The sequence below is a fragment of the Rhinolophus ferrumequinum genome, chromosome 6 (genome assembly GCF_004115265.2).
Source record: "Rhinolophus ferrumequinum isolate MPI-CBG mRhiFer1 chromosome 6, mRhiFer1_v1.p, whole genome shotgun sequence".
Taxonomy (NCBI): Eukaryota; Metazoa; Chordata; class Mammalia; order Chiroptera; family Rhinolophidae; genus Rhinolophus; species Rhinolophus ferrumequinum.
Genome location: NC_046289.1, coordinates 39,866,363 through 39,987,110, shown reverse-complemented (window position 1 = coordinate 39,987,110; position 120,748 = coordinate 39,866,363). Strand labels below are relative to the sequence as shown.

The following is a 120,748-nucleotide window of genomic DNA, read 5'->3' as shown; positions in this document are numbered from 1 at the left end:
GGCGTAACTATTAGTGACATTTCCCTGAGAATTCTTTGAGTCGACTTTTGCATGAGTTTACTTCTTCAACTCTGCCTGCTCTGGTAACCATCTTACCTGTATTAGAGCCCATGAAATAACTGACTAGTCATTCAATAACTATTTAAGGAGCACCCGCAGGGTACAGAGTTCAACCTTTTATTTCTTCAAGTCCAGCCTCCCATCTATTATAACTTTGCTAAACAACATTAATTTTTTTAGAGATGAATAAGGTTACAATCTTGTTTTTCTAATACTAGTCATTATAACAATAACATGACTTTAATGTACACAGCATTTCTTGATGGAATCTGATTACTGTGCAAATAACAGCTATTATGTTTTTAATGACCAAAACTGGGAACAGCTTGAGCCCAGTTTCTCAAAGTGGGACATGAAGATTTCTGTGGGAAGCTTTCCAGTACTACCTAAACATTTTCTGGCATTGAATAGACTGGGCAGAAATAATTTAAAGAACCGAAGTTGGTCAAAGAAAAGGAATATTATGACACACAAGTGGAAGAAAGGCTAAGTAAAAATCTAAAATTTGGGTGCTGGTATTTGATTAGATCTACTTATTTAATTAATGATTGAATATAAATGTGCACATAGTACATTGCTACACTTTTCTCTCAAGATGCTTGAGATCATCTGAGTTGGGAAGACATGCCACCTAAGCTCTATCTTCACATTCTTTATTTACTTCATGTTCCTGAAAGAGCAAGCTGTAAATAGTAACTGACTTCACTTAACTTCCCATTCACATCTTAACCCACTGTGAAATCCGGTTTCCAACTCCACCTTCTTGAAACTCCTCTTTACCTGACTTCTTATTGCTAGCTCCAATGAACATTTTCATGACACCATGAGATCTCTGCTGCATTTTGACAATGCTAATTCCTTCCTCCTTCAATTAAATTTCCTGTCCACCAAACACTCTAGATTCTTCTTATACTTCTCTGATATTACTTTGCGGTCTCCTTTGTGAGCTTCCCTCCTAGATTCTGTCCTTTGTACAGTGGTCTTCTTTATTTATATTCTTCCCTGGATAAACTTGCCCAATCTCATGATTTTAAATACATCCTCCATGCTGATGACTCCCAAATCTATTTTTCCAGTTCAGATGGCTCCCTTGAGCTTCACACCCTAACAACTGCCTATTGGACACATCCATCTGGTTTTCTCAGAAATGTTTGGCAACACCGCCATTCATATCTAGACACTGAGAAAGCAGGAAGCCATCCTCAGTTTCTCCCTTTCTTTTACCTCCCAAGACCCGTTGATAAACCAAGTCCTCCAGTTTTGTCTTCTATATGTCCCCTCCTTTCCATCTTTATGACCAAGGACTTAGTTTTGGCCCTTATTGTCACTCACCTGATTTGTTGCTACATTTCCTTAACTGATGACCCAGCTTCTAGGCTTGTACCCCTCAATAAAACAGTCTCCACACTAGCCTGGTTTCTCAAAAATATAAATCTGACCATGTCACACCTCTGTTTAAAATCTTCAATGCTCAGAGTTGTCTGAGGAATCAAATTCAAGATTCTCAGCATGACATTCAAGGTCTCCATGACCTGGCCCCACCTACTTCTCCAGCTTCACCTTCAACACCTCTCTGCCTTGTAGTCAGTGAACTGTTAATGATATCCTACATAGACCTTGTTTCCAGCCTCTGTGTGTTTGCTTATCCTGTTTCCTCTCCTGAAATGTTTTCTTCCCTGTCCTATACCCATCACCCTCACTTCATTGGCTACCTCCCTAACTCTTCTCCTTCTCTGTGGTTGGATTAGGTCATGTACAAATGAAATATATATTTATGTATAGGTTTCCCCCATTCAATAAGTGGGTAGGGAACTTGCCTTGGTAGTCTCAGGTTCGCAACACTTAGCATTGTGTATGTGTTTCACAAGATGACTACTGAATGAATTAATGAATTTACAAATAGATTAACTAACTTGAAAAGATAATAACAGCATGAGATGTCATGGGGCAATTGTGATTATGACTCAAACAAATGCTATAAGCTTAGAGGCAAAGAAATCATTTGAGACAAAGGTAATTGTGGATGGGGGAGAGGGCACAATAGAATTGGAAAGAGAAAATTCATAACAGTTATGGATGTGAGAAAACTGATGACAAAATAGAGGCTCAATTACCAGTTGATTCATTAGAAAAAAAAATAAAAGTTATCTAAAATTCATTTAAAAAACATTTTGGGATCAGGATTATCCAGTCAAGAAACAAGAGCGGCTGCAAACCTAGGGACTCTTACTTAGCACCATTCCAGGGAGGGGAGAAGGAAAAGAGAGTTTTGAAATGAAAAAAGGTGGGTTAAGTGAAATCCTTCCATGTTGAATGTTAAAACTCTTCCCCTGCCTCCAGCAGACCACTTGTAAGGCTCAGCTCTCCAAGTTGCAGACCTTATATATACCTGCTTTCCACTTACCCCCATCACGTCTGATCTCCTTCTTTCCCACTCTAAAAGGGGGTGGAGAATTCTTCCAGGAATAAACAGTGGCATCTAAAACAACGAAAGAGCTGGTTCCTCCTACTCACACACTCAGAATTCTACTGCTTTTCTATTTTAGTGCCTCACTCACTCTACAGCCAGAAAAACCGAAGCTCAACAGATTGTTAAGGAAAGGCTCTACATGAAAGTCAGAGACCAAAATAAATAGGAAAAAAGGAACTTTGAGAAAACAAAAGAGAAGATGAACACAGAAAGAAAGACAAAAAGCTGTAATCAACATTGTCAAAGACATCAGAGCAGGATTTTATAAAAAGGAACAATCAGAGAACAAGAAAGAGTTCTTAGAAGGTAAATATATGATAAATAAAAAGCTTCAGCAAGAATCATTAAAAGAAACATTGAGAAAATTTCCTAGACAGTGGAATAAAAAGACAAAGGCAGAAATAGATGAAAAGACATGGAAAAAGTAGAGGATTAATTCGAGGAGAACAGAGTCTGACTAATAAGGGTACCCCTAAGAGAGAACATGAGAACAGAGGAGAGGATAATTCAAGAAAATAGCCAAAACTGAAGGATGCCTATCTAGATTGATAGGGCACAGTGAGTGCCCAGTTCTATGAGTGGAAAAAGCCCTTGACAGAGATGAAACTTTCAGAAAGAAAACCAAAATATTCTGGTCCCTACAAATAATTGAGCATCAGAAGAGCAACTACAGAAGCACTGGAAGTTACAATACAATGGAGCAAGGCCTTCAAAATTCTGAGAGAATTCTATAGCTGGCCAAACTGTTAGTCAAATATGAGAGTAGCATTAAGATATTGTTAGATACAGAGAATAATGTACATCTTTTAATCCTTTCTCAGAAAATTATTGAGAGAATATGATCCAAACAAACAAAGGAGTAAACACAAATGAGGAGATCTTGGTATTAAAAAAAGAGAAGATAGCACACAAGGGAGGAGTTAAAGAAGTTCTAGAAGAGAGCTATGCAACAGCCCTAGACAGCCCAGATTAGAGCAAGAAGATGGAAGCCTCCAAGAGAAGTGTCTCTGGGTAAAACATAGGACTGTAGCAATACCTGATATGACTGACTTTCTGAAAAACATTTAGAGGGACTTTATAATTGTACTGTAAGGTTGGGAAGAAAAGTGATTAAAAAAGAAGTAAGCTCATTTTAAAAATGAGGCAGCTTTTAATTCCAATAAGTTCAAAACAGTTTTACAATAAAGCAAATGTAACCATAGTATATTGCTTGACTTACCTAGTCCCACAGTAAGACAAATATTCGATAGCGATTTAACCTAAGCTTGTATATCTTTTATGTATTGAGGATGAAGGTAGGGAAAGCGGTGATCTGGAGTGATATAAGTGTGTTAAGTCTTTATTTTCCTTATGAGGAAGTCAAAAGATAAATCCTAAAATTGATCTATCAAGAAATGGCAGCATAAGCATATTATTTAGAAATATGGAGGTAAAAATAGAACAAACAGTTAAAGAATTAGGGAATTAGGGACTTGGGTAGAATAGGGTGGGACAGTAGACTCCTCTTTTAAAATCTAAACCTGTAGTACTTTTTTTTGACTATCTTTGTGCATTACTTTGATGAAAGAAGAGTATTTCCAAAAAGCCTAGAAATTCTAATTTCTGTTCCTACCTCAGCATTTTCCTACTTAGTCATAGACACATTCAATTAAGTGCATTTTGGTAGGTATTTGGGGGTAGATATTTGGCATGACAAATTTCTAAAGACTCCGGTGTGGCTGATGTGTGAGCAAAAGTAGTTGCTACTTGCCTCTCTGGTACTATTTCCCAGTTTCTCTCTAGAAAAATATCAGTTCCCTATCACTGTATAACAAATTACCATAAAACTTAATGGCTTAACACAACAAATATTTATCATCTCACTGTTTTTGTGGGCCAGCAATTCAGGAGCAGCTAAACTCAGTTGTGTGACTCAGTCTCTAATGATGTTGTAATCAAGACTAGGGCTTCAGTCATCTGAAGGCTTGCTAGGGCTGGAGGCTCTTGCTTCCAAGATGGCTCCCCCACAGGGCTTCTGGCAGGAGGCCTCAGTTCCTTGCTGGCTGTCTGTCCCTTGCTATGTGGGCCTCTTCATAGATCTGCTAATGTGTCCTCATGGCATGACAGCCTTCAGAGGGCGTAACCCAAGGGAGAGTAAGGAGGAAGCCCCAGTGCCTTTTATGACCTAGTCTCTAGTTGTATACTTCCACTTCATTCTATTTGTCCAGAGCAATTTGCTAGATCTTGAGTAGAGGGTGAAATTAGGCTCCACTTTTTGAAGTGGGAAATACCAAAGAATTTGTGTACATATTTTTAAACCCCAGCACCCATCAATGTGAGATTATAGGTAATTAGATTAGGAAACTATCCTTAAATAATTTTTTGAAGATTTAAATCTATCTCATCACTGTTTGATATGACATCACTTTTAATTACCTCCCCCAAAACAAGATAGCCCTACTTCCTTTCTCACGTCTCTTCTTCTCTACTCTATGATACTGTAAGTTCCTTCAGGACTGATGACATTTCTTAGTATTTTTGTGTCTCTGCTTACCTATTGTAGTGTCTGACATATTCACATATTCATTCATGCAATAATTTATATATATAACCATCTTCTGGCAATACAATAATGAGCAAGAAATAGTCAGAGTCCTTGTTTTCCTGGAGCTTTTAGTCTACTTGGAGGAAAAGAAACTAAACAGTTTTTTAAAAATTTTTTATTAGGGAATATTGGGGAACAGTGTCATGTTTTTCCAGGACCCATCAGTTCCAAGTCAAGTCATTGTTTTCAATCTAGTTGTGGAGGGTGCAGCTCACTGTCTCATGTGGGAATCGAACCAGTGACCTTGGTGTTATGAGCACTGCACTCTAACCAACTGAGCCAACCAGCCACCCCAAGACACTAAACACACTTTTAAATCACACTTTTAAATGTATAATTACAAATTGAGCTACATTTTCTGATGGAGAGGAATACAGTCTTACAGGTGCATATAAAAAAGGAACAGGGCTGTTCTGGTGCCAACACTGAAAAACAGATAGGAGCTTCATCTGAAGTTGGAATTTTCCCAGATGGGTAAGAGAAAAAAAACACAGATCAAGGGAGTATGTGCCCATAAATATTTATTGAATTGAACCAAAAGGAGCTATCTTTTTTTTTCCCTCTGCCTCATCCTCTTTTCTTTACTTCTTGATGTCAGAAGTGATATATTTTGGAACGGATGGATTAGTTTGACCAGAATAATTGAAACTGGGTGGGAGAAGGGAGTATTTCTGCTCAATCCATCTTTCTTGTTTATTGTCTACTACAATACTCATTATGTTTGAAAAGGCAGAATAGAATATTCTCACAATGCACATAAGATTTTTTTTCTAATAAATTGAAGACATCTTTTATGTGACCTTGGTAATTTAATTCACGTAAGTTTGCACTTTATATGTATTGATAAGATATACCTATTAAAATTCAAACCACTGGACTACTGGATAAGATAAGATCAAGTGAACTCTATTTGGGGAATTTGACTGGTTTTATTGGAACAACAATAAATTCTCCCCAGGAACAATGCTGGGAAGAGGTACAGCAATAGGGACCTGTACCACAAAAATTGAGGTTATTACTACCCTTAAAATAAGTAATTTAAAATAACTTTCTTGAATGCTAACTATGTGCCAGATATCATGTTGATAGCTATAGGCCCACTATCTTATTTAAAACTCATGACATCGCTATGAGATAGGTACAATTATTATGCTCATTTTAGAGAGTACTGAGAGATTACTTTTTCGAAAAGCACAGAAATCTGAAAGGCAGTTCTATCAGACTTCCAATTCCTGACTCAAGGCTACTTCAGCATCTTTATCTTGGGCCCCACATCTCCACAATTCGCCCCCCTTCCGGTCTCATTGGCCTCCTTTCTGTACCTGGAAATGAGCCAAGCTGTTTTTCACCCGGATACCTTTGCATTTGCTGTTCCCTTTGTTTGGAAGTTTCTCCAGTTTATTACACAGCTGACTCCTTATCTCAGTATCTGTTCTAAATTTGTTCTCCTCACCTTACTCTATAACATCACCATACTTTATTTCCACTATAGTATAGTGTTTATTACTCTGAAATTGCTTTTTCTCATCTCCCTACCAGATCATATTCTTAGTACAAATGAATAAATGAATGAAATAGCCTACTCCTTTTGTACACAGAGATCTTGACTAGTACTGTGTTATACTGATAGGCCATCGAAGCTGTATATATAAAAATTGCACATTCCGGACTTCACTCCCATCTCAGTTTATTACAAAATCTTTCATGGTTCCAGGGCAGCAGTGACTTAAGAATACCGAGGCTCTCAGAAGATAAGGATTACAGCACCATGCTTTACCCAGCCCAACCTGCAGGGGACAGTGTGGCCGGAGGCGTTCTGTGCACACCAGCGTTCTAGGTGAAAGATTCCGAAGTCGGAGAGGTGGATAGAGAGGCGGGGCCAACCGGAAGGGGCGGGGTCGTTCACGAACCCGCCTTTCCAAGGAGGCTCTCCTCTCTCGCCCCTCCTCTTTCCCCGCCCTGGCCGCCATGGCCATTCCCGGCATCCCCTATGAGCGACGGCTTCTCATCATGGCGGACCCTAGAGATAAGGCGCTTCAGGACTACCGCAAGAAGCTGCTGGAGCACAAGGAGATTGACGGCCGTCTAAAGGAGTGTGAGTGCACCTTTCTTTCCACATAATCTCGTGCCTGGACCCGCTTCTGTCTTTGACAAAGCGGAGGCCTTTGGCCTAGCCCGGCAACCGAACCCTGAGATGGGAAGGCCTCGGTCGGAGGACAAGGCGCTTTGTCATCCCGCCCTGAGATTGGGTAGCAGAGTTTCTTCGGGCGTGGAAATGGCCCAGTCTGGTGCAGATGACAGAACATCCCCAGTTTTGAGACGGAAATGAGAGGACTGGAGGACACCTGGGGAAGAAATGGGCCAGGGATGTTTTCCAGGTTGGGGTGCAAGGAGTACCGTATTTGCAGAATCCCGGAGAAAGGAAGAGGCGTGAGTCTCAGGCAAGAGATGAGACCCGGGGAGTTGACCTGTGAGTGGAGTGGAAAGCAGGACACGGAGGGTGAGAGGGAATCCATCGGTCATAATAACCCTCTTCGTCTTTTCTCACGTTTTGAGTTGTCGTCTATCAGGCACACAAGTTTCCCTTACTCTCCTGAGCTAAAAGCGCACTTACATTTTTTCATAGTGCACCTTCACTGAGAAACCCGAGTGGTTTAATTAAATACAGGAAGACAATAACCATGTAATTCTGCGGAGCACTGCACCTGTTGACCTTATTTAGGGCAGAAAGACAGAGAGTAATAATCCCTATGGATAGGTGAAGAGGTGAGGAAGTGTCCAACTTTTATTTGGATTTGTAGGTGCAAATCCAGAAGTGTCATAGTGTCAATATCTGTTAAATATGTAACCTAAAATGTCCTTGAACGACTGAGTATTGCCGATTAAGAAAATAAAAAGATGATGCTTTGTAACATTTCGTTTTTAAACGTGTCACCTACTAACAGCAGGTGGATGCAATGGATGAAATATATGTAAAGTGAAATAAACTAAAGTAAACAAGTAAAGTGAGACTTAGTAACTGAAACTCATTGAGATTATTGTTTAATTAAAAATGTTCAAATTATATTATTTCAGTAAGGGAACAATTGAAAGAACTTACCAAGCAGTATGAAAAGTCTGAAAATGATCTGAAGGCCCTACAAAGTGTTGGGCAGGTAGGTAATGGAGTTTGGGGTGTGATGGTAATTGCTTTGTTTTTTAGCTGTTGGCAAAAACTAATGCTTTTTTTCTGTCTTTCTTAGATTGTGGGTGAAGTACTTAAGCAATTAACTGAAGAAAAATGTAAGTGGATTAGATTGTTGATAACAAAAAAAGCAGACTCCCTCCCACGACCAACTTTTGAAATGCTTATTATTCTAATGACAATATGAATGAAGGTAGATGCTATTCTTGCATAGACTTAATTTTTCTTTCAACTATGTATTGTCTCCTTGAAGGACAGAAATAAAACTCAACCTGCCATCGATGTGGGTATATTTATTTTTTAATTAATGTTTTTTAATTTGTTCTTTCATTTTCTTTTTCTAGTCATTGTTAAAGCTACAAACGGACCAAGATATGTTGTGGGTTGTCGTCGACAGGTAACATTTTACATCTGTATAGTGCTTTACAATTGACAAAAGCACTTTCATATCAGTTATTTCACTCTTGAAGTAAGCAGGTTAGGCATTATGCCCATAACTCCCAAAGGTGATTTGTTCAGATATAACTAATTGTTAGCAAAGCCTAAACTCAAACATGGGCTTTGACTCCTGATATTCTTTACTTTCTACTGTATCAACTTGCCTCAGTCAGCTCTATACACTTCAAAATCAAAGACTTTTAGAACTAGAAAATTTCTTAGACCATTCTATTTTCATGTGTTTTTTGAAGGGAACTGAAAAAGATTCTACCCTATCAATTACTTAAGTTTTATATTTAAACATTCCGAAATGTTACTTACAGACTTCACTGTAACCTAAGTTTGTTTTTTATGAGTTCATTTAGATTAGAATAGGCAAGTTAAAATGACTCCACATTTCATTTTGTAGTCGTCAAAAATACCAACAAATGGCTTTGAATCATTTAGTAGCCTCTGAAGCCAATTTATGTTCTACCCTATTTTTAGGAAGTGTTTTTGGAACATAGTTATACATTTATTGGGAAGAGCTTTTTCCAAGTATTTGTTGTATCAGGTTCAGGTTTTAAAACATTAACACAGTATGGCTGTAGAACAGAATTTAACCCAGGGACTAATTCTAATCTTAGGATTTTTGCCTAGCACAGCTGTGAGATGACATTTTCTAAATCAAAATATTAGATGCCTAGTCTGACAAAGGACTTTTATATTCCTTTCAGGGCCCTCTGGAAATGCCAAAAGTTGGCATTTCTAAGATAATTCATGGTTGTATGAGGGCAAGAGGGTATTCGAAAACTGGAAAACATTAGAAAAACCAGAGTATGTATTTCCTATAGATGTAAATGTTGACATAGCTTCACATTGATCTCTGTTTAGCTCTTTTGCAAATACCTCACGGTCAATTTTTTTAGCTTAATCCATTATGTTAAACCTACTATTTTGCTTGTTTACTTCATTTTAATTGGCACTAAATCCTAAACTTAGAGGTCTTTGAAAAATTCCATGGAAAGTGGTTAGCAATTTGTGTGATTCTGAAATTGTACTGGCAAGCAGTTTTTTAAACTATGGAAAAAGGTAATTTTATTTTTGAAAAATAACATCCTGAGTGTGAGGTGAATCTGTTGGATAGATTTTATCCAATTCTAGCCAAGTAAGTTATTCTGCCTAAATATGTCAGTAATTTGTTCAGTATGATTCAACCTAATGTGTAATGTAATGTATTCAGCATAGTGTCTGGCATATAGCAAAGGCATGAATGATGGCTGCTGTTTTTCTGCTTTGTTTGGTTTTGTTTTTAGCATTTTAATAAAAATCTCTAAGGGGAAATAGTGCATTTCCCCCTTATCTCCTATGATCAAGTAACACATTTTCCCCAAAAGCTATAGTTTTGAAAATAAATCTAATGGGCACAACTTTAAATGCTTCCCTTTCCTTCTTCCAAAATGTTCACCTAACAGATTTCTGTATAAGTGCTTTGGTACTAATTGCAGAAGTCACTGTACTATATATAGTGCCTGAATCAAAATAATGAGCAAAACTATATTAAAGAGTGAGCCTTTGAAAGTAAAACACTAAAGTCCATTCCTTCTTCATAAACAAAGCCATTACCACCTCAAACTTTGTGTATTAGTGATTGATTTTCACATTTCATACTGAGTGAGAATGTACAAAAGGGCATTCTTTTAGGGGGCAGATGGAAATAACTTTGAATTACAACTTTCATACTCTTCTATTGGCATGGTGTTTAAAATCTAATACTAATGTTCTCTCTGAAGGTTAACAATGATTATTTGGCTTCTAAATAATAATACTCCTGTTTGAGTGTTATTCCCCTTTTTAAATGTTTATTTAACTCCTTTTGTTTTATAAAATTAGCTTGACAAAAGTAAGCTGAAACCAGGAACAAGAGTTGCTTTGGATATGACTACACTAACTATCATGAGGTAGGTCTCTTATTCTGTTTCAGTTTATCTTTATTCTCACAGAGGGAAGATTTTATCCAAAATGTATGGGTGTTTTACCACTGAATATTTTGCCACTTTGTCCCTTTTACTAGTTCCTAATAATTTAAACATGTCTTTATAAAATCACATGTAGATGCTTACAGAAGCAAGTCACTTAAACTCTTATCTGTAGGCTAAGAGAAAATGCAACTTTTAAAACAAAAATACACATGCCTTATCGTTACAGATATTTGCCAAGAGAGGTGGATCCACTGGTTTACAACATGTCTCATGAAGACCCTGGGAATGTTTCTTATTCTGAGATTGGAGGGCTGTCAGAACAGATTCGGGAATTAAGAGAGGTTGGTAGTTGATGCTTTGTTTTCAGAACTTAATAATAAATAATACTGGTTTTAAAATTCATGAAGGGAGAAAGAGGATGAAAAACTACTTTGTCCAAAGAGTGGTTACTGAAAATGATACGTTTAATATTCTTGCTGAGATAAGAATAGCACTGAATTTCTAGCTGTGAAAATTATAGGTGTTTGTTAATTTGGAGGTAATATGGTGTTTAAAAAAATTCTGCTCTTTTTGACAAAGAAGAAAAAATTAAGAATAATTGATATAATCTAATGCCCATGCCATCTTTTTTGATTATTTTGATGATTTTGATTATTATAGGTTACTTGGATCAGAGCACATTTGGATAACGTGTGTAATGTAGTTTTCCCCATATCCCTATAAGTGTGAACTTCCCACCCATATAGTAGAGTAAGTTACCTGTGCCTTAAATATTTATTTTGATGGAGCTGTCTCCTGCCATTTAAGAAAAATACTGGCTTTTGGGTGGCTTAAATCTTTTACACTGTTAGGTGAAGAATCTAATCAGGATTAACTTGTTTCACAGCACAGATGGCTTCTTAATTATTCTCTTTGAAGCAAATTTATTGTCCTATTGATTTCATCCTAATTTAGGATGGAAATATTTAGGAATGAATGAGGATAGTCAGAATGGTTTACATCATCTGATTTAAGCCCTATGCCAGTAGTTTTCAGAGTTTAATACATTAAATTTTCTGTTATTAAAGATACAGATTCCTAGTACTATAAGGACTTTATGTTGGGCATTCATAACCTCAATTTTTCTATTCTCCAGTTCTTTCCTGGAATCAGCCTTAGGACATTGAGAGCAGAATATGTGATTCTTTCAAAGCTGCTATGACAAAATTCCAACACATGAAAATTTTATATACCTTTTTTCTTAGTAACAATTATAATTTAACAAAATATCCCCATTTAATAATTATTTTGTGGTGTAGTCCCAAATGCAAAATAGTATAGATCCTTTTGATTATTTATTTTTGCTGAAATGATTTTTTTTATAGTATAATTTTTATATTGAGGCATACTTTATAGTCAATAAAATGCAGATTTAAAGTGTATAATTCCAATGTGTTTTGACAAGTTATATGCCTGTGTAATGATCACTCTCGTCAAGTGTGTGGTTTGTTAAAATAACCACACACTTTTTAATTAGTTAATCTAAAAATACTATTTAAAAATTTTTAGATATGAGAGATATTTTAAATCTACCTGAAGAAAACCCTCTAATATAAATGATTTTACATAACACGGAATACTACGTATATTATAAATTACAATGTGTATACCTAACTATGCTGATATTTTACTTAAAACATTTGAAAGTACATCAAAATCCTTACCGACTGTTTAAAAACCGTGCAACTTCTTTTCTAGGTGATAGAATTACCTCTTACAAACCCAGAATTATTCCAGCGTGTAGGAATAATACCTCCAAAAGGCTGTTTACTATATGGACCACCAGGTCGGTATTGAATTATGTCTGCCCCACTAATGAAATAATGAATTAAGGAATAAAAAAATAAGGTGGAAATTTAAAGTAAGCAGTTCCAATCTCTACTCTGGTCAGAGTAAGAAAGGGATAGAAGAGTTGGGTCTACTATTCTCTCAGCGTGCTTATTCCTCTTGTGCCTCATAGGATATACAGTTGACCTTTGAACAAGTTGAAAAATCCACACGTTTGACTTCCCCAAAACATAACTACCTTTGGTATCCTTAGGGATTGGCTCCAGGACCCCTGCAGATACCAGAATACATGCATGCTTAAGTCATAAAATGGCATAAATCACTGTATACAGTCAGCCCTCTGTATGAGCAGACTTCCAACGGTGGATTGAAAACAGTATTTATTGAAAAAAAATCTGCATATTAGTGGACCCATGCAGTTCAAACCCATGTTGTTCAAGTGTCTGCTGTATATCTTAATGTGCCATATAATTCTAGTATAATGGTCCTATGTGGTTCACAGACCTTAGGGTGTCCCTGAGACACTTTCAGGGAGTCTGCAAGGTCAAAACTTACTTTCATAATACCAAAATGTTATTTGTCTTTTTCAGTGTGTTGGCATCTGTGCTGATGGTGCAAAAGCAATATGGGTAAAACTGCTCATGCCATAGTATGAATCACTTAAGTCAATGGCATGGAGTGGTACCATTGGTCATTGTGTTCTTGACCACTCACAGTATTAGGGAAAAAAATGCCAGTTTTTAAAATGTCCTTGGTGAAGCAGTAAAAATTACTAGTTTTGTTGAATATTGATCCTTGAATAACATCTTTATTCTGTCTGATGAAATAGAAAAGACATCTAAAGTGCTTCTGTTGCATATTGACTAGAATAGTTAACTCTTGTTCAGTTATTAGAGTTGCTAGCTGAATTCGCTGCTTTTCCAGAATACTTGATTTACTTGAAAGAACAATTTAGAGATAATCTGTGGTTATCAGACTGGTTATTCGGACAGATTATTGGTTATCTGGTACACATTTTTCAAAAATGAATCAAGTTAGCCTGTAATGTTAAAGGAAAAACTGTAGCCAGTGGTAAAATTTGAGCTTTCAAGCAAAAATTATAGTTTTTGAAAACTTAAGTCTGGCACTATGAGCTTGACAGCAGCTTTCTAATATGTTAATACTTAAAAAGATGGGATTGGTGGTGATATTAACAAATGTGATTTTTTAATTGTATAATGAAAAATGCCAACATTTCAAACAAAATTTACTATCGAAAGGATTACATCTTTAAAAGGCTTTTGAAAGTTTGTTTTACTTTCCATTTAATTAGGACTTCTTTTCATAACTCAATGAACCAATAGTTTCTAAATAACCAACACTTGACATACAATATCTTGTATGGGTAAAAGGTCCATTTAGTGTGCACAATAACCAATGGATTTTAATGTAACAAGTTTCCACTGTAGTCTATGAGTAAATAGGGTTTGATATATTTCTAAGGTTATTTTACTCAGTATGCTTTAAATAAAATTACAAGGGATACTGAATAAATTTTAAAATTTTAATATTTAAAGTAGAAGTGCTTTGGAATTTTCAATGGAAATGCTGTTTAGGATTTAGCTTCTGCTTTACAAAATTTACTATCGAAAGGATTACATCTTTAAAAGGCTTTTGAAAGTTTGTTTTACTTTCCATTTAATTAGGACTTCTTTTGTCATTCTTAGGTACAGGAAAAACACTCTTGGCACGAGCTGTTGCTAGCCAGCTGGACTGCAATTTCTTAAAGGTAAAGGGAAGATTCTTTGTGTAGGTGTTGAAATTAAATTTTATTTGAATTATTTATGTTTACCTTAATGTTTTTCCTTTAATCAGGTTGTATCTAGTTCTATTGTAGACAAGTATATTGGTGAAAGTGCTCGTTTGATCAGAGAAATGTTTAATTATGCCAGAGACCATCAACCATGCATTATTTTTATGGATGAAATAGATGCTATTGGTAAGAGTAACACCTTTTAAAATTTATTTTAAGATTTTCTTGAAAGCATTAGGAAATTTTTAAAAAATCTAAAAGAACTTTTTTCTTATCTCCTCCAATTGCAACTTGTATAAAGTCACAAAATGAACTGGATATTTTAAAAAAATTCTTAATGAAGTTTTACCAATTTTAATACATAACCTTTGACGTTGACAAAATAATAAATGTTATACCAAAATCATTAACTTTGTCAGATAAAATTCTTACTATTTAATTTTCATCTTAATGTTTTTAACCCCAGAAACTGTCATATTCTCTTTTCTTAAATGATAGTTATAGAGAGAAAGTAATGCATATGAGTTACCATATCACTATTTTAGGTGGTCGTCGGTTTTCTGAGGGTACTTCAGCTGATAGAGAGATTCAGAGAACTTTAATGGAGGTAAGATTTGGTAAATGGGATTTATAAAGAAATCAGTATTTATTGAATAAAGAAGTGAACGTTGGATATTTGAAAGCCAAATATGTACAATGGTTTAAATGAAGAATACACTTAAGTATGAAATTTGAAAATATTGACAGGAATGAACACAATTCTCCACCACAATCTTGAGTAAGAAAATGACTACAGAAAATAATGGGTATCTACAAAATTCCTATTTGATGTACAGCTCTGCTTTTCTATGTCTTTTGAACAGACAGCCATTCAGACGTTTAAATTGTATATTGTATAACTTACATGGTGAATGTGATCTTGCACTAATTTTAGTTAAGACATTTTATGAGTAATGGACATATTAAAACTGGTGGCAATAAATGAGTTATAATTATGTAGGTGGCTGCTCTAAAAATCACTAACACTTTCCTCTCTTGCTTTATTGCTGAGAATGTGAGGAAACTAAAATAGTTTTTATAATGGAAAAAGTTGGATGATGGGATATTAGAATGTACATAAAGCCTTTCTCCCCTCCAAATTCTGTGAAAGTGATGGCAAGATCCCAAATATATTTTCCCATTTCTACAAATAGGAGCTGGGTAACATAGGTAATGTAGTGTCCAGTTTTGTCTAAGAATGGATATTTGAAAATTATTTTTCATAATTATACTGATTTGCTCAGAAGATATAGTGTTTTAAAATTAGTTGTAGAGTCTGTTAGACTTTAAACTGAGGTATTTTTTTTAAAATGCAGATATTAGTTTTATTCATGTAACTGATATGTTGTCAACTAACAGATACTTTGGGAAATAGACATGTCAGGCTAGCTATATTTTAAAGAGTTTGTTAAATGCAGTTAGCTTTTTCAACATTGACTCAGAAAACTTTAGGAATCAAAGGACATGTGTACTGTCTCTATTTCTATGTATAGTAGAATTATTTGAAAAGATAATTTAATGGACTTATTATCAAATTTATAGAAAAATAATTATGTCTGGTTATCCCAATGTAAATTTTATGCCAGCATGCCATACACATTTTATACAATAGATTTTGTTACTAGTTTTTATTTTTAAAAGTAATGGTATGAAGAAAACTTGGAAATCAGATCCACATAATTCTTGACCAGATGAAAACCTTCACACTGTTAAAACTACCTAATAGCTATCAGAAGGTAAACAGTTAAATAATCTTGGAACTTTGAGGATGGAAAGTGTATCCCTTTGAGAGAGAAAAAAGTAGGATTTCATAAAATGATCATTTTGACAGTTACATCACTACGTAGCTATGTGTAGGCAATACATTTCATGGTATTAGGTATATAAAGAGTGTGCTATGTATTTTTTTAATGGTTGGGATGTTTTGTAAAATCTGTTTATGATTTTTATTTACAAATATATTCTTAGTTACTGAATCAAATGGATGGATTTGATACTCTACATAGAGTTAAAATGATCATGGCTACAAACCGACCAGATACACTAGATCCTGCTTTGCTTCGTCCAGGAAGATTAGATAGAAAAATACGTGAGTTGAGTTTCTTTACCTGCTGTCCATTTCCGTTTGTCTATGTTCAGTTCTCTTTCTATATCTCCTCCTCACCCCCTACTTTATTTAAGAAAAGAAACAAAAAACTGACTGCAAAAGAATTTTTTATAATTTCTTGTTTTCAGATATTGATTTACCAAACGAACAAGCAAGATTAGATATATTGAAAATCCATGCAGGTCCCATTACAAAGCATGGTGAAATAGGTAAGGAAATAACCTATTTTATATATATTTGCATTTGGTAAATTAAGCAAAATGCTGTTGAATATCATTGACAGTCTGTCAAATCTGGTTTTAAATTCAGCAAACATGGTGGTTTTAAATTTGGCTGATAGTTATTGAGCGTCAGCTCTATGCTAGGAATTGTTCTAAGTGTTCGGTATATAGCAATGAACAAAACTGATGAATTCCTGCCTTTATAGAACTTACATTCTTGTTAGGAAAGACAGATAAAGTGAGTAAAATATATAGTATATTAGATGGTGATATGTGCCGTGGAGTAAAATAAAGCAAGAAAAGGGGACTAGGTAATGCCAGGAGTAGGCATGAATGAATATATAAGTGGAGGTGGGGAGAGGGCAGCACGGGGAAGGCCTTATCAAGAAGGTGATTTTTAAGCAGTGACCTGAAAAGATGAAGAAACTAGATGTGAATATTTGGAGGAAATCATGCAGAGGGAGCGGCAAGTAAGAACTTTGAAGCAGGTGCATGCTTGGAACATTCTAGGACCAGCGAAGAGGCCAGAGTGCCTGTGGCAGAGTAAATGGGACAGTGATAGCAAGTGAAATCATAGAAGTAATGGGGACCAGAGTGTGTAGAGCCTTATTGAGGCCATCATGTACAAACTTTGGCTTTTATTTATAATGATTTAGATGCCATTGGAGGATTGTGAGCAAAGGAATGATATGATCCTACTTTTTGATATTTTTAACTTTTTATTATAGAAAACTAGAAATACATAAATGTAGAGATAAAATACAATGAACTTCTAACCCTAGGTTCTCATCCCCCAGCCTCAATAATTATGAATTCTTGGCCAGTCATGTTTCATCTTTAATCTCTCCCACCCCTTACCTTCCGTCTGTATTTTTAAAAAGCAAATCTCAACATTATATCATTTCATCTGTAAATATCTCGAAATTCACTTATGTTAAAAAATCATTATTCTGACTGCATGAAGAGGGACAAGCAAGAGGATCAGTTAGGTTATTTCAGTGATCCAGGCAAAGGTGATGGTGGCATGGTCCAAGGTGGTAGCAGTGTTTTAAGATAATGAGATTCTGGATGTATTTTGAAAATAGAGGTGACTTGGTAATGAATTGGATGTGGAATGTGAGCTAAAGAGGAGTAGGGAAAACTTAACGTTTTTGACTCAGACAACTGTAAAGATGGAGTTACCATCAGTAAAAATAGAGGAAGACTGGAAAGATTAGGTTTTAAAGATTAGGTTTTAATTGGCATTTGACATGCCAATTAGATATCCAAATAAAGATGTTGATTAGTAGTTGTGTATGCATCAATAGTTCATTGGGGTGGTCTGGAAACATAAATGTGGATAATAGCATAAAAATGGTTTTTAAAGTCTTGAGGTTAGATGAGATTTCTGAGGAAGCGAATGTGGGTAGAGAAGAGTCTCAGAAACTGAGCTGAGATAATTCTGACATTAAGAAGTTGAGATGAAGAACCATCAGAGATGGAGCAGGTATAGTCACACAGGTATAGTCTACAGGAGTAGAATCAGGAGCTAGTGGTGTCCTGGAATATAAATGAAGAAATTGTTACAAGGAAGGATTAATTCTCTGTCAAATGCTGACAGTGGGTCAGATAAAAAGAGTTCTGAGAATGGACCTTCGGTTTTACCATGTGGAGACCATTGTCGACCTTATCAAAAACAATTTCTTTGGAGTGGTGGGAATGAAAGTCTACTTCAAATGTGTTTCAGAGAGATTGGGAGGAGAGACATTGAGTTTAGACATTTCTTTCAAGGAGTTCTATAGCAAAGGGGAGAAGAGAAGAAATGGAGCTGTAGCAGAAATGGAGACGAGAATTTGGGGCAGTTTTCTTTAAGATAGAAGAACTTACAGTTCTCTTTATGCTTATGGGAATGATCTAGGAGAGTGAGAAATTTATAGTGCACTTTCCTTGAAAAGGGGTTAGCCTTGTCTATGAGCATAGAATAGGAGGGAAGGCAGAATATATGGATGCTGATGATGACAGATTCTCAAATATGGCAGGAACTTGTAGAGTTTTTCTTCTGAATGCTTTTATTTTCTAAGTGAAATAGAAAGCAAGTTCAGAGTGAAGATGGGAATCTAGTATAATTACCGAGCAGCTCTAAAAACCTTGTAGAAGTTAATGTAGAAATAATTACAAATATTTGGTTATCGCCTCTCACTAATTTTCTTATTGCTTATGTAAAAGAGTTTTGAGCTGGAAAGATTGAGCTGAAATAAAAATGTCATTTATAGGTTTCTTCCAATACTGAACTCTTGCTAGGTGCCAGATACTATGTTAACCTTGGGAATCCCTGCTCTCAGGAAGTTTACAATTAATTTGAACCTGAATGAAGACTAACAATTCCCTGTGTGGTTTCTAATAAAGATTGACATACTCTAGATTGCCTGACAAAGGGTTTCTCGTGAGTTACTCACATTGTAGTAGCCTACTCTGCCTCTTATTTCTGTCCCTGTTCTATATCAAGTCCATAACTGCCACCCCAAACCAACAGTTCTGCATTTTAAGTCTGCCTTGTGGATACAATGGTCACTTTATAATCACTGTTATCATAGATCTGATACCTCACCACTTAGAGCTTGTACAAAAACCATAAAAGCTACCCAATGCTTGCTTTAGCATTTGAAAATTCCATATGATAAAATTACGTCTGCTGACTATATTTGGTATATTTTATATTTGGCTTATGTGAGTAAATTCCATTGTGATTACAGTTGGTTTTGAATGCCTCGGTTTATTCAAATTAAAGATCTGGTCACAGTTTAATGAGTTATAGCTTGACAGATATCTGAAGTTACCTGTGCATAACTGTTTCACTGTATTGAAAGATTAAGATGCTTTCAAGCTCGTTAAGGGTGCTCTTTCCAGCTGCTGAGAAATAGAAGTTGGCTACTCTTGGAATTTGGTTTAAAGCTGGACAGATTTGCTTTGTTATAGGGTCAGAGCTTTGTCTCAAGTCCTCATTTTCTTTCAAAGTCTAATCTCAGAAAAGATGCTTTCAGATATTGAGGATATTTGTTGGTTTTAAAGTTTTAAAAGTATGTTTATTTCTGCTTGGTGCTGGTTTACTTAGCAGAAGTATAGTTTCTGGTTGTCTGTAATTGTGAAATGATAACAGATGATGCCTAGGTGATCGAATTCAAAGCAAGCTCTTCAGTTTAAATTTTCCATTTGTGCATAACTCAAGAAAAGGTCTTTTCCCCCCCTAACTTCCAGTATTTTTTCCTAAACAGATTATGAAGCAATTGTGAAGCTTTCAGATGGCTTTAACGGAGCAGACCTGAGAAATGTTTGTACTGAAGCAGGTATGGTTTTTTTAGGTACAATTTTTGCTATTGATTTGATTTGTTTAATTTGCTAAAAACGTGTTGAGTTTGTCCAAAAGCAGAGCCTGGGCTTTGCAAAGATTTGCGTAATTGTTTTGGGGAATGACTCCAAAATACAGGAGAGAATGGGACAACTGAGATTGAAAAAGGGAAAGCAATTATAAGGCTGCACTATTGAGATAGCTGCTCTAGGTAAGGGGAGTTTGATTTCTTATGAGACCCTCAGAGAAACACAGAAATGCCTTCTAGGATTACCCAGCTGAAATATAGGAGACTGGCATTTATTTACCAGCTCTCATCTCCCCTTAGATAAGATTTGCCCTTGGGTATGTTAGCTCCTTAGCAGTCTGGATGCCTTAGAGCAGAATGTGCAAAGACATGCTTGTGATAGGAGACTGAGCCCCTGAAGTAAGGCCAAGACTATACAGAACTTTGCCATACCTGTGGCTGGAAGGAGACTGGGTCAGCACCACAGGAATCGGCTGCAAAGTGGATGATGTGTCCTGCTACTAATCTGTCAGCAGTAAGCTTTGAAATATTGATCTCTGAATTTGTGATCATGCAACTTGTGTAAAATGTAATAGTTTTTTAATATAATTTTCCCTGTGGGTTGTGTGATTCTATTTTTATTTCTGGTACCAAGAGGCTTCTTTAAAGCCCAGGGTCATTTAATCTTCGTCCTTTACACAGAATCTCAAAATCGAAAAAATTAATTTCTACGGTGTTACAACATGTGATTTCCTCTTTTTTTTGTATCACCTTTAGCTTTATATTAACATTTCTTGTAAATTCAACAGATAGCATTTAAAGAGGCTCCTCAGGCATGGCTTTTCCATAGGAATATCTTTGTGGGCATACTGTGACTCAGTATCTGAATCAAAAGATCTGCAGGTCTAGAAACTCAGTACTAGAGTAAGTCATGCTCCCAAAGACTTATTAGCGAAGAAAAGTATTAAGGCTACACTGTCATGCAGCTTGAACTACTTGGAGTAATTTATGACATTCTTTTTTCTAAAATCTATACTGGACTAAATTATTATCTAAAGATTTCTTTAGTGAAATTGAAATCCTAAAAAAAGAGTGTCATAATCTTAAAGGCTGATGCCATCAAATTATGAGTCTCCTTATTTTTCACATATTTAAAAATTTATTTTTAGCTATTTCCAATAAAGAGCTATATAACTTCTGTGTGGATTCAAATTTTAGCTTTTTAACGGTGGAGCATTCACATCTGGAGACAATACTGAAATTCTTTGGTTTTCTTTTATACTTCAAGCCTTTTTTGTTAACATCTTTCTGTAAGTAAAAACACACTAGATTCAGTTATAGTTGTCTTTTCCATTCAAATCCAGAGATTTTCATAATTTTTGGATCACAATGTATCTCAGACTCCCTCATTCACTAAACAATGATTTGGAAACAGTCATATGTACAAGGTTTGGAAAAATAACTTACCTAACTTAGTAGTAACCTTCTAAACAAGTTTTAAAACTTCAGTATTAAAAGTCATTTCCATTCACCTGATTTCTGAGGACAACATAGAGTGCTATTTTCAAGACCCTTATAATTAGAAATCTTGAAAGGGAAGATAGGAAGTATCTCTTGAACTTTTCTACTCAAACCCACTCATTTTACATAAGTGAAAAAGCAATATAAGCAGATCCTTAATGAAAATATTAGTAGGATTCATTTAATTAGTAGATAGTGATAACTTACCAGTTTTAGCTTTTCATGAAATACAGGATCCTCTCAAAACCTGGGACCTACATCCATTATACAACTACAGAATATTAAAAAGAAAAAACACAAACTAAAAACTCTTATCCCTTTGTCAATTAGTATTTGACAAGTAACTTGTCAAAAACTTGAAAGAAAAAATTGAATTGTGATACTTGAATATGAAAGTCAATTTGTACATAAATAGGGTAATTTTAATATGTAAATAATGGCACTGAGTTTTGTTAAAGCTCACTGGTGGCTTTTTAAAATTTCCTACTCCCTAAACTTTTGATTATTAACAAGAAACAGCTATCAAGATAACTGGAAGTGTGTTGTATTTTCCCAAACCATATACGTGCTCCTTCCTTCCAGGGAATTGCTGCCTGTGGAATTAAGAAACTACTGCCTAAACTGTATGTTTTGTTGATAGTTGGATTTGGTTTGTTTTTTTCCAAGATGCCATTGGATACAGAGACTGTATGAGCTGGATTTTAAATATTTAGTTAATTGTCTCATTGTTTTCTAGCTTTTCTTTTGGAAAATAATGCTCACAATAGCTATGGGAATTTATTGAACAATGATAGTGATTTTTAACAAACCAAAATTACTGATTCAGCAATAGTAAATCTAGGTTCCTTAACATTTATTCTATGGAATTACATTATTTAGTTTCTTATAATAAATAATTCACATATTATATGTAGCAGTTATGTTTTGTTCTCCACAGGTATGTTTGCAATTCGTGCTGATCATGATTTTGTAGTACAGGAAGACTTCATGAAAGCAGTCAGAAAAGTGGCTGATTCTAAGAAACTAGAGTCTAAATTGGATTACAAACCTGTGTAATTTACTGTAAGGATTTTGATAGATGCATGACAGACATTGGCTTAATATAAAAATAAAGTTAAGGAAAATAATGTATGTATTGGCAATGATCTCATTAAAAGCGTATGAATAAATGTGTATGAATAACATCAAAGAATTAGTAATTCAGTAATTCTACTTTTAAGATTGGTACAGAAGAAATTTGTATATTTGTTAATGTTGCATTTATGGCAGCAGAAGTTATAAAAAGAGTATGTTGTAGCTTTTCGTATTTGCTGTGTGAGCATTTTGTAAAACATTGGTTTAAGATCGTAGTTTAAAAGAGCATTTCTTATGACTTATTTTATATCATTTGTTTTCCTCATCCTAAAAAAGTTGAATAAAATCTGTTTGATTCAGTTCTACATATATTCTTGTCTTTTGTAAGAATACATTGACTATAGTCCTTTAGGTTCTTTAGTAAGTAAACTAATAACCAAGGTGAAGTTGTATTTAGACGGTCAGCTTTTGAGTTTTATTTTAAAACAGTACCCACACTGTTTTCATAACAGCATATATACTATGTTATATTTAATATAGGTGTGTCTATGTGTCTACATCTATATATTCCTCCTTCCAGAAAGTCTTTATTTACTCTTCACCTACTATGATTAGGCTGTATAATAGATACTTGAAATAGTACATACGCATCCATAGTCTTTTTTTAGATTATGATTGAAAGTAATATTTGCTAATAAATATGACTTGGTTTTCCTAAGTTATGTGAGATGATAGTTCCCTTTTGAGAATGTTAAGGTCGGGACCCTCTTCCCAGAAAAATCCATACATACATATGTATAATTTTGCACTTACTAAAAGTTAAGGAGATTTATTATTTCCCAAGCTCACTCGTGAACTCTATAGGTATCTATGGATACCAGACTAAAGAGTGTCTGATGTAGGGAATGTTGATGTCAGAAATGTTCAAAACAAAAGTTCTGTTACCTATACACAATTCTTTCTCATATCATGGCAATTAAAGTTTTAACAATTACAATAGGAAATCATCATTGGGCATCAGTTGAGATTATCTTATATTAAAGGTGTTATTAAAAAAGAAACTTGACTTCAGTTTCATAAACACTGAAAACCAAACAATACATGACCTGGGTAATTGTAAAATCATTCTTCAAATTAAAAACTTACTAACAGTATAGTGTGCCTTTCTATAACTTTAAAAGATAGAGAACAGATTACATAGTGGTAGAAAAAATGGTTCACTCAAGCTAGCCATCTAATACTCGTTATTGAACAGTTCCATTTCTATATATGTTGGCAGTGCATTTCATAAATGTGACAATATAAAAGTAATAGGATGTTTGTGTGTGTGTGTGGGGGGGTGTCTTATGTAAAATATCCATGTGATTTTTTTTACTTTCCCATTGTAATTTGCAAATGACTTTAATAAATGACTCTCTTGCCTGTTTACTTTGGTGATGGTTATTGTTTCAAGAATCAGTTTGGTGTACAAACCTTTAATGTTTAAGTGTGGGTTCTTTCATTTTTAAGCTTGGTTTTCCTCATCAGTTTTAAAAACAAAGATGATAATAGTACCTCCCTAGGCCCAGAGAATGTATATACCTAAACTTTATTAACAATATAGTATTAACTCTGACTCAATTTTAAAAAATACTCAAAGCTGTATAATTTAACATGTTGAAATATTAATAAATTTCAAATTAAAGAGATCTTTAGTATTATGTACATTATTGAGTAAGCGATCAATTCCGTTTCTATTTCTTAGTTTTTCTATTTGCCATTTCTTGAGATTTTCTAGTTGTCATATACCTAAGTCCACCGTTTCAATTTGCTTAAAAGTGATGTGTGTTTCATTTTCTGTGTAGCATAACATAATTTTAAGATGAACGCTTCACTTATCACTCCTTTGGTTATAGCCTCACAACAGATTGCGCAGGATTCTGAGAGGAAACTATGGTCTTCCTTTTGGATGCTAACACTCGTGGCTATTATGTTTTGCCCATTCTTATGCCAAAGGAGATTTGCGTCTGTCTGGTAAGGGCAGAACTGGTTTGGATTGTCCCACCGTCTTTCCCAGGACCTTCAGTCGTTCCCTCCCTCCTACTGCAGCCCCACCCCCTCCACAACCGGTGAGCTCCGGCCGAGGCGCCTCCGAGGCCCCACCCCCTGCGTCTGCGCTCTCGCGAAGGGGCGGGGCGGCGGCGCGCTGACACCTGGCGGCCGCGGGGGGGAGGGGCGGGCCAAAGGCGAGCGTGGGTTGGGATTGGCTGGGGTGGCGTGGTGAGGGCGGGGGGAAGGAGGGGAGACGGTTGTAGGGCTCGTGCTTGTGCCCGAGCCTGGGCGGCCTGAGGGGCGCGGAGACTCGGAGGGGAGGGAGACGGCAGTAGCATGGCGGCCGGGTATGAGCCGCCCAACGTTCCTTATCCTCGCTGTCGCCGCCGCCGCCGGAGTCGCTGGGACCTTTTGGTCTGCCTGTGTTAGTTGTAAGCCCGCTGCCCGTCCGTCAGCCCTCGGGTCCACCGGCCCTCCTTCCTTTCACCGCCACTGCCAGCCCGAGGGTCGGTCTGGCGAATAACTCCTACTCCCACCCCACCCACCAGCCCGCCGGCCGGGATCATGGAGGACGTGAAGCTGGAGTTCCCCTCTCTTCCACAGTGCAAAGAAGACGCTGAGGTGAGTCGGCCCGGTGTCTGCCACGCACAGGCCTCCCTGTGCCTCCTCAGCCGAGAAGCGACCCCAGGCCCCAACCGTCGAAGCCTCTAGCTCTACAAGAGCCCCCTTGCCTCCGGAGGACGTCCCGGGACCTCGGGGTGGGGCCTCCGGCTCTGGGGGTTGTCGGCTCTTAACCCTCCTTCAGAGTTCCTCTTCCCCTCCCGAGGCGTCGGCGGAGGGACTGGGTGTGAGTCTCAGTCTGGTCTCTTAATTTAAAGAGACAGCAAAAAGCAGCCCTTTTCCCGCTAGGTCCGCGTCGACGACTTGGAGTAAGGTTCCCCTTTTATTGTCAGAGCAACACGAGGGTAATATTTTTAATCTCAGTTTGAGGGATATCTTTGCTGTCAATTGACTCACTTGTGGGACACATGGGCCCACATGTGGAATAGACCCGTGGCCTGAACTTCCAAATGTGCCTTCGAAAAGTTTTCCAAAGTAGTTGTTTTGTTTTTGGAGGGTGTTGTTTGTTTTTTTGAGGCAAAGTTATGACCAGAATAAAATGTCACAAAGCTAGCTCATTTGAATCTGGAAACTTAAGTCAGAAATCTTGCCTTTTGGAAGGAAGTTAATGAGAAAATTCTTTATAACTTGGTCTCCTGATTTCTAATTTGGGGTTCTTTTTAACCCACCTTACTTCTTTCCTGTCTACCGTTTTTATGGAGTTTTCTCTATTGCAAGTTTAAAATACTTTAGGGTATTGCAGACTACTAAATTAGAATTTTCTAAAGTCTAAATTAGTATTAGGCCAAGAATACTAAGTTATGCTTTAGCGCAGGATCAAGCAAAAAATATAAAATTTCTAGTTTTGAATATCTTAAAATTAATTGGAAAAGAAAGCTCTATTTTTAAGAGACTATTCAATTTATAACAAATATTCATTACAACAGGATCTTCATTTGGGGTTCTCATTTTTTTCTTTGCAGGGGATCTTTTTGATTGTGGTAGTGTTCCTTGAGAATTGCGTATGTTTTCGGAGTAAACTCGAATAGGGAAAAACCGTTGAATATATGTTAGTTAAAAAATGAATTTATACTTTGTTCTTTGTTTAATATGGAAAAGTGAGTGTGTTTTATATTTGCAAAATTATTCAGTAATTTCAACACTGGAAGCAATGGAATAATGTAGAGCACTCCCAATTTTCAGGTGAAGAAGTTGTAGCTTACTGAGAATAAGTGATGTGCCAAGGTAACACAGTAGCACAAGCTACAGTAAGAACTTTGTTCTGATGATTTTTAATTCATTATTCTTTTTAATACAACTCAATTCTTCACTGCTGTAATCTTAAAAGTTCTAATTTAAAATGTTTACAGACTTGACATTTATTCTTTTTTTGTGTATATAATATGTCTTACCCCTGCAAAAGTTATAAAATATTACTGGGAATATAGCTTCTTTCTTGTGAGGGACAGCAGTGCTGATTCTTAAACCCTGATAGATAATGATACAGATATTATCTACTGAAAGCCAATTTGTTCCTTATTTCATAGCATTGGATGTTTCTTCTCTTTTTGTTGCAAAACTCATACTAGCTTAAGCAAAAAGAAAGGAAGTAACTAAATCCAGAAAGCTAGGGGTGCAGCTCAGTGAGGCAACTAGACAGTATTATAAAGCATCAGAACTGCCTCTGCCTCTCATCAGTGCTTGTCTCTGTTTTATCTCAAAGTCTCTACTTTTTCTTGGGCTTCATCGTCTGCTCCAGGTTCACACTCTTATGTTGTCTGCACATTAAGGAAAAAAGAACCTCTCTTCAAGCTTCAGTGTTTAAAATTTAGAGGACTGGCCCACTCAGGTCATGTGCCCATCCTTTGGATCAGTCACCATCGCCAGGAAGGGGTGAATATAATGAAGGGCCCAGGACTAGGTCATATCCCTGCTTCCTTAGCTAAGGTAGTGAAGTTTATCACTGGTAGCCTTCCCACCAAAACCATAGGAACATTTCCACAGAAGACGATGAGTGCTTTTTACACAGGCAAAACTATAAAAATAACCATTAAATAGGCCATATAGTTAGTCATGATAGACTGACTAATAAAACTGTTAATTTTCTAATTTCCAATGAGATATGTTAAGTGTCAAATGGTCTTAAACATAGTTGGGGTGACCAGCCAGCAATCTCTTCCACATAGGAAGCACTAATGGAAAGCTAAATTACAATCCAAATCTTGCTTTTGTAAAAGTGGAATTCAAGTAGTAAAGTAATGAATGCTCTTAATGATCGATGTGTTCAAGCTATGATAGCTTGATGATCCTATAATCTCTATAAGAATGTTATTCCAAGTTCAAATTTAAAGATCTAATTAATTAAGTCGTTCATGAATAGGGCAGCATCCCGTCTAGCAACTAGAAGGCAACTGATAAATTGTACAAAAAGGACTAAGAAAATGAAAGAGTGGGTTATTTCAGGCAAGGACACCTTCCTGTAGGGGAAGGCAGGAGTCTTATCAGGCAGATTACCGTATTAGTGTTGATCAGGAAATTGCAGACTGATTAAGATTGTGTTTCTGGGAGAGGTGGAAGCTGCAGTTAGATCAGGTATTAAATCTAGGTTTGGTGTATCATGGTCTTTCAGCGTGAGTGACACCATTTTCAGCCTGTAGTTTTCTGTTTAACAGTTTTGATAGTAGAGTCTTACTTGTGGGAAGATGATAGTATTTTTAGATGTGAGGAAAAAAAAGGAGCTTACAGTACCAATTTTCAAACAAACTGGTTGCATAGTTAGGGCTCTTGGTTTTATAATTCTAAAATGAATGTTTTATTTTCAGATAGAATGTGAAATATAATTTATTTCAGTTGTAGTTCAGCAACTTAAGTTTTACCCCTATTTTCCTCTATCTTTTGATAGTACAGAATCAAAAATAGGAATTGCTTAATATATCTGACTGAGCATCCCTTTCCTAGCTCCTTTACATTTAAAATTGTGCTTTTTAAAACCTGACAGTAGAGTAGAATCATCGAAGGAGCTTTTAAAAAAATAGCCTTGCCTGGGTCCACCATCACCTATTCTGATTTAATTGGTCTGAGATGGAGCCAGGTAATTCTAATGGCAGCCAGGTTTAAGAATAACTTATTTAGAAGCATCTTACTTAAATGTCTCTCTGCCTTTCCATAAGCCTTCCAACCCTCTTATTTTTGAGTAACATCTCCTTTGGTCCTTTGGTTTAGGCAAAGCTTGAGCTAGAGGTGGGAGTTAAAAAGAAAGGGCTTATTTTGGAGAGGTTTACATTTTTTTGGAGGAGAGAGACTGTAATACTAATTTTTCTGTTTTGTGAAATGTCCCAGCTCAGGTATAGAATTCTGATCATTTCCACCCTCCCGCCCCACCTGCTTCCCCCAACCTATGTAAAATTTGTAATCTACCTTGGTATTTCTAAAAATTAAGTGTTTCAACCCACTTAATCCATCTGATGATAAGAATTAAGTTTTTACTTACCTCATGGTTATAGCCTATGTTCTTTGGTCCATTTGTCATATATTCTTTGGTGCATTTAGTTATTCATTGGTCTTTGAACATTTTTATAACATTTTTTTTCTACCCCCTAAGTACAATTTTATAGATTATGTGACTTCATTTGTATGAGAAGGAAGGAGAGAGGCTGAAAAACGTTTTAATATGTGGTACCTTCTATCATTGATGATTGAAGGATTTTTCACATGTGAATTAATTTTTATCGGAAGCAGGGTGTGTTTCACACCATGCTTTGGCTTGGGATATTTCGGCTTAGCTGGCTTGCTTTGGTTTGAAAATGTAGTTGGACTGCTTGGCTAATCATCAAAGTTTGGGAATTTGATTCTATAATAATGAACTACAATAGTAGCTCACACTAGAGTGGTAGTTATGTTGGGAGTCTGCCCTATTAATACTACCATCTCTAAAGTGATGCATTTTAGGAGCAGCATGGGAAGGCTAAGATTAAGATTGTGATACAGGCAAGACTTTGTTATTAGAGACATGTTCCGACAGATGGTTGTCTGGTAGAGCAAGACTGAGTGAACGACGTTCAAAATCTTGATTTAGTAGGCTGAAGGCATTAGCAGGAATGGTAGAATAAGAAAGTTTAAGATTTGTTCTCTAGGTACGCAGGTAGGTAGGGCTACGGCAACAAAGAGGGAAGACGCTTGAGAACAGGATCCTAGCACCAGGAATAGTTAATGAAATTTTCTGTGAGAGAAAGCTTTCTAGATTTCAAAGGATCCATGCTTATTACACCAAGTCCTGATGCTCACTAGAAGAGGCTGTGTGCTGATCTGTCCTGTGAATAGGAATAATCTTTATTCTTTACTACTATGTAACTTGCGTTTTACTCCTGTAATATCTTTCTTACATAAATATAGCTACAGTTCTTCACATTCTATTGCATACAACCTTATGGGAAGCTCAAAATTTCTTTGAAGCCTCTTGTTTCACTTAAAAATTCAGGTAAATTTTGCATTCTCTCCCATATATTCATATTTGATCTCATATAAAAATGTTTTATTAGTGGCCAGTGAAAATACTAAAAAGCGTTTTGGTAAAATTGGTATTCCAGAAAGAAGCACGTTTATCCTATGGCTTTGAGTGTGCCTTCTGGCATATTGCCATGTATTCCCTGAAATAATATACCATTTCCATACGTATATTTTACCGTTTTTCTTCTTTCATCATGTACAGTTTAGAGATTTCATTTTAGGTAAACTCAAAAGTACACAGTCCTTTAATCATTTTTCTTCTTTCTCACAGCTCTAACAAGTTGCTTCAGGAAGATAAGACTGACTTTTAGACTTCTCAAGAATCTGTTTTTTAAAAGAAAAGGAAAAAAAAGTTCCATAGAATCTAATGCCATTGATCTCTGAAATGCAAACCTGTTGTGTACTTATTCTATGGCAGGCACTATGCTCAATGTTAGGGGTAACATGACTAAAATGACAGAGTCTTTGGCCTAAGTTCTTTAAAAACTTTTCAGTATAAAAAGATTATAACATATTGGTAAGTTAAAGAAGCAGGTAAACATTCAGTTTGTACAATTTCTTTAATCACATTTTCCCCTCTACTGGCTTGGAAATTATGTACTTCATTACTATTCTATTAATCCCCATAAATTAATCATTTTATGCAGGCAATATTTAAATATTAACTTTAAAAATTGTTTAAATAATATTTGTTTAAATATTGATAAGTGTAAGGTATATTGCCATAATAGTTCCTTCTTACATTGAGAGCCAGCCTGTATAGTTTAGTGATTAAGAAAATGGACTCGGAGTCAGACTACTTGTAGTCAAAGTCGGCTTTCTGTGTCTAAAATACTCGTAGAAAAGTAAAATAAACAGTAGTGCCTTTTCTTCAAAGAACATCTTTTAGAAGTACCTTTAATAAGAGTCTGCTGATAATTGTTTTTGTTTGTATGGAATTGTCTTTTATTTCATTCTTGTTCTTGGAAGATGATATTCTGAGCATCTAGGTTAACAATGATTATTTCACCACTTTGAATGTATGTACCTATCTTCTGGCTTTCGTTCTTTCATTTGAGAAGTCAGGGTCAGTTCAGTTGTCTTTATATGTTGTCTTTCCTTTGTATGTAGTCTGTCTTTTGTGTTAGGATGCTCTCTTTTTTAATAGAAATAAAATTTACATTGAGTGTAATGCATGGATATTAAGTGTGTGATTCAGTCAGTTTTGATAATTATATACAAGTGGAACTGCTCCTCTCAAAATATAGACCATTTCTACCAACATAGAAAGTTATTTTATACCTTTTCCAGGCAATCCCTACCTTATCCCACAATAGGCAACAAATGATTCTTGCAATCATAGTTTAGTTCTATCTGTTCTTGAACTTCATGTAAATGGAATCATACAAAATTGACTATTTATGGCTTCTTTCATTGATAATGTGTATGAAATATATCTACATTGTGTTTATGAGAAGTTGATTGTTTTTTATTGCTAAGTACTATTTCATTGTATGAATATATCATGGAAAAACATTTGGGTTACTTGGGGTTCCTGTGTTTCCCTGAAAATAAGACCTTGCCGGACAATCAGCTCTAATGCATCTTTTGGAGCAAAAATTAATAGAAGACCCGGTCTTATTTTTGGGAAACACCGTACCTTGTGGTTTTAATTTGAATTTCCCTAATGACTGATCATGTAACCTTTTCATGTGCTATTGGTCATTTATATCTTCCATGGTGTGATGTCTTTGCCCACTTTAAAAATTGGGTCACTACTTTATTGTTGATGTGTATTTATGTATTTTGGATACAAGTCTTCTGTTGGATATATGTATTGCATTTATTTTCTTCCAGTTTGTGGCTTATAATAGTATTCTGCAATAGTATTCTGCACGGCGATAAAAAGGAACAAACTACCGATATACACAGCATGAGTTGAATGAAAGAAGCCAGATGCAAAATAGTTCTGCTGTGTGATTCCATTTATATGAAGTTCAAAAATAGGCAAAACTAATTTGTAGTGACAAAATTTGCTTGTTAGTTCACTTGTTCATTTAAAGATAATTTTTTAAAATATATTTTATCTCTTATTACATAGTTTCTCAGGGTTTATAGTCTACTTCTGCATTGCTGAGACACGTTTTTCAAGATTAAAAATAAAAACTATTTCGTTTCTTTTTAAAGAATACCTGCTGACTAGCATTGACTATCAGGAGTCTTTTTTATTACAAGTGTATAACATTTATATCTTATGTGTTAAAAATACTTTTCTGACTTGTAGAATCTGGGTAAAAGGTAAAGGGAATTTCTTCTATGATTTTTGCAACTTTTTTATAATCCTCAAATTATTTCAAAATGAAAAGTTTAAAAAAAGAAACTTCTAGTTTTAACTTCAGAAACCTAATTACTATTTATATTTCTGAGTTTTAAGTAACCGAGGTAGAAACTTGGAATGCAATCCATTCACAATTTAGGACTGTCTGTACTACATTTGATTCTTCATATCAATTCTTTGTAACTGCTTTTTTCTTTTCCCAGCTTTTAAAATATTTTTGTCTTTTGCCATTGGCATTTTGCATTACTTTCCAACTTCTTTATCTTGGTCTGCATTCCAAAGACAGAATGAAATCTATGGTATTCTTGAAATGTATCTTTAAAGGGAAGTGAACTAGACAGAATCTTAAGCCAAAGTAAGATATGTTTGATAAGCATCTGGCAGTTTAGATCAGGGATAGCAAATACCTGTCACATACCATTCTTCCTTCATCCATCTCAGATATTGCTCATTGATCACAGCGCTCTTTCCTTCCATAGTCTTTCTCTACAGCTGTCTACCGCCAGTTGATTTGAGTTGGCATGAATGACAAAATCTAGTTAACATCTCTGCTTGGAGGATTATTTGGGGGAGAAACTTTTGGAATATCTATTCTTATAATTAATGAACTATTATATCCATTGTATGAGGTAACATATTCATAATTTTGGAAGCCCAATTATTTGTTTCTTGTCACTTAAATTTTCAGGTGTTTGTAAAGCCAATTGAATCTGCTGCTTTTATAGAATATTCTTAAAATATAATGTGCTTTTTAAAAATCCACACACTTGAATGTCACATCTTTAATCTTTAATTTGATGACGTTTTTCATAATGTTACTTACTTTAATTCTTGTGTATTCCTCTCTTTTTTAAGGAGTGGACCTACCCTATGAGACGAGAGATGCAGGTATTGTCATCTTTTTATTTACTCAAGTCAACCCATATTACTACTATTATCATATTTAAATAACTTAATTTCACAAAGGTTTTGAATCCTTTGTGACTCATCTGTTGACTCATATCTGTAGGTTCATCACTAAGTGTTTTAAATATTAACATATTTAAGGTTAATTGTGTGTCTTAAAAAGATGGGAAATGAACTGTTGCCTTTTTTCCTTCCTTAGATTAGAACCAGGGACATAGTAATATATGTATGTGCCTAATGTCACTTTGTTTTTCTACATCTGAAAAATTGGGTCCAATATTTCTATTCCTTTTGAAAGCAATTTTCTTTATGTTTATTTTTAGATTATAGCAGAGAATAGAAGTAAAATTAGAGACATTTTATTAATCTAAAAGACAACAATACAATATACTCATTCCACCCAAACTTCTTATAAAAGCACTATTGTCAGTAAAACTGGGGGAAAAAAGCACTATGGAAGTTCAAGTATCGGGAATGTCTGACTTTTTAGAACTGTATTTAAACTTTGTCTCATTTGATATATAGATCACATCTGCATTTCTCTTCCCAGTCATTTGCTCAGTGTGGCTTGTAAATGCTCCCTGAATAACAAGCTGTTTAGCAACTTATTGTAACAACTATGAAAACACCCTACAAATCTACTTTTATGGTACATATTTTATATAGATTTAAGTTGCTGATGGTAAATATCTCTTTTTTTTTTTTCTTTTCTTTTTCTAGGAAATTTTACCTGGATTGTTTTTAGGCCCATATTCTTCTGCTATGAAAAGCAAGGTATGAACCTTAGGTTAAACTCATGAAGACACTTTATTAACCAACTTTTTTGGAATATTTTTTAGTAGTAAGAGTTGTATTTGAGGAAGGGTCCACAAATACTGCGTGTTAACAGTAAGTATCACTCTGGAGTACTTACCTCTTTCCAAATTTTACTGGACCATTCATTCTCAAGTGTTTCACTACAAATCACAAATGAGTTTTTATTTTTTTTTTCTCATGAAATCCTTGTGTTTGAAAGATTTACCAGATAATGGACCTTTATTTAATAATGTACCCTGTAAAATATTAGACATCAGTAGTTACTAATCATAACTCTGAACAATATGAAATACAATTAAAGCCAAGAATACGGCTATTCAACATTTTAATGGCCTACAACTAGGTTGAAAAGGTGGGGTGTTTTGTTTTTTTTTTTTAAATGGTATTAAGGAAAAGATAGGGTAGATAACTATAGACTCAAGTGTGACTTACTTTGTAAAAGACAAAGTTATTGCCCAAATAATGTAGTATTCACAAAATACTGGTCTTGAAGATGGTTTTAGATTATTGCTTTTTGTATTCCCACTGTACTTTGTAAATATACCTATTATACCATCTGTCATATTAAATTATAAGTATTTGTTTACGGGTCCATCTCTTCAAAACCTCTTCCCTTTCAATGTCACCATGGTCTTGTTAGACTGAGGAAAAGCTTGTCTGGCAAAATTTGATTATTTCCCACCCTGAGTCACTCATATTTCTTTTTATACCATCATTTCAAAAATATGTAACAATAACAAAACCAAAAGTAATAATGGAGATAAAGAAATGTTAGGGAATAAACTCCTTTTCTAATATTATTTAAGCCTATCTTTTATTACATTCAAGTACAATTTTAATAAAAGGGACAAATTAAGACTCTTTGTAACTAGTGAAGTATTTCTTTTGTAAAACTATTGTTTGTAAGTATGATAAGATAATTTGCTTTATATAATTTAAAATCTATTGAACAGTAAAAAGGACTTTCTTTGCTATTGCATTTGGATTCTATTTTCATAAGGTTTGTTTTTACTTAGTAATAATGTATTGTGCCTTCAAAACTTGTTTTTATCCACAATTATATATTTCATCTTGTAGTTTCTCACATTAATATATGAAAACTTCTTCATATGTCATAGATCAAGTATAAACAAAGGAATGAATGTTGACTTCAGTTTGGAAGTTGGATAAATGTGCATATGGAACATTGATTAATTATTAATCCCACCAAATGCTTACCTTTCTTCCCCTAACTCAGGATATACCCAGGAAATACAGATAATTTAACTCTATGGCAGACAGAGGAAAATTTGCTGCAAAAATTAATATTTAAAACTTTTGAAAACCATATTTTCTTAGCTCAGGCTGCTATAATAAAATCCCATAGACCAGATGGCTTTAACAACAGACATTTATTACATTTCTGGAGGCTGGGAAGTCTGAGATCAGGTTGCCAACAAGATTAGGTTTTGGTGAGTGCCCTCTTCCTGGCTTGCCAAAGGCTGTCTTCTTGCTGTATCTCTACATGGCAGAGAGAGGAAGCTCTGATGTCTCTTTTCTCTTCTTATATATAAGTGCGTTAATTCCATCATGGGGCTCCACTCTTATGACGTTATGTAAGCCAATTGCCTTGAGAGGTATCTATCAAATTACTTCCCAAAGACCCACCTCCTAATACCACCACCTTGGAGGTTAGGGCTTCAGCATAGGAAGTTTAGGACACAAACATTCGGTTCATAACAAATGTAAATGATCCTTTGACTTCTTTCATGAATTATTAGATTGTTCTGGACTATTGAATGCAGAGAGGGGGAATTAAATATATAGAAAACTCCCTCTATTCTTCTGATTCCTCTTGCCAGCATAATTTGTTCGTAATTTATTGAACAGATAATTACTGAAAATCTGTGTTCCAGGCACTGTTACACATAGTTAATATGAATCAGTGAACAAAGCCCTTGTTCTCATGGAATTTACATTCTAGCTATTAAAATAACATACCATCTGTAAATTCATTGAGACCTATAATCACTTGCAAATAAAAATTTGATATTTTCTAGAATTATCATGTTAAATTACCCTATAATTCAAATAAAAAAAAAAACACCACAGGCTATAATACGATTTGAAGTTACCCTTTTTCACTTCAGTGGAATTTAAAACCATGAAAGATTTAATTAGATTCTGTGAATTGTATAAATTCTGGCCCATAGTTGAAAAAGTGTACTGGGAGAGGCTAGAAGTAATCTAGAGATTTGGGCTCTGGTACTGATATTAACTAGATCAGTGATGTTGAACAATTGTCTGTATCGTAGTAATCCCCTCTAAAGAAAAAAAGATTATAGTCAATATATGTAACTACTGTCTACTAAACACTTGACATGTGCTGTAGGCACTATGCCAGATACCTTATATGTTACATAATTTTTATAACTACTCAGTGAATAGGTAGTGTTTTCCCCATTTTCACATGAGAAAACTAAGCCACAGAGCTCAGGTCATTAGCAGAGATGGGATATAAAGCTTGGGTTCTGATGACTCCAAAGCCCATGCCTTTAATCCTATATCGTATTGTTTCCCAAATAAATTATCTTTAAGGTCCTATCAGGCTCTAAAATTATAGATATAAAATAATCCTTTTAGCCTTCTGAGGACATTTAATGTATTACTCTTGAATCATTGAAATGTACTGCTCATCATTTCGGGTGTATTCTTTTAAAATTAGCTTTAATCTCCTGTACTTAAAGCTCAGATGTGGCTGTATTAATTCTAATGTTGAATCATGTATTTTCAAACATCTATGTATAGTACAGTAAGATGATGTTTTGTATTTTAAACTATTTCTTTCCCCTGCCTCCTTTTTTATAGCTTCCTATACTACAGAAACATGGAATAACCCATATAATATGCATAAGACAAAATATTGAAGCAAACTTTATTAAACCAAACTTTCAACAATCATTTAGGTAAGAATTATTGCTATGATTTATTAAAAAGTGTAAACGTAGTGTTTTTATTTCAAATTGACTTTATTATATCAGACTTTCTTCTGTACATAACCATTTTATAGGGATAGGTCGTACAGTACATTATTTTTAAAAATAAATGTCCTTTAAAATATTCTAAATGATTCATGCACATAATGCAGAATTCTAAAGGTTCAAAAGAATGTATACTGAAAAGTAGTTTTCCCTATTCCTATCCCCTAGATTCTCAATGCCCTTCTGAAAGGCATCCATTGTTAACTTCTTTTTGCGTATCCTTCCAGAATTATGTTACATATATAGGCATATTCCTACAACTAAACTTTGGGTTTTTATACTGGCTTTTTTTATTGTATATATTTTGGAGATTTCTTCACATCATTACTTAGGGAGCTGCGTTATTCCTTTTTAAGTTGCATAATAATCTATTGTATGACTACACTAAAATTTATTCAACCCCGTTTCCTGTTGTTGGACGTTAAGCTTTTTTCCAAATTTGCTAATATAGCGTACAGTGAAGTATCCCTGTATATGTTATTTAATTCATATGTGAATATATTAATAGGATAAATTTGTAAAGTGGAATTGCTGGATCAAAGAATATGAGCATTTAATATTTTAATAGATGTTGCAAATTGCCGTTCAGTGAGTTGTATCAGTTTTCATTCCCACTAATGAATTGTTATGAGAATGACTTTTTTGGTTTATTTCCAACACAGAATTATAAAACATTTAAAATTTTTCCAAATCTCTTGGAGTAAAAATGGTATTCATTTTTACCTTTCTCATTTATCAATGAGTGCTGTTAAACATGTAATGGTTTTTAATGTTCTTTATTTTAACTTTATTTTTAAAGTATACATTTTACAAAAAGGTACATAATGAAAGTAAGTCTCTTTCTTCTAAACCAAGACACCTAGCTTCTCTCCTGGGAGGCAGCTACTATTAAAACTCTTCCTTGAATATCATTCTAGAGATGTTCTGTGTCTTTATAAAAGCATATATGTGTTTAAAATATTTTTATACTCTGCTTTATTGTTTGTAAAAATGAAAACAAGGTGAATGTCCATTAGTACAAGACACTATAAAATATATTGTGTGAACATAATAGAATACCGTAACTATGTAAAAATGAAGTATTTCTATGTGTGTTGATAAGGAATAATCTCTAACATTTATTAAAAGAAAAGTCAAGGTGCAGAACCATGTGTATACTCTCAATGTGTTTAAAAATACATAAATACATTAGGCATATGTATTGTATGTGCATAGAAAATTTCTGGACTAATAGACTAGAAACTTGACAGTGATTGCTTTTAAGAAAGGAAATGCAGAATCTGGGATGGTAGAGGGACCTATTTTTCATTGCAAATATTTTTATACTGTTAAAACTTTTGACTATGTGTACACATTTCTCAGTTAAATAAAAACTAGTTCTAAAAAAGGAATATCTATATTCTAAAATAAAATAGATTGAATTTTTTCTAATTGTCAAAGAAATATTTGTCCTTTATACTTTGGAAAAACCAGAATGATACCAAGAAAAATATTTAAAAATTCACTCGTAATTCCACAATCCAGAAGACACACTATAGTTAACATTTTGGTGTATTTCCTTTTAAATATTTCTCTATTGTATATAGAGGGTGCCAAAAAAAAGTACACACATTTTAAGAAAGGAAAAAACTATTAAAATTGTAATACTCAATATATACTGATAACAGAAAATGAATACAAGTCACGTTTGACTTCTGCAATTACAAGAGGCGCTCAAAGTGGTTACCATCAGCATCCAGACACTTCCGATTACGGTGAACTACTGCTTGAGCAATGTTGACCAAAGTGTCCACTTGTATACATTTTTTTGGCACCCCTGGTATGTGTATTATGTTTACACATATACAGACTTAATTTGTATTAAAATTAAAATGTTATATTTTAAAATGCCATACTATACATTTCTAATTTGTTTAGAATTTTTGTTCTTTATGCTCAGTACAGGTTCTTTATTCTAATGGAAGAGCCCTTTTTCCTTAGACTTAGAATACTGGATTATAGGTTGACAGTTCTACTAGAGTTTTTGACATTCAAAATGGCATGCAGTAAAATATTTTAGTATGATTCTGAATTAACTTTTTTATCCCCCTGAAGCAATCAATGTTTTATGTAACAGGTCTACCCAATTACTTTAAGATACAGTCATCAGAATCCTTATTTATAGTTTTTACATGGGATTATCCTTGGATCCTATAGCTTCAGCTTCTTTCTGATAAGCCCTGAATTTATTGATGTTGTTAACCACCTAAATGATCATTAAAGAACTGTAATTTTTAAAGCAATATTGACTGAAAATTAATTTCATAACTTAATTACCTATAGTTGTGTTAATAAACAGTTGATCTTGGATAGATTAGAAATGGAAGTTTCACGCAAAATTTAATAGCCTACGATATTAATAATGCCTTATTTTAAATGTCTTCCAAAGTATAAAATTCCAGGATATGTGGTCTCTTGGCTGTTTTTTGCACTACTGAAGATTAGTTCAAATAGTGAATGTTTGACTCATGATTCCATCAGACTGCCTTGTATTTTGATTGGCTCCTTCTCTTTCAGACTTTGGTCTTCTGAATTGTCCTCGTAGAGTTCTAAGGAAGTATCACAGGTCCACGCAGGGAAGAATCTTTTAGTCGTAGGGAAGTTGGTAGAAATAGAAGAATAATAGTAAGGAATATATGCATCTTTTTGTCACTTATTTTCTGTATCCGCTTTGGATCTGGACAAAGGTTTCTTCCTACTTGTGATTTTTCTATTTTAACCAGATAAAATTTTTATACTAAACTATCAGAGAAATATTAACGGTATTTAAGGCTTTAAATGCTTTGCCTTCAAGTATGCAATATAAAATCTATGGGCCAGTTCTTGGGAATATAATACTTTGAAATTTTTTTTGCATTCTTTCCATTGTTGCCAAGAAATTTCAAAGTTTTTTTATACATAGTTATCTGAAAGTGTGCTTATTACAAAATATTCTATTTTCAGATATTTAGTCTTGGATATTGCAGATAATCCAGTTGAAAATATAATACGTTTTTTTCCCATGGTAGGTATCAATATTTTAATACCATTTAAAATTTATGGTTTGATCTTTTATTTGTGGTTCTAAAACTTTCGCTTTGTTTTGACTAAAAATTGTGGGATTGTATTTTTTTTATTATTTTTAAAGCTTTTTTATGATCTCCAAAAATTTGAGAAATCACACTTTTTAGTTTATTAAATTCAAATTAATTTTTAGCTCCTGTATAATTTTTTAAACTTGTAATAGTCGTATTTGTAGCATTTTGGAAAATTTTGAATTAGTGTAATTTTTATTCATATAAATTAGCAGGAAATTATTTTCAATATATTTTGTTTCACCATATGTATTTTATGCTTCATGTTAATCCACATTTAATTATAACACATTGTCTTTGCCTTCAGACTAAAGAGTTTATTGATGGGAGCTTACAAACTGGAGGTAAATAATATTTCCTTTACTTAGCTAATGTTTATTTTTAGGAGATTATTTGTTTAGTTTTTAGTTAGTATTCATGTTAAATGCAGGATGTGAAACTTGTAATTATATATAATGGGCTTTTCCCAAATTTGTGTTTTCCTGACTTCTTGTTTCATTTGCATAGGCTTTCTTAAATATCTCTATAGAACTATTTTCAAATTCTGGGTGAGCTTTAAATCTCTTTAACCTAAAAGTCTGTTGTATTCTCTACACAGTTAGTATAAATAATTGTAATGGTTTGAATATTAATGAATATCCAGGTGGTATGTATGAAATAAAAATGTGTAAGAAAAGATTTATTTTACTATGGCATAGTACATAGTTTCAGTATATTTTAGCTGTTGAATCAGGTGTCTTTCTGTCAGAATAATTATTTCTTGTTTTTCAGGAAAAGTTCTTGTCCATGGAAATGCAGGGATCTCCAGGAGGTATGAAGTTAGAGATAATCTTTTCTTCTCTAGTATTTAATTAATGAGTTGTGTTTTCTGTTTTTTTTTCTAAATTTTTTTCCCCTCTTCAGTGCTGCCTTTGTTATTGCATACATTATGGAAACATTTGGAATGAAGTACAGGTAAGGCAGTATTCTGAAACCTAGCCACAATTTAAATTTTTATTAAAATGAAGCTTGGTGGAGATGGTTTGGGAGTTTGAAGTTAATATTCTCTTGATTTTGTCATTTAGTCATGTTTGATTAGATAGGCCCTTCCACTCCATGCTCAGTCTCTTAACTTTTGTAGCTTGTCTACCTTATATACTTAGACTAATATTTTGTGATTTTATGGAGCTAGTACTGTTGTTATTTTAAGAAGCCAAGGTAGTTAGAGTTAGAATAACCCACTACTTACAAGGGAATTGGTTAGTCCGAGTTTAAAAACTCCTAGATACAGATGTTGCTTTCCTAGTTTAAAAACTTAATTTATTATGTTTTCCCTTAACAGTATTTCGATGAAAAATTACCTAGGAATTGTTTTAGCTTCTATTCACAATTCAGTGTAGTCTTTCTTAGCCAAAATCATCTTTTCCAAGCATACTGCATAGATAAAAAAGATGGGGGAGGCATCAAGAGCTTCTTGCCTTTAATGGTCTTGTACAAGTTAGAAATCTTGTAATCATTGACACCTCCTTCTCTTTCACTCATCTCCCAAACTGATCCATGTCTGTTTTGTCCTAAATCCTGTCTGTTTTGTCCTAAAGTATACATTGATTCGGTCTCTTTATCTTTCTCTTCATCATTTAATCTCCCTAATCCAAGCTCCACTTGAGTCTCCCTTGGATTCTTCCAATAGTAGCCGCCTTACTGGTTTCCCGTATTTTTTTCCTTCTCCAGTCTGTTCTGTTTTCCACACTACAGTTGGAATGATATTTTCAAAAGATAAATCTGATCTGATCGTATAATCACCTTAACACACAAAGCTCTCAAAGGTTTCTGATCCTTAACAATTCTTAACATGGCCAGTGAAACTTTGCATGATATGTACCCACTAACCTCTCCATCCATATACCATGTTCTCCATTACCCTCTCCATTTGAGCTATGTTCAGCATTGTATCCACACGCCTGACACAGTAGACAGTCAAATGCTTGTTTCGTTTTCTTTGGAATCCTTTGTGTTGAAATTATAATGGAAAAGTTTGCTTAACAGTATCAGTTCTTAAAGGAATATTATTTGAATACAAATGCTTTGTTTATTTAAATGAAAAAGATTAACAAGATTTGGGAGACTTTGTTTTATATATTGTCTTTATTATTTGGTATCTTGTCAGTAATAATAGTGAAAGTAACTCCGATTTATTGAGTCTCTGTATGGTCCAGGTACTGTTTGAGGCACTTTTATCTAAGTTTCACAACAACACAAGGCAGTAGATAGATATACTTCTTGATTAACTAATAATAATATTTTGAGAATGTACTACGTGACAGATGCTATACAAGGTGCTTTTCACTTATCTCCCATCTTCACAATAGCCCTCCAAGATAGGTATTATTATAATTCCATTTTATAAATGAGAAAAATAAAGCTTAGAAAAGTTGAGGAGCTTCCTCTAGGACACACAGCTGGTAAACAGAGGGATTGTGATTAGTCTGACCATGCTGTTAGTTTTCCCACTGCAACTCACTACCCCTCTGGAGTTCAAGCTGTATGATTATGATTTCCTATTTTAGGTAAATTCTGGAAAAATTGAAATTAATTTATGAAATAATAACATCACCTTAATTTTCTGTTTTCAGAGATGCATTTGCTTATGTTCAAGAAAGAAGATTTTGTATTAATCCTAATGCTGGATTTGTCCATCAACTTCAGGTAACTTTTCTTTAAAGTAGTCAGAAAGTAGGATAATTAAAATCTTATGTCCATGTAATTTAGGTATATAATTTACTTGGCAAATACTTAAAAATTGCCATCATCTAATTTGATTCTTTATTCAAGTTTACATATCTAGTTAAAAGAATTTTCCTAAAAGCTGCCTTTACCAAAAAAGGATTAAAGACACATAGTTAAATCTAAGGTAAAATAATTGATAAGAAATATCTTCAATTTTTTTTCTCCACTTTCATCACACACAGAGAGCATATGAGTTTTATTTCTAAGTCTACTACATAGAATAGCTTTATCTATTTTGTATGCTTTATCTTTTCCATGCTGTTTCAGATTTTGTTGGTGCCTGGAAGCCACACTAAAAACAACAATAAGATAAACCTGTTAATTATCTGATTCGACTAGTTAATTTTTTCCAGGAAGGAAAATCATAGGTTGAGGAATGTGCTCTGGCTGATTCCATCTAGTTAATGCAGGAATAAATTTCACATTGAGACATCAAGTGCATTACAGTATGGGTTGTCTCAGTTACCATACTTGAAATTTTATCTCATTTTTGTTTTCAATTTACTTTTACTTCATTTAAAAGAGAAAAGTTGTATCTCTGTCTTTACCTTGTTTTCATAAAATATTTTTTATTCCTTCTTTATAGTTACAGAATACAAAGCTAACTAATTTATAAGTTTCTTTGCCTTTTAACTCTTCTGTAAAAACAGTCTTTTTAAACTGATTTTTGTATTTGAAAAAGTGATAATATATTTATGGTTAAAAAATCTTAAATTCAATGCCTAAGGAGAATACAATGAAAAATAAGTCTCCTTAATAGTATATTTTGAAGATCATTGTAAAACAGCATGTATAGCTCTACCTACAAAATATTTTTATACATGTACATATATAGGTATATATCACAATTTTATATGACCAGTTCCTTATACATGGACCTTTAGATTGTTTCTAGCCTTTCATGATTATAAACAATACAGGACAGAATAGCATTGCGAATATACAGATGTGTATATACCTATAAGATAATTGATCAAAGTGGAATTGCTGGGTCGGGGCATTTGAAATTTGATGTTGTCAAATTGACTCTAAAAAGGCTGGAATAATGTAAACTTACACCACCAAGAAACAGGGTGTACCTGTTTCCCCATACCCTAATCAATATCAATAAGCAGAAGTATTTTGACAAATTTTTTGATCATTGTCATCATGGTGATAAAAGTGGCAATTCTTTATGGTTTGCCCATAAGGTGGTTGGTCTTTTTCTCATTGGTTTGTAAGAACTCTTTGTATATTAAGGGAGTCTTATCTTTAGTCAGCCTATTTGAGATGCCATTTTTATTATATACCAAATTGTGATCTATATTTGGGTGTTTCAGGACGTTATATTCTGTTCCATTTATCTGCTTATTGCAGTAACTGTATAAAACAATTTTAAATACTAAACTATTACATGAATAACTTATGGTATGGCTCAAGATCCCCTCAATGTTCTTTCTAGAATTTTCCTGGCAAGCTCTTAACATTTAATTTTTGGTATTATCTTTACTGGAAGGAGCCTTATAGTCATTTTTAATAGTATCTCTACATTCACAGGTCAGAAAGAAATGGCACTTGAAAATATTTAGTCTTCCATTCGAAGAATACGTTCCATTTATTCAAATCAACTTATATATCTTTTAGTGTTTTAAAGTTTTCTCTGCACAGAATATATGCATTTCTTACGAAATTTTTTCCTAGATATTTTTTTGTTCCCATTATAAATGAAATTCTTATGCCAGTATGTTTTCTGATTGGTTATTTGTATAGAAAAGCTACTGGTTTTTATTAAGTTTTCAGTTGTCAACCTTATTAAACTCTTTACTAATTCTAAAAAAATTTTCTAGTTTATTTTAGCTTCTCTTCTAATCATGATAATTTTGTTACTTTTCTAATTTTTTTCTTACTACTTTCTCATTTCATTTTATCACAACAATGATTAACAGTGGTGGTAGTATCGTACAAACCTTACAATGCTCCAGTGGTAGAGAACATTGACTAGCAGTTCAGTGTGTGATACACTAGTGCAAGTTATTGGCCTGCTGTGATTTCTAGTTTTATCAGTAAATGTGAAATTGAAATAGGAATTTTAAGCCTTTGTTTCTCTTCCAACAATATGGCATCAGATTTTTTGGTATAAACTAATACCAATAATGTACACGTTAACCACTGTTTGGGTATCGAATAATTTAAATGTATATTGAAGTTAATTAAAATCTTGTTTAGGAATATGAAGCCATCTACCTAGCAAAATTAACAATACAGATGATGTCACCACTCCACATAGAAAGGTCCTTATCTGTTCATTCTGGTACCACAGGTAAGGATGTTTTCATTTTTGAGAAAGTTGGCAGGGAGAAAGATGATGGTATGAAAGGTAGAAGTAGCAGCATGTTTTGCTTGTTACAAGTTACACTAAACGATGTAAATTGTTTAGAAAACTATGAGTAGACTATTGAATTAAGATAATTTCAAATTTAATTTTATAATGAATGAATGTATTATCTGCTGTGTGCATACTACTACCTAGTTAATCAGAGTATGCTGGTTGGAAGATCAAATTTCTTCTTGGTTTAATTTTAAGTCTGTAACTAGTATAACTGTGTTACAACTTAGATTGAAGTAAGAGGAGTCTGGAGATGGGGCCCTAAAATACACTTAGGTGATCTTATTAAAAATAAATGGTGGTTAATAAATGAAAGTGTTTCAAGTTAAGTAGAGTGATTCTTAACTTGAAGGCAGGGACATTTCTGCTGCCTCAGTTTTTCTCTTGCCATCAATATTCCAATCCTTCTCCCTTCCTTTTCTGTTTCAGAGAGCTCCTCTCCCATTTTTCAAAGTTAATGATTTGAGCACACTCTCAAAATCTTTTAACTTTTACCTTCCTTCTCTAAGACTTTGTTACTCTTGTTTTTTTTTTCTTTTTATTCTACTAGAGCACTCATGGAATTTACTTATTTATGGTTTTTGTCTCCCAAAGTTCATTTCGGTCTTATTTGAACCAGCAGCCTTATAAGATAGGAAGAGCAGGTTATATACCGTGTTTCCCCAAAAATAAGACCTAACCGGAAAATAAGACCAGCATGATTTTTCAGGATGACATCCCCATAAACCCTAATGTGTTTTTTGGAGCAAAAATTAATATAAGACCCGGTCTTATTTTGGGGGAAACACAGTACATACCTTAGTGTTGGACCTTGAAATTGAGCACTGGTGATCTGATCCAGAAGTCCAGCATTCTCTTCACTATATTGCACTGTAGATTGCCTGTAGTGATAGTGCTCTATATATCCACCCCTCAGGCACAACTTCCTAATTGTCATTGGCTCTTTTCTTTCCTTTGCCACCTCCATCTAGTCATTCCCAAATTCACGAGGATCTGTTTCCTTGGTACCTTTAACATTCATTCCCTCTTTCATAATACCCTTACTCTCAGTCTGCTTCAGGCCAGTATTGGCCTCCTATCCAAACTCTTATTTGGTTTGTTCTGTACATTATGGCCAGACTTTTCATTAAAGATAGTTCTAATTGTGATTATTTTTCCTGTACAAAAACCTTCATTGGCTTAATTCCTACAGAAGAAAACACAGGTGGTGTCATAGGTAGTGTTTAAAGTCCCTTCTGATCTTATTTGTATCTCTCACTGTTCCTCTTTATATATGGACTCCAGAAAACTGAACTACTGATGGTTTCTTGTGTGTATCTTTTCTCCACCTAGAAAGCATATCGCATTCAGCTATTCTTACAAACTTAGTTCAGGTGTCATCTCCTCAAAAAAAGTGATCCCATCATTCAGAACTCCTGTAGAGCTTTATACCTCCTTACTTTCTGCCTTGAATTAGCTATTTGTCTCTTAGCTTCCTTAGTGTAATGCAAGTGCAGTACCTCATCTGAAACTCATAAGCAGCTGTATTTAGCCTCATGACTAACATACCACATATTTTATTTTTTATTCCATTGTCTTGGTATTATATTTCTATCCTTATTTGATTAATCTTATAGTGACTTTAGTTTCAGTTAGGAATCTGCCCTCTGAATTAACATTATTACTGTGATTTAGCACGACCTTTAGGGCATAAGTTTCAGGCTATGCCATTGTTAGCCATATAACACAGCACTGCTTTACAAGTTTAATTGCTCCCTAAAGTTTTCCTCCATTATCTCTTTATGGAGGGATAATCTGGGTTATTTGGATAATTTATAAGAAAACAATTTACTAAAGTTTGCTAAACATCTAGTCATGGAATTTTCATAGTGCATATACATGGTAACACTTCATTAAAAATGAAACTTTTACTAGCTGTAACATTAAGAAGTGCATTTATTTAAGTTCCCATTATATGTTATGTTCATGCAATAAATTTTAGGCAGTTTGAAGAGAACACATGAAGAAGATGATGATTTTGGAAGCATGCAAGTGGCGACTGCACAGAATGGCTGACTCAACAGCAACATTATAGAGGATGTGAATTCTATTTGGGAAGGAGAAAATACTAGAGACAATAATGTAAAATGGTAAAAACACAAGTAGTTTCTTTTCAATTATATGTTGCTTCCAGACATGTTTCTCTACAACTTGTTGAGCAACATTTTAAGATGTTGGACTTCCATAATAGATGGCACTCATGGTTTTACTCCTTTTTTTTTTTTAAACACTTTACAGTTTTATTATAAACCAAGAATTTTGGACTTGCAAAGAGGTATTATTGCAATAATGCACTTTTCATACTTGAAATTTATTTGTATGATATAAAGTTATTACTTTAAACAAAATGCAAGTTAGGGGGATTTGTTTATAAAATCTGGGTAATTTATAACAAGAGAATTTCCTAAAGTTTGCTAAGAATTCATTGTGTTCTATAGATTACATTAAAAAAACAATTTTACAGTTCAGTTTTATGATGGAGCCCCTTACAGAAACATTAAAAAAACGCAGGAATCTGCCACATTTCTTTTTTAGTATAATTAAGAAGCTTAATTACCGTTCTTTTTTTAAAACTTCTCTATCCCTTGTTACTAATCTTTAAATCATGACAGCCAACTATCCTTACTTTAACATGATCCAAGTATTGCTTCCTTTCCTAGTATCTTCCTAATTTGTTTAGTCTATAGAAAAAAAGTTTAATGAACAAAAGATGTTTTGCTTTATAATACCAGATGCTCAACAACAAGTTTTAGATTTTCAAGTGACTTTCCTTTTTGCATTTCTTAAAAGCCAAATGTTGTGTGTGTTCTTTTTAGAGTTGCTTAGCTCATTTTTTTCCTTTGTCCAAAGTGGTTTTAAATAGAATATAATAAACCAGTGTAGCACTATTTTTTTCCTAAATGAAGCCCTAAAAAGAAGTGCCTTGCATCGTTAAAAATAATAAAACTAAATCCTTATGACCTCTAAATTAGTATGTAGAACAATGAAAAGTTTTTAACACTTTTCTGTAATTTTTTAAAAACTATAAATTAGTTTAAACTGAAAGCCTGAGGCTTGAAAAAACCTCAGTAAATTATTTGGAAATATTTACTCCTTAATTTTATGTTGTCTTAATGATTCTGTGAGGTGGTTGTGGCTCAGACAGCAGCTTTTCTTTGAAGATGAATTTATTGGGGAAAGTGATTTGTGGGAGACTTTAGTTTACTCTAGTGTTTTAATCAGTTCTTATACATTGAGTTAATCCAAATTTCCCCCATAATTTGCATTAGCAAAGTCATTTTATGGATCCTTATTTCTCCCTATTTATATATACATACATAAAAATTGTTCTAGAGAAACATTTTTGCTATTTTAAGTATGATGTGAGGGAAGTGAGGAGTGTTTTTAACTTTTTATAGTTGATGATTTAGGTTCACACAAACAAAATTCCTTTCTATCTCACTTTTCTCAGTCCTCTCTTGAGGTGCTTTACCGGTGGGAATGATTTCCATACGTTCCCTTGGTACCAAGAGGTACTATGCAAGGTAACTACCTATTACATCAAGTTACTTGCTTGGCTTTCCTTCCTAAAATGTAATAATACAGTAAAAGCTCGTTTTATCCAGCATAGCAGGAGAGTAGAAATGAATTAAAATTGCTTTGTTAATTGTTAATTCCTGTTGACCCAGGTGGTATTCCTCTTCTGATTTCCCTTGCCTTTCTCTATTTTACCACCATGAAAACAGCATATTGTTAATCCCATTGTGGTCTTGTACTCTGTTGTGATTAGGTCATTTGTTGTGGTTGTCAAATAGAACCAAGATTTGCATTGAGTGTTCAGAAATTCCAGCTGGTAAAGTGCCAGATAACACAGCTTTCCTGTATATAGATCACTATTGGATAAGTCAGCAAAGATTTCACTTGTAATCTAATAATCGATGATACTTCTTTCAGCAAAAACTGCTTCAAAGAATCTTCATAATAGTATATTTAGGTTTTAAAATGAGGCAGTTATTAAGATTTTTAAAATTAGTTTCTTAAATATACACATTCTCTCTAGTAGTCTGGCCAGAAATACAGATTGTTATTTATTAATTTATAGCTGGTAATTCTCCCCTTTTTCTAACCACTATAATTTGTATGTTGTCACTAAAGTGCCTGCCCAGCACTGTAAAGACTGTCTCTCACAAAACACTAGGAAAAGGGACTGTCATCTTCTTAAGTACAATAGTAACATGGACAAAACATGTTCTTTATTTCACATAAGAACACTGCACATTTGTTTTATCTTGGATCCATTCTTCCACCCAGTGTTCCACTAGTTCTTCTGGTAGCTCTTCCTATTCTTCCTTCTGTTTGGTTCCATTTCTGTATTTCCTTTCAACCAATCATGATTTATTTTCTAGAATATTTGAATAATGTATAATAGTGACATAGCACCCAATTTTAAAAATCAAATATGTAATCTGGGCACAGAACTTAAAGTGAAATGGCATCGAAACAGGACAACTGCTTTACTGTCCATTTTTAAAGTATGAAACTTAAATACTGAAAATATTCAAACTGGAATGGCAGTATTCTTAGCTCCTAATTTCAGTTGATTCATGTTGTTGTTATTTTTTATCTGTTAGATGTTTAAACAGCAGTTATTTTTATTTGTATCTACTCTATGGTGGAAATGTGAAACAGCGATAACTTTTGCTACAAACTCTCAACCACTTAACGTGTAGAGCAGAGTATATATTTTGGGGGGATTTTGTGCTTCATCTGATTTTAGAAGTAATGTCAGAAAATGTTAAGCATGTCCTTTTTAAGAAAATACAAGGTTTCTAATTGTCTTATTACCATGGTAATTCAAGTGAATTAGAAGTATTTAACTGCAATCTTGAATTATAAAGTTGAGATGTGCATACACACACACTTACACACTTACACACACACACACACACACACACGAGGATCTCAACTTGATGTAAAGTAAATGAGCAGTTACCTGGCGGGTTTTTTTTGTTTTTTGTTTTTTTTTAAATAACTGGCTTAATCCATGATTCCATAACAAACTAAGCTTCTCTTCAGTATTTACTTTATCTATGTCCATTCAACAATGCCCCAAAAAGGAAATGTTAGGAAATAGCTGAGAATTACTAAAAGATTTTATTTTTTTTATTGGTTAGAAAAATATGTTTCTAGGGTCTTTGAATGCTGGATTTTTTTTGTCTTACCCATCCATGGCAGCTAAAACAAAAATCACTCGAAATATTCAGGTTTACATGTTAGCTCTCTCTTATAGGGAGTTGCCATACCTCACAGTTCAAAGTGTATTCTGTAGATCAGTAACATTATACTGACATGTAATTGCAATTTACTATGCAGCAAAAATAATTCAAGAAAAATAACCTACAGTGTCTACTTACCTTTGTATAGGCAATTGCTTAAGTTACTCTGCTTTTAACATTTGTACTTGGATAAAATGCATATGTATGTATAGGAATGTCACAGTGCAAGATGCTGCTAGCCCAGACACAAAGTATTAAAATTATTTTGTGAAGATTGGTGGTTGTATTAAAACTGTTGTGCCATTATACCTCAAAAGGATTGAAAAGCTCATTTATACTGCTTATGCCTCAGAACTTTAGATTGTTGGCTTCTAGGTAGAAGTAACCTAGTTTTACTCCCACAGATTAAGACAGATAAGTGAACATTGGATATTGATAAGCACTTAAGAACATCTTCCAAAACACTGGTCACACACAGAAAAAAATACAGTCAGTTATCCATGCAAGGCCCAAATTTCAGCTCAAGTATGTTTTTAAGGATTAATAGATCAAGTTTAGAGTTGGAAGTGAGGGAATTCATGCCTGAAGGAAAGGGTAAGTAATCCATAGACATTTCCAGCCCATTAAAAAAAAATACTTCTTGCTTTTACTGTACCCTCTTCCTGTTAGCCTACCTACATACTATTCTTCAAGTCTAAGATGCCATCACTATTATTTTAGATACCACTAAAAGGCAAAATATTGCTGAATAAACTATGACAAGCCCTTGATCATAAAATGCCCATCTTAGAATCAATGAAATACAAATACACAAAATATATGGTCTTACCTGTAATTATTTCTGTGAGGGGAGATTTAAGATAAGACCTAAGAACACTATTTAAAGAAATTTATATAAATACCAACCTTGTAGGTAGTTTTATTTCAAATTGTTCAGTGGTATGAAATGTAATAAAGCATTTAATTTTGCCTTTCATTAGGCTTATTTTTTAACATAGGTGTTTAATTACCGGCATGTACTCAATAAAGCTACTGTCATAACAAGGTTATAGGACTCCAGTAAAGACAAAACTAGCTTTGTTGTTTTCACTAGCGACCGATCAATTCACCTGCGTAGGTCATCAGTAGATAAGTATACACCCTTGATTGGTGACAGGTTTCTATGGTTTTAGAAACCCAACTAACTTAACTACATGGAGGGAAATCAGAATCCAGTTGAGGAAGGTATGAGTCAAAGAGATGAGAAATAAGTGGTCTTTACTTTCCAAGTTCATTTTACAAAGAGTACACAAAACTAATTTTATGAACCATGACTTGACCTAGTAGAGTTCAATAGAAGACTCAAGGAAAGCACAGACAACATTAGGATTCTAACAAAAGACTATTCATCATAGGACAGGTTTAATGTCACATGGAATGCAAAAGATTAGAACCATTAATAAAGTATCTAATTTCTACTTCAACTTAAAAAAATAATTAAAATAAATAAAGTCAAAACAGGGTAGTAACCAGAATACCATTATAATCACATTAAATAGAAAGGCTTCTATCAACCTTTAAAGAATGTAACAAATACAGTATGATACGTTTTTAAATATTCAACTCAATTTTGTAATCTTTTTCATAAAAATGTTCCTCAGAATAGAGGCTTCAGACACCCATGAAAAAAAATCAGAAATCATTGTTAAAAAGTACCTTGTATTTGCTCTTAGGTATTTTAAACAAATGAGTATTATATTTCACATAAGACAGGTGGTACTTTATATTAGAATTATATAACTTTTAGATGTACGTACATTTAAATTGTTTTACTTTGAATTGCATCACATTTTACAAGTTAATTTTTATTTCTACTTTAAAAGGCTGACCAGGTTATTTGCCAATACAGTATTAGGATCAACAAATGTTGGACTGGACTACATTTAGTTATATATAACTTATCCAGTTTCACTAATACATGGTAAATGACACTCCTAATTGGTATTTAGATGTTGCTTTGAAACAAATATAATTTTATGAATGTGGTAAGAACCAGCCTTATTTGTTGTATGCTTTTTAAAAAATGAGCAGTACAGACAGCAAATACATAGCTCCTTACTACCTATACTTGGACTACCAAGAAATGAAGCTCAACTTTAGAAAAATACAATGCAAGAAAAGATTCAAGTTAAAAATATAGTCCTTTGGTTAAAAATCATCCTCTTTATAATATTCATTTGTAATCCAAACTCTCAGCATGTCCCACTAGCCCAAAGTAATCTAATGTCATTAATATTTGTTGTATTACAATGTTTTTTCAATCCAGTATTTTATAGAGGTCACTGGGTTGCAGCAAAATATTTTAACTCTAGGAAGAGTATATATAGTCTTCTTCAATAGCTCCTTTGACAAATGTCTTAAAAGATTTTTACTTTAAAAACCTCCGACACATGTAGTTTTCTTCAGATACTGTATATCCAAACTTTTTATAGAAACCAACATTTTGTGGTAGACATTCAAGGGTAATCTTATAACAGTTCAGTTTCTTGCTTAGCAAAGTAAGGGTTGATAATAACCTGAAATTTTAAAAAAGGGAGGGGAAAGGCACAGAGCATTTGTTAATAAAAATGGAGTTTAGTAACTTAATATGAATGAATATTACATGACATAAAATTTCAAGTTTATATTAGAAATAGGTTTAGGTCATGGCTTCTCAAATTGTAAGTGGATAATCATTTAAATCACCCAAAACATTTTAGTTTGTTTCAAATATACTTTAATTGATAATCTCCAGCCTGTTAATAAATAGGACAAATACTAAACACCCAAAGCCTCTTTAAAAATAAGTTTTAAGATTACTATTAACATTAAAGACTGTCAACCTTTTAAAAAATATGGCCTAGATTATTTTTTTATTTTTTTTCTAAATGTATTCAAACTACTTAGGAATAGTCAACATTCCCACATAAAATGGGTAAATAATAGCTTTGTTCTTTATCGTTTTTAAAGCAACTTTAGTATTTGTGATGGTATCTATCAGATTAACTCTGGATTGGTCTAATTAATATGAAGGAGAAACAAGCAGAAAAGTATACATCTTTACAAATCCTTAAAGAATCCAAATCCAGTATAAGAATGTTATTCTGTCTTAGAGGTAAAAAAAAAAAAAAAAAAACTACAAAAGATCTACAACAATTTACCTGAAGTGTTTTCTCATGTTTGCATAGACTTAAAAATCATATCAATTTGGAGACAGAACATCTTGATTGAAGTTATAAAATTATAAAAGTTGTGACTAAGTGAAGTGAACTAGAATACTAGAAATTGGTCTGTTTTGTTCACTGATGTATCCCAAATACTTTGAATAATATCTGGCACATAGCAGGTGCTTAATATTTATTAAGTGAATTTCTTAAAACTCAGTAGAGATAATGTTAAAAAGCAAGTTCTATCTTATAAAATAGGCAATAAACCTATGAAATTTATTTACATGTGTTTTAAAAGATTTCAGTAAATGTATAGAGGATTAAACAGCGAAGGCTGTTTTAGTATACGGGTTTCAAAAACATGTATACACATGACTTGTGTTCATCTATTGTTATCAGTATACTATATTGAATATTACAATTTTAATACAGTTTTTTCCTTTCTTAATATGTGTATACATTTTTTTTAGCACCATCTGTGTATGTTTCTAAAACTTAAGAGACTGAGAACATTTCCTTCTGTTTTTAAATATGACAAATTGGGAATCACTTGACTCGGCCAAAACTTTGTTTTCTACCAGTATGAGAATACTACTAGAAGTTAGTAACTTAAAGATATTACTGCCTGTAAAATAGTACACTTACAATTTCCAAACTATGGTAAAATTAATATAAAAATGCTTTATTTCTCCATTAAAGTCAGTCTAAGCTACAGAGTGAGAATGGGTTCATAATTAATGATGCCTAAAAAGTACTTCAAACAGGAAGTCATGTTTAATAGGTATCTTGGCAAAAAGCTGTAAATGGAAAGACAAAGAGCATCTAATTTATCCAGGGTTACCTTGTTTCTGCGTACTTACAATTTGCCAAGCTGCTTTCCTCGGCATTCATCACTAACAACAACATCTTCTACTCTTCCTCTCTGAAAATATTTACAATATTTAAAGGACTAAGCAAGTAGTTTTGTTTTTAGCTAAATCAACAAGTGACGATTGGTAAAAATTCATTGACAAAAATAAATGTCTGGTAAACTTGAACTTAACAATAACTAAAATGCAAACATTTTTACATCTTAATATATAGGAAATAATATAATGAAATCAACCTGTGGCCTAATCTTCTTGTGTCTATATCCGGAACCTCCCCACCCCATTGTTCTAAAGCAAACCTCAGAGTCCCCATCCCCAAAATGTAATCTTGTCATGAATGTTCTGTATGCACCATCCTACTCCTTGCCTAACAGCAACTTATTTTAGACATCCAGATACAATTTCTAGCACAGAAACCCCACCAAAATTCATAACTCATAGAAAACATTCCAGATGTTCCTATCTTATTAGATTACCTAGGCTTTCTTTACGATTTCATGTGTGTCATGGAGGAGGAAGAGGCTCTGTGGGCATTAGGAAAGAATATAGTATTCTGAACCCTTTACTACTTGGAAACTTGATGGGAATTTGTGTTAGTGTAGTATATCAAAAGTACTGTTTTTCAAAAAAACAGCATTAAGGATTCTAAACATTACTCCCGAATTTCTTGATGCTAACTTGGTTTCTCTATAGCTATACCAAATCTAATACCTTACAGAACAATTTTTAGCAAACATTTCATACTGTTAATACAGTTTCTTCCTCATAACTCAGGGCAACATAGCTCTTGTTTATAATGAAAAGCAATGAGAAAACAGATTTGTCTAATGCAGGGGTGTCCAAACTGCGGCCCACGATCCATTTTTTATTGGCTCACAGCAAATTCCAAAAATATATTTAGTTTACTTAAATAAACCAGGTGAGGCAATACGTACTTCACCTCGAGTGAGTGGCCCGGCTGTTTGTGTATTTTACCGAATATGGCCCTTGGTGAAAAACATTGAAAAAAGTTTGGACACCTCTGGACTAATGGAAACTCAATGTAGGTTTTGCTAGAAAACTCCTGTCCATTATAGCTCATAAGCATTAATGTGAACACGTACCTTAGCACAGGAATGGATGAATTTATGTTCTATTATCAGAGTTGCTGTAGCAACAATCTGTCCTAAAGTTACATCTTCCACAACTGTAACATAATAATCCCCAGATTTCTTCATGTGCTCAAAAGATTCTGTGGAAATTGAAAAACAGTGTTAGACATTAAACATTATTGAATGCTATTAAAATACTAGGATTAGCTGACTTCATTATTGAATCCTTAAAGCTATTTCACCATAGTATCTTACTCATATAATTTGTGTCTAAAAAAATTTATTTTAAAAAGGACCAAGTAGTTGAAATATCAACAATCAATAAATTGAAATATAGTCCATACATTTAAAAAATATGCTAGCAAAGATTAATACAGCTATTTTAGATGAACAGCACTTATAATACAAACATTAGGTTGGTGCAAAAAGTAATTGCAGTTTAACAGGTTAAAAACTGCAAAAACCGCAATTTTGTACCAACCTAATAAATTATAGATGTTGCCAATCTGTGACTAATGTATCATTACTTAGTTACTTTAAACAGATTTTTTCAACCTTTATACTCAACAGATAATTGAATGGAGCAAAACTTTGCAAATTTTAACAAGAGAATGTTAACATGGCTCCATTCTCTAATTTTTAGTCTTTGGTTTCAAAATAATTTGACGAAAGTAGTTTCCAGTTTTCCCCTTGTGATCTCAAGTGTTTCATGATTACATGACTTTCTTAGAATTTAGAATTGTTTTGTTTCCTTTGAAAACAAATTGTTTCCGCGAAAATAAGACCTAGCTGGACCATCAGCTCTAATACGTCTTCTGGAGCAAAAATTAATTTAAGACCCGGTATTATATCATATCATATTAATTATGTTATATTATATTAATTATACCCAGTCTTACATTAAAATAAGACCAGGTCTTTTATTAATTTTTGCTCCAAAAATACATTAGAGCTGATGGTCCAGCTAGGTCTTATTTTTGGGGAAATACAGTAGGTGATAAATTGGTCTCTATTTCCAAGTAATTTTCCCTACATCACAGAGCAAATAGGAGCAAAGACAGAATAAGTACTTTCAAGTTTGATTTTTAGTACTTATTGCTAAAATAACATGGTTTCTCATCTAATCTGATAATGCATGTAAAGAGGCATTCAGGAATAAAAACAGCCTAACAGTTTCATTCTAGATAGGGGTCTGGAGTAGGAAGAAATAAATTCAATGTAGAAAAACAATGAGAATCAGGAAATGATGATCTTCAACTCAGGAGGGTGAGACAGAGTACAAAACAAAACAAAATTACCCATTGAAGGAAATGAAGAAATTATAGAAAATAGGAAATGACTGTTAGAGCACTGCATGGAGTCAGGACGGTTCTGGTTCTTTCCTTACCAATAATTAACTACTTGTGATCTTGGGTGAGTCATTTGACTTCTCTTGACATCCATTCTCTCAAATATATTAAGGGGACGGGGGGTTGCACTGTAAAATAACCTGCTAATCTTGAAATTCAATATAAACAAAATATATACAACATATTCTCTTACATCTTTGATTTGGTGATTACATTTCTGTGAATAACCTAACCACATAAGGAAATAGTTATAATAAAACACAATCTCTAGAGCTGCCACCTAGGTTCTAGGTTACAGTAATTATCTAAAAGTATTTTACAAAACATGGTAATTACTACATTTGGATTCTAGAACAGTTTAGCCATGTTAAATATTTAAATAAGAAAATAGTCAATTTGGACTTCCAGTCAAGATGGCAGAGTAGGTAAATGCTGTGCTCACCTCTTCCCATGACCACATCAAAATTACAACTAAATTACAGAACCACCACCTGATGACTAGCTGAACAGAAGTCCTATAACTAAGGATATAAAGAAGCCACATCAAGACTGGTAGGAGTGGGGATGCAAAATAGGCTGGTCCCACATCCAAGTGTGGCAGTTAAGAATTGGGAGGAGTATGTTGGCTACAGAGGTTCCCCTTAAGGAGCAAGGGGCTCCAGCCCCACACAAGGCTGAGTGCAGACTCACTCACAAATTCTTGCTTAAGTTCCAGAGAAGGGACTGCAGCTTCAAAAGTGCCAGGAACCTGTAAGGAGGAACTGAATTGTCTGGCTTCAGGCACAGGGCTTTAGTCTCTGAGACTAAAGTGCCAGCAGGCACCATTGTTCCTTTGTTGAGCTCTCTTCCCACACTGCTGGCAGGCACAGGAAGGCACCAAATCTTAGTTTTCATCCACCTGGCTAACACTGCTCTTGTCCCACCCTGGTGATTCTCCGAAACGCCACTTCATCCAACTGACCCACCTGGCCCGAACCTCTTTCAGAGGCTAATCCACACAGGCAGCTGGCCTGTGTCCACACTGCCGACTTTTTAAAAAATCTCTCAGAGGTCCCCAAATAAGCAACAGCTGGCCTGTACCTCTTGCTAAGCAGCCCGAAGCCTAACACTAGTGTTAACCAGCCTCAGTTCACAGCATAACCACTCGGAGGTTCTCCAAGCCCAGCAGCATAGGCCGCTACTGATCTAGCCTGCACTAAGAGGCCCCAGAACCAACATACCTGGGGGTTGGCTTCAGGCAACACCACAGCACCACTCAATTAGCACCACAAATGACACACCCAAAGGGTGGACTTGGCAGGTACCAGAGCCCCACTAAAGCGAACCCCCTCTGTGGGGTCAGCCCCTGTACAATAGAATGTGTGCTGTGGTCACAGCCACTCAGTCTGAAGGTCTATTTGAAGAAATCTACTTGGAAAAAATAATGACAGAAAATTTCCCTATCTTGGTGGAGCAAATAGACGTACAAGCCCAGGAAGTGCAGAGTCACAAACAAGATGAACCCAGAGAGGCCAACACCAAGACATCATAATTAAAATGCCAAAAGTTAAATATAAGGAGAGAATCTTAAAAGTATCAAGAGAAAAGCAGTTAGTTACCTACAAGGGAGCCCCCATAAAACTGAGCTGATTTCTCAAAAGAAACTTTATCTCAAAGAAGAGATAAAGAACTTCCCAGACAAGAAAAAGTTGAAGGAGTTAATAACCACCAAACCAGTATTACAAGAAATATTAAAGGAATTTCTTTAAGAAGGAAAACTAAGAAATACGAATAATGAAATGGTAGTAACTACATACCTATTAATAATTATTTTAAATGTAAATAGATTAAATGTTCCAATCAAAAGATAGGGTGGCTAAATGGATAAGAAAACAAGACCCAAGAGTCCATCAAAAGATGTGTGGATAAAGAAGATGTGGTACATATATACAATGGAATGTAACTTGGCCATAAAAAATGAAATTTTACCATTTGTTACAACATGGATAGACCCAGAGGGTATTATGCTAAGTGAAATAAATCAGACAGAGAAAGACAAATACCATATGATATCACTTGTATGTATAATCTAAAAAAGTAAATGAACAAGCAAAATAGAGACGAACTCATAAATACACAGAACAAACTGATGGTTGTCAGCTGGGAGGGGAATTGGGGGGCTGGGTGAAAAAGCTGAAGGGATTAAGAAGTACAAATTGGCAGTTACAAAATAGTCACCGAGATGTAAAGAACAGTTTAAGGAATATAGTCGATAAATACTGTAATAACTATACATGGTGTCAGGTGGGTACAACACTTACCTAGAGATCACTTTGTAAGTTACATAAATGTCTAACCACTATGCAGTACACCTAAAACTAATACAATATTGAATGTCAACTATAATTGAAGAAAAACTTTAGAGACAAAAAATAGCTAATTTGTCATTTGAGTAATTTCCAGCTATTTGAACAAAAACATAAATAGTATACATTGAACATAGCTCTAAACAAAAATAAAATCTTGGTTCCCCTTTATTTCTTTTCATGCAGAAAAGAGGCCGTAGTACTTACTCATAAATTGTTCAGGGTTGACAACTCCAGTCTCTGTCAGCTGACCTAGTACCTTAAAAAAACCTAGTTTTGCAAAAACAGATTTCAAGTCATGAGAAGAGCAAATGAAAGCTGTATCAATCAAATGAAGCAATGTATAACATAAGCAGGTACGATTATGGGCGATTATTTTTTTCAAAAGTACAATGAATCATTCTTAAATTATTATTTGGAAAGGTCATACTGAAACCCATTATTCTTTCTATAATTACTACAGAAAACAAATAATAGGTTTTACTAATTTTTTTGCCTACATAATATTTTTGGAATAGTGCTAACCCTAATGTTTATAGAACGAGCATGTCCATTTTTCAGCGTAATTTGCATTAAACTCAATGCAAGGGATGCCTAATTTTCCCAAGTATGTGCTTTGATTTTACTTAAAAATGCAAGATTCTCAATGACCAAATATGATACTAAACAAAATTAAAAAATTGTTGAGACTACAATTTTTAAAGATTCCTGATTAATTTCATTAATGTTATCATAATGTGAACAGCAACATTTTAGAACTTTGAGAATCTTAATTTCTACAAACTCAATGATTAATTTGACCAAAATTATTTTCTTCAGATTTTGTAACAAAAAGAAAACTGTAAAAAGTTGATTTTTGATTACCAAAATTTAAGGAAATCATTTTGGAGAATTTATATATAAAAAAAAATTCAACAGGTAGACAAAACCTTTTTGCATCTTATTCAAGGCCAATTATGTCCACCCTCATTCCCCGTCCAGCTTCTTAGAGAAGATTCTTATGTGTCATCATTATACACTGTAATTTCACTTTATGAGACGTCTTTTGGCTTCTTATAGGAAGGAGCAGTACTGTACTTAAGTCATTTGAAATATTTCACAGTAATATCTGGTCTTAACCATGACACATAAACACTGAAATTGAGGGTCTCAGTCACTTTTAAAATTAAATACAAAAAATAGTCCAAAGTCAGTATTATTTTTTAAAATTATCGCCATCATCATTTTGGTGGAAAAAATAAAATACTACAGTTCTAACCAGAATTTGTATACTAAGTAAGTCCATACCTCTATTTAAGTCAGCAGTACAAAGAGGCCTCAAAACCAAACCTTCTCCAGGATGTGTTGGAGAAATGGCTGGAGAAAATGTAGCTGTATTCTGGCTCCAGTCCACTTCTTTGAGTAGACTTGGGTCAAACATAGGAGTTTCATCAGGTTTCATCTTTTCAGGAAGGTCTAAAATAAAATTTTAAATGTTAAGGCACTTTATTTAATAGAAGTAATGTTACTGTGAATGGCAAGAAAGTCAATTTCTTAATAAAAATTAATGCAATTGGAAAAATTCTTTAACAGATATGCAAGATATTTTAATTTAGCTGTGCTGAATTTTTAACATTAAATGCCACAACCAGAGATACATAGAAAACGCATGATTACTATCAAAAAATAAACAAGTGATTAAATTTAAAAGTTTTAAACTTTAAAATTTAGCCCACTTTAGGCACGTCTTTTCAAAGATTTTTACCTATGGGAATGCTGTGGATAGCTGAGTTTTCATGGGCTCTTACATGTTTTTACATTATTGTATTTTTATTATTGAGCTAAAAAAACAATAATAAAATTTTTGGTCTAAGTTGCCACTAAGGAAGACTTATTGGGCATATAACTTGGTTTTTTTATATGAACCACGAACTGAAAATAACTTATGGTAAACTGGATTAAATTACTTAATTACTCTCTGCATTCATTGTAATATTTGGTCTCAGCTATGTGATAAATTCACAACTAAGAGTATCTGCAGGATTTGTTTTCACAACATACTTTCTAAAACTATAATGTAAGTTTCTCAGCTGCATTTAAGCAGCTTAAAAATAGCCAGTGTTGGGATGGCCGGTTAGCTCAGTTGGTTAGAGTGTGGTGCTCTTAACAACAAGGTTGCTGGTTTGATCCCTACATGGCCCACTGTGAGCTGCGCCCTCCACAACTAGATTGAAACAACTACTTGACTTGGAGCTGATGGGTCCTGATGGAAAAACACACTTAAATAGATAAAAGTTTTAAAAAAATAGCCAGTGTTTTTCATGCTATTGAAAAATGATCAATTACGGTATTTTCCTCTCTTTTGAACATTCAGAAATTGGAAGGTTCTTACTTGGTGTGGTCTAATAAAACAGAGACTAAATAATATAAAGATAGAAGGGATGAAAGCATATCCAAAGTATAAAAACAGAAGGGAGCCTTCAGTGGAGCATAGAGTTCCTAGAAGAAAGTCTTCCTAACAATTACTAGGAGACTGTACAACAAACCCCAACTTTCATTTCTATCCTTATATCCAGTTAAAGAAACTATTCTATTTGATACCTGCCTCTAGCTCTTCTTCAAAAAAAGAATTTAAAGATATACATCCATAATATACTACCATAAAACAGGAAAAATTAAATCTATTTAATAACACAACAATTTCCCCAGTAACCTAACTTTCAGATGTTCCCTATTTCATACGTTACAGTATGCTTAAAAGCAGCTCTTCTTAACTTTTCCTTAAAGGTTGATTAAATTTGTGCCTATGTAACCTGATGCAACTATATAGGTAATGCTGTAGTGTAACAGGCTTTGGGAAGGTAGTGTGGTGTAACAGAAGTTAACACCATTCAGCACTTATGTTCCAGGCATTGTTCAAATAACTTACACACTAACTCAACACTGCTACAGGGTAGGGATGATTATTATCTCCATTTAACAGATGAGGAAATGCAAACACACATGTTAAGTAACTTGCCCAAGGTCACAAAATTAGTGGAGCCAGGATTTAAACATAGGCATGGACAGAGCATGAGCTCTGGAATCAGACTAGGTGTTCGAATGTCAACTGTGATCATGGCTAAGGTAAACTCTGAGAATCTGTTTCCTCTTTTGTAAAATGAAGTGGAAATTACTGGAAGGATGGAATGGATTACTGTATACAAGCACCTGATGGTGCATGGCAGATTGTAAGTGCTCACCAAGATATCCTTGAGTAAGCAATTAATTTAAAATTCATGTTTATAAATTCTTTTTTTTTTTTCACCTGTAAATTAATGAGTCAGGCACTGTGCTGGGTACAGGAGCTACAAAAAGAATGACAGGTTGTCTATTGTGTTTATGTTAATGCTAACTAAAAGTTAGCATTCTTGGATAGGAAAAAAGAAATTTTTAAAAATCATAGTTTATTATGTAGAATACTGTGAGGTTTTTTTCTCTTTTTTCCCTCCTTAAAAAGGACTCAGATCATGTTATACTCTAAACACTCACTACACCTGGCTCTAAGAATACTAAAGGAAGGAAATAAATTTTGATGATTAAAACAATCATTTATATCAAATTTAACAAGCTTACAGTCCATTTGAAACAGATTTTTTATAGGTTAATTTTACTGCATGCATTTTAGTATTTGTCCTTGATAACTGGGCCCCTGAGGGTTTTGTGTGTACTCTCACCTGAAAGATGGGTAACAGCGTCGTTTTTCAGGTATGCCAATAAACAGGTTAAATATTTATCAGTAAAATAAAATGTGTACATTAAATGCAGAAGCCAGAATGTATTAAGAATTTAAGTTCTTCAAGGTAACACACTATTTAAACATTTTGATATTCATGCTATTTACATACAGTTGCAACCATGAAGAAAGCTCAGAAGGGAATTTAGATGAACATTAAGACAATTTCAAGTTAACTAGCTTCCTTTTTCCTATAAAGTAGTCTGAGTTTACAATAAATTGTAGCCTATAAAACATGCAAAATAGGGTAAATAACTTCCAAGAGAGAGGAGGGAGGTACAGGGGAGAAGAACTTAGGATTATGAATACTTTTAACTAATGAACTTTAAACAGTAAATACTAACATTTTCCTGTGCATTTTTTCAACCAGATGGTCCCACTCCATGAATGATCATAAAAATAAATGACACTGGCTAACGTTTACTGAGCACTTTATATGTTAACTCTTAAAAATACAATGAAAGACATATCATTATTTTCCCCATTTTGCAGACCAGGAAGCAGGCACAGCATCTTGCTCAATATAACAGCCAATAAGGAAGAGTTAGGATTCAGGGCAACAGGGCCAGCTGCATGGGCACAGGACCTGTGCAGTTGGTTACACAGGACCCCATATTTGGTTTAATTCTCTGCTGCCCTGTCTTAAAATTTGTAATAGTTTTTTGACAAAGAGCCCTGCATTTTCATCTTGCATGGTTTACCACAAATTATGCAGCCATTCCTGCATGATTCCAGACTGTACTCTTAGTACTGAAGATAACTAGTGAAAATGAATTCCCTACTTTAGTGTACAAAAGTTAAAGAGGTCAAAAGCAGCTCTTGTAACCTATATTTGGAAAATAAGAATTTCAAACTAGTCTAGTCAAAATACATTAAACAAAGCATTCTGGATAGAACTAAGAGACCATTAACCAGGCAATCAGAAATATCAAAATGTTTTATGAGCTATTTTATAGAAACAGCCATACTTAAGGTTACCTTCTTTTATCTTACTCTATCCCCATATAGTAAAATTCTGCTGGTGTCCAATTAATACGCCGAACAAACTAAAGTAAGATGTGATTTGACACCAAATTTTCAAAAATTTTAGAAAAAACAAAATAGGTAAACTTATTTGATTTACAAAAGAAATATTTTAGCATCTTAAGGTGCCCCCAGGTACTCCAAAACTAGGAAATTTCAGCAAACGTAAGGGCACAGTTGTATGAAGCTGAATTTCATCATTATCACTGGGGTCTTATTTTACATATTTTAGATTAATTTTAAAAAGTAAACCCGTATTTCTCAAGAACTTCTCCTGGTTGACTGCCAAATTAGTATACATTTACAGGCCAGTATATGCCTGACCAGAGCTCAATAAATGCCTGGTGAATGAATAACGAATGGTGTAAGACTTACCTGGAGGTCACATTTCAGAAAATCCAGAAGAAAAAGATTCGCAAATCGCCACAAGTGATATCACAAAAATCATACACTAAATTTTTACTAGGAACACATCAGGTTTTCATTCACTTGACTATTCTTTGGACACAATTCTGGACACAATTCTAACAATTTACTTTCCTAGCCTCTATAGCCCACTAGAATACAAATGGGGAGGAGCTGCTACTAGAAGCAAGCAACTGAGAGCAACAAGTAATACACACTCGGAATGAAAATTTAAAAGCTGATAAAAAGATTTTAAAAACATAATCTAAAGCCAAACTAAACTCTTATATATTTCAGGAGCTCCTGGGACTTCACCACATTACTTTAGTACACGGTGAATAGGCGAAAGGGAGACTTGTGCTGTTTGAGACTAGGGTTCACCTACATACATTTTATAACAATTTCAATAATAATTTGACTAAAATTTTAATCTAAGGAACACTCCATTCGCTGATGATTTCAATAGGCCCGGCCATAATAACACTTCACTTGAAAATTTTAAAAAGTATTTCCTGGTCGTTTATTTGATCTTTATAATCGACGCATTCCCAGTCTATGGACGAGGAAACTGACGCAGGTGGAGCTTTCAGGAATTGACCCCAAGGTTAACACACACATGAGTAAACCGGACTAGAATGCTAGTATCTTGTTTTCCCATCTTGGAAATACCATATGCAAGCGACACCAACCTTTACATCATTGTACCAGGCAGGTATCTCTGTTTCCCCTATGCTAAAAAAATGCCAGCGAATCATGCCTAAAAAGAACTGAGCTAAAGGATTTCTTGAGATCCAGTCCTGGATTTGGTGATGAGTGGATATCTTAACAAAACCAATCCCATAATCGCCTGTTCAATTTTGTATGAAATTTAAGTTGGGTTTACATAAACGTTCTCTCTTACGGTATATAACAGAAATCACAGTACTCAGTGTTTCTAAAGGGTAGAAGCCCCGGGAAAAGAGACAAAGGATGTCCCTCCTTCCCGCAGTGAAAACCCCGATCTAGTTAGTGCAGATGATCTTCAGAGCAGGAGCATGTCCTCAAGTGGCTCACGACCGCCCTGGGGTGCGCCTCGGAAAGGAGCCGGGAAAAGGCCCGGGGCGTTTGTGCCCATTCAAAAACGATGCCGGCAGAGAACTGAGCAACTGTCTCGATCCCCACGCTAAAGCCCGGTGAGCTAAGAGTTAGTTTCGACCCTCGTTGCTGCTCCGGCCCTGCCAGGGACACCCTTGCATGGCTGGACCACTGGCCGTCATCCATAACCTCAGCTCCAGGCGCGTGTCCGCTCCACTTGCTCGGAACCGCGCTCTACAGCCCCCGTGTGCACCCAGCTGGCAATGATAAGCCCGGCTTCCCCAGCGGAACACGTCCGCTACCCACCCAGGGCCTAACTCACCTCGCCGCGGGGCTGGAGTAACACCTGTTTGATTAACCTCAAGGCAGGCCCACCTCCGTCCCCAGGACCCCCAGCCCAGCCCCACTCACCCGTAGAGGCCCCGCAGTCGGCGCTCCCCTCCTGGCCCGGCGGACTCTCACCCCTCCGGGTATACAGCACAGGATCCGGATCCTGCCCCAGGGCCAGCCCCACCTCCACCTCCTGCACCACAGTCGTCGTCGCCGCCACCGCCGCCAAGACGTGGCAGCGCCAACGCCTCCACCCCGCCCCCGCCCGCTTACGCACGGCCTCGCAGACGAGCGGAGGAGCAGAAGAGCGGAGGCGGGGACGCTTTCCGGGGGCGTGACAGGGGCGTGGCCTGCGGCTATAAGTCAGCGCGCGAGGCGGGGCGAAGACGTCCCGGGAACTCCACCCTCAGCGGCGGGGAGACTGAACCTGACGTTGCTCCCTACGGCCTTTCCCACGGCGTCGCTGTGTTAGTTCAGGGTAATTAATTCTACTTAGGAGTCAGCTAAGTGCTGTAAGTGGTGACTAGTGTGAACCTCAGATTCTCAGAGACCAAAGGCTCGGCTTCTTGCCTTCTTCATTTGCCCCTGGTTGCTCCTTTCTTTAAGTCAATCTATTAATTAGGACTTCGTCCAGTCACTGGCAGCTGAAGCTCCTCATCCCCAGTTTTCTGAGTCACAAATCCAGTCTCCATGAGGCCGCATTCTACTCTTTCGAGGCTGTTTTATTTCTCCCCCAAATCCTTTTTGTATATGTGCTGCCGAAGCGAGCACCCTCAGATCCTTTTTGGATGAACATGGGATTAGGACCTTGGTTCTCAACTGCAGCGATTTTGCCTCCCAGGAGCCAATTGGCAACGTCTGGAGCATTTTCAACCTCATGTCCCGGGTGGAGGTGTTTCTGGCATTTCTCCAGATGATAGAGGATTATGGGTAGGTAGTTACAGACCAGGTATGCTGATAAACGTTTTACAATACATAGGACAGCTCCTCACAACAAATAATTATTTAATTATTAATACCTGGCCTGAAATGTCAGTACTGCTGAGGTTGAGAAATCCCGGGTTAGAAGAAAAACGAGCATTCTCTGAGCTCCCATTTCCAAAGCATTTTACCTAAGTAGCACGTGTACCCATTTTACTGATTAGGAAACAGGTTCAGAGATGTTAAGTAATTTACCAGTTATGTAACTCCACTTTCTTGCCTTGTGGCATACATTTCAACTTGTTGAATTTGCCGAGTATTTTAAACAATATTGTTCAAAGAATTTAACACCATATATATAGTCTGCCAGAAATTATATTTTTGCTTGTGAGACTTAAATTTCAGTTAACTCTTTACTGATTCATGCAATTTCAAAGCTTAAAACACGAGTGAGGCAGATGGCATCCCCATCTCTGTATCCATCCTTGTTTTTACACGTACAAAAGAATATATGACATAAAAATAAACACCACTAATCTTAAGAAATATATAGCCTTGTTTTCTTACCAGACTTCTTGCCCGGTGTTTGCAATGAGTTTTTCCACAGCAACAGAATCCTTATAATTTAGTAAGTGAAACAATTATAAAATGTATCACAGAATACAGAGGTTCTAAGAGGTACTCCAAAAGATCTCCTGCATTCCAAACATTCTCCTTCTTACCCACTTTGCGCAATAGGAACTTAATTTCTTCTTAATAGTCCAATTTAGTCACTCCAATCAGTTCAGTGGTCCTCTTTACCTGTTGGTTTACTTGCATTGAGGAGGCCAATGTAGCCTGGTGACAATCTCAACTACTTTAATAGAATCATTGGTGTGTCCTCTAATGATTTTTATTTTATGGAATTTTAAAAATTGCGATATAATTGACATATAACGTTTTATTAGTTTTAGGTGTACAACATAATGATGCAATATATGTATTTCTTGCAAACTAATTACCAGAACATGTTTAGTTAACATCCATCACCACACAGTTACAAATTTGTTTTTCTCTTCTGAGAATTTTTAAGATCTACTCTCAGCAATTTTCAAATGTATAATACAGTAGTATTAACTATAATCACCATGCTGTACATTATATCCCAGGACTTATTTATCTTATTGACCAGAAATTTGTACCTTTTGACTACCTTTACCAATTTCACTCACCATCCCTACTTCTAGAAAACTCTAATATGTTTTCTGTATCTGAGTTTTTTTAAAGATTCCACATATAAGTGAGATCATACAGTATTGTCTTTCTCTGTCTTATTTCACTTAGCATAATGCCCTCAAGTTTCATCCGTGTTGTTGGAAATCACAGGATTTCCTTCCTTTTTATGGCTGAATAGTATTCCATAATATATACCACATCTTCTTTACCCATTCACCTGTTGGTTGATACTTTGGTTGTTTCCATGTCTTGGCTATTGTAAATAGTGCTGCAGTGAACATAGGGGTGCAGATACCTTTTCTAAATAGTGATTTCACTTCCTTCAGATAAATCCCAGAAGTGAAATTCCTGGGTCATCTGATAGTTCTACTTTTATTTTTTGTTGGAAACTCCGCTGTTTTCTATAGTGGATGCACCAATTTACATTACCACCAACAGGGCACAAGGGTCCCCTATTCTCCATATCCTTGCCAACATTTGTTATTTTCTGTCTTTTTGATAATAGCCATTCTAACACTTGTGAGTTGGTATCTCATTATGGTTTTGATTTGCATTTTCCTGATGATTAGTGATGTTGAGCACCTTTTCATGTACCTGTTGGCCATCTGTATGTCTGTTTTAGAAAAGGTCTATTCAGATCTTCTGCCCATTTTTTAATCAGATTGTTTGGATTTTTGCTATTGAGTTGTATGAGTTCTTTATGTATTTTGGATATTGGGAGTTTTTTTTACTGTTGATTCAATCTTATTGATTCAGTCAGTCTGTTCAGATTTTCTGTTTCTTCATGATTCAGTCGTAGTAGGTTGTATGTTTGTAGGAATTTATCTATTTCTCCTAAGTTGTCCAATTTGTTGGTGTATAATTGTTCATAGTAGTCACTTATGATTCTTTGTATTTCTGTGGTAAAGTTGTAATGTCTCCTCTTTCATTTCTGATTTTGAGTCCTCTCTCTTTTTTTCCCCTTGGTAAGTCTTAGCTAAATGTTTACCAATTTTATCTTTTCTATTGTCTTTTTAATCTCTATTTCATTTATTTCCACTTTGATCTTTGTCATTTCCTTCCTTCTACTAACTTTAGGTTTAGTTTGTCCTTCTAGTTCCTTAGGTTGTTTATTTAAGATCTTTCTGATCTCTGTTGGCATATATCACTGTGGATTTTCCTTTTAGAACTGCTTTTGCTATGTCCCGTAAATTTTGGTATATTGTATTTTCATTTTTATTTGTCTCAAGGTATTTTTTGTTTCTCTTTTGATTTCTTCCTTGCCCCCATTGGTTGTTCAGTAACATGTTATTTAATCTTTATATATTTATGAATTTTCCAGTTTTCTTTTTGCAATTGATTTTTAATTTCATACCGTTGTGGTCCAAAAAAAAATGCTTTATATGATTTTGATCTTCTTAAATTTATTAAGACTTGTTTTATGGTGCCGCATATGATCTATCTCAGAGGCTGTTCCATGTGTGCTTGAGGAGAATGTGTATTCTGCTTTTGGAAAGAATGTTCTGTAAATGTTCTGTAAATGTCTGGTCAACTTGTTTAAGTTCAATGTTTCTTCATTGACTTTCCATCTGGATTATCTGTCCATTGATGAAAGTTGGATATTAAAGTCCCCTAGTATTATTTTATTACTATCTGTTTCCTCTTTATGTCTGTTAATATTTGCTTTATATATTTAGATGCTTTTATGTTGGGTGCATAAATATTTACAAATCTTATATCCTCTTATTGGATTGACATCTTTATCATTATATAATGACCTTCTTTGTCTTTTATTACAATTTTGTCTTAAAGTCTATTTTGGTTGATATAAGTATAGCTACTCTAGCTTTCTTTTGGTTTCATTTGCATGGAATATCTTTTTCCATCACTTCATTTTCAGTCTGTATGTGTCCTTATATCTGAAGTGAATCTTCTTGTAGGCAGCATATAGATGGGTCTTGTTTTATTATCCACACAGCCACTCTATGTCTTTTGATTGGAGAACACAATCTATTTACATTTAAAGTAAGTATGTACTTATTGCCATTTTGTTCATTGTTATCTGGCTGTTTTGCAATTCTTTTGTTCCTTTTTTCTTTTGATTTCTTCCTTTGTGACTGGATGATTTTATGTAGTGGTATGCTTAGATTCCTTTTTCTTTATCTTTTGTGTATCTGTTATGGAATTTTGCTTTGTGGTTAACATGAAGCTTACATAAAACATCCTATATTTATAACTATCTATTTTAAGTTGCTAACAATTTAAATGTGAAAGCATTCTAAAGCTCTACATTTTTACTCTCCCCCCAGCATTTTGTTTTTGATGTCACAATTTATATCTTTTTATTTCGTGCATATATTAACAAATTATTGTAGTTATAGTTCTTAGTACTTTTGTCTTTTAACCTTCATAACTAGATTTATCATGATTAACCACCACCATTACATTAGATTATTCTGAATTTAACTGTATATGTATCTTTACCCATGAGATTTATACTTTCATATGTTTTCCTGTAACTAATTCATATCAGCTTAAATAAGTACCTTTAACATTTCTCAGAAGGCCAGTCTAGTGGTGCTGAATTCCTTCAACTTTTGCTTGTCTGGAAAACTATCTCCTTCAATTTTGAAGGACAACTTTGCTGGGTAGAGTACTCTTGGTTGGCAGTTATTTCTTTCAGCACATTGAATATATCATGCCACTCCCTCTGAACTACAAAGTTTCTGCTGAAAAATCTGCTTAGAATGTTATAAGGGTTCCCTTGTACATAGCAAGTTGTTTTTCTCTTGCTGCTGTTAAAATTCTCTACTTGTCTTTAACTTCTGACAAGTTAATTATAATGTATTTTGGTGTGAATCGCTTTTGGTTCATCTTGTTTGGAATTTTCTGGGATTCCTGGATCTGGATGTCTGTTTCCTTTCTAGGTTAGGAAAATTTTCAGCCATTATTTCTTTAAATCAATTTTCTGCCCCCTTTCTCTCTTTCTTCTTCTAATGGGACTCCTATCATGTAAATGTTAGTCTGCTTGACGTTGACCCATAGTCCCTTAAGCTATCTTCACTTGCTTTCATTCTTTTTTCTTTTTGCTCCTCTGATTGGATGAATTCTACTGCCCTGTCTTCAAGTCACTGATCTTTCCTTCTGCTTTATCTAGTCTTATGTTGAGCCCTTCTTCTGAATTTTTCAGTTCTCTTATTGAATTCTTCAGCTCTCTAATTCTGTTTGGTACTTTCTTATATTTTCTGTCTCTTTGTTGAAATTCTCGTTTTGTTCATGCATTGTTCTCCTGACCTCAGTGAGCGTTTTTATGACCATTCTTTTAAACTCTTTATCAGGTAAATCACTTATATCTGTTTTATTTTCTTGAGGTTTCATCTTGTTCTTTCATTTGAACATTTTCCTTTGCTTCTTCATTTTCTTTGACTCTCTGTGTTGGTATCTATTTGTTAGATTAAAAAGCCACTTCTCTCAGTCTTGAAAGAATATTCTCACGTAGGAGATGAAACTTATAGTTCTACTCTCCCCTAGCTGTAGGTTGTTTCTCAAAGCTTTGCGATTGTCCAAGCAGCCTTTTTTGTTCTTAGTGGCTCCCAGTAGCTGAGGATTGACACCTGTCAGTGTTCCAAAGAGAAAGATTTCAGTCAGCATCTAGATACAGGATGATTAGAAGCCAAATCCTTAGGCGATATCTTTTAAAGCATGCCAATATACCTCTTTTAGGGGAAGACTTTGAGATGGGCATTTCTGTCTGCTCCTTCTGTACTGAGCCGTGGGAAGGCTAGCCAGTTAAGAACTGTTTCGTCTTTTGCTACTGTCCACAAGCTCCTTTCTTGGACACACCAGCGACCTGAAGCTGGATAGAGCGCAAAGATGATGCCTGCCAGCCTAACCATTTTTGGAGAGGATTCAATAGGTCCTTAGATGTGTGTGAAATTAGAAGACTGCCCATCAGGCTGCAGCTATTAAGATAAACTAATAACTTCTTTTATAGAAAGACTGGGTCAGTCTTCTACCCGGAAGGATAGATCGTTAAGAATTATTTTGCTGTTATTTGTTACAGATCTGTGCGACCTGCAGACGTAACTCCTATTGGCCACCAAAGCCAGCAGTCAAGGAGCATCCTCTGGGTGGCAGATGCAAAAACCGTTGTGCCAGATATCTGCATAAATTCCTTCGCCCCTCAAGCCAAAGCTTCTAAGGTAAGCAAATAGCGTTTTTCATGGAAAGACTGAGTGCCTTTTGATCTTCTGCCTTTGCACTGGGCTCTGGGAGTTTAGCCACGGTGAGTTCCTGTGAGCCCTTTCAGAACTGTGTTTTATTTCGTGATAGCCTTGTGGGTCTTGTAGATTAAAGCTCTGTTGGCTTTCAAAGCTAGATGTTTTGGGAGCCCATCTCTCAGGTAGAAGTCTTAAAGTTGTGGTACCAGCTATGAGGTACCCTTTGCTCCTCCGGGAGAAACTGAGAATTTTGAGTTCCCTCCCAGTTGTGTGTTACTGCGCCTGGTGTGGGGTTTATGGTGAGTTTGTGTCTTAGCCTCTTCTACCCATTTCAATGTGGGTTTTTTCTGGTTTGCCATTGTGTAGGATTCGCTCAGCTAGTTTGTGGATTTCATTAAGAGGGAATTATTCCTTATGTAGAGGTAGATTTTGTGTATCTGTAGGAGGAGATGAGTTTGGGAGCCTTTTACATTGTCATCTTAAACCAGAAATACATCTTATGGATTCCTACAAGAAATGCTATATCACCAACATTTTTGATGTCACAGATACTGATGTTGTATGGAAATACATGGATATCAGTTATTGATTCCAGAAATGATTCAGGAATGTTGGACTCAATGAGAAGTTTTAAGAATACCTTAACCAATTTGTTTCATTCATATTTTCCACTTAATGTTTGCACAAGAATTAGATATAACAATTCATGTCTAATTAAGTATAAAGAGCTATTTTATTAAGTATTAATTAAAAGTTCCAAGTGAAATGGAAGCATGTATTGTTGTGTTTAATTGGCCACATTGTTTCTTTCTTAGTGGCATGTAAATTAATGGTGCATTGTAAATGTGTCTTAAGATTTGAAGTGATATGGAACATACCTTAAAATAATAATTCTATAAACATGTTCATAAATTATTTTATTCTCATATGAATACTGTAAAATATTCATTATTGAATATTGGCGGTCATTATTGTTTACATAGGCAAATGAAACTCAGGTAATTTTAATTTTCTTATAGATGAGGATATATTTTATTTTACAGACTTTTGAAATTAAGCTAATAAAATAGTTCAGTAATTTGTTTTCTATAACGTTAAGCCACAAATATAGAGCGTTTCTACTGTTGAGCAGATAATGTTACATAATGCCACTTTTTTGAAAATGAAAGATAGGGGTTAAGGATAGGGAGATTTATGTGTGAATTTAGGAAACACTGAGATATTCCTGGAAAGGAAGCAAAAGATCAAACTTGGGAGAAATGTAGTGGTATGGAAAATATCTCTAATCGAGGCAAAGTGCTTTTACGATATTTATTATCATATTATAGATTTAGGTCTTGTCTTTCAGTCCTTCAAAGGTGACTCATTTTCTCCTAGATACTGTGCTTTCAAATTATACAGTTGTTTGGTAGTCAGGTTCTTGCTTCCAAGCAAAAAAAAAACCAACTCTGGAAGGATTGTTAGTTTACAGAATCAATGGAAAGTCTCAGAAAATAATAAAGGCTAAGAGAGTCTAGGCAGCCAAGAAGACAGCCACGGTCATGCTATGGGAATATGTTTATTAGATTGCCATCCCAGAATACTCACCATCACAGTACTGTACTCAGGTGACATGTCTGCCCAGAGTCTGGGACAACCAATATTTTAGCCTTTCAGTTTCCTCCTGTCAAGAGTTACACATTTTTGAATTTCTAAAATGGGGAATTCATACTCTGAGCAGCCAGAAAAGCTACAGGTACATTTGATTATTATATGTCATGCCACATATATTTTGTTTAAATATGACTGAATAGAACATTTTAAATATACATTTAATAAAGCCACTTTTAGCTATAAGGAGTTTTATGATTATTGCTTTTCTTTTAAGGAGTGGTATTAAGAAGTGGAAAACCTGCAAAACATCCCTAGAACTCCAACCTTCATCCTGCTATGGGCATGGCCATTTTATTAACTTCTTTCTTACCAAAAGTTAAAATATGTAGGAGTATTCTCCCTCCAAGAAATCTAATCCAATTTTATTGTAAAATATAATATGATTCACCTTATTTGCTGGAATTCACCTATAAAAGTAGGTATGCCTATAGATGGTAGAAAGTCATTTTTAAACATTCCTTGATTACACCAAGCTCCAGTGGCCACTTGACTTCCATCTCTGAATTCATAGTCTTTCAGTATCTAACATATAGTTTATCTGTTTGTTTGTTTTTTACTTACTGCAAAGGTAATGAACAATTATTTAAAAATTTGTAACATTACAGAAATACAAAACAAAGAATGATCAATCCCCATAATCTTGCTCTCAGGAATAACTCCAGTTAATAGCTTGGTTGATCTTACTCCAGACTGCCTACGTTCCATTTCCAGCTTTTCTATTTAGCTGGCAGTCTTGGGCAAATTATTTGTCCTCACACTGCCTCAGTTGCCTCATCTCAGTGTAATAGCACTGGCTTCCAGGGTTTGGTGAGGGTGTTAAGAAGAATATGTAAAGTGTTCAGCATAGTTTTTGGCATATAGTAAGTGCTTAATAAATGCAAGTTTTTGTACAGGTATTACTCAGGATAGGGTAGATTATGTTGAAGTAACAGACAGTAAAATCTCAGTGGCTTAACACAACAAAATTTGTTGCTAATGCTGCATGTTTTACACAGATTAATAGGATGTTTTATCCATGCAGTCACTCAGGAACCCAGGGTACTGGAGACTCTACCATGTTGTGGTCATATTCTGCAATAAATGGCCCCTTTAGTTATAGCAGTGAAAAGAGACTATAAAATCACGCTTGGAGTTTTCACTGCCTCAGTCCATTGCTGACATACTCCACTTCCAATTACAATTTATTGGCCATAACTAGTAACCCTAGCTTTGCCCAACTGCATGTAAGCTGGAAAATATGGAGAGTGGAGTGCAGAATATTTGGTGAGTGCTTAAACCTCTGTTGCAATCTGCTCTTTTCCACCCAGGATGGTATACTTTTCCAAACTGTGTTGCAATTTTTCCGTTTTCTTTTTCTTTTTTTTAATGTAATATGTCATGGACATCTCCCCATATCAATACATATTTATTCATTTATTGACTATTTATTAAGCCCTTCTATGTGTTTGAGGTAAATTCTGAAAGATATGAAGAAGTGAGCCTTGTGAATATCTAGAGGAAGAGGATTCCAAGAAAATAAAACTACCAGTGTGGCTTGATGACATGTACATGACGATGCATTTTCCTGTTTTGTATATGTTTAAAATTTTTCATAAAAAAGTAACAAAAAGTGTTACTGGAGAGCAGGCCCTTCTCAATTATGTTACCAGAGAGCAGACCCTTCTCGGCGCGGTGTCCAGTTTCTTAACATCTTGAGCAAAGAATTGAAGGAGACACAGAAATACAGTGCTGAGAGAATAGTTTATTAGAAGAGAAAGTACACTCTAAAGGGATAAAAGCGGGCCTGAGCAAAAGCGTGGCTCAAATGGCGCCAACTGGTGAGAACTTGGAGTTTTTATTTCCTTCTCTTCTAGAATGGGCTTCTCTTCTCCAGGTGTGGGTCCACTGATAGGCACCTGTGATTGACAGGAGACTATTACCTCATCTTTTTTTTTTTTTTTTAAAGATTTTTATTGGGGAACAGGACTTTATTGGGGAACAGTGTGTACTTCCAAGACTTTTTTTTTCCAAGTCAAGTTGTTGTCCTTTCAATCTTAGTTGTGGAGGGTACCATTCAGCTTCAAGTTGTTGTCCTTTCAGTCTTAGTTGTGGAGGGTGCAGCTCAGCTCCAGGTCCAGTTGCCATTGCTAGTTGCAGGGGGGCGCAGCCCACCATCCCTTGCAGGAGTCGAACCGGCAACCTTGTGGTTGAGAGGATGCGCTCCAACCGACTGAGCCATCGGGGAGGCAGCTCATCTCAAGGTGCCCTGTTCAATCTTAGTTGCAGGGTGCGGAGCCCACCATCCCTTGTGGGACTCGAGGAATTGAACTGGCAACCTTGTGGTTGAGAGCCCACTGGCCCGTGTGGGAACCAAACCGGCAGCCTTTAGAGTTAGGAGCATGGAGCTCTAACTGCCTGAGCCACCAGGCCGGCCCCTATTACCTCATCTTTTTAAAATGCACATATTCTTTCCCAGAATTCAGTCTGTTATAATAATATTAATGAACTTCTGGGCATATATATAATATTATAATAAGGCCCAAGTGAAATGAAGGTCATTGTGGCCTTTACTGCACAGGTGTGAGTGACCAGTCTGATCTAATTAGATATTTTGTATCCTTTAGCTTCCTCATAGTGATTGAAGCTTATAGTAAATAAGAGAAAGATTTGGGCCTGGAGGGGAGGTCTTCTGGGCAGTTGCTTTCCGTAGGCTGTGTCGAATGTGTAGGAATGTTTGGAGACCCCATTCCTATCTCTAACTGCCTGCCTTATGTCCCCCTTGAGAGATGTGATCCCCATAAATTTCTATGGGAAGTTGAGGGACATGAGATGTTTTCTGTAGTTGCTTCCTGCTGAATGTGGCCGTTGTCCCTCCCTGTCGGGGATTCACAGAACTCTTGCCCTGTCTGATCTTAGATGAGGGGAAGGAGTCTTGGGATCCTCCCGGAAGGTTGTGTTGACCTCTTTGGACGGGATGTCCTAGAAGTCTTGCTGGGGCATCGTTTGTATCCCATCGGTCCCTAGATGAGAAAAGATATTTTGATTAAACAGTTAAAAGTGTTCACCCAAGAAACAGAACCCCAAACCACAGACGCAAGGTGGCTGTGTGATGGAAAGTATTTAGCTTCATGGAGCCTGTGGCCTTTTTCTCTGGTTTCACCAGTCATTTAGGTGGCATTGTTCACCCAGGAGCTGAGCCTGGAATGGGCTGGAGCAGGGGGCAGGGGACTGCCTATGATTCAGGCTCGGAACAATCTTCCATTTAAGATTAAAAAGCTGATTTGAAAGGTTATTAAGATCAGCAACTAGGGAGCTAAGAAACTAGGGAAGAGAAGACTTAAAATTCCTATAGTAGGGGGCCTCTCGTGTATCAAAAGTAGTCCTGGTTGTAAAGCTTGCATTCAGATTTTATATCTGCATTTTGGAGAAAAAAAATAATGATAGAAAATTTAATAGATATTCTCAATTTCCTAAAAAAAATAAAAATAAAAAGATTTTATCAATTTGCCTCCTCAGAAACAATGTTTTATGATAACGTCCTCATTAACTCTGGCTACTATACAATCTAGACTTGGTTAGAGATTGCTGTTTGTCACTGCATACACAATTGTTGTTTATGTTAGTCTGATCTTTCCAATTATTTGTTAAGCTCTTAATTGCTAAAATTTTTATATCCCTTTCTATCATTCCCTTTAAAGTGATTAAAGATATAACAAATTTTCTATAAAAATTATAGATTGAGAAGTAAAATGTAGTGATGACTTTATTAAATTTAACCTCAGTTCTTATATCATTTTACTGTTTTGAGAATGTAAAAGAAAAAAAGTAAGCTGCACAAAAGTTTATACCCACAAGCAATTTAAGTTTTGAGCGTTAGAGACCTGATTCAAACATATTTTAGGTATTTTTTTCAAGTAATTGGCCAGATGTGAAGTACAATTTGAATAGAGACCTTTTTTAGTTATATACTTGTCATGATTCTTCCACTGAAAAATTTGTTCTTTTGGTAGTTTACTTTCTGTTACCATAGAACTAGGCTACATTGCACAAACACTTTGAGTAAATTCTGTCAGTTTTTCCTTAAGATGACCAAGAGTTCAATAATAAGATGACTGTGATTGAAGCAAAATAATGAAATCAGCCTTGTTCAGTGCAGAGTTTACTGGACTCTAACTTATTTGGCTAGATTGTGAGGTCACGCCCAGACACCAAGGAGGAGTGTTACTAAAAGATCATTCACCTACCGCAGAACCACCCTGCATTTATGGAAAGTCGTGACAGGCTATTCAATCAGTGAGGAAGACGCTTGTCAGAGACAAATTTGTCAGTGTTAGTCATACAACTAGAACATAATGTTTAAAGGGAAATACATGACACTGCTGGGAAGCTATGTTGGAAGAGCTGTGGCCAAAGAAAAGAGAATTACAAATTTAGGGAGAATTGCACTTACATAATATAGATAACTTGGGAGCCCGGTGTATAAAAAGTTTCATTTTCATATTTTATTTCACCTTAGTTATGATCTATTTTATGTGAGGCAAAATCTCTATTTTGAGAACAATGTCATTACCTCAGGAAGGAAGGATTACTGCATCAGGCTGACGTTCAGTTGGAAACATTTTTAGGATTTGGAATGATTAATTTTTAGTATCAAACTGTTTAACCATAGGCCTTACCTAATCATAAAAACATTTTTGGAAGAGTGGCCATACCTCAGTGTCAAACACAGAAAAGGCTTCATTAAAATTCACAGGTCTCCAACCTGCTTGGAGACCACAAACAGTAATTTTGATCTCTGAACATCAATTTCCTCATCTGGAAAATGGAGACATAGATTATGATTATCTTTCTTCTACATTTTCCTGGTATGTTCTGAGCCTAGTTCTTCAAAATCCTGAGCCTCGTTCTTCCAGGCAGAAACCCAAGCACATGGAAAAATAAATAATAATAAAAAGAACCACACATGGTGCCCTCAAAAAGAATGTTCCCCATGTTAATTGCTAGTCCTCCTCCCAAGGGAGAATTTCCTTAGATTTCTAGGTGAGGATTAGAGCTTTGCTTTACACTCCTCTATCATGTCACCAATGCTGTGTTCAATCATCCTTCATTTATTCATTCTTTTTGTGAGTTGATCGTTCACCAAATATTAATATCCAACCATGTGTCAAACAGTGTGCTAGGGACTGGAGAGAAAAAGCGGAATAAGATAGCCATAGTTCCAGCCCTCAGGGAACTCATAATAGAGCAGGGGAGACCCTCATAGACCTGAGTTTATGCAGAAGTAGTACAGGATGCTATGGGAGCTTTCAGCAGGGGATTACTTTACCCACTGGCGGGGGGTCATAGTGGGTTTTAGCAATATCAAAGCTAAAACAAGAAAAATAGGAGTTGGCTAAGCAAAGAATAGAGGGGAAAGTATTTTAGGCAGAAGGAGCAGCACTGAATTGATTTTGAAATCTGTACTGGAAGGAAAGCCAACATGGCTACAGTGTAGAGAGACAGGATCCAGATCTCAGAGGCCTCATTAAGCATTTGGTCTTTATTCTCAGAGTAATGGGAAACCACTGAAGTTTTTTGTTCGTTTGTTTTATATATTTATGCAGGAAAGTGACATGATCACTTGCATTTTTAGAAGCTCATTATAGGCACTATGTACAGAATGGAGGAGAGGGTGGCACACCAATAATATATGTAGGTAAAGCAATTAGGAGGCAGTTGGAGGAAATGGATTAGGGGATTGGCAGAGAAGAGGAGGCAAAGTGGACTGATTCAAGAGATATACAAAAGACAGAATCAAGGGTGACCTTTATGTTTGCTTTGCCTGTCTGAATTGGGAGTGCCTTCTGATGTGAGGTGCAGGGAGGCGAGCCCAAGGAGAAAGCAGCAATATTTCTAGGTAGAAGAGGCAGAGATCAGAATTTGGGCTGTGGAGGTGGCTGTAATTTGTGACAAATGACAGAGCTGTGAAGAGGGGACTCTCAAAGGTTATCTTCAGAACTATGGCTAAGTGCTTGGCTGCACATGTGCAAGGCAAGACCATGTGAGGCCTACCAGTAGTGACTGTTAGGGAACTGACAGCTTAACAGAAATACCAGTGCTAGAAGATTGTGGAATTCCAGTTCATGGAGAGATCTTTTTGAGTGCCTTGGGAATTCAACTGAACCCCTAGTAAGGTCCATGCTCTAGAACTAAGGATAAAACCAAAATAAGATCAAGGTTAAATCACAGTAATTAACAACCGGCCAGAATGAAACTCAAGACTCTTTAAGGAGAGACAGTAAATACAGTTCCTCACAATGTAGCAGCCAAAATTGTTTCATGTACAGTAAGAAATTATTAGATAAGTATCTCAGGAGGGAGGGAAACGTGACCCTTAGTCAAGAGACAAAATAGTGAATAGAAATAGAGATGACCCTAGATGTTGGAATAAGTGGGCATGAACTTTAAAGCATCTATAAGTATATTCAAGGGTTTAAAGGAAGAGATGGAGTTTTTAAAAGTAGGAGTGAACAGATGGGGAATCCCAGCAGAGAAATAGAAACTAGGAAAACAGAACTGAATGGAAATTCTATAACTGAAAAACTGCTAAACAGAGCTTACAAAGAAACTTACCTTAAAGGCTTCTATTAGAAACAAAGAAAGGCTAAAAATTAATGCTCAGAGCCTAAAACTTAAGTTAGAAAAGAAACAGTAGAATAAACAAAATAGAAGGAAGGAAACTAAGAATAAGAGGAGAAACTGATGACATAGTAAACAAATTTGTGCAGTGAAAATCCTAAATGAGTTCAGGTAGAAAATGGAAACTGACAGTATATAAAAGAGATAATACATCATTATAAGGATTAGTTTAATATTAGATAAAAACATGTTTGATAAAATTCAATACACTTATGATTTTTATTTTAAAAAGCTTTTTAACAAACAAGGAATAAAAAGGACCTTTCTAACCAAATAGAGGTTATCTACCAAATACAGCATTACCCTTAATTTGATATGTTGAAAGCATTCTCTTTAACCTCAGGAAGAAGACAGGTGCAATAAAGGAGAACAGATATAATGGATCTCAGGAGGTGAAAGATACCCCTGAAACTCAGCAATACTGTAGTCCAATCTAAGGAAATGAAGAGATGTATCATGTTTATCAATTATAAGATTCAATATTTTTTAAATCAGTTCTTCCCAAATTGATCTATTGATTTAATGCTATTCCGATAAAAATGCAAATGAAATTTTGTGTGTCTGTGTACAACTTGTCAAACTATATAAGTTATATGTAAGAGCCAAAAATATACTCTTGAACAAGATGTGAAGATGTGCCTTACAGATTACCTTATTAAAAAGTTATAGTAATTAAGGAAGTGTGATACTGATTCAGGGATAGAAAACTGACCAATGGAACAGAATAGGATATCCAAACAGGACCCACCTATATGGAAACTTTATTTGTGGCAAGCTTGTTTTGTAAATCAGTGAAACAAAGAATGGACTTTTAAAAGTGTTAATATAATTTAAAACATTAGACCTCGGCCTCCAACCATGCACTAAAATAAATTCCAAATAGATCAAAGGTCTAAACGAGAAGGGCAAACAATAAAACTCTTGGGAAACTATATAGAAAAATATTTTATGGGTTTGGGGTCCAAAAGGATTTCTTTTAAAAGATCCAAAAAGTGTAAATTAAAAAGCAAAAGATAGCAGCCCTTGCAGCTGCAGAGAATGGATTGGAAGGGGACAAAAGTGAAACCTGATGGAACAGCTAGGTACATTACTTTTCAATATTCATGTGCGTATGGGTAACCTGGAGATCTTGCTAAAATGAAGTTTCCGGTGTGGAGGTCTGAGATCCTGCTTTTCTGTTAAGCTCCCAAGTGATACTGATGGTATTGGTCTATGGCCCACACTTTGGGTAGAAAGCTGCTGGGAGACTGTGCAGTATCTAGGTGACAGATGATAGCGATTCAGAACAGGGTCATGGCAATAAAGATGGAGAACAGTAGATGGATCCAAAATATCTTTCACGCTGGATTGGGGAAAAGGAACATCAAGGTGGGTTGCAATCTTCTCCTCTCACCACCCCCGGTCCCCCTTTTTAAATGAGAATTCTCACATAGGAAGGATGAATTTTAGGTCAAGAGCTCTCAGTAGAACTACTTGTACATCAACTCCCATGCAAATGCTAGTGAAACTTCTGGACTCGACTATGCTAAAAGAGCATTTCTTCTCCCTACACATGCATTGCAAAGTCTTCTGTTATTAATATGTATTGGTATTGCCATTCCCAATTACCTTGGCTGGTTCCCAGGATTCTTCCCTACACTGCGGTGGAAAGCATGGAACTAATAAGAAGAATAAGAGTGGTTCTCAAAGTATGGCCCCCAAATCAGCAGCATCAGCATCATATGGGGATTTGTTGGCAATGAAAAATTCTTGGATTCCACTTTATACCTACTGAATCAGAAAACCTGGGGGTAGGTTCCATCAATCTGTGTTTTAACAAACCCTCCAGGTGATTCTGAGCCTCATTTAAGTTTAAGAACTGCTGAATTAGAAAATATTAGTGGACATTAACATCATGGATCCAGGATCTTTTTGAGGGAATTTTTCAGGAAGATAAGAAAAAGAAGACAGAAGAACTTTAACCAAACATATTAGAACTCCTGGGACCCATGAAAATCGGCCATGTGAGCCTCTGAAATCATGTGCCAGGGCAGCTTTGAGTATTACAATCTGCCCTTCCTGTGTGCTACTACTGTGACAGGAGGCATAAAGAAAGTAGGAAAGAAAAAGGAAGGCCTGTCTTCTTTCATTTAAAATTAATCATTTAATAATTTTCAGCTTAAGTGGGTATTTGACATTTGCTCTTATCTTTGTACCTCTCCTTTCTACTAGTGAGAATTATGAATTAGGGGTATGAGAATGGAGGAATATAAGAAGCTAAGGAGCTTTTTCAAAATATGTATCTCCCATCCACTCCCCCTAACTGAAGTGCTGATGTAGGAGTGGACGAGCACATATATCTGAGAAATCTTCCTTGTGATTCCAATCTACTTTCATCCTCACCTTTCCCACCGACTATCTTAGCCTCTTGTCAATGCAGTAGGAAGTATAAGGATTACCATATTTATCTTCTGTTTTCCAGTACTTACTAACATGCACCTACTGTGGGGTGAGATATGGTCTCTGCCTTAAGAGATGTAATTTTCTACATAAAACAAACAACCAGTGAAAACTACTAGATGAAATACAATAAAGTGCTATAGTGTGATAGAGACTTCAGGACTATGAAATTTGGACAAGAACAAATCTACGTTTCCCACTCACTTTCACAACGTTATCTTCTCATCTCAGAATATTGGGGCCAGATGGTCTTAGCTGCCAAAAGGACAGTTATGCACTCACATTTCACCTATGCCCATGAACAAAAACTACAGAAGGGAAGAGTAACAGAAGTTACTTTATGAAACACACCTGAAAATTACAGATGAGTTAGCACCAAAGTAACCTAAAAGAAAATAGGAAAGGTCTTTTGCGTAGGACCTACTGTTGGGCTTGTGTGTGTTTCATGTTTCTCCATTCCTTTCCTGTTGCCTGACTCTTCAACATTTTGCTTCTTTTTTATTGTTTCAGTAGTAAACAAATAGGACAGGGGAAGTAATAAATAAATTTTAGTATAATTTATCTTGTAAATTTCTAATGATGAGAAAATTTCAAAGTGTTGGCTAAGCTTTATGTAGAGATATGGATGTGAATTCCAATATGTATTGTTAAGTGAAAAAAACAAAACCCAAGGTGAGAACAGTGTGTAGATATATAATTTCTGTTAAAAGGGTAAAAAATAATATTTATAAATGAGCTTAAATGTTTTGGGGAAGATAAATAAAAAACTGGTAACATTGCCCCTGAAAGAATGAATTGGTGACTGGTGGACAGGGTAAAAATGGGAGTTTTCACTGGATACTTTTTTACATTTCTTGAATTTTTAAGCCATGTGTTTGTATGACCTATTAAAAAAAGTAAATAGCATTTTTAAAAAGTATTGGCTAAGAGGAGATTTAGGAATCTCAATCCTTTCTTCTAAAAGGTTCATGGTACAATAGAAAGAGTATTGTTTTTGGAGTTAAAAAAAAAAAAGGACCTGGTTCCAAAACCTGGTCTGCTACTGACTAGTTTTGTGACCTTGGCCAAGTTCCTTAAGTTAACCCAATCTCATTTTGGGCATTAATAAAATCCGTATAACAAAAGCTACTTTGTGAGGATGAGACATTACATAAAACTGCCTTGTGCTTACTAAATGGTAGCTATTATTCCATGGATTTCAATTATCCCTGCTATCCTTTACCACCAATTATGAGTTGGATGTTGGTTAAAGGGAACCTGAAGTATGAATGAGGTCTAAGAGAGTCTTACTTTACAGATATCAAATAACTACCTGTGTGTAAGGGAAACCAAACATTTTTTAAAATATCGTATTCGTGTGCTTTTTGGGTCTTTGGGTACAAAAGTCCAAGACCTTTTCAAGACTTATTAAAGACTATCCCAAGAGATCAAACAATTAATGGCATTTAATGATGGCCCACTCCATAATGCAGTTTCATAGTGGTTCTTTTTCCTTTCCTGCTTCACCCCACCCCCTTTTCCTACCCCTGTTTCTTGGAAGTGCTTGCCCTAAAAGCAGCAATAGCCCATAAGCTTTGTGCCTCAGGCTATATATACTTTCTGGGAAATCCAAGCTAAGAGTGGGGTCTGCCTAATCCTATTGAAAAGTCTGGGAATCTGCAGCAGATACTGTTGGTGTGCTGTCCATATGCCTTCAAGCCTTATTAATATTAATAGAGCTTGCTTTCCTGACTGCCAGCATTTGCATCTCTTGCTCTGTTAGAGGGCTTTCTTTCTTCTAGTAGTTTTATAGATTTTTTACAGTTAGGCCTATGAACTATTTTTTAGTTCATTTTTGTGTATGGTTGAGGTAGGAGTCTAACTAGTTTCATTCATATGTGGTTATCCAGTTGTACAAGTATCATTTATTGAAATGATTGCTTTTTTCCCTATTGAATACCATGTTTCTCCGAAAATAAGACCTAGGTGGACCATCAGCTCTAATGCTTTTGGAGCAAAAATTAATATAAGACCCGATATTATATTATATTATGTTATGTTATGTTATATTATATTATATTATATTATATTATATTATATTATATTATATTATATTATATTACATAAGTCCGGGTCTTATATTAAAATAAAACCAGGTCTTATATTAATTTTTGCTCCAAAAGATGCATTAGAGCTGATGGTCCGGCTAGGTCTTATTTTCGGGAAAACACGGCAGTCTTGGCATCCTATGGAAAACCATAACTGTATGGTTTATTCTCCATTTTATTCCATTGATCTATATGTCTATCCTTATACCAGTACCACACTATCTTGACTACTGTAGTTTTGTAAGGTTTGAAATAGGAAGTGTGAGTGCTCTAACTTTGGTCTTCTTTTTCAAGATTGTTTTGGCAGTGATCCTCTTAAATAAGATCATGTCATTCCCCAGCAAAAAACAAAGCAAAACAAAAAACAAAAAAAACCCACTCTGATGGTGTCCCATGGCTCTGAAGAGTCAAACTCCTTTGATAGCCTGTTGCCACGCAGCAGCCTACATGTCTGTCTCCTCGTACCTGCCCCTAAAGAAAGGAGAGTCTGTGAGACGGATCCTTTCAGGGACTTTGCTTCACCTTTGTGCTTGCACCTTATGTCTCCCTGTTTGGCCCCAGAAAGATGGCTGGCTAGTCAAAGACGGGTACGACTCCCCATGTGGGGGGGGGGCAACCCAAGCCAGACACAGCCATGTGGGGACCATCTGGGGAACTCATGGGGTCGATAGAGTTGGGCACAGCTCCCCACCCTCCCCCGGCTAAGAAGGGCTGCATCTGCCTCTGTGGCTGCATTCCTTCCCACAACCTGCAGGGAAAGTGACTCAGTGATGTGCTCTCCATCTATTCATATGCATGAAGGTTTTATCCCTTGGTGAAGTACTTATCCTGAGACTTACTGCCTGCAGGCAAGGGTGATTGGCTTAAATCAGTTTCCTATTGTAATGTATGGGATTCACAGATCTTGAGATTGACAAACTTTACTTCTTTTACTTCCACACCTAACTAATAAAAGCCATGTGTTGGCCTGATTCTGGGCTCAGTCCTTGAGGCTGCAGTCCCTTGGCCCCTCTTACCCTCTATTCTTGTCTACTGCCTTTCTTAACCTTGTGCCTCCCTCCTCGCTTCCCACAACTCTTGTCGTGCTGAACATGACGTTAGGCCATGAGGCCTGATGTGAGCTGGACCCATTCTTTCTAATACATACTTGTCTGGTGTCATGCACCTCTCTCACTATGCTCTAGCCAAACCTTACTTTTCAGTTTCTCTCACAGGTCAAGATCTTTTTTGCCTTCAGACAAGTTGTTCCTTTTGCTGGGAGCAGTTTCCATTGCATACCTAGCTCCTTCTCATCTTCCAGCTCTCAGCTTAAACATCACTTCCTCAGAGAAACTACGTTGGCCATCCTATCTAAATTAGTGCCCCAGTATTATTAATTTCCTTCATGATGTTTACATAATTTATAATTATAATCTTTTGTATGTTTACTTTTTGGGTCTAGCACCACCCTCATGAAGGAAGTAAACCTCTCTTGGTCACAGTATTTGGCACACAGTGTGCCCTCAGTAAATATCTACTTCAGGAATGACCCCTTGTTTGTTTACCAAGCAAGGGAAAGTTGGAATGGAGGTAGGAAATAGCCTTGGATTTTAAAGACCCCAGAAGAGATAGGGCCTGTAAATTTTGGGGGAAAGGAAGGAAGTGGGATTTCAAGAAAAAAACAAGATGAGGGAAGAAAAGGCAAATTTGTTGGTTGAGACCTTATCCACATGGGGTTACTCCGAAGAGTTAGCAAGGCCCACTTCTCATGTGTGGTAGGTAGAGACAGGTATGTGAGTTAGCTAGCTGGCTAGTTAGTTTGGTGCAACACCTGACGTGTGCTTCACCCACTGCTTTCTCCTAACCTCTTGTTAGCTGAATGGTTTGGATTCTATCATTGGCTACAAGGGATAGAGAAGGAGGGAAATGTGCTTCCACTTCAACAGTGGTCAAGTGAGATGCCCTCTGCAGATAACAGGGATGCCCAGGGCCCCGCCCTGTGTCAAGCTTACAGTCAAATTGTTAAACATATATTTATAACTAATGCTTTTCTCTCTCTCCAAAGGATCTCCAGTCTTTCCACTAAGCCAGATTTTCATTTAATATGGTGATATAATTCTTATTTGCACTGTGTGATAGTGCCCTATTTTATGGTTGATAGGGTTAGTTTAGATTAGAATGCTGATAATCAGATTGCTTTCTTAAACATCTCTACTTCATTCTGTACTCAGATTTCTGAACTAGGAAGCGTAATCCATAAGACATACTTCATTCGGGTGTCAACTTTGTTAATGCTGACTTCTAGAGTCAAAAGGCGACTGATTGCGAGTAGTGCACCAGAGGTCACTACTGTAGTGACAATGAGGTTGAGAGTGTGGGTTTTCCTGTGCGCTGGGAGCTTAGGTTTTCATGGAGGGAAACTGACATGGTTATAAATACCTTAGCCAGCTATTCAGAATGGTGTTTTTCAACCTTGTGAAATGAACAGGCCTCCTGTCAACACCTCTTGTAGACCTCTAAGAATATGTCAGCAGAGAAATATTGACTTAATAAGTTAAACAATCTTTTTATATAAAAATACTTTTTAATTGTGAGTTATGATGAGAAATGAGTAGTTTATAAGTGATAAATAACTGTTTTAAAAACAATCAGGGATTGAGGAGCCCAGTTTAAGAAATCTTGAAATATAACCAAACAAGAGAGTGGAGCTGGCACAGTTTCTCATCACCATGAATGGAAAAACAGTGCCATGGGCTTGTCTGTCTCCCTCTACTAAAGCAAATAATCGTTAGAACGGTGTGGAGAATTCGCTAGGAAAGGTGGGAACAAGGAGACACTTAACTGGAGGGTGTGGCATTTGAACTGAGTTTGAAATCTATGCAGGACTTTAAAAAGCAGGTGGGAGAAGGGGTAAAATCCATTTCAGGAAAAGTGCAAAGATGGAGGTGAAAAAGGTCAAGACTCATTTAGTAACTGGCTGCAAATTGCGCAGGGTATTTGAGAGCAAGGCACATCTGGGGGAGTGGTAGGCAATGAAACTGTAAAGATGGTCAGAAGATAGATGACAGAGAGTCCTGTGTTTCATGCAGAGGAACTTAGACCTGATGCTATCAGTGGTGGGGAGCCCCTGGAGGCGGTTAAGCAGGGGAGGGCCAGTCAGATCTGCACTCTCAGAAAGAGTCCACTGCCAGCAACAAGGGCAGTGAATTACTTGGAGGGACTCAAAACAAGAAGCTTGGAGACAAGAAGCTATTGTTATAGATATACACCAAGATGAGGCATGTCTGAACTAATATTAATTCAAATGGGAATGAAAAGGGGGCGGATTTTGACACGTATTAATGGAATAGAATTGATAGGACTTAGTAAAAATTGAGTATGGGTATGAACATGAGGGAAGAGTCTAGGGTGAATCCCAAGAGTCTGTCTTAGATAATTGAGTGGGTTACAATGCTATAAATAAGATGAAGAAATCACGAGGAACTAGTTTGGGGAAGAAGATTAATAGTTTAGCATTGGGCATGTCATCTTAGTTGCTGGGAGATGTCTATAGATAGAAATATGGAACATGTGTTCAGATATGAGGTCAGGGCTAGAGAAAAAAGATTCTGAAATTCTTGGTGGTCCCTGCCAGTGTAAGGTCCATGCTCTTAACCCTTATCACTGGGCCTAGTAGTTCAGGTTCAGGTCGTGGGTATAGATGAGGTTGTCTAGTGAAGATTATAAAAGGAGATGAGAAGAGAGCCAAAAATGAGACCCTAGGAAATACTAAAGTCTGAGAGCCAGATGAAAGAAAAGAACTTGCTAAAGAGAGTGAGAAGTTAAGACAAGAACAGTTGCCTTTGGAGATGGGAGGAGGTGGTACAGAGACAAGAAATATAAATGAGTTGAGAATGTTCTCCACATCAGAAATTAATGCTGAGTCCATTGGGATTTTGTGTATCCCTTCCAAAGTGAGTAAGCTGCATCTTGTCACAAGAATGTAGGTAGACCTGATGTTGCCAGATCTTTTGATTTTTCAAAAGATATTGGGAATTTCAATGTTTATGCCAAATCTTCTCTTATACAAATGTTGGATCAAATTAAATACAAACAAGAACTACGTATGACCATGGTTGGTAGGACGTTTGAAACAAGAAAATCAGAGAATGGCATCATCCATCATTGGATATACATTATTAGAGAATGTTAAATGTCTAGAAAACTGCTTAGATAAATCAAAAATGAAAAGTTATGTTTGATAATGGTATTTTCTGGGTTATCCTACCCGATGTATACTGTTGTTAGATGTTTGAGACTATAGAAAAAATAAATGGCTATAAGATTTTAGGCTTTAGGCTTTATGAGTATAAAAACGTATTAAGAGAACTTTTCCAAGATGGAAGTTTCTGGTCAATTCCATTCAAACTATCACTTATTTTTATTTGGCATGTCCGACTATTAGTTCTGCTCAACATACACTTTTGCATGCCATTTCTTTTTCAGTCAAGAGCCAGAGAGTAAATATTTTAGGCTTAGAACTTTATTCACCAAGACAGGTGGTGGGGGGCACAATAGTTTTCTGACTCACTATGGGATACTTCTTAGACTGGAAAGCAGAGCTGTGTACATCAGCATGCTGAAATAAAGTGCTGATTTGCACTGTTTGTCAATTTCTGTAGTGTAAATACTTCCAGTGGAATGGGTGGTTTCACACTACCAACAGTTTAGCAATTGGATTGCAAAATTCTTGAATATTTAACAATTGGCTTTCATGAGCTGGTAAGAGTAAAATCCAGCACACCACTGGATCCATACCCCTGGGATATGGGATAATGCACTGGAAAGAGGTAAAGCCAAAGGAAATACAGGGAGAAAAAAGTTTAGCACTTCTTTTTACTTTAAAAAGGTTTGATACACATGAATAAGCAAAATTACTGGAATATCCTTTTCCCTACTTACTAATATTTATGTTGTTTTTGTTTGATTATAAAACACAGGGAGAACATTTTATGTACATGAAGTGATCAGTTTTGCATTATCAGGAAATTTGGTGGCATGTTTTATGTGTGTGTGTGTGTGTGTGTGTGTGTGTATATAGACATTTTATATATAATGTTTTTTATATTCTAAACATGCATGTTTTATGTTATGTATATCACTTTCAGGCCCTTTTCTGGTTCACACCTTGTTGCTTTTTTTCTATGTCTTGTGATTTTTTTGATATCAGACATTATAAATGTTATATTGTTAAGTGTTTGCATTTTGTTATTTGTGTTTTTTCCCCCCAGAATATTGAAGTTTGTTTTGGCACACAGGTTAGTGGTTAGGTTAGCTGTGGATCAACTTGACATTTTTGACCATTATTTAAAGCTTTGTTGGAGTGTGCCCAGAAGTGTGCATATAAAAGCTAGGGCTAGTTTATCTTTAATACTAAGCCTTGACCCCTCTGAGGTTTCTATTGATTGCCCAATGGCTGATGTAGGTACTACACTCCGATTGGGTAGAATTTAAACATCTCCTAGCCCTCTATATGCTCTGAGAATTTGCTCAGTTTACAGCCTTTGGTGATAATTCTTTGACCCCAGTCTTGTGGAATTTCAGTCTATGCAGCAGATTAGTATTCGGCCATAGACTCTGGAGACCCTGTGCAGATTTTGGAAACTCTTTCTCAGTATAGCTCCCTCCTCTCTGGTACTTTGTTCACAAATTCCAGCTCCCTCCCCTCCCAAAAATTGCATCTCTAGCTCCTCACCTTAGTGAGTCCACTGTGCTTTGTTTGCGTTTTCCTTCCCTGTGTTGTAATCTCAAAATTGCCACCAGGTAGGAAGCTGGGGCAATTATGAGGCTCATTTTATTTGTTTTGTTTCTCTCAGAAATCAGTCTTCCCATGTCTGTTGTCACAATACCTGAAAACAGTTGTCTCTTATCTTTTATCCAGGTTTCCAGTTGTTTACAATGGGAGAGCAAATTCTGTACCAGTTGCTTCATGATCAGTAGTGGAACTCAGTATTTACAACGTTGAATCTTCCAATCCTTGTATATTTATCTAGGTCTTCTTTGCTATTTAAGTAAACTTTAAAAATTCTTTCCATAGAGTCTAACATTTAGTGTTAGATTTATTCCCGAGCCTTCATACTTTTATGCCATCACTAATGGTATTCTTTTAAATTTTTTATTTTTCTACCTACCAGTTGCTAGTATAAAGGAAAAACATAAATTTTGTTTATTGAGTTTTCTATCCAATAACTTTGTATATTGATTTTTCTCTCCAGTAATTAAAATATTAATTATTTTGAATTACTTAGATATCATTTTCAAATAATGAATAATGAGAGTTTTGTTTCTTTAATTGCAATCCTTATGTATATTTTTCCTTGCCCTACTTTACTGTTAAAGAGCTTCATTGTAATGTTGAATGCATATTTCTTTCTATTTCTAGTTGTCAAAGATTTTTCAGTCATTAATAGATGTTGAATGCAATCAAATGCTTTTCTGCATCTATTGGGATTTTGCATGTGTTTTTTCATTTTGTTAATGTAGTAAATTACATTGATTTTTGAATTCTTATGTGAAACCAATTTGTACTTCTGAAATAAACCCAACGTGGTCATGTTAGATTTTCCTTTTTATACATTGCTTGATTTGTTTTGCTATTATTTTTGCTAAGGATTATTGCATCTGTGTTTGTGAAGGAGAGTGTCCTGTAATTATCCTTTCTGTTTCTATTCCTATAAAGTTCGGACTTATATATTACACTAGCCCTGAAACATTTTGGAATTATTTATTTCTTGAATATTTGCTAGAACTTGCCTAGTAAGCCATCTAGGACTGGAGTTTTCTTTGTGAAAATTTTGAACCTCTGTATCTCTAGTAGTGCTTTTTGCCTTAAAATTTATTTTGGCTCATATTAATAGGCCATACTAGCCATGTTTTGGTTAGTATTTGCATGATATATGTATTTACCACATATCTTTTTACTTTAAACTTTTCTATCTGACATGTTGTGGATGCCTTTCTTTTAAAGAAAATGTCATTGGATTTTTAATTTTATCTAGTCTGGCAATCTTACCTTTTAACTGGAGCATTTAGTTCGCTGTCATTTGATTTCATTTCTTATGTATTTAGGTTTAAATCTTTTTTGGGATTTCTATATGTCCAATTTCTTTTTCTCTCCTTTATTGAATTCTTTTGGATTAATTGAGGTTTTTTTGAATAACTATTCCATGTTTTACCATTTCTTGGGAGTTATAATAGACTATTCCTATTCATTAGTCGTTACTATAAATTTTAACGTGTATTAACTTATCAAAGTCCTAAGCTAAGTAATACCTTTGTGTTTGGTGTAACATAAGGACTTTAGAACGCTTTAATTCCATTTATCTTCTTCCTGATTTATGTTACTGTTGCTGGTATTTTAATTCCAGTGTTTCAAATTTTACAAGTACTTCATAAGTCATTATTTTTATTTTATACCTATATTTACCAGTAAGTTGTCACTTCTTTTTTGCGTCTCAGACTGTACATACCGTACTACTCCTTTGGTTAATAAGAATTTTTGTGAGTCCTTTTCTGCTGTCATTTCTGCTGGTTCTTGCTCATAATGCCTTGTTTCTTGTTTGCTTGGTTGTAATTATAGATTTTCTTTTTTTCACTGTAAGCTGCTCTTTTCCCAGAAAATTATTTGTGAGGGGAACAAATGTATGGTGATGGAAGGAGAACTGACTCTGGTTGGTGAACACACAATGGGATTTATAGATGATGTAATACAGAATTGTACACCTGAAATCTATGTAACTGTACACAGATGATGTGTACAGAATTGTACACCTGAAATTTACTAACAATTGTCACCCCAATAAACTTTAATTAAAAAAAAAGAAAAAGAAAGAAAATTATTTGTGATTCTGTGAGGCCTCAGATGAAGGGGAATTCCTTCAAAGAGTCTTGTACATCCTTCTACCTGGTGCATAGCGTCTCCCAAGACAGGCCCACTTTAACACTGTCTTGCTTGGGGTGTTAGAATCATCAGGTCGTGTTTTAAAGAATATTTTAAAGGTTTATTAAGCATATTTAGTTATTGGTGGGAGTGGCTGTCTGCACAACTGAGTGTGCCAAATTACTGAAATGGAAGACATTGTCTAAATTTTCTTCTAAGTGTTCTTTTAAATTGTAAAATATTCATTACATAAAATTGACCATTTTCACCATTTTTCAGTGTACAGTTCAGTGGGTTTAGTACATTCACATTGTTGTGCAACCATCACCACTGTCCATCTCCAAAACTTTTTCATCTTGCAAAATTGAAATTGTCTACTCCTAAAAGACTAACTCGCCATTCCTTCTTCCCCAGCCCCTGACAATTACCATTCTGTTTCCTATCTCTGTGAATTTGGCTACTCTAGGTACCTCACGTGAGTGGAATCATATAGTCTTTGTCCTTGGGGATTGGCTTATTATGTTTAGTATAATGTCTTCAGATTTCATCCATGTTGTAGCATGTGTCCTTCTAAGAGTTTTAAAGTGATTTTTTTCATACTTAGGTCTTTGATTTACCTAGGATTAATTTGCATTTAGGTGTGAGGTGCAGATCGAAATTTATTCCAATATAGATATCTCATTGTCCCAATACTGTTTGTTGATTATTCCATCCTTTTTACATTGATTTGTAATGTCACTTCTGTCATATATTAAATATCCATATATAACCTTGCTCTGAGCTGTCTGTTTTGCTCACTTGGTCTATTAATCTGTACGCATACCAGAAAACTGTATTCATTATTAAGGCTTGAAAATAATTCTTAATATCTGGTAAGACAGATCCCTTTACCTAGTGGATCTGGGTTTTCCGAGTGTCAGCCCTGGTCATAGGGAGCTCCCCACAGTCCTGTGGGTGGTGTGACACAGTATACAGGCCGAGAATTGTAAGTCACCTGCTATTTTACTTTGCTGGTACCTTCAGGTCCTGTTAGGTTCTGTTCAGATGTTTCTCCCTGATTTCTGGAAATGCCTCAGGTTATAGCTATGTGGAGCAGAAGCACCCACTTCATGGCACTGCTGGGACTGAGAAGTCCGCTGACTGTCCATTGTCTTCCCAGAGACTACCGTGTTTCCCCGAAAATAAGATCTAACCAGAAAATAAGCCCTGGCATGATTTTTTCAGGATGACATCCCCGGAACATAAGCCCTAATGCGTCTTTTGGAGCAAATCTTAATATAAGACCCAGTTTTATTTTTGGGGAAACACACTGCCTCAAGAGCTGAAACATTCAACATATCCCTTTAGTAAATATTTATTAAATACCTACTGTATGCTAGCATTGTGGATATAGCAACGATCCTAATAGTCTCTGTTCTCATGACATTTATATTCTAGTTTATTAAAAGGAAAGTAGTTTTTTTTATTGGGGGGTGGGGTATAAGGCTATACTAAAAAATGCTAAGGGACCTTCTACATGATCATTAGTGAAATTTGATCCTGTTGGTCTTTGTTCTCTACATTTCAAATATTTCTGAAGACATGTTAATTTGAAAAATGCTTCATGGCTGGTGATGAAATCTTGAACAAAGGTCAGTGTTTTCATGAGCACAGCATTCACTGGAAAACAATGTACGGATATCTGTGTGATTGAGGCCAACTTTCTGATGGGCAGAAACACCCTGCAAAAAACCTGCAAGAGTGGACAAGACTGCCACCAGTACCTCACCACACTCTGAACATACCTACCACCCTGCAGCCTTCCTGAAGATACCTTACCCCAGAGAATGTGCCTCTTTACTTTCTCAGTCTGTCAAGTGGGATGGTTTAAAAAACAAAAAAGAAAGTCAATTTTATAAAGAGTCTTATTAATTCTAACCTTTTTATGCAACCTTATCACACAAAGAAGTAACTGAAAATTGCTCTTTTAAATAGATGGATGCTGGCTGAGGGGAAAGCACTCACAAGAATTTCTTTGAATTCAGGTTTAAATAATTTTCCTTTTTACAAAACCAAAGAAAACATCACAACAAACTGTAAAAATCTAAATAAGGTGAATGACTCCGTTGTTCACTTTACATACTGGCAGGTGACTTGCAAAAAGTTGGCTTATTGAACAGATTTAACCAACAACTGGAAGGCAGTACTATACCGTTCTTTACTAGATTCCTGTAATCAATATTTATCATGGAAAATATGAGTTATTTCAAATTCTTCACGTACGTGTCATAGAAATTATAGTATTTATGGTAAAAATCATCAGTCATTTTTCTTTTCTGAAATAGTTCTTTGACAAATGTGCCTCTTAAAAGATTCTAAAAGAAACTGACAAACAATCAGAATACTTTGGCCCAGTAAATGGCATACATGCTTACCTTCCTGACAGATAATACTTATCAAAATGTTTTCCAAAATTAGATTGAAATTGTTGCACTCTAATCACCTTTTGCAATAGCCTGTGTATATCTTGTCAGCATTAGCCTGCCATAACTCAAAAAGAACAAAATATTATTGCTATTAATATCTGTATCTTTATGTAAATCTGAGTCCTAAACATACTGTGACCCCAAAAAAGAGGGAAAAAAGTGCCTAGATGCTAAACCTGATATTTGCTATTGGCCCCCTTTATTTGTGTACAAATTTGGTATGGCCTGTAGCCTGATAAAACAAATGAAATACTCTTTTCCACTTTGATGTTAAATTTAAAACCATTTTTTACACTAATTTATTTATTTTTCTATTACAGTTGACATTCAATATTACATTAGTTTCAGGTGTACAGCATAGTTGATGAGACATTTACATAACATACAAAGTGATCACCTTGCTAAATCTAGTACCCATGTGGTACCATGCATAGTTCTTACAATATTATTGACTGTATTCCTTATGCTGTACTTTACATCCCCATGACTATTTCGTAACTACCAATTTGTACTTCTTAATCCCTTCATATTTTCACCCATCCTCCGAATCCCCATCCCACCTGGCAACCACCAAAATATTCTCTGTATCTAGGAGTCTTGAGAAAGTATTTCAGGGTTAAGTGTCACGATATCTGCAACTTAGTTTCAATGTTCAATATGTATAAATATATGTATTATCTTTACATATAAATATGTATATTTATAGGTAAATATGTATATTTATATGTAAATATAAAGTTAAAGAAGAATGTTAACAATGGATAAATGTAGGTGGTAGGTTTATGGGTGCTCATGGTACTGTTCTTTGAACTTTTCTGGATGTTTGAAAACTTTCAGGATAAAAATTTGAGAAAGTCTTTTAGTCCATTTTTCTCTTCCCTGTTCAGCACAATTTATACTTATGCAATTTCCCAAAGGGAATCTATTTGCCAAAATATGAGTGAGAAATTGGAGACCATGCAAATTTAAGGCAGTTTCTAAGTCTAAGTTACATCAGTCAAGGGTAAACTCAGATCTTAGGCAACAGTTTCTGAACTTTGTCACAACAATTTTTTAATGTTTATTTGCCTGAATGCCGTTTGACCTTGTGCATTCCCCTTTGCCAGAGGAATTGTGTCTCCCTAGGAACTAGCAAGGTGGTGTCACTCAGTCCACACAAACAACCACATTATAGCTTGCCTGGGGTGGGGCAGGGGGGAATCCAAGACAATCAGAAGATCAGTGTCAGTTGGTGAGCTTACAATTTAATTAGACGGTTGAATATGATGAAGCTGAAGAACACACTCAGAATAGTTTAGAAAGTACAAGTTAAAATAGTGCAGTTCCAAAGAGAGTTATAAAGAGGAAGCTGTGGCTCACATCGGCATAGAAACAAAGCTGTTGTGACAATCTAGATGTTACCAGTAACTGGACATTATAGATTTCAAACCTTTTCATAGGTTAAGTTTTTCTTCAAGTTCAAGTAGGTTCAGTGTACCACCACTAGAATTTTCTGATGCGACCCACATTTCCAACTCAGGCATTCTTTTCCCTGAAGTGGAAGCCAGGGAAAGACATTGTGTTTCTAATCACAGAGACATTTTTTGACCATGGTTTTCATCAAGTCCACAAAGCCCCAAAGGGTAAAGAATTCATCTAGGATACCCAACATATATTGTGTACTACAATCTATCATACTATTAAGTAATCATGACATACGTGGTCCTCAGAGTCAGACTTAAGATAACATCATTGATTTTCTCAAGCAATGCCAAAGAAAATGGTTGATCTCCTAAAACAGTGATATGGTAGGGAAAAAATGAACTAAATTTATATAGGAGTTAAGAATTCTTACAGATGTTGGAAAAGGTTTATCCTATCTTACAGAGCCTATTAAAATTTGTATTCATTTATTCAGGCAACTTCTGCTAATATAAAACTTATCAACTTGATAATTTTAAAAAAATTGTATTGGGGAAAATTGGGGAACAGTGTGTTTTTCCAGGACCCATCAGTCGTTGTCCTTCAATCTAGTTGTGGAGGGCGCAGCTCTGCTCCAAGTCCAGTCACCGTTTTTAATCTTAGTTGCAGGGGGCGCAGCCCACCATCCCCTGTGGGAATTGAACCGGCAACTTTATTGTTGAGCGCTTTCACCAACTGAGCCATCCAGCCGCCCTTCGACTTGATATGTTTTTAGACTTAAGATTTATTTTTAATTAGAGTAAAAATGTATAAAATTATTATTTTTCACCTCTAGGTGGTGCTGTGTATTGTTTTATATAAGCACAAGACTGCCTAGTTTTGAAGTTGGAGTCTTAAAAATCATGCGTCTCATTTTACAGCTGAACAAATTGAGAGTCATTGAAATTATGTCTTGTGTAAGATAAAATTTCTCGTTTGAGGCAGAGCCAGGACTAACGCCCTATTTGTTTTGTAAAATGTTGAATGTATGGTTTACTTGAGAAAAAATTAGTCATGATTTGACAGAGAAGCAGAATATCTGAAATTATGCTTGCACTGGAAAATCTGGCTTCCCCTCCCATATATTTAAAATCACTGCTGATTCTGAAATGCTTTTCTGTTCAGAGTTTTTCATAACAGTGCTTACAGCAGGAAACTCCTGGGCCCTTATCTCTCAAGCTTGCACCCAGCTCCCGTAGTTTGAAGGCCACTGTTTGCTTCTGTTTTCTTAGTTCCTTGGAGAAGGCAGTGCTTAAGTATTAGAGCTGGGGACATAGTAGCTGCTACTGAACTCCCAAAATCATGTCTCATGTCAGCTGCAACCATGAACACATCTGGAAGGGTACAACAGCCATATGTACGAATGTTCCTTTGTTTTGCACAGGGAGATGTTAGCAGAAACTCTAGTGTATAACGATTCTCGAATCCTCTCCTTGCAAGGCCTACCTTAAAGTGGATAGAATACATAGCTGGCTACCCACAAGGCATGATTGAGGGGACACAGACAGGGTGCTTCATCCAAAAATGCCTACTTCACTGCTTCTTAGTCCAACGTTAGTGAGCTTAACCTTGGCTCTTGAAAGCTACCACAAATGCATTAAAAACACATCTTTCAAAAAGTGGAAAGAAATCTTAGGAGAACAGGACTCTCACAGAGTACAGTAAGTCAAGTTCAAATTAAAACTTTGGTGAGGCTAACAGTGAGACTAAGAAAGACTTCGGTGTACGTATAATTCCTGACAGGAGGTTAAAGGCATCTACTTCTTACGCTGTGAACAATACATCTTCACATTTCACATTTTACTTTATTCATTCCTGTATTATCAAGTGTGCCATGATTTAATGGTAAGTCACAAAGTCATCTCTCAGTTTGCCCGTTTGAAAAATAGATTTCAGATTAAGGTTTACTTTGTGTCTGGTTTTAAAATTATTTCTTTGATATGAGTCATACTTCATTTTTGGCCATCAGTGTGTTTATAGGCAAACTTCTTACATTTGTCTTGTTTTAACAAGTACTTTAGGCATTGATAATGAAATAATCAAACTTTCAAACAAGAGATTATGAAAATGTTTTAAACACAGGGAAAATATCTATGTCTTGGCATTGTAAGCTATAAACGATGAACAGGCTTTATTTTCTCTTAGAGTTCTTAGAGCTATTTATAGTTTATAAACATAGAGATGGTATAAGCCTATAACATAGATTTATAATTTTAAATTTAACTTATATTAATTAGTGATGAAGACACAAGTAGATGCTGAGAAAACAGAATTCTGAGCCTCCCAGACAGAGAGTATAGTGTGTCCTTGTTTGGCTAGAGCTCGGCTACTGAGATTTACGATGTACTTGACCCGTTTTATTGATTTTTCTGTGATTCCTCTTCCTCCTATACATTAAAAGTATTCTCTGAAGTTTTAGATACTAATCCATTTGTACAAAAAATTATCTGTTGGATACCTACTGCGTCCTGGGCACTGTACTTGTGCCTGAAGCCACAAAGATGAATAAGACGTACTCCCTTTTGGTGTTAGTGGGAGACGATTACAACATAATGATCCACAGAAATATGCCTGAGGCTCCGTGAGGTCTCATAGGAAGCAGGCCTGGCAAAGTCAGCAAAGACCTGCCTGAGGAGGGAATACTGACCAGAGGTAGATACACCTGCCATCTTGATCTAGGGAAGGAGAAGGCAGGTGTGTGTGATGAGTGTTTCTCTATGGGAGCCCTGGGGGGTTTGCTGCAGGGCATCTAGCCCAGCCTGAGATGTTTTGGGAGGGTGCTTGGAGAAGGACCCCCAAAGGGTTGGAGGAAAAAATGGAATAGGAGAGTCTTCCAGGAAGGCAGAACAGAGGGCCAGGTCACAAAGGTGATTTCATTAGTTATTCAGGGAACTGCAAGTAGTTCAGAAAGCCTGGGAGACAGGACTTGTGCGGGGAGTTGGTGAGAGAGGGAGTGGTGAGATCTAAGCTTGGTAATGATGGCAGTAATAGTACTTACTGACAGTTCTTACGGTGTGCTGTGCACCATTCTACCTTTAGCACATGTATTTACTTATTTAATCCTCATATAACTCCATAAATTGGTTACTATTATTATCTCCATTTTGCAGAAGAGGACATTATGGTGGCATTAAAATATGTCCACAAATTCTTCGATACTCTTCCATTTAAAAGTAGACCCTCATTCCTTTCCCCTTGAGTATGGGCTGGTTAATGGCTTGCTTCTACCTCATAAGTATGGCAGGAGTGATAATTTGTGACTTCTGAGACTAAGTCATGAAAGCCGTTATAGCTTTGTTGCTCTCTCTTGGATCATTCACTCTGGAAGAAGGCAGCTGCCATATGCTAAGGACACTGAAGCAGCCCCATGAAGGGGCCCACATGGCAAGAAATTGAGCCCTCCTGCCAACAGCCATCAAGGGACTGACGCCTTCTCCCAGCTGCCAAGTGAGGGCGCCATTCTGGAAAGATCTTCCAGCCCCAGTCAAGCCTTCAAATGACTGCATCCCCAGTCCTGACTGCAACCTCATGAGAAATCCTGAAACAAAATGACCTCGCTAAGCTGCTCCCAATTCCCAGTCCCCCAGCAACCTCTGGGGTTATAAATGGTTGCTATTTTAAGCTGCTAAATTTTGAGGTAATTTGTTACACAGAACTAGATAACTAATACAGATAGTGAGGCATCAACATATTAAGTAACATTTCTAAGGTCATATAACTCATAAATGAAGAATTTGAAATTTGAACCCAGGCATTCAAACTCTAAGTCTACGCACCTGAGCTATACTATTCTGCCTTGAAAAGTAGGTGGGGGGGCCTGTCTGTGGAGATCCAGTGCTTATATTACACTCACACACACACACCTCTGTCTCTCCTTCTGTCTCTTTCTCTGTCTGTCTCTCTTTCCTTTTAAGGACTTAATCCTGACAGTGATAGGGAACCACTGAAATCGGTTGCATTTTAGAAAGATCCTTTCGTGTAGAGGCCTGACTACAACTGGAATTAGGAAGAACAGTGTCAGGTAATGGGAGTAATCCAGACTGGGAAGGGTGTGGCCCTGGGCTAAGTAAGGCATGGGATAGAAAGGATCAGACAGGGCTGTGAAATGTTTAGTGCGTGGTCTTGAAGGACTCGTAGGCGGCTGCCTAGATGTTTGTGGTGCTGGGCTGTGAGAGGGCAGGAGTAGTCAACAAGGCACCTTGCAGAACTGGGTAGATCATGGTGCCATGGTGGGTGGGTGGGGAGAGGGATGTTGGCAGCTGGTAGGAGAGTAGGGAGGGTCATTGTGAGTCCTGTCTTGGCCATAGTGCATTTGGGATTTCTTTGAGACATTTAAGGGAAACCTGAGAGGTAGAGTCGTGGCTCCACTGAAGAAGTCTGAGCTGCAGTAGGGACCTGGGAGTCATCAGCCTGCCTTCAGCGTCATCATCCATGCTGAAGTCATGGCATGGACGACTGCACCCTGGGAGAGTGTGTGGAATGAGAGGAGAGAGGTCCCTCTCCAAGGTGGCCTGGTCTCACCTTGACATGGAATGGGCAAAGAGAGAGAAGTCAGAGAAAGGAGAGCCAGGGAAAATGGCATCGGAAAAGCTGAGGGGAGAGAATTTCAAGAGTATTATTAAAGTGTCAAAGGCAGCCTGAGTATCTGACAGATGCCCTTTCTGACCAGTGAAATCTGGCCACCGTGACTTCCAGGCCTGCCACTTGAAGACACCTCGGGGACATCCTGCCCCACTGTGCTCCAGGGCATCTCTGGGCTCCCTGTGAAACTGCACGCGTTCACCTGCTCTGAGCTGATCGACATCCTTAACTCATTTTGGTTCCAGAAACATTTATGTAAAGTTTAGCACCTAATAGGTAGGTAATAAATGATTGTTAAATGAATAATAATAACACATGCAAGGAACTGGGTAGGGCAAGGCTTCACCCTATTGCACATGGAAAAGTGATATAAGAAGACTTCTCAATGAGTCCTATTGACTCATATGAAGGAGCTGCAGATTTTAATGAGGGTTTGATGTCTCCTGCAGAGACGTAAACTTTTATTTCTCTTGTGGAAGGGCTCAACAAAAGGAGTCAAAGGCCTGGGACTCCAAAATTGTTCCTGCTATTTTAAGGTTGAGTTTACAAATACAATTTGGAAAGTTAACATGAATTAAGCGGAGATTTTAAAAGGGGCTTTTTTAATAATATAAGCTTCTTTTTACTCTAGTTGTTCTGATGACAACTTCCTGTCCATCTGAGAGTCATTATTTTTAAAAGTTTTATTTATGTTAAATGCAATAATGTCAGTACTTAAACTTTTTTAGTGATTAGATATAGTGATTAGATTCTCTTTTTTTAATTATGCTTGGGTTTTTAATTAAGAAAACCGCGGCAAAGTCATAAAATAATAGGGCCATAACAAAGAGTCAAAGGTCCAAAAACTTTTACAGACTGAAAAATACTGAATTATAAAAATTGAATTCTGTGGCTTTCATATTAAAGGCAAACAAAAGTTTCCCACACACGTATTTAAATTATTAAGACAATTAGAAAACTGTAAACCACACATTAAATTTTGTAGCCCTTTAAAGTATGAAAGCTTATTTGTAAATCTGCTGGGTTTATTAACTAAGGATGCTCATTTAGTAGGGCATACAGCCCTATAAGATAATGCTACTTACCCAGGCTTGTTTTGTGTCTTAGTTTGTTTTAAACTCCCCAAGAGTGAAAAGACTGGGAAGAGGAAAGAGTTTATGGATCTCATCTGGAAGAAGCTCCTGTCCCATCGTCCAACAGAAACCTTACCCCTAAACCCCGCCTACTCCTTTGTCTCTGAGCCTTGCCCCTCTCCAGGCCCTTCGCACCTGCTTTGAATCCCTGTGCTCTGTACCTTTCCATGAGGCTTTCATTCTGTCGTTTTAAATCACTTGATAGTTATTTCATGGGTACTCAGTACAGATTTGTCTCTCAACTGAAGACAGGGAACACTCGGCTTTATATCCATGTCCCCACAGTGGCTGAAACAATGCTGATCACTGAACACCCTGTTTCCAGTGCTGGGATGTTTAATTTGGTGTCACATTGACTAGGCTGTGGTGCCCAGTGTTTGCTCAAACAGCAGTCACGGTGTTCCGCAGCCCGTCAGCCACGCCATCACGAGGATGAACAGTGCAGTGCAGTATTAAATGCATTTTCGACTACAGTATTCTCAATTTGTGATGGGTTCATCAGGACATAACCCCATCATAAATTGAAGAGTAACTATCATTTCAAACCTACAGAAATGTTGCAGGAATAAGGATAGTACAAAGAAAACCCGTATCTTCTACTCATCTAGTTTATCCATTTACTTTATCATTGTACAAACACTGTTTCTCTCCACACACACACACACACACACGCATACACACCCAACACACACACACACACACACAATTTTTTTTTTCTAAACCACTTGAGAGCAACTCACCACACCTCTTCTAAATGCTTCAGTATATATTTCCTGAGAATAGGGATAATCTCTTACTAATCCAGTACAGTTATCAACTAAAGAACATTTAATATTGATTTAATGCTTATATCTATTCCATAATCTGTATTCCAGTTGTATTCATTAGTCTAATATTGTCCTTTAAAGCTTTTTTTTTTTTTTTTTAGTATAGGATCAAGGTATCAGGTTTCTACTCTGGAACATTTCCACAGCCTTTCTTTGTGTTGTAAGGCATAGGTCCATCAGTTTTGATGCAAATTTTCCAGGGAAATTGATTGTTCAGCTAATGCTAATTTTAATAAAATTCCAAGTCAGAGATAAATCAATATAAGATGTAATTTTCCTCCTAGGACTTCATTAAGATCACACAGAATTCTGGACATGAAACACATACCCTAATAATGCCTGACTAACTCCTTGATGGTCTTGTCAATCTCTAATATACTTTCCTAATCTAGGTTTTCCTTTTTGCCCTGGGCACAGTCGGTGGCTAAGACAGGCTTTGCGTCTGAAGTTCTATGACTAAGAGCTTATTCTGAATTAGAGCTGGGCTGGGAATTAGAACCAGATCTGTTTTTTCAGTTAATTAATTTATAACATAGGAGAAAAAAACTAAGAGTTTGAGTTTTAAAAAAAAATGAATGAAAAGACATTGAAGTCTTTGGGAACAGGCTTTTCCCAACTATGTTCCCTTCAGCTTTATTTAATATATTTTATAAAAACTAATATAATTAAGCTAGATTTAGCACATAAGCTCTGGCCTTTTTCTTTTCTTTTTTTTTTTTTTAATAAGGGAACATTCAATTAAATTACCATTCAACTGAAAATATTATTTGATGGGGGAAAACCCATTAGATGCATAAAGACAGATAACATTAAATAGTTAATTGGGAACAAAGACTCACATGATGTAATACAGATAACTAAGAAAAAGAGCTCCTTGTTTTGAAATACATTTTTATGGGATGTCATGAAGTCTAGTTAAAATCACTGTCATGGTACCTTTTGGTCCAAAAATGGAAGTCATATAGTATATCCTGTAACATCTCCCCTTTGGCTGACTCACTGTCTTCACGTGGTTTTTGCTGCAGATGAGTACAGAGATGGTTCATGTCATACTTTAGAAAAATGTCTTTGGATAACAGAGCAGAAAAAACGCAATTGTAGAGACTTTTGAGTTATTAGATTTTTTTTTAAAGAATAGATAATTTAAGGGCATATTCTTGTGACCAGTGACAATGCCTTAGTTTTTTTATTTTTTCTTAACAGGAAAAATGTTAAATTGGTATTTGATGGTCTGGGAAAGGGTTGTACATGTTTAGGTGATTAACAATTAGCTGGTTACCAATTAGAAATCCCCAAGTAGTAGACATTACTTTGTGAAAAAGAAAACTCCTTTTGTTTTACTTAGAAAACTTGATGAATAAAATGAGTACCATTTAATAAAACTGAATACCATTCTCATTTAGAAACCAACTAATTGCAGGCCTATAACCCAGGTCAGGAAGTTAGTAATAAAGCATATGAACACAAATTGGCTCAGTTACCTAATTCAGTCAACACCCCTTGCTCTGGAAGCACAAATGGCCTTAGGCCAGAGGAAGATCTGCTAATACTAAGTGTAAAGCATCTCTGATGAAACAGAGGTTTCCAGACACATTTCTAAAACATTTTCCAGTATTTACCATACAGGAGGTTAGATGTGATGAAAACAAAAAGCAGTTATTTTTATTAATGAGAGCCACCCAGGCTTCCCTGAGACATCTTGACAAAGATGCACTTCCTTCTCTTGCGTAAAGAGAAGAAATAGATTGTATCCTTCTGAATGAGTCTGTACTGGCTGATACAAAAAGCAAGCATGTGTGGGCGGGGCCGTGGGGGGGGGCGGGGCGGGGTAAGTTGTGGCCTTTGCCTTCCTGCTTCTTCAAGTGGCTTTCCACCCCTTAATGTACCTAAATGGGATTTGGAAAGGCGGCTCACCACTTCCTTCCAAAGAGACAGCGCCTCCAGTGACTCATGCATATAGACACACACCACAGTCCCAGGGCGTTTTCCCTTCTAAGCACCAACAGGGTTGCACTGCACCAGTGTCACATGTTGCCTACAGTGTGACAGCCTCCTCCAGTTCCTCAGAGAAGGCTGCTGACTGCCCAGCTAGAGCCACAGCCCTGAGGAACCAGGGCATGTGTCTAAAGACCATACAGAACAGGAGAGAAAAGTGGGTAATTGATGCCCTTTACCCTGTGAGAACCACAGGTGTATGCGTGTACAGGGTGGGCGGGCGGCTAGAAGTGTGTTGGGTCAGGGGTGGGGTAGACTGATGGAGCTAGTAAATGGGGCTAGGGTTTGGATTGCCTGCAACAGTACGTCAGGCCTTAGGCAATGCTTTGTAAATCACCATGAAAAATTTCTTTTTCATTCTCCCAAGAGAGCTCAGATGTAATCATTAAATTTTCTAGCTTTTAGAATGCTATGGACCTCTGGGCCCAATCACTGTTGGATTTGATTTCCCAAAACTCAATTAGATGACTGGATAAATGATTGATTACTTTGCCAGTAACTATGACCCTTGTGACATTATCGCTTTTGAAAGGCTAAAATTTTTAAACTTCCAAGGTTCCTGCTAATCCATGTTAAAGAAAAAATTTATTCTGACATGTGTTAAAATAGTAAGGAAGATATTATTCAGGACAACTGTAGTAAGAGCATTGCAGTAGAGGAGAGAGATGGGGCTCAACTCCAAATACAATAAAGACAGCTAGGGATTAATATTGAACGAACAGAGTGAGGGGCTCAGTGGATGGAAAATTACCAAGAGGAGACCTCGAGGGTAGGGGCACTTGCAAAACCAACTTGGCAGGATTCTTGCCAAAGGCAGGTCAAGGATGCATACATCAAAAGTGGCACATGAGGAAGTTGACCCCAGCAAGGACGAGGGTCAAGTTCAAGACCTAGTCAGGAAGAGGCCTCAGAGGAGCCTGACTCAAATTTAGTCAAGAAGAAAGTCTTTGTTGTATGTACTAAATCTGATCGTTCATTGCAGAGGGAAATGGGGGCTGTGATGAAAGTAATCCGAGAGGGGAAAAAGCCCTTCTCCGACTGTGTTTGGAGGCGGTACACAGGGTTGTTATTCAAGGACCCATGACTTCTCTTCTGAAGGGTGGCCACAAATGCCGCAGAGGGCCAGCCGGCTCAGCAGTTGGGCCAGTCAGAGCATTCAGGCCTTCTGCCCACTGTTTCCCATCCCCATCCAGACCAGCCAAACAAATTGCTATTAAACCAGATCCAGGGAGACTTCGAAATCTTTATTGTTGCCTGTCCCAGAGTCAAAGGGGAAGAATCAGATTGCTTTTTATTAGTTTTATGTATTATAAATATTAGAAGTACATTTTTAGGTTATAGACATGACCTTGTGTGGTAAGATAATCACCTCCAAAGCTTATTCAGTTTCTTTTTATTGCGGTAAAATATAACATAAAAGTTTACCATTTTATCCCTTTTTGAGTATACAGTTTGTGGCATTAAAGTACATCTATTCACCACGATGTATTTCCAGAACTTCTCCATCATCTGAAACTGCAACTGTATACCCATTAAACACTAACTTATCATTCCCCCTTCCCTTAGTCTCTGACAAACATCATTCTACTTTCTGTCTCTATAAATTTCTATACTCTGTGAAGTACTCTAGGTACCTCATATAAGTGGGATCACACAGTATTTGTCCCTTTATGACTGGTTTATTTCAATATTTATCCCTTTGTGACTAGTATAATGTTGTCACGATTCATCCATGGTATAGCATGTGTCAGAATTTTCTTCCTTTTTAAGGCTGAATAATATCCCATTGTATGTATCTACCACATTTTATTTATCCATCCATCAGTGGACACTTGGGTCGCTTCTACTTTTTGGCTATTGTGAATAATGCTGCTATGAACAAGGATCTACAAATACCTGTTTGAGTCCCTGTTTTCAATTCTTTTGCATATATACTAGAAATGGAATTACTGGATCCTCTGGTAATTCTCTTAATTTTGCGAAGAACCATCATACCGTTTTCCACAATGGCTACTTCATTTTACATTCCCACCGACAATCACAAGAGTTCCGATTTCTCCATATCCTCACCAACAATTGTTACTTTGTTTTTGTTTTTGTTCTTGTTTTATAGCAACCATCCTAGTGGGTGTGAAGCGGTATCTCATTGTGGTTTTAATTTGCATTTCCCTAATGATTAATGATGTTCAATATCTTTTCATGTGATTGTTGGCCATTTGTATATCTTCTTTGGAGAAATAGCTGTTCGAATCCTTTGTTTATAAATTGGGTTGTTTGCTTTTCTGTTGAGTTATAAGAGTTCTTTATATATTCTGGCTATTAATCCCTTATATGTGATTAGCAAATATTTTCTCCCATTCTGTAGATTGCTGTTTCATTCTGTCAAATTTTGATAAAGTCTAGTTTATCTATTTTGTTGTCGTTGTGTTTTGGTGTCATATCCAAGGATTCATTACCAAATTCAGTGTCATAAAACATTTCCCCTATATTGTATTCCTAGGGTTTTCCAGTTTTGCTTCTCACATTTAGGTCTTTGATGACATTTTGAGTTAATTTTGTATATGGAATAAGATATGGGTCCAAGTTTATTCTTTTTCATGTGGATATCCAGTTTTCCCAGCACCACTTGTTCAAAAGACTGTCTTTCCCCCATTGAATGGTCTTGGCACTCTTGTTGCTCATTCAGTTTTATCTTACACTGAGAAGAGGAAACTGTTAGAATAGCATTATTTTGAGATGTACATTTCACTTTTTAATGGGTTTTTCAAAATCAATACATCTGCTACCATTTCTCACCAGCCCTTCGGTCAAGAATCCATGGGGGTAGTGACTTTCCCTCTGTTGGGCGTGAGGAGGCCTCGCCACGTGAGGGACTCTGCCAGTCCCATGGTACTTGCACGGTTTGAAGACACCCAGACCTCTCAGATTTTCTTTGTTGGGTATCCTACAGGTTGAACTTTCCCCCTAAGGAATACATTCGATTAGCTTAACAAACTTTTAGAATGCCAGCACACATGGGAGGAATAAAAAATTTTAGTCCCTGACATGCCAGTATGAATTCATTTACAACATTCCTTTCCTCCTACTTGATTCGCTGAGAAGAAGGGAATTTTAAGTTTAACTTGGATGGAGGGTTGCGGAGAAGTAGAAGGAGAGGGAGAAGCAGTACTTTAATGACAAGGCTGCATTCCAAGGAGGGCAGAACAGTGTGGTGCAGCCCTGGGCAGTATAAGGCGTCGAGTACCTTGGGTCGATGCAGAAGGGGAAGTAGGAGGATCTAAAGATAAATTTTGCCTACTTCACAGCTGTGCCCGGGAGAGGCCCTAGAAGCGAATATGAGTAATCCATAGATGTGCGTGACCAAGACCCAGCCCTGCTGTGTTTATTTTAAAACAGTAGCACTTATTTCTCCAGGCTGAGCAACATTTCTTTTAGGTACAATCGGTCAAGTCCTTCTTTTAATGGAAAAATGAAAAGACTTTAGTGCTGAAAAACATCTAACTGGAGGGTTTTCTTTCTGTGACCCCACGCATGCACGAGCGTGTGCGTTCACACATACACACACTTATCTCTTTCTGGGATTTGTCTTGATTTTGTAGTAATTCTAATTTGAGTTGATTGCACATATTTAAATGCAGATATTTAAAATTTAGACTATATTGTTGAAGCTGCATACCTCTGATGACTACTGAATATTTTAATAGTTCTATTAATAGTTCATCATTTCAAGGATTAGAATTTTTTTAACTACTAAAGGTTGAAATTTTGTCCTGTAAACTCCTGTTTCTAGCCAAAATCATCTCTACTACACGAGAAAAAGTAGTTTTAAATTTTGGTTCCATTATCTATAAAGCATCTTTTATTCCCAAAGGAAAAGATGTACCTAGATCACATTCAAAATTTGTATTTTATTCATGCCTCATTAATCTTATTAATTCGGTATCATAGACCTTGACCATCATTGGATGGTCGTACCATAAAAAGTACCACTGAGGCAGAACCCTTTCTCCTTTAGTACCTTGCTAAGGCTTTTCCCTTTTCTATTACAGAACTACTTATCTTTCACTTCTTGGTCTTTGAACTGTTACAAGAGAGTTGACTTGTGACACTAGAGTACAAGATAATCACAAATCACTCTGGCCAATGCTTTTTCTCTTTAACAAATCACACGTGACTATTTTAAAGAAGTTAACTAACGAGAGAGGCTGTCTTGTGCTATCATTAGGATGCTGGGGTTTTCACTTTCCATTATCTTTTCTTGCATCTACTTTCTGTCTTTTTTTTTTTTTTTAACATATATTGTCCAACACTTCAGGCCTTCAAATCTAGTGACTAATTTCCTCTACTCTCTGATACACTGTGACTGTCCTCTTAACACTCTGCTAAAAAAATGTATATCCCGGCCGGCCGGGTGGCTCAGGCGGTTAGAGCTCCATGCTCCTAACTCCGAAGGCTGCCGGTTCCCACATGGGCCAGTGGGCTCTCAACCACAATGTTGCCAGTTCAATTCCTCGAGTCCTGCAAGGGATGGTGGGCAGCGCCCCCTGCAACTAAGATTGAACACAGCACCTTGAGCTGAGAGCTGCAGCTGAGCTCCCAGATGGCTCAGTTGGTTGGAGCGCGGGCACTTAACCACAAGGTTGCTGGTTCGACTCCTGCAAGGGATGGTGGGCTGCGCCCCCTGCAACTAGCAACGGCAACTGGACCTGGAGCTGAGCTGTGCCCTCCACAACTAAGACTGAAAGGACAGCAACTTGAAGCTGAACGGCACCCTCCACAACTAAGATTGAAAAAAAAAAAGACAAACAACTTGACACAACTTGACTTGGAAAAAGAAAGCCCTGGTACACACTGTTCCCCAATAAAATCCTGTTCCCCTTCCCAAAAAAAAAAAAAAATGTATATCCCAAAGAAACAAACACAAATATATTTTAACACAGTGGTGGACATCTGCTTGATTAGCTCATATATATTTCCTTTGTTTACATTTAGGAGAATGCATTTTTTCCTGTTTGGAATTAAAGTTGACCCTTAACAATGTGGGCGTTAGGGGCCCCAACCTCTGCACAAACATCCATGTATAGGTTGGCCCTCCGCATACTCGCATTCCCAATCATGGAGTTGACTCTTGAACAATGTGGATTTGAACCGTGTGCCAATTGAAAAAAATCCTCCTATAAGTGGACCCCGCAGTTCAAACCCATATTGTTCACGAGTCAGCTGAATTATTATTGATGTAATGTGTGACTAAAATAATGCAATAGCTAATAAGTTTTTGAGTACAATAGAATGGAATAGAAATTGTACTCAATTTCTAACCTTAGAATATTTCTGATAACAATTATTTGTTTTAAAGATTCCAATGTGGTGCCATGGACTTACATGTATGTCCAAACTTATCAAATTGCATATATTATATGTGCAGTTTTTTTTTGTATATCAATTAAGTCTCAATTAAATTTTGTGTTTTCTTTTTTTAACAATAACTTTGTTTCTGTCAGGTAAATAGAGGCTCAGTCTTGCCAAAAAGAAAATAAAATAAAATTCCAGTAAGTGGAAAGAGATACCATACTCATGGATTGGAAGGACTAAATGTTGTTAAAATGTCATTTCTCCCCAAAGTAATGAAGAGATTCGATACAATCTAAGTCATAATCCCAGCAGGCTTTTTAATGTAGAAATTGACAAGATAATTCTAAAATCTATATGTTAATGTAAAGGACCTAGACTTGCCAAAACAATCGCTAAGAAGAGTAAAGCTAGAGGACTTATTTGACTCAAGATTTGCTCTATAAATCTGCAATAACCAGTACAGTGTGGCTCTGGCAGAAGAGAGAAAAGTGTGTTGTAAGGACAGAACAGAGTCCAGAAATAGATATTCACTTATATAGTCAATTTATTTTTCTCAAAGGGACAAGGTAATTCAATGGGGGGCAGGGGAACAATAGTGTTTTCAACAAATGGTGCAGGAATAACTAGATAACCACGTGGGAAAAAATGAACCTCAACCAATACCTCACATTGTATACAGAACTTAATTTAAGATGAATCTTAGACCTAAAGGTAAAAGCTAAAACTATAAAGCTTTAAAAAGAGAACATAAGAGAACACATTCATGAACTGGGATAGTTCATTTTTTACATAGGACTCAGCAATAATAATCATAAGTAAAAGTGTATAAAGTAGATTTCTTCAAAATTAAATATTTCTTTTTATCAAAACACTTTTAAGAAAATAAATAAGCAATCCATAGCCTGGAGGAAGAAGTGGTAAAATGTATATCTAATAAAGGACTTATACTCAGAATATATAAAGAACTCTACAATTCAGTAATAAAGACAACCCACTTTTAAAAAGATGGACGGGGCAGCTGGTTGGTTCAGTTGGTTAGAGCGCGGTTGCCGGTTCGATTCCCACATGGGCCACGTGAGCTGCGCCCTCCATAACTAGATTGAAACAACTACTTGACTTGAAGCTGATAGGTCCTAGAAGAACACACTTAAAATAAATAAAAGTTTAAAAAAAAAAAAGATGGACAAAAATCTTAAACCAACTTCACAAAGGAAGATACATGAATGGTCAGCAAGCACATGAAAAGATGCTCAACATCACTAGTCATCAGAAAAATGCAAATTAAAACCACAATGAACTATTACTACACACCCATTAGAATGGCTAAAATTAGAAAGACTGACAACATCAAATGTTGGTGATTCTGTAAGCAATTTGCTAGGAGAAATATAAAATAGTACATCCACTTTGGAAAATGGTTTAGCAATTTCACATAAAAATCAAATCTACACCTACCCTTTGACTTAGAATTTCCACGCTTAAGAGAAATGAAACACATGTTCCCAAAAGGCTTGTATAAGAATGTTCAGGTGGCCCAAACCTGAGTCTTGGCCTCTCGCCTTCCTCCCGGAACAACATGAGCTCAGCATCCGCTCCAGCTTCTCCACCAACTATTGGACCCTGGGTTCTATGCAGTGACCCGGCCACCAGGTCCGGCCGGCAAGCAGCACGGCCAGCGTGCATGCAGGCACAGGGGCTCAGGTTTCTGGGTCTCTGTGTCCCACTCCACCTGTGTCCAGTGTGGCTGGGAGCCTGGGGGCCTGGTGGGCCTAGGGGGCATCTAGACCAAGAAGGAGACTATGCAATGCCTGAATGATCGCCTGGCCTTCTATCTGGAGAGGGTGAAGAGCCCAGAGGCTAATAATGGGAGTCTGGAGAGCAAAATCCAGGAACACCTGGAGAAGAAGGGGTCCCAGGTCGGAGACTGAGGGCATTATTTCAAGACCATGGAGGACCTGAGGGCTCAGATCTTTGCAAGTTCTGTGGATAATGCCCGCGTTGTTCTGCAAATTGACGATGCCCATCTTGCTGCTCATGATTTCAGAGTCAAGTATGAGATGGAGCTGGCCATGCGTCAGTCTGTGGAGAGTGACATCAGTGGCCTCCAAAAGGTCATTGATGACACCAATATCACTCAGCTGCAGCTGGAGACGGAGATCGAAGCTCTTGAGGAGGAGCTGCTCTTCATGAAGAACAACCATGAAGAGGAAGTAAATGGTCTACAAATCCAGATTGCCAACTCTGGGTTGACTGTGAAGTTGGATGCCCCCAAATCTCAGGACCTCAGCAAGATCGTGGCCGACATCCGAGCCCAGTATGATGAACTGGCTTGGAAGAACCAAGAGGAGCTAGACAAGTATTGGTCCCAGCAGACTGAGGAGAGCATCACAGTGGTCACCTCACGGACCACTGAGATAGGAGCTGCTGAGATGACACTCACGGTGCTGAGATGTCTAGTCCAGTCCTTGGAAATCGACCTGGATTCAGTGAGAAATCTGAAGGCCAGCTTGGAGAACAGCCTGAGGGAGATAGAGACATGCCATGCAGACGAGCAGCTCAACAGGATACTGCTGCATCTGGAGTCGGAGCTGGCCCAGACCCAGGAGTGTGAGGCCCTGCTGAACATCAAGGCCAAGCTGGAGGCTGAGGTCGCCGCCTACTGCCACCTGCTGGAAGAAGGGGAAGACTTTGATCTGGGTGACATCCTGGGTGACATCCTGGACTACAACGCCATGCAGTCATCCAAAGGACCACCACCTGCAGGATTGTGGACGGCAAACTGGTGTCTGAGGTCAATGACACCAAAGTTCTGAGACGCTAAGGCAGCAGAAGCAGGGCACCTCTTGGGGGGCAGTAGGTCAATAAAAAGTTCAGAAGTCACTGGATTAAAAAAAAAAATGTTCACAATAGTTTTATTCGTAATAGCTCTAGAATGGAAACATCCCAAATGTGCATCAATAGGAAAATGCATAGACAAACTGTGGTGTATTCAGACAAGGAATGAACCACTGATACATTCAACAACATTGGTTAATCTCAAAAATATGCTAAACAAAAGCCGCCAGACACAAGAGGACATTCTGAGTGATTCCATTTATGGAAATTCTAGAAGAGGCGAAACGAATCTAAGGTGGAAAACAAAACAATAACAGTGGTTGCCTCTGAGGGTGGGGAGGAATGACTGGGAAGGGACATGGAGGCACTGTCTTGGGGGATGGAAATGTTTTGAATCATAGGAGGACTGTGGATGACATGTGTGTATACATTTGTCAAATTGTACAGCTGAGATTTGTGCATTTCAGTGTATGTATCTTTTACTTCACAAAGCTGCAAAAAATAATTGAGTGAAGAGTAGGTAGAAGTAAAGATGATACAAGAATAGCAGGATATCGGTAATTGTTAAAATTGTGTGATAGCTTGTGGGGGTTCTATTCATTTATGAATGTTTGAATTTCTTCCATAAGTTTAAAAATATGTTTATATAATATAAAAAATGAATTGAGTTGAAGGATCATGGATAGTTCTTGTTGCTGTACTTTTCCTGGGCAATGTTTAGTTACTCATATTAATGGCTCAGAATAGAGTGGTTTAAGATTATAAGCTTTGGGACCATTTACTAGTCATGTGGCTTCGAGAAAATTCCTTGATTTCTGCATAGTTCAGATACCTCATACAACTCTGTGAGGTTTAAACGAGATGGAATATATGTTAAGTACTGAAATGTATGTTAAGTACTTTGCCAAGTTCTTGCTCAATGAATGTTAGTCGTTATTAGTGGAGGGAAAATATGGCAGAGATCACTTTAAAAAAATTATTTGGCTTTGAAAAAATCCTTTTCTGTTTAATTTGAATGTGACAGTCTCTGATATTTGGGGAATTGACATGATGGCATCACACAGGGAAGGTTTGGCTGAGAAGAAATTAGAAAAGGGTTCCTGCCCTTGCAGTGAACTCTTCTACCTGTCTAATTTTCAGCATTTAACTTGAAAATTAACACCAAAACTTTATCTCCATGAGACTTTTCAAATTTCTAACATAACACTTATAAAATGATAATGCATACAATCCCGAAATCTTTTTTTCTTTCCTTGTTGGATTTTTTTTTTTGAATTTGAACTTACTTTTTTTTTTTCTTTTTCTTTCAAGAGCACCTGTCTCTGGGAGGTTTTGCTTGGGCCAATATTTAAATTGGCCCTGTTTTCTAACTTCAAAACAGCTAGTGGTAAAGAGAGAAGGCTAAGATTTTTGGACCTAAAAATAGCAAAATAAATAATCCCCAGCTGGCTAGTGAAAAACCAAGGATATAACCATATTCAATCTCAGGCCTGGAATATAGTTCCCTCTGAGTTTCTTTTCTTAGCAACTTGCACCTCCATGTTTTCACATTGTTAAAGGCTAATCCTTTCCTTTATGGCTAGAATTCTTTCCCTCATTCATTCAAGGAATACGTTTTTAGCAACTTCTCTGTGTCCCACCCAGTAAGGCACTGGGGTGGAGGGGGGCGGGGGGTGAGCCCTGCCCTCTTAGTACTAAGGCTGTGAGACAGCCCATAAATAATGCGTCGCTTGTGGGGACACAGAGAAAGTTGTCAGGGAAGGCCTCTCCAATATGTCATGAACCCGACCCTGTCAGATGAGAAGGTCTCCATTGGCTCTTTTTCTTGCTTTACATAGTGTTGGGTTTGGGGGTCATTTTTCTTTAGAGTACCTAAATGGAATTTGCCAGAAAGAGCTATCTTTAAAGACTTATCAGTGATGATAATTTTTCCAAATCCCTTCACAGAAGTTTCTCTGAGCACCACAACATATTTTGCTTTAGAAAAGCATCTGCTCAGGGTCAAAGTTCTCTGCGCACCCCTTGCTGTGTCACAGACATTCCCACGCCTTAGCTCTTTTGCTTGGTGGCCGTGTTTCGCTCCTTCCCTTCCATCCTCCCCTGAGGACGTATTCATGTACTCATGTCTGTTTCCAGCCCGTTTTCTTCCTCATCCCAAAATGTAAAGAACATCCTTTAAAACAGAAGTTGGCCTTCCCCATGGCTCTTTTCCATGACATTTTGTTTTGGGAACCTTCAATATGTTACATTCCTTTATTTTGTACCATTTTAGCACCTTTCTTGTTGTGTTCTCATCTTTGTTCCTCCACTGCTAAAAACAAACAAACAAACAAAAACATTTATGCTAATTAAGGGACAGTAGCATGCATGTTATTTTCCAAGTTTCTGCAGGTTGATTTCTAATGGTTTGTCTCCTCACATTCTGGTTTTCCCATCTGTTCTTCTTCATGTAGTTGGCTAATTTTAGCTTCATTTGAGTAACTCAAATGCATAGCACATTACTCCACATGATTTCTCTAGATATTTTAATCAGTTTCCTTTTAAAAAAAGAACTCCCTCTTTTAGATTTTCACAAATATTTATTGAGCACCCACCATTTCCTTGTGTTGGGACTGGGGTTTTTCTCACTGACCTGGAACCTTGCTTTCAGCCCTCCTGCATCTGTGCCCTCCTTACTGGACTTCTCTCCACATCCTCCGTGGCCCCACTGGTGCCCCCATGGTCAGGCAGCTTTTCCGGGTTGCACCGGCCCCCAGCGTTCTTTGACTGGTGAGCACTTATCACTTCCATCGCTCACTTGGCACTTAGTCATAAAGGGCCATGTGACATGTATCAAACTTATCAAGTGCTATCTTCCACGATTATAAGAGTCTTTTCATCTCTGGGCCCTTTATCACTTAATATAGTATTCTCTTCCTCTAGCACACAAATACTAGAGTTTATTAAAAAGATAATAGTTCATTGCTTTCTACTTCTCTGTCTTCAGCTTCAGGAACCTACTTTGGTCTTCAGTCCTACAAGAAAAGTTAGCTCCCTTTCTCAAAAGGCTATTAACACTGTGGCCTTACCTGCCTCATGAGGAATGCATCTGAATTTATAGATCTCTTGGAACAAAATGAGCTGACTGGCCCCCGTGTTTTGTGACCTCTTACTTAGAGACAGAGCTCAATTAATTATGTACCAAACAATTAGTGATTATACAACCCCCCTCCTTTTTTTTTTTAAATAGTTGCCTAACAGATTGCAAAAGACCGTGCCCTAGGCTTTTAGGGAATACAGCTTCTTAGCACAGTTTTTCAGAATATAAATCAAGGGAAAGGCTTAGAATCAAATCTCATAAGCTTATAAATCATTTTTGATTAGAGATCAACATAGTTTGATCTCAGTACTGGAGACTAGAGGAAACGTTGTTCACTCATGTTGTTTGCCAAAAAAAAACCCAAAAAACAAAAAACCCCACAACTCTAGAAGTTCTACATTCCACAGATTTGTCTTAACCGTTGAAGATTACAGAAAACATCTGTCCAGTTGCCTTTCTAAAGATCTCCATAGGAGGAACTCTGGGCATGTGAAAGGAGTCAAGTTCACAGTGTATGCCTTTATCTGTAGCACCCCAAGGTCTGGGCAGGACATCACAAGGAACTTACTTCCGGCTTCCTGCTAAGAATAAGTAGAAGACACGTACTTACTCTTCGTTATGTGGTTGCTTTCAACAAAATTTATGAGAAAGAAAAGGAAATTTCTAAACTACTGCTAGATGGCAAGTACTTGGAGCACTGCAGTGAGACTAAAACCCAATCAGAAAGAAACATAACATATTTAGGGCAAGAGAGTCGGGCCTTTTTTGAGAACACCTGGAACTAAAGCATTTCCAAACCTTCCATGAAGACACATAGGCTGATTATACAAAATGACTTCTTGAGTTTGAAGTTTAGAAAGAAAAGTCCAACCTGAGTGACAAAGAGGAGTTCAACAACAGATTTCTCTTTGCTGGCTATTCTTTGCTTTTAATTAAGTATATTTCTTCCCTGTTAGGCTATTTTTTGAAGAGCTAGCTTCCTTTTCCCCATCATTGGTCCAGATGAAGTGGTTTTGTCAGCCCCCTGGTAAAATGATGGCTTTTCAAACTACAACACAGGTTTGAACTATGTGGGTCTATTTATACGCAGATTTTTTCCACTAAACGCACAGTCGGCCCCTTGTGGCTCTGGGTTTCACATCTGAGGATTCAACCAACTGGGGATCGAAATTACTGTTTTCAGTTCATAGTTGGTTGAATGCATGGATGCAGAGGGCTGACTGCATGCATTAATTGATGCCATTTATATAAGGGACTTGAGCACCCTCAGATTTTAGTATCTGCGGTGGAGTCCAGGAACCAATCCCCTGCCGATACCAAGGGACAACTGGGAGTTAAGTTTTGGGGGGGGTCAAAACTTATATGTGGATTTTCAACTGCAGAGAGGGTTGGCGCCCCTAACGCCCACGTTATTCAAGGGTCAACTGTATACCCTTGTAAGAAAATGTTATAAAGATCTCATTTAGTCCATGATATTATGTGTCTTTTCCATTGTCTCTGTAGCTGCACTGAACTAGTTTTACTGATCAATTTTTTCTTAAAAAAAAAAAAAAAGCCTTCTAAGTGTTTTACTTACCTGCCATCACTCCTTACTCTGATACTTTCTGTAATGAACCAGGAACACTTTTCAAACAAACCAAAATAGATACTAGGTATTTTTAAGATTGTCCTGCTATACATAGCAGTGATTTTTACTTACCTTTCCTGTTCTGTTGACTTCACGTGCATACATTTATGAAGCGCTTTCAAATCATTAAAGCCTAGTTTCTTGAGACTCTACATCTAGTTCAGAATTCCTGTCTCCTAGTCTCAGCATCTCTATAGAGAAGGCTGGTTCTAAAACCCAGGAACAACCTTCAGTACTAATCCAGGCAGCAAGAGTACGTGTTCAGTCAGCTGCTCCACTCCTCCGCTGTGACTTGGACAGTTTAAAGATTTCGGTTGACACCTTTGCAGCTGCTGGTGAGAAACAGTGCTGTGATTTGTGTACTGACCAGAGCCTCGAGCTTAAAGTTGATTTTCTGATTGAGCTGACAGATCTGTTCTTCTCTTGTCCAGTCCCTCTTGTGATTAACCATGCACATTTACAGAATACTGGTACAGCCCTTCGGCACAGAGCCAACTGGACCACAAAGGGACTGAACCTCTGACCCTGGGCTCGTTAGCTCCATTCTTAAACGAAGGCAGCCAAACAGTCGGCCAATTAGTGATTCACTTGATAGCAGGATCCAGACTCCTTGGCTGATCTAGTCCAGATGCAATAAAATACATATATCAGAAGAGCAGAGTGGCAGCTGTCAAGAGCAAGACTCCTTACTCCCATTAGGCTGCAGTGACTTTTAGTGTCACCCTGTTTCACACCAGACTTTAGAATTACCAACAATCCGTTGTTTAGAAATGCAGCATTTACTCTACAATAGAAGAGAAAAATATTTGCCACTTCTATTCTTTTTAATGTTTAAAAATCTTGCACATTTAAAAAGTTCATTCATACTATGTGTTCTGCAGCTACATTTTTGGTTCAGCATTAGGATCCATCCATTTTGTATTTTGGAATTTATTCACTGCTATTTTGTTCCATTTTATGAGTGTGTTATAATTTATACATTCTACTGTAATGGATATTTGATCATTTCCAGTTCTTTTGCTATTATTTATAAGTAGTTTTGCTCTGCATAGTCTTGTGCCTGTTTCCTGGTATGCACATGCCAGTTTCTCCAGGATATATATGGCTGGGTCGCAGGATTCATCTTTAATTTTACTAGATGATGTCACGGTGTTTCTGAAGTGTTCTGTTCCAATTCCTATTTCCATCAACAATAAGTATTCCAATGAGCCCCCATCCTAGCAATACCTGATATTGTCAGACTTTGAAATTTTTACTAATATACTAGGTGTGAAACTGTATTTTAGTTGTATTTAAAATTTGTTTTTCCCCCACATTTTCTGGAATACAAGTGGAGTTAAACAGTTTTTTGTAGATTTTTTGGGCAAGTTTTCTTCTTCTGCCCAGATCAGTTGAGCATGTTGTGTATTTATATATATATCTATGTATGTACATTTATATATATGTGTATATATATATATATATACACATACATACATATATATATATGTACATTTTTTTTTTAAGGAGGGCGCAGCTCACAGGGGCCCATGTGGGGATCGGAACCAGCACTATGCTCTAACCAACTGAGCTAACCAGCCACCCCTGTATTTATATTCTTGATGCTAATCTTTTGTCCATTATGTGTTGCAAATATCTTCTCCCAATTTAATTTGCCTTTCTACACTTTATGATATCTTTACAGTTCTCATTTTAATATGATTGCTTTATATGCTTTGCGCCTTGTTAATACACAAAAATCTTTCCTCAGTGTCATATAAATGCTCTCTTATGTCATCTTTTTAAGTTTTAGTTTTGCTTTTCACACTTTAGTCTTCAATCCATTTGTAACTGATTTGGACTACCACATACATTGTATATGAGGCTGTAGCCCAAATTCCTTTGTTTCATAAAGATAACTGCCAACACCATTCATTGGGAAGTCCTATTTCATGCTGTTCTTCAAGGCCAGCTCTCAGAAATCTAGTTTCCACATGTGCAGGTTTGCTTCTGGAGTCTTTTTGGACTCTTGTGATCTTATTTATCTCTGTGCCAACACTACTTTCAGTATAGTTTCATAGTATAACTTCTTGCTCTCTGGTAAGCATAGTCCCCTTACCTGTTCTTTAGGAGTGTTTTGGCTATTGTTGGCCGTTTGCTGTCCTGGAATAGAAGGAATGCTCTTTTCCAAATGTTCCTTCTAAGAGCTAACTGAATTTACAATTAGGTAAGGAAGATAGAAACAAGATTCAGGTATTCTGATCAGTAAACCTGAGAGAAAATATTACTTGATTTTTACTTGATCATAAAGTTTGCGAAATTTAGATTTGAGAATTTATACTCATAGTGTTTTCTTAATTGTGTGATATCTACAAACCATATTAATACAGATATGTTAAACTTTGGTTGGTTGTGCTGTTTTTATCATAAATTTAATTAATATTGAACTTGGACCACTTCCCTGAGCACTAATACAGATAATGCCTGGCCAATGAAGCCACGTGAGACTATGATTAGGTCTCATGAAACAATGGTCTGAAATTATTTTAAGTGCTTGTACTTTTTAGTAATATGCAGGCTCATGCATAAATATCCAAA

At 36.2% G+C, this 120,748-nt stretch overlaps 3 protein-coding genes and 1 pseudogene across 7 annotated transcripts; 3 read left to right on the top strand and 1 right to left on the bottom strand.

Moving 5' to 3' along the window:
* Nucleotides 1-7,051: 7,051 nt before the first annotated feature.
* On the top strand, nucleotides 7,052-24,038 carry PSMC6 (proteasome 26S subunit, ATPase 6). Of its 2 annotated transcripts, none has more exons than XM_033107470.1 (14): nucleotides 7,052-7,209; nucleotides 8,190-8,269; nucleotides 8,357-8,396; nucleotides 8,643-8,695; nucleotides 10,609-10,676; nucleotides 10,924-11,038; nucleotides 12,435-12,522; nucleotides 14,231-14,292; nucleotides 14,379-14,502; nucleotides 14,862-14,923; nucleotides 16,324-16,444; nucleotides 16,591-16,671; nucleotides 19,935-20,006; nucleotides 22,474-24,038. In XM_033107470.1, exons 1-14 carry the CDS (start codon nucleotides 7,083-7,085, stop codon nucleotides 22,590-22,592), a joined length of 1,212 nt encoding a protein of 403 aa, XP_032963361.1. In that variant the 5' UTR covers nucleotides 7,052-7,082; the 3' UTR covers nucleotides 22,593-24,038. The 2 variants fall into 2 exon arrangements, with proteins under 2 accessions (XP_032963361.1, XP_032963362.1); XM_033107471.1 differs by lacking the exon at nucleotides 22,474-24,038 and adding an exon at nucleotides 22,119-22,444.
* Nucleotides 24,039-24,911: 873 nt separating this feature from the next.
* On the top strand, nucleotides 24,912-91,076 carry STYX (serine/threonine/tyrosine interacting protein). 4 transcript variants are annotated; one of them, XR_004423200.1, is made up of 12 exons: nucleotides 24,912-25,262; nucleotides 32,920-32,952; nucleotides 33,691-33,744; nucleotides 36,634-36,731; nucleotides 39,789-39,849; nucleotides 40,227-40,263; nucleotides 40,691-40,730; nucleotides 40,823-40,873; nucleotides 42,532-42,604; nucleotides 44,891-44,984; nucleotides 71,948-72,086; nucleotides 90,840-91,072. XR_004423200.1 is itself a non-coding variant. In XM_033108058.1 (12 exons), the coding sequence occupies exons 2-12, from the start codon at nucleotides 25,206-25,208 to the stop codon at nucleotides 47,103-47,105; spliced, it is 672 nt and encodes a 223-aa protein (XP_032963949.1). In that variant the 5' UTR covers nucleotides 24,912-25,072; nucleotides 25,190-25,205; the 3' UTR covers nucleotides 47,106-47,209. The 4 variants fall into 4 exon arrangements, 3 of the variants coding, with proteins under 3 accessions (XP_032963949.1, XP_032963950.1, XP_032963947.1); XM_033108058.1 differs by lacking the exons at nucleotides 71,948-72,086; nucleotides 90,840-91,072 and adding an exon at nucleotides 47,032-47,209 and having other exon boundaries at nucleotides 24,912-25,072; nucleotides 25,190-25,262; XM_033108059.1 differs by lacking the exon at nucleotides 44,891-44,984 and having other exon boundaries at nucleotides 90,840-91,076.
* GNPNAT1 (glucosamine-phosphate N-acetyltransferase 1) lies at nucleotides 51,727-66,027 on the bottom strand. Its single transcript, XM_033108060.1, has 6 exons — nucleotides 65,851-66,027; nucleotides 60,471-60,638; nucleotides 59,391-59,453; nucleotides 55,502-55,629; nucleotides 54,390-54,451; nucleotides 51,727-52,899 (listed from the first exon to the last, which is right to left on the bottom strand). The coding sequence occupies exons 2-6, from the start codon at nucleotides 60,622-60,624 to the stop codon at nucleotides 52,752-52,754; spliced, it is 555 nt and encodes a 184-aa protein (XP_032963951.1). The 5' UTR covers nucleotides 60,625-60,638; nucleotides 65,851-66,027; the 3' UTR covers nucleotides 51,727-52,751.
* A 21,075-nt stretch (nucleotides 91,077-112,151) lies between the features above and the next one.
* On the top strand, nucleotides 112,152-113,451 carry LOC117023120 (keratin, type I cytoskeletal 18-like; annotated as a pseudogene).
* Nucleotides 113,452-120,748: the final 7,297 nt, after the last annotated feature.

Coding starts and splice junctions, on each gene's coding strand:
- PSMC6 (XM_033107470.1), top strand. CDS start 7,083: ATGGCCATTCCCGGCATCCCCTATGAGCGACGGCTTCTCATCATGGCG. Junction 10,677..10,923: donor ACTACACTAACTATCATGAG/GTAGGTCTCTTA, acceptor TTATCGTTACAG/ATATTTGCCAAGAGAGGTGG. Junction 14,924..16,323: donor TTCAGAGAACTTTAATGGAG/GTAAGATTTGGT, acceptor ATATATTCTTAG/TTACTGAATCAAATGGATGG.
- STYX (XM_033108058.1), top strand. CDS start 25,206: ATGGAGGACGTGAAGCTGGAGTTCCCCTCTCTTCCACAGTGCAAAGAA. Junction 32,953..33,690: donor CTATGAGACGAGAGATGCAG/GTATTGTCATCT, acceptor TTCTTTTTCTAG/GAAATTTTACCTGGATTGTT. Junction 33,745..36,633: donor CTTCTGCTATGAAAAGCAAG/GTATGAACCTTA, acceptor CCTTTTTTATAG/CTTCCTATACTACAGAAACA.
- GNPNAT1 (XM_033108060.1), bottom strand. CDS start 60,624: ATGAAACCTGATGAAACTCCTATGTTTGACCCAAGTCTACTCAAAGAA. Junction 55,630..59,390: donor CAACCCTGAACAATTTATGA/GTAAGTACTACG, acceptor CAATTTCCACAG/AATCTTTTGAGCACATGAAG. Junction 52,900..54,389: donor GGAAAGCAGCTTGGCAAATT/GTAAGTACGCAG, acceptor TTAAAATTTCAG/GTTATTATCAACCCTTACTT.